Consider the following 144,179-nt stretch of genomic DNA (forward strand, 5'->3'; position numbering starts at 1 on the left):
GGGACTGAGGGGAAGCTCAGGAGTGAGAGGAAGCTCAGCACTGAGAGGAAGCTCAGCACTGAGAGGAAGCCCAGGCAGGTAGTTGGATCTAGCAGATCCTGGCTGACTGGAGGAGCTGGAAGAGTCTGGTCGACTGGCAGATCTGGAAGAGTCTGGTCGACTGGCAGATCTGGAAGAGTCTGGTCGACTGGCAGATCTGGAAGAGTCTGGTCGACTGGCAGATCTGGAAGAGTCTGGTCGACTGGCAGATCTGGAAGAGTCTGGTCGACTGGCAGATCTGGAAGAGTCTGGTTGACTGGCAGCTCTGGCTGCTCCATGCTGACTGGCAGCTCTGGCTGCTCCATGCTGACTGGCTGCTCCATGCTGACTGACAGCTCTGGCTGCTCCCTGCTGACTGGCAGCTCTGGCTGCTCCATGCTGACTGGCAGCTCTGGCTGCTCCATGCTGACTGGCTGCTCCATGCTGACTGGCGGCCCTGGCTGCTCCATGCTGACTGGCGGCCCTGGCTGCTCCATGCTGACTGGCGGCCCTGGCTGCTCCATGCTGACTGGCGGCCCTGGCTGCTCCATGCTGACTGGCGGCCCTGGCTGCTCCATGCTTACTGGCGGCTCTGGCTGCTCCATGCTAACTGGCAGCTCTGGCGGCTCCTTGCAGACTGGCAGCTCCTTGCAAACTGGCAGCTTTGGCGGCATCCTGCAGACTGGCAGCTCTGGCGGCTCCTTGCAGACTGGCAGCTCCTTGCAGACTGGCAGCTCCTTGCAGACTGGCAGCTCTATGCAGACTGGCAGCTCTATGCAGACTGGCAGCTCCATGCAGACTGGCAGTTCCGAACAGGCGGGAGACTCCGGCAGCGCTGTAGAGGCGGAAAGCTCTGACAGCGCTAAACAGGCGGGAGACTCCGACAGCGCTGAAGAGGAGGAAGGCTCTGGCAGCGCTGGACAGGCGAGACGCACTGTAGGCCTGATGCGTGGTGCTGGCACTGGTGGTACTGGGCCGAGGACACGCACAGGAAGCCTGGTGCGGGGAGCTGCTACCGGAGGGCTGGTGTGTGGAGGTGGTACTGGAAAAACCGGACCGTGCAGGCGCACTGGAGCTCTTGAGCACCGAGCCTGCCCAACCTTACCTGGTTGAATGCTCACGGTCGCCCTGCCAGTGCGGCGAGGTGGAATAGCCCGCACTGGGCTATGCAGGCGAACCGGAGACACCGAGCGCAAGGCTGGTGCCATGTAAGCCGGCCCAAGGAGACGCACTGGGGACCAGCTGCGTAGAGCCGGATCATTGGCATTAGGCTCGACGCTCAATCTAGCCCGGCCGACACGCGGAGCTGGAATATACCGCACCGGGCTATGCACCCGCACTGGAGACACCGTGCGCACCACTGCATAACACGGTGCCTGTCCGGTCTCTCTAGTCCCCCGGTAAGCACAGGGAGTCTGCCCAGGTCTCCTACCTGGCGTAGCCATACTCCCTGTTAGCCCCCCCCCAAGAAATTTTTGGGGCTGCCTCTCGGGCTTCCTTGCCAGCCGTGTTCCCTCATATCGCCGGCTCCTCTCTCCGGCTGCCTCTGCTCTCCTAAGTGCCTCCACCTGTTCCCATGGGAGGCGATCTCTTCCAGCCAGTATCTCCTCCCAAGTGTAACAGCCCTTGCCATCCAAAACGTCCTCCCATGTCCATTCCTCTTTACGCTGCTGTTGCTGCCTGTTGACACGCTGCTTGGTCCGTTGGTGGTGGGTGATTCTGTAATGGTTTTCTTCTATCTCCTCCTCTGATGAAGAGGTAGAACAAGGATCGGACCAAAATGCAGCGTGTCGATTGCAATCCATGTTTTAATAAACAAACGTAAAACACGAATCAATACAAACACTACAAAATAAAGGACGTAATGAACGTAACGAAAACCTAAACAGCCTATCTGGTGGAAACACATAGACAGGAACAAGGACACTAAGGACAATCACCCACGACAAACTCAAAGAATATGGCTGCCTAAATATGGTTCCCAATCAGAGACAACGATAAACACCTGCCTCTGATTGAGAACCACTTCAGACAGCCATAGACTTAGCTAGAACACCCCACTAGCTACAATCCCCATACATACACACCACATACAAAAACCCATGCCACACCCTGGCCTGACCAAATAAATAAAGATAAACACAAAATACTTTGACCAGGGTGTGACACCCATCCCTAATCTATCCCCTTACAAATCTAAATGAAACCCAGCCCTAAACCCCCCTTCCACCTCTCCCGGGCAGCATGCTGCCCCCACTTCCTCTCCTCCCTCTTCATCCTCCCCCTCAAATCTCCTTCCACCCTCCTCACTATCCCTTCCACCCCCCAATCTCTCCCTGTCTTCACCATGTTCTGCCTGGCTTACCACAGCCCCTGTTTGAAGAGACTCATGAGAAGCCAGAGCAGAAACCCGTCCCTATCCGTCCCTCTCGCTCTCCCTACACCTCTCTCTAACCTGGCACATGTCAATACAAAATCCCCTCTTACCAAACCTAACAACACCCGTGCCCTAGCCCATACTACTCCGGCAAAGGCACAGTCCCAAAAGGCATGGCGCACAGTCTCCTCCCTGCCACAAGAGGATCTTGGACAGGTGGGGGATCGCGCCAAACTATGCCGGTACATGATGGAACGTACCGGCAAGCACTTGTGGAGGCTCAACCAATTCAGGTCCTTGAGCCTGTTGTCCAGGCCCCGCGCCTGCACTCCCTCCCAGACCACTGCCGAGATGCCCACTACAGGCGCCGGACTCCCTGCCTGTCTGACCTCCTCGTACAGGTGCCTGTGATCTAAACCTACTCGGGCAACTTCAACCTCAGGGTGCGAACGCAGCCACTTGGCCGCATGGCCAAAGTGCCACGGCAGCTGTTCCGCCCGAGGACCCGTGTTAGACCACACCATTACTCTTCTCGCCTGATACGAGAAGAACACCCGCAGGAGGTAACCGGACGGGTGTATCACTGGATGAGCAAGCTCCGTTAACAAGAAAGAAACAAAAATTGCGTCCAGCTTGAGGGGGAGATGTCGTACCCCCCTACCTCCCTCCCCGATGGGACAGAGCATGCGTGCCCTGGCGACCCACTCGTACCTGCCACCCCACATGAACTGAAACACAAGCCTCACTAGAGGCCTCCTCAGACAAGCCGGCAATGGGTAGATGTACGCAAAATACAAAAGAGACGGCAACACATCCACCTTTAGGAGCAGGACCTTGCCCATAAAAGACACATACCTAGCCTTCCACATCGCTAGCTTCTTCTGTACCACTGCGATACCCATGTTCCAGTTTAGCGTCGCTGAGCCAGAGGTCTCAAAATGGACCCTGAGAATCCTCAGGGCCCCCCTCACAGAGAGATAACCCCCCGGGCACATCCGTTCTACCGCGCCATCTTCCGAAAAACTTAATGGAAGACTTTGCATGGTTCAGAACCACTCCAGACGCTCGGGTGAAATCCCCAATGATGGCAAGGGACCTTGTCAGGCACGAGTCCTTGCACAGCAGCAAGGAAGTGTCGTCGGCGTACTGCGTCATCTTAACACGCAGCCCACCACTTTCAGGGATCAACAAGCCTTCCACCCCTGTGTCTGCCCTAATGGCAGCCCCCAGAGGCTCCATGTACAGAACGAAGAGAAGAATCGAGAGTGGGCACCCCTGCCTGACCCCAGAAGAGAGGTCAAAAACGTCACCCAAGTGACTATTTACACTAACTCGGCACCCCGCTCCGACATATAATGTACGAATCCATCCTATGAACTTCTCCCCAAATCCTAATCAACCTAACACTCTGAATAGAAAAGATCTATTCACGCGATCAAAGGCCTGATCTAGCGCTGCTACCATTAAAGGCAGGCCTCTATCTTCAACCCAAGCGATGGAGTCCCTGATTAACTGTAGGTTCCATCTAATAGAGTGACCCTCTACCCCGCACGTTTGATCCTCATGGACGACGTAGGGAAGGGCTGTGCGCAACCGGTCTGCTAAAACCTTTGCAAGTAGCTTGTAATCTACGCACAGCATGGTCAACGGCCGCCAGTTGCCAAGGTCTGTTACTTCCCCCTTCTTATATAAAAGTGACAGCACACCAACAGCCATTGATCCCCCCGGGACCCCCGTCTCAAGGATGGCCTTCAAGACTTCGAGGACCACTGGTCCAAGTATACCCCAAAACTTGAGCTAAAACTCAGCCGGCAGCCCATCCATCCCAGGCACCTTCCCTTTTCCCATCCTCCTAAGAGCGCGCTCAACCTCTATTAGTGAGATCTGGGCCTCCATCACTTCTCTAATGTCCTCCGGCAACCGCCTGGACAAGTGTTCTAAAAACACATTTCCCTGCTCTACATCTATTTCCCTTTCCTTAAATAAACCTTGGAAATGATCAGTTGTCACCCTGACCATTTCCTCTGGTTTTCTAACTATACTAGTAGCCCTCTGGGCCTGTACTTTGGTCATGAGGCGTGTTTCCTCCCCCTCCTCTTCTTCCCCCATCCCCCGCTCCTGCTCCCCCCCCCCAGCCACAGACGTGTATGACCTCTGACGAGCCAGGCACCCCCGCCACAGGTGTGCTGATGAGCCACATCCGTGGCACGCCTTAGGCTCGTCACAATTGTTTGCCTCGTGCTCCCCAGATCCACAAAATCTGCATTTTCTTGTGCTGCACGAGGCGAAGATGTGGCCGCAGGCCATACAGCGCCTGCAAAATGGGGGCTGACGTGCATAAAACAACGTCCCCGTCAGCCCCCAGGTAGAACATAGCAGGAGGATGGAGGTAGCCACCATGTCCCTTTGGGTCCTCCCTGAGGAGGGCCTGGAAGCCTCTCCTCCCATTCCAAAACCCAAGGGAGTCTTTGAGGTGCCTTGCTGAGGAGATGTTATCCATGTATCTCCCCAGAAAGGCCCTCACCTCTTCGTCCTTAACGTATGGGTTGTAAATGTTGACAGTTACAACCCTAAAGTTGTTCCTCGCCAGGCTTGTTATTTCATAGTGGCACATCGGCCTCCCACCTCCCACTGCTCTTGTTCTTCTCAGGATATCATCGTGTTTCTCCTCTGTATGTAGTGCCACGTCGTATGCTCCCTCCAACGAGTTGCCTTGGAAGCAAAACACGTCCTTCACCGTCAGCTTTAGAATCCCCATCAATATTATCCTTCCAAAAGTTTCCCGTCCTAAAGGCTCCAACTCCTTTTCTCTTCCAAGCAAACCGAATCGTGTTGGCCAACCCAATCCCAGGGACCGACCGTGTTGGTGGATTTTGCACCATCTCCGCAAGGAGAATGGCGCACCCGGCTCACGTTCTCTTCCAAAACAAGGAAAAAATAAAATCCAAAGTGACTGAGAAACTGAAGCTAAATATATAGTGCTGACACAGGCAACTAACACATAGACAATAACCCACGAAATACCCAAAGAAGATGGCTGCCTAAATATGGTTCCCAATCAGAGACAACGATAAACAGCTGCCTCTAATTAAGAACCAATCTAGGCAACCATAGACATACATAAACACCTAGATAGTATACACCCCCATAAACATACAAAACCTCTAGACAGTACAAAAACACATACATCACCCATGTCACACCCTGACCTAACCAAATTAATAAAGAAAACAAAGAATAGTTTGTGTCAATTTAAAACTTGCACAAATGTAACATTAGATAGTTAATCCAGAGACCCTTTAAAAATATATATATTTGTTGTTTATTTTGTTTTAAAAAATTGACAATTGCTCTTCCCAATTTCGTGGTATCCTATTGGTAGTTACAGTCTTGTCCCATCGCTGCAACTCCCGTACGGACTCCGGAGAGGCGAAGGTCGAGAGCCATGCGTACCCCGAAACACAACCCAGCCAAGACACACTGCTTCTTGACACAATGCCCGCTTAACCAGCCGCACCAATGTGTCGGAGGAAACACCATTCACTTGGCGACCATGATGGCATGCATTGCGCCCGGCCTGCCACAGGAGTCGCTAGTGCACGATGGGACAAGAACATACCTGCCGGCCAAACCCACCCCTAACCTAAACGACGCTGGGCCAATTGTGCTCCACCCCATGGGTTGCCCGGTCGCGGCCAGCTACGACAGAGCCTGGACTCGAACCAGGATCTCTAGTGGCACAGCTTGCACTGCCTTAGATCACTGTGCCACTCTGGAGGCCAATAATGTAGTCTTATGGCAAAAAAAAGAAACCAGATATGCCTCAATCCTTGTCTTTGGTGCCATTTACACAGGCAGCCCATTTCTGATATTTTTTCAACTAATTGGTCTTTTGACCAATCACTTCAGATATTTTTCAGAGCTGATCTGATTGGTCAAAAGACAAATTAGTAAAAAAAAAAAATCACAATTGGACTGCCTGTGTAAACGTAGCCCATTGAGCAGAGGCCCTCTCGAGTTAACTACTTTCCATGCCAGCACCACCGATTTTTGAAATGGCCTGTTTTCTGTTAAAGTTCCTAGTCATGTAATACAAATCTCTGAGGTCTTCACAGATCAAATCTCTGAAGTGTTTACTGATTATTTTCCTCAATGTTTCATATCTGCCCGAAAGTATATTATATTCCATCAGTCAAACTTCACAGACCTCATCCAGATTTCCATTTTTGACTCCATGACTGGAAATATGTACCATATTTTGAGACTTTAATGTTACATTCCATTAATCAAATCATATATTCTATTAATTCTGAACGCAGTATGTCCTCAGCAGTTCACTATGTTATCCATGGGTTTTTCATTAAGCCATTGTTTACATGACTCTGTCTATACTGTATTTTAAACATACTATATAATATGTAACAATGTGGATAAATGTCTTATTGAAAATAAAAAAACTTGTCGACAGTGGCCACTAATTCTTAGCCTATAGGGAGTGTGGCGTAGTGTTAATTGGCAGGGTGTGTCTTTCATATGGTGGCATGTTGCAGCTGGCGGTATGCAGTATTAGTGGAATGTGTGCTGTGTCCAGGCACTGCATGCCTGAGCCTGAGCAGGAGAAGCTCATATGACCCCATCCTGCTGACCAATTCCAAATTCCACCTCCAGAAGAGAGGGTGTAACTATGGTGATGGCAGCAGACTTCTCTTCAGATGATGGCAATTACAGTTTACAAACACAAACTGTGGTTTGTCACCACCGCAGATAGACCCAATCTCTATAACAGTGGATCAAACTTGACAGTGGTATGTGAGCTGTGGCCTGTGCGCAGTTGGATAAGTATACAGTATTCAAAAGTTGGAAATGAAAGGATGTCATGATGCTACTGGACAGGATGCGCGCTGAATGCTGCCATCTTCTGACAGAAAAGTAAATGGCTGTGAACAAAAGGTGAGAGCAGACATTTTCCTAAATAAAATCAGCACTGTGATGATAATCGCATGTCAAAATAGTAGCTTTTAAACAATGTATACTGTGTTTCCTACATTGTTTTTATTCCCAATTCAGTGAGGTCATTATGGACTAAAAGCAGTAATCGGATGGCACTTTCAAACATGTATTACAGTCTTGTTAACAAACACATAGTGGATTCAGGAAAATACTGCCACAGCTAGTGAGGCAAGATAAGATAGCCATTACTTTTACATTCCCATGTCTCTAAAGGGAAAGAAAACTCTAAAGGGAAAGACAAGAAACAATCTATGTAATAAAAGTTTAACTGTATTTGAACTGGAAAAAAAATACATTCTGTGGCCAATATAGCAGCCAAAGTACACTAGAGCAGGCATAAGTGAATGTTATTCCCAATCTGTCTTCGCTTCCTGTTACATGACTTCAACGTATGGAGCTTCAAATGTCACACTATACCCCTCCCTGCATAACAAACCAATATCCTGCAGCACAGAATTCCCCTGATGTGCTGACTGGCCATTTAAATCATGCTGTTTGGCACATCTGTCTCCAGCAGCTGCTGCCTCTTGACTCCCTGGGTATAGCACACACACACACACACCGTCTGGACTTTGCATATTGTATATGGGAGAAATCTGCAGGAGTGTGGAACGTTCCCCTGCTGCCAAACCATAGACCCAATTGGGCTTGAGTTGCTTTTTCGGTGTTGTAGTCAGTGTGTTGAATGAGAGTGACAGAGCCCGCAGCTAGCTACCGTAGGGCTCCTATGGCTCATTTCCATCTGAATGTCTGAGCACAGAGTGCAAGAGGTTCTCCAAATCAATCAGAGAGATGGTTGGCAACCAGAGTGCTCTGGTTCACTCAAATCAATGTTAATGAGTGATTTTTGCAAAATTACAAAACCCGGAATCTCTCTCGGGTTGCCAATTGAATAGCACCATAATTGTCCTGTGATCCACAGCTACCAGTGTGCAATTCCAACCCCGACTATTCCACTCCCATGGGCAGACTGCAGGTATATTCTTAAAGTGGATATAAAAGCATTTGACTGTTTCCTCCCACTCATTTTGCTGCAGTGCTGTCACTGTAGTGACTGGCCTTCACAGCTCCTGTGCTGTTTATCGCTTGTCTGCATTGCTTTGTATTTTGTGTGTTTGTATAATCTACTGCAATCGAACCCCCATAGTCATAATGGCTTTGTAGCCTATTCCAAAGTCTGCGCATATCCGAGCTACAGTAGCTTCCTTTCCAGAGGAAATAGCTGCCTTTAGGTCTCAGGTAAGGTTTTTCATCGTCATTAAGGTGACAGACAATCCAGAGCATGACCTCTGTTACATTCACCCTTATATTCCCCTTTGGTTGACCTCCTCTCCCTATCAACCCCAACAGCTGACTGATACCAGCTCTCTGGTGACAGGAGTCAAGGCACCACTGTATCCGATTTCCATCCAACCTTGGTCATCAGGCAAGGTTGCACACCACAAATGTCTGGCTTTAAAATGTGGTCGTTCCCCATTACTTTTGGATAACAGTTGAGGGATGGTTCTGCAGATATATAAACATTCTCAAATTCATAGACAGAGCTTCGGATGCAAGGACTGACCATCCATCATATAAAGATTATAGTTTTAATCATGGTTTGATGCTATGGACTATACAGTGTTTGTTTACTAGCAAAAACTCCCAGGTCTGTATTGTTTTTGGAAACCTGCCAAATGTCCAGTTGTAATTCATAGCCAAAAAAGTATCCTATAAATATTTAGATTTTAGAAAACACCTCCCAAATATCAGTAGTTTACATCAAATGTCACAAGGAGATCGACCAGAACCAGTTTTACAAACTGCTAAGGTCCCCACTGTTTGTGCACTCCGTGAAGTCTGCTGAGTGACTAGGGAGCACTACTGGGTAAATGATTTAGATGGAAATATCAGTCATTGAGTGTTGAATGATCGTACTATATTTATGACTGATACAGCAGGTCTCGCCACGATGGTCACATGGGATCGTCCCTTTACAAATCAATATTTCCTACTACTACTGCACTACTCTTCATGGAGATTATTACCTTTGGTCAGAAATACATCACTCATTTGATTCTTATAATCAAGTGAGATTTGTAAATGTAAGGGAATACCTCCTGGACTATGTGATGGAACAGCATTGTAAAGGTGAGGAACCTGTCAGGAAAATAGAAAAGATATGTATTGCATCAGCTATTAGGTGATACAGGTGGGAGGACGTGGTGTTTCACTGTTGATTTGCTCTAGAGTTTTAAACTTGCCATTCTAGCTTTGCCCAAGGTAACAGGATGCAAAGCTACCTGTGTCTGAAAGGTTATTTCTAACACAGAGAGATAAGGCGGGGGCAGACATGGTTTTCCAGGCCCTCTGGCGGCTGCTCTGATTACTGAGCTGTGGATAAGGCTGCAGGAGACAGGAAGGAGAGAGGCCCCAGCGTGCCAGGGAAACCTCCTCAGTGGTCTCTCCATTCAGGACTTTCACCTCCATGTGAGAGAGTGCATTAGCCACACGACCGTGTGACTCGCTTGCCAGATGTGTTTACACAGTAAATGTCCCTTTGTCACTGTAGAGCGTACTAGGCACTTTAGGCAGTGCAGCTTAAAATAATGGAGTTGCTTTTGGTGTGGCTTATCGCCACCTGCAGGCAAACATGGCTCACCTTATGATGTAGATATTTGACATTTACAGCACAGACTTTTTGACTAGATTTTGGTTGTATAATTGTAAATTCCTTTGTCACTTTACCCACCAAATGTAAGCACAAATACAATGTGAATGGCTAAATATAGCATTTCATATTTTCATTGTTCCACTCTTCCATTAACGTAACAGGAAGAAAAATGCCAATACCAAATACCAAGACAGGTAATCTCAAATATGTATTATGTGATACCATGGTTGGCTAGTAGGGTACAGAATAAGCAGCCATAATATGTCATGATGAAAAGTTTTAACTCACGTGATACAATTTGGCGCTGTTTCGGAAGGGAATGACAGGAAATGGGAATAGCTGAATATGCAACCGTGTCCTCACATTTAGGAAGTATCTTTCTGAATCTGCTTCAGGCATCTTGTTACACTTGATCAGTACCGGGAAGTTATCTCAACGTCAGAGAGTTGATAGTGTGTCAGAATGTTTTTTTGCACACTTCACCCCCAGGCTATAGCTCGATGAAATATTCTGCTGCTTTTACTGTGGAAAGTGACGGTAAAGCATCAGGAGTCAGACAGAATCACGTGGAAAATAGTTGTAGTGACTTGCACGTGCAGAAGGTGTGCTGGATCCATTAATATTTACAAGACTTTGACGAACACTGACATTTTTATCTAAACTTTATTTAACTAGGCAAGTCAGATAAAAACACGTTCTTAATGACGGCCTACACCGGCCAAACCCCGGACGAGGCTTAGAGAACACTGGGACAACATATCGCTCCAGCCCTCCTTAAATGAGCACCCTGAACAGGTTAAATGCCCAAACCCATCTGGGATATTCCAAAATGCACCTAAACAGGTAGGCCTATTTCATCAATTAACAGGAATTTCTCACTTAATAATGCATCCCTTTCACTGGTTTCGATATCAATGGCCAATACATAATACATTTGAACATATCAGGGCGTAAAATCACATTTAGCGATACAGATATAGGAAAATGCTTGAAAACGTTAGCAACATGAACAAACATCAGCAGACATTTGCAATCTGGGTTTTTTGGCACTAAACGAGAGGAAATGAACGGAGTGGAATGTTTAAGGTGACAGGAGCTCGCCAATGCGCAACGTCATACAGGGTTATTTTCCTAATTCTCTAATGTTGTGCTGAATAACTGACTGATAGGATATTTCCTCTCCGTTCAGACCTGCTGAGCGATCTGGTGAAGATGTGGACATCATACTGGCCAGGCTGAAATGTGTGAAGGTCTTTGAGCGGTTCCACCCTAGCCTCCTACAACAGATATGCCTGTGTGGAGAGAGGCGTCACATGTAAGTCTTGCAATTATGTTCAAAGACCCGTATGTTAGCAAGACTCTTACTCTGTGCATATCTAAAAATATGTTCTCACATCATGTATTTTCTTCTCTAGTATGTCGTCAAGGAGATATTGGTACCAGCTGGTATGCTGTCCTCTTTGGCTCACTTGAAGTCAAAGTGTCAGAGACAGCAAATCATCAGGTAAGAACGGTTGACTATTCCTATAATTATACCCCTTTTAATGAAAAGCAATAGTATTTATTCAGTAGATGCCATAAACAGTCGATGGCGTAAAAGATTGCAAGTGAACAAGATTGCAAAACGAAATGGCATATTAAAACCACTTCCCTGACTTACTGTGAATTACTTTTCTTTACAATTTAAATCACTCGCCCCTGTATCCAATCGATTCGTTGGTTCCAAAAATAAATGGTACTATAGCTAATGTAAATATTTTTGTCATACAATTGTTAAATACCAAATAAGATAGGCGTATCAGAGGTGTGTCCACTTTCCTGCAAAAAAATAATAATTGGTATTCCTTATGTATTGCCTGAGATGGGTAAAAATCTTTCCAATAATCCTACCTTTAGTTTTATTAGTCTCCTCTCACGTCAAAAAGGATGAACTGCTCTGTAGAATGTGCATGAGGAGATCAAGATGCACATTAACCCTGGAGCTCATCTGAAGAGTCAACTAGAAAGGACACTCTACTTCACAATGATTTATATCTGAAATTGCTAACCTTGGGAACACCAGGAGTCTTTTCCTATCATTACCAGTGACCTGTATGTCCAAGTCTGCCTGGCCCTGTGTTGATTGGAGTGATTTTAGAAGCCCTTTGTCTAATGAAAGTGTTCAGTGCTGCTAGATTGCGCCCCACCGTTGGGCGTGATCTGATCACTGCCCGTACCTAGCACTTTGAGTGCCTCTCAATGAGGCCCATTTTAAAAGGGAATAAACACATTTGATTAGCGTAGTCCTTCCTACTTCCCCCCTGTCTCCTATTGAAAACAACGAGGAACCATCCAAGAAGAGATGCTTTTGGTGTCTCTTGTAGGATGCGGTTACGATTTGCAATCTGGGGATTGGGACAGCATTTGGGGAGTCGATCCTGGATAACACCCCTCGGCACGCCACCATTGTTACCCGGGAATTCAGTGAACTCCTCCGCATTGACCAGAGGGAGTTCAAGTCTCTGTGGGAGGTAAGCACCTCTGCAGTACTCCTCACTATTGTGGATTCACGCTTTCAATTCACCATCCAGTATGACTTACCTAGATAGTAGCTGTAGTTAAGTATCAGGGGACTGATAATACCCACGCTGGAAATAATGAGGCTTTGTGGGGGTTCTATATTCTGGGATTTTCTTTTGATCTCTGCAAAAGTGAGCATGCAGAATTGTTGGTAAGTTGTTTACCCTTTGAGGTGTGTCTCTGAGGCATTGGTTTTTACTTGTGTTTATACACTGTGTATAGATCACGTGAGCAGGACATGAATTCTTAAAGTAGACCACAAGAAATAGCCTTTTTTTTTTAAATCTATTTTAATTGGGATAGTATTTCTTTAGCGGTAGTTCAATGAAGCATCTGTTTAAAGTTTCATTAGACCTTTTGACCACTAGGGGGAAGTGCAGTGTTATAGAGATTCAGTGCACTTCTTCATGTTGTGTGGATACATTTACAATTGTGGTTAGATCGCTCGCTTCATCATTTAAGTCAACATTTGGAGCCATTCTCCTCTCCAATTAGTCTAGGAAAAATAGTGCCCCTGCGAAGATTCTTTGCCATATCTGTGAAACATTGTTCCTTGTACTCAGGGCATAATAATTCCATGGGAATTTTTTTTTTTTGAAGAGCAGTAGTGATATCTGAATGTCTCCGCAGCAGGTTAGACAGTTATGTCCCTTGCCACTGTGTCCCTTCCTGCTCCACTGAGCACCCCCCCCCACCCTCCAACCCCCCCAGCAGTACAGGAAGGTACTAAGGACTGAGTTGGCCGGGATGGAGGTGCCACACTGTCCAGAGGCCCCTGTCTGTCCTGGTGGATCCACTACACTAGCTTCCTGAGTGAGAGAGCTGGTTTCCTCTGAGAGCAGAGGGCAGGCAGAGGGGGGCTGTTAGTGTTAAAACTATGGACTGTATGTCACTCGCTGGTCCTCCTCACTTGAACTGGAATCTGAGCCTTGTCTGGATGTAGCCTACTGTGTTTAGGCTGTGGACAACCACATGGAAATACTACTGTCTCTATCCAGAGAATAAGCTCTTCTGAAAGGTTGGTCTGAGGTGAGCCTACCAAAAAAGGCTTTTAACTGCCAGGCAGGAACATCATCATTGTACATTTGCTCATGCTTCACTGATGTGGCATGTTTTTGGTTCTGTCTTCAGATAATATTTAATACCCACGGTTGCAGTTAGCTTTTTAGAGCAGGGATAAAAGGAGTACTGAGTGATATAATGACCGTGGATAAAGCTTTCTGTTTGATATAAAAGATGGTTTCAGCTCAGGACTTTGGATGACTATGTCGTTATGTTTCCGGGCTGTTCGTTTCAAACTATTTCCGCTTTACAATGATCTCTACGGATGAATCTACTTGTTTGATGAGTTCAAACTTTTCAAATGGGAAGGGAGCTTGTGATGGTGGAACAACAGCTTGTCTCGGCATACAGCAATTTTGGCTGTTATCAAATCTGATTGGTCACATACACATATTTAGCTGACTTTATTGCAGGTATAGCGAATTGTTTCTAGCTCCAACAGTACAGTAGTATCTAACAATACACACATCTAAAAGTAAAAGAATGGCATTAAGATATATAAATATTAGGACGAGCAATGTCGGACATTCTTTATGAACATACTTTAGTGTCTAGAGATGTCCCCCGCTATGATGTAAATGTTTTGTTTTTCATTGACTTTTTCCTATTACTAAAGCAGCCTAGTCATTGGAGGTAGCAGCTCACAGCTCCGTGCTTAAAGAGATGATCTGGTACTTTTGTATACCTTTGAGCCAGTAATTATGAAAGTAGTACTCATGAGCCAAAAGTGGTCCCCTAAAATTGCGTACTATGTCACGTGCAGATGTGTGCACCACGTCATTCCCCCCTCTCTCTCGTGTCTCTCTCTCTCTCTCTCTCATCCCTCTTTCTTTCTCTCTCTCTCATCCACTGAGCTGTTGGGCCCGGCCCTGCAACCTCATTGGATAACGCTGGGAGGCTTCTTGCTAGCTGTCACTAAAATGCGAGGGGCTTAAGCTCATTGGCTAGAACTCGACTTGAAGCTGTGCCACGCCATTTTCCCTAAATTTTCCGGGAAATGTATGGAAAATGGCGTGGCACAGCTTCAAGAAAACTATTTTGTGGCTACTTGAGGTAAGACGGCAATTCTGCTAATAGATTAATCATGTATGAACTACACATTGACACATCCAGTCTGAAGCTGGAGGTTTGAAAATACTTTCTTAGTCACCAAAGTACCAGAGCATGTCTTTAATTGCTGTAAATAGTGTTCAGTGATAGCAATCTCCTTTGCTCCAGCCACTCCAGCCAATGCCAATGACAGACCTTGGGTTCAGCAAAACATCACTCCATCATGACTTTGTTGCTTGACATGCTGAGTTAGCGATGTCAGACAAGCTGGGAATGAGTGAACGGCAATCAAAAGTGAATCCTGTGAGCTTTCCCGTTGGCAAGCTTTAAATGAATTATGCTGTCAGCGTGTCTGTGGTGTGGGCCTATACGACTTTGGGTCCTATACTGTATGCTGTCACTCAGCATTTTGCTCACGTGCACAGAACATCGATTGAAACCAGATTGAGTTCATCCCTTTCAGTTCTTTTGAGAATCTCCTCTCTCCTATGTGTCAAGGTGCTAGACACATCTTGTTATAGGAATATTCAGCCCTGCTTGTGCTTTCCTGTGGAGCCTTGGTTTGAGACGGTCCAGGGGTGGCCATTTATTTCTGTCTGCCTTGCCGCAATTCAGAAAGTACTCCTGATATCCTGTTACTAGCAGCACAGTTCTTTTTCTTCATTTTCTTAGTTGTTAATGCCCTGCCTGTTTTAAGATATATTTCTTGTACTGTGCTGTAATTGATTGTATAAATGCAGACTAACTACCAGCGGCATAGACAACCTGACTTGACATTGTGTGTTTTTTTTGTGATTGAGTCAAACACAAAGCTCATTAAAAGGCAAATGGTCTCCCTCGGGCCATGATTGAACAGCGTATTAGCTGTAATTAATGATTTGTCTGAAGAAACAAAGAGTAGTAGTTCGAGGAGAAGGAGGGAGGGAGGGTGCTGACCGGAGTTGTCCTAACCCAAGGTCCATCCCCCGAGGAACAAGATGCTCAGGGTAAGGGAGGTCCTTTGACACGCATGAACACACACACACACACACACACAACTCCACCCACACATCTGAGATCTCTCTCCCTGCAGAAACCCTTGGCCTCAACACCGCTACAGGCTGAGAACAGCACAGCCTGAATAAACTGCCGGGCATTATTTATTAATGGCTGCCAAGTATTCAGAACACACTCTTCATCCAGTCTCTGAATTCAAAACATCACAAAAAAAGTCCAGACGGTACGTGGATATTCGCTTCGAATACTTTATATTCAAGTATTTCTACTGATGGCCTTTGCTCCCCATTTGAACATCTTGCTCCGTCAATCTTCTTCAAAAGCGCTGCATCCGTTCACGCTGAGGCGAATGGGACACAAACCATTTGTGATTATGGTTTGATATACTGTCCCGCTCAGCTTGACACTGAAGGTGGTGGCAGTCACAGACATTTTTGCTGGAACATGAAATGTTGGTTTTCTCTACTCCCCTGACTCCCGCCTTCAACAACAACGTCAACTGTCACTGCTATCAGGCATGGCTCCCGCTCTGCACATCCGAGTCTGGCTTATGTTATTGGGAGAGGCAGGCATGTGCTTGTTTATTTAACAGATCAGGCATGGGCTGTGCTCTGCACACACAGGAACACTTGCTGAGGCACCAATGACCTGCTCATCAATTTACCCAAAACTTTGTTCTCTGCTTCCGTCGGTCATCGAGAATGAAACAACACAATTGTGATTTGTGCTTTTCTTTCTTGCACGACAGCAGGGTCTGGATCAGTAGCCTCTAGCCAGCAGATCCCTGTCTCTGTTCCATTTGCTTGTGGTGCACATTAGGATTCACTTTCATACCCAGGATTTTATCCTAGCCCACTTTTCTGCGATATTATACGCTGTACATCTGTGCTGTAGTGGAGCGACAGTGTTCAAAGGCGTTGCCTAGTTAGCGTTTGTGCATGACAGGCAAGCCCATGCAGTGTTGAGGGTAGGCTCTGTTGGAGGCAGGACAGTGGGTGGGTGGTGGGCGACCACTTTTAAGCTCACTGGCTTTGGGTGCTGACCTGTAAAGTGTGGAGTCATCCACATACATAGGCAGTGTAAGACCAGTGGCAAGTGTGTGTGTGTGGCATCTAAACGCATCTAAAGTCCTTCCCAGAGAACAGTGAATATATACACAAGTAAAGAGCACTGAGATCATTGTATCAACAACACTTCTGTTTATCTCCTTATCCGTTCTCGCAGCTGTTGCATAAATGTTAGAACAATGGTTTTCAACCTGGAAGAGAATCAGCTTTTCATGGCTGATTTTGTTCAATTAGATGGAACCATAAGTCATCAAAGGGATTACGTCATCTGTATATTCACCATCAGATGTGCACATTCATCACTCTCACTCACTCACTCACTCACTCACTCACTCACTCACTCACTCACTCACTCACTCACTCACTCACTCACTCTCTAGTGGATGATGTGTAGAGAGGAGAATTGCTAAATCTGGCTCTCTCTGTTTTCTTGGTTGCATTTAATTGTTTTTGCACTTAGTGGTGTTGTCGGGGCTTTGTGAATTGAAAATCCTTGCACTGTTATTACATGAGGAGAATAGAAATGCAGGACATAGATTTACTCATTTTGTTTATTCACAATGGTCCATTATTTACTGCATTGTGGACTTCATGCACTCTCTCTGAAAATGTGGAAGTAACCCAACCTTATCTAATAAATTACTTTGTCACAAACAATGTCTGTACAGAACTGTTCAAAATCGAGCTTTGGGAACATGGCATGACGGGGAACACAATCTTTTACAAACACATTATTGTAACCTCCCAGAGCGTTTGTCTAAAGCTGACTGAATGTGTACTAAAACAATTTAGACAGGCCAGGCTTGGGGGTCACCGGTCAAAGTGTGAATTTTGTCCCATTGAAAACCATAAACAAGTTATGTGATTTACAATTATGATTATATATGTCATCTTTCTCCAATAACTTCATGATTCTTCTGTTTCCCCAAAGCAGCCGTGACAGACCCAGAGGCTGGATATGAGGTGTCCACATTTACCAGAGCTTCTCCACTAACACACATCCATCTGCACCTGCTCATCTCCTTGCCTCTCCCCCTGTTTCACTCCAAACCAACTGACAGAGGGGCCCTTTCACACAGACACCTCTCTCCAATTTCACTGTCTCTCTTTTATCTCATTCAGGGTTAACTTGGCTGCAGTTGAGCAGTTATGCAACACTGGCAATACTGTTCACACCCTGGGGCTATGGTCTGTTCTCCCTGTCACACCAATACATTGACATTCGTTATTACTACCTCACTGCAGTAGTGGGGGGAGTTCCCTCTATGGCACGGAGTGAAGCTGGCCCTTCTCCATTGTCGTCCAATTATTACTTTTATTCTTTGATACATTTTTTTGCAGTGGTCAGCCCTCCAATACTAACATATTTACAACCTGGCTAAATCTAACCTTCTATACGTATTTGCCCATTGTAGAAGTGCTGAAAACACCTGAATGCCAAAACATTCAAGGTGCTCAAAAGGTGACCCGTTTTGCATACCCTACCATAACATGAAACGTCCATGTCTTCATCACTGGAAAAGAGAAACGGTTGAGGTCGATGTCATTTTTAAAAGCTTGTAAACATGTTGTGTCTCAACCGATTGGTGGGCGGAACACACAAAAAAAAAGTGAATGTAAAATACGGTCTAAGTTAGAACACATGCGAACGGGAACAAAAATCGGCATGCACATGTTTTTAGATAATTGACTTTAAAGTCGCAATCAGCAGTTGAAACAATAACAATGTGTACTCCCCATGCCTGTTTCAGTAAAAAAAAAGCTGAAGCGATGGGGCTGGAGATATGTAACCACTCTCAAATTCATGGACAGAGCTATGGATACATGGACTGACTATCCATGATATCAAAATGAGTGTTTTTAAGCATGTTTTTTTAAGCTAAAATAGTTTGTTTACACTGTACTTTGTTTATAAACGTTGGAGCGAAACGAGCTTATATTTTGGGTTCTGATGGGGTACGACAGTTGAACTAAGCTCATGAGGCATTTATAAGTGAAGTTCTTCATGAATCAATGGGTACATTTAAATGGATGAAGCAACTGCAGAAAAGGGAAAACAAAATCTGAATTATTCTAAAATAGTTTGACAACCCTGTTTGTAAGCTTTTAAATATAATCAAACGGAACCATTTCTCTTTCCCAGTGAGGAAGACATGGATGTCTAATGGTATGGTAGGGTATGCAAAAAGGGTCACCTTTTTGAGCACCTTTTATCTCTTGAATGTTTTGGCATTCAGGTCCATAAAGTCACTTTCTGACCACTTCTTCCATGGGCAAACATGTATGGAACGTTTTGTTTAAGGGAAAAAGGATGCGGTGTCAAAAAAGTGATTGAATTCAAATGGATTTACCCATGTAACAATGTTGTCAAAAACACTTACTTCTCTGTTTAGCTACAAGGCCAGAGTTAAAATGCTGTAGGACTGTGTGGCTCTAACCAGTTGGAAGGTCAAAGATCCCATCTGCCCACTGTCCTTGATGTGATGAAGAGAGGCTAAGTAATAGAAGCCGGAGTACTGAATGTACGTACGGAACCTTTTAGGGTCAGAACTCACTAAATAAAGGAGAAAGTATTCAGGGCATCAAATAGGACCTTTGTTGTATGGCTCCTTGTCGCCCCCGGAGAATCGGAGGCCAAGAGCGATGGCTGAGTCCAAAAAGCTATTACTCCAGTTGGCTTTCTGCTTTGTTCTGGATGTAATGTCACGTAATACCTTGCTGTAGGCCCAGTGTGCCTGGACAATACAAGACTGTCAGATTAATTTCCTTCCAACTGTAGGTATGAACATGCCATTTTGAATAATTCATTTCATGAATGCCCTGCTTGGGAGATGGCGACATGGGTGCTGTTGAAGGTGTAACACTGAAGGGTAGGCAACTGCATGGAAGATGACACAAATTGTTGGCATCCCTTTTGTACAACTATGCTGAGTGGGGACAGGGGAGCACTTAAAATACATATCTGTGTTCTGTGTAAACACGACTTAATGGTTTAACTAATAGAGCAAAGCCCCCCTATGTCCCTGTCTTTTGGGACCACATGAGCAAGTTCCAACTGTGTCTGCGCTGCGTGTAGTGTCGCTGTGTGCCGCTGCAACGGAGAGAGCGTCCGATTGGAGGGGTGGAGTGATCGCCTAGCAACTGCTGCATGGGGGGAAATCAGCTGGCTGGGAGGCAGGGACTCTACTGGGCACAGGCAGGCTTGGTTCAACTCACTCTGCTCTGAGAGAGGGATGGAGGCTGGGGCACCAGGACTGGACCACACTGACAACCGGGGGATGTGAGGGAATTCAGACCAGTTTCTGACACGGGGGACTGTAGGTGGATTCTACTACTGGGACTGTAGAATCATCTCATGAAGATAACTAGACTGGGAACACGTGTAGGTGAGTCTTGCTTTATCAAACCTTCTGTGTGATGCTAATGTGGAGTTTAGAAATGGGATAAACTTCTAGGCAATTGAATACATTTGTCATAAATTACACATTTTGAATGTGTCTTTTGACTTCTACAGAAATCTATCACAAGGAGTTTAGAAAGGAGATACACTTCTACACAATTAATACATTATAATAAATTGCACAATTTGAATAATGTGTCTCTTGACTTCTACAGAAACCCATCACAAGGATAAGCGTGCTTAAATTATAACTATAGTTATAATTTATAACTAGAATGTTTTGGAAAAGTTTGCATGAAACGTCTCTGTTTGCTGAGAGCCTTAGGCTGCTTCCCCAAATAGTTTTCCAAGCAGCCTGTAGTCTGCCAGACAGTGGAGGGTATGGACTAGTTAAGGAAATGTCTTGAGAGCAGGCAGCAGTTTGTGTGATGTATGTTCTGTCATCTGGGATGAATTATTCAACATACAACATCCATGCGTAATGATGCTCAGAGTGCAAAATGTGCAGAGGAGGAGCGAGAACATGAGCTGTGAATTTAGTAATGTGACAAGTTGTTGTATTTTCATATTTCTAGACTTTGATTTTAAAATCCAGTATTACTGTAGATCAAAGCCATACATATGATCACTGGTATGATATGTTCAATGCATGTCGGCATTATTTTAGAAATGTTACTGTATGTTTTTGACAAATGGATAATGTTATTTTAGAAGTGTTTTAGTATATTTGAAACATGCATTTGTAAAAATGAGTAACATAGAGAAGCCACAATGGTTGGAGAGGTGGAGCAGAGCGTGTGTGTGTCAGAGTGGTTGAGGCAAATCAAATAGTAGCTGCCCTGACCCCCCCCCCCACAGAGAGAAAGAGAATAGACACCGCTGTCATTGCGTTGATAAAGCCTCGGTTTGTATGATGGGATAAGTGATGTTTAGGATGAGTCTCAGAGGAATAGTTTCACTCCTGTTATTATGAGTGTATTATTATATAGATATGGGGTGTTTTGGGCCTGTGTTTATACTTGGGTCTTTGTTTAATTGCATAGAAGAGATTTTGGCACTATATGATACAGTAGTAGCTTTTATTTGTGTAATCCGGGTTTGTGCATTGGATTCACTCCACCACAGTAATTCACGATTCTTCTTTCAGATTCAAATCCCAGGTAACTTCCTGATCTGGTCCTAACATGTCCTCCAGTTCAGAGAACAAAACACCAAAGAATCCCTGTGTATGCTTTTAAATCCTTCCATTAACTCCGAGGAAATCCCCTCTAACAATGCTTCTTATCACAACCTCCTAAGCTCACTGCTATGACGCGATCACAAACGGTTTCATTATCTGGTAAAAGTAATTAATATCAGTTAAAGAGTGAAGCGTTTGACTTAAGCCATTGTTTTGGCTGTTGCCTAGTTGTAAAACTGACTTCAAGGACTACCAATCCTGTTGACTCTGCTTTGTTGGGGGGAGGGGGTGAAGGCATCAGGGACTGTGACCCTTCTATGTTAACCCAATAGGAAACATTTTATTTTTGATTTACATTTGGCTATAGATAATTCAAACAAATGAGCCTTAATGTGAAAACAAGTTCTTAACAAATTCTGAACGACCTGCTGATGTTTGCACCAGTGTAACACTGTGGGATGGATAGGTTTAGCATGTAGTCCTACATCTCCTCAATCTGATTTAGCCTCATTACTACTTCTAATGGACAGGGGGCAGGCAACCTCTCAGTCAAGTGATACAGTTGGGCCGGCTAGGTAATCTGACATGGTGATGTAGGACACTTCCTTTGATGCTGTAGTAGGTGTGTCAGGCAGACCATCAATGAAGCTCTGTTGACCTGTCATATCACATTGCGTCAAATCTCTGCACACACACGGTTTGATGGTTGTCTTGTTGTGTAGTGCCTCCCATTTTCATACGAGTAAAATTTGATATCTGGTGTGACTGAATGAGACTTGTGGTTAAAACAGAATAAAATCATTTTGAAAGGTGCATAACTTCCCACGTAATCGTTCAGTTGTTATGAAATATTGAAATGCTGTTTTCTTGAGCAGCCATGCCCTTTGTGACCGCTTTACCTGCAACAGATGCTACAGAGCTTCGACCATTGTTGTTTTTCCAACCCTGATCACTCTACAGTAACTGGTGTGTGTAAAAATGAAACGATACTATACATATAATCGTGTGAGAGTTGAAAGTGCTCATTGTAATTACAGTGCTGAATCTCCGCTAATGGGATTTGGGCTAACTAATAAACTCATCAAAAAAAGAAACGTCCCTTTTTCAGGAATCCGGTCTTTCAAAGATAATTCGTAAAAATCCAAATAACAGGTGTTACAATTCACAGGTGTTCATTGTAAAGGTTTTGAACACTGTTTCCCATGCTTGTTCAATGAACCATAAACAATTAATGAACATGCACCTGTGGAACGATCGTTAAGACACTAACAGCTTACAGACGGTAGGCAATTAACGTCACTGTTATGAAAACTTAGGACACTAAAGAGGCCTTTCTACGGACTCTGAAAAACACCAAAACTAAGATGCCCAGGGTCCCTGCTCATCTGCATGAACGTGCCTTAGGCATGCTGCAAGGAGACATGAGGACTGCATATGTGGCCAATTGCAATGTCCGTACTGTGAGATGCCTAAGACAGCATTACAGGGAGACAGGATGGACAGCTGATCGTCCTTGCAGGGGCAAACCACGTGTAACAACACCTGCACAGGATCGGTACAGCTGAACATCATACCTGCGGGACAGGTACAGGATGGCAACAACAACTGCCCGAGTTCAACCAGGAATGCACAATCCCTCCATCAGTGCTCAGACTGTCCGAAATGGGCTGAGAGAGGCTGGACTGAGGGCTTGTAGGCCTGTTGTAAGGCAGGTCCTCACCAGACATCACCGGAAACAACGTTGCCTATGGGCACAAACCCACCGTTGCTGGACCAGACAGGACTGGCAAAAAGTGCTCTTCACTGACGAGTCGCGGTTTTGTCTCACCAGAGGTGATGGTCGGATTTGCGTTTATCGTCGAAGGAATGAGCATTACACCGAGGCCTGTACTCTGGAGCAGGATCGATTTGGAGGTGGAGGGTCCGTCATGGTCTGGGAAGGTGTGTCACAGCATCATCGGACTGAGCTTGTCATTACAGGCAATCTCAGCAATGTGCGTTACAACAATGTCGCCTATGGGCACAGACCCACCGTCGCTGGACCAGACAGGACTGGCAAAAAGTGCTCTTCACTTACGAGTCGCAGTTTTGTCTCACCAGAGGTGATGGTCGGATTCGCGTTTATCGTCTAATCTCTACGCTGTGCGTTACAGGGAAGACATCCTCCCTCATGTGGTACCTTTCCTGCAGGCTCATCCTGACAACCCGCCAGCATGACAATGCCACCAGCCATACTGCTCATTCTGTGTGTGATTTCCTGCAAGACAAGAATGTCAGTGTTCTGCCATGGCCAGCGAAGAGCCGGGATCTCAATCCCATTGAGCACGTCTGGGACCTGTTGGATCAGAGGGTGAGGGCTAGGGCCATTCCCCCCCAGAAATGTCCGGGAACTAGCAGGTGCCTTGGTGGAAGGGTGGGGTAACATCTCGCAGCAAGAACTGGCAAATCTAGTGCAGTCCATGAGGAGGAGATGCACTGCAGTACTTAATGCAGCTGGTGGCCACACCAGACACTGACTGTTACTTTTGATTTTGACCCCCCCCCCCCCCCCCCCCCCCCCTTTGTTCAGGGACACATTATTCCATTTCTGTTAGTCACATGTCTGTGAAACATGTTCAGTTTATGTCTCAGTTGTTGAATCTTATGTTCATACAAATATTTACTCATGTTAAGTTTGCTGAAAATAAACGCAGTTGACAGCGAGAGGACCTTTTTTGCTGAGTTTAGAATGAATGGGTTCACGTGACAAGAAAGTAGGGAAATGGACAAGAGTCGATTGCATTGTCGAGAACAGTCTATTTTTCAGTTGTCCCACAACTCTGTACTATTGTAAGATTGGCTGAGATAGATATTTATCTATCTGTCTTAGTCAGCTGATTAATTCATTTTCACAGATGAAGAACAATCAAATATACATTATATTTGATGTAATATCTATATAAAATGTTTCATTCGAGCATGTTTCGGATAGACTATAATACGGCTGCCCTGGCAAAAGGAATCATTGATAATGTATGATTGTTCCTCATCTGTATAGCTAGCGGCTTCCTATAGAAGCGAGTGCAGAGTACAGTAGGTCACAGGGGGGAGACTGTAGCTTTGTGAAAATTGAGTGTTTGCTGACACTCCTGCCACCAGCACTAATCCCCATCTAAAACAACACCCTTCTAAAACAACACCCCACCCACCGTCTCTCCACACCCCACCCTCTCTCCTTCAGCCAGCCAGTCCCTCAGGGGAGAGACTTATTGGTTCAGTAGGGTCATTTAAGTGTTGGAGGCGTCTCCTGTGCACTGCATGCTCATTTGTTGCTCAGTTTAAGTGCTACTCTCAAGCCCAAGCCCTTTAATTGTCAACAAAGAACGGTGGGCATGTTTACAGTAACTGATCCTGAAGGCTTATTTCTGTGGCACTAATGTTCATTGAATAATTAACTGAAAAAGCATGCTGTTATATAGATTGTTCCACGAAATGAGTGCCTTTTGCATCCCTTTAATATTTTAAGTAGAAATTGTGCAAAAATGTAGAATTTTAAAAGCCTGTTATATTAAATGAAGTGCCCTTTAATATAAACCACATGGACAATTCTATAAATCAGATTTTTAATATGAACAAAGTCTTGCTAAAATGCAAAAGTCAGCCTTTTGACATGTCCCTCTAAGCATCCTTTGTGACTTCTTCTTAGGAAGATTTTAATCTACTAACGCCAGCATTTCTCCAAGGTTTCACCATTGTAAAGCCCTAGATATTTTGTTGCTTTTGACAGTCATTTCTGAAGAGTATTTTTTTTAAGGTCGACCCTGTTACATGAACTTAACTTTTTTTTTCAAAATAAACATTGAACATCTGATAAATATCATAGTGTAAAAGCAGGTGAGCTGGTTCTACTCATTTTGACAAATTTCTGGTGTTTTGTGCTGGGAAACAGAGTGAGTAACATGTCAACCCTGTTACCAATAGATAAGCTAGAAATGTAAATGTAAAAAATTTTGTGAAGCTTAATTACCCCTCAATTACCCCTCTTTATGACAGAATGTAAAGATTTTTAAACCGTTTTTACACTAATCAAAAGGCACCCAATTGCTGGAATGTCTTTTTCAGACAAATGTGATGATTAAGGTCAGTTCTAAGATTGAATACACGCCGATACAGTATATAGTCTCATGGTTTATGATACCATTTTTGCTCATATTTCAGCAACATGCAGAGAGCGCAGAGTCAATTAGCGTTTTGGACTACATTAAGGGGAAATGCTTCTAAAATCAGAGGTCATTGAGCCATTTTCAAAAGGCTTCTTAATTGAGCGAAAAAGCTGTTTGCCTCTTATGGGATCTTAAAGTGATTAGCTGTGGGTATAATTCAATTTAGAATTTGACCTCTGGGCGTAAACTGCCATCCGGTAACAAATGACTCTGTAGATTGGGCTTTCATTAGGTCTGTAGTGACCAAAAGATTTTTAAAAAAGGGGGATGTCAGGAGTCCCACCCTTCATTTAGGCTCTTAGCCCATTGTATTATGCTTGTTTTTGGAAGCCCTTCAGCACATGCTGGTATAGGGTATTGATTTAACAGCAATCCATTTCAGGGATTTTGACGTGTTTGATTGATCACAATGGTTTTGTGAAGTGCATTCTTGAGTAATTAACTAGCCAATCCAGTTAATATTAGTGAAATTGCATAAAGTGTCGATCTAAAGGACCCTCTTCTTGATTTGTTGTTGTTGTTGTGCAGCTAAGGTCTAGTAAGGCACAGTACCAGCCTATAAAAGGTTAGCAGAAAGATTAGACATTCTGGTTGTTATATTTCTACCAGACAAGCATAACTCTACTACACTCTCCTTGATATGGGAAGCTCTTCACATAGAATTACACATGGTTTCGTGCATGTTTGGATTATTGAAGTGATATTCCTGTTAATGTGCCCTTTGACCCCTGTAGGCCCGTATTGCGTTGTCATGAGCTAAGAAACGGCATTTACGTTGGCATGGGTATAATGTTTGTTTACGTAATAGCCATGCTGCAAGGCACAGCTGCAGTATAAGCCACTCATGGCCTTATTGTCATGCTCTGATTCCTCAGAGGATCGCTCTCTACATGTAGGCTGAGTGCACTAACGCTCACAGACTGATATGGGTCGAGGCGATGCCCAGTAGTAGGAGTCTGGGGAGCGTATAGAGAGAGGCCTAATCCACAGTGCACTAGAAAACCACAGGAACCCAGCTGCTCCTGTGCTCTGATGGGAGGGACTACACGCTGGATATTAATGCAGTGTAAAGAGATCCAGACACGTTTTCAGAGGTTTGGATGCTTCCCTCTCATGTGTGTGTGTGTGTGTGTGTGCCCTTACAAAAAAAACACATGTCAAATTTGTACTTTCACATGTGAAATAGCTGTTTTCACACCTTGAGCTTAAATTTTACATGTGAAACCATAATTTAACATGTATTCAATTTAGAGTTCACATGTTAACACCACCTTTTCACATGTGAGGGGGAAAAACACAGCATTTTTTTCACCTCACTTGAGGTTGAGGTTGCACGTGTAATTTGCGGGTTCACATGTTAAAATTGGATATGCACGTTCACATGTAAAAATCAATCACAATCAGTGACAATCTAAATTGCAGTTTCACATTGTAAGAAACATTCACATGTGAAAATCGAACTTTCACAGATGGAATTGCAAGTTCACATGTGGTGGTGAAATAGTGTTATTCTCCTCACATGTGTGAAGGTGGTGTCAACAGGTTCCAGTAGCAATGTTTCCACATATGGAATTGCAAATTCTGTAATGCCATTCTGTAAAAGGTAACTTAGCTTACCTGAGTATAACGATTCAAGGTGTATTATTTCTGTACCATCCATTCGGGGGTGTTACTGCTGGTGTTAACGTGTGAACTCTAAATTTAATACATGTGAAAATATGGTCATAATGACTTGGTTTCACCATCAAACATTGTCCACTATCATCATTCAAAGCACTGACTTTAAAAAAATAAATCATATTGTCTGAAAGCGTTGAAAATACACCGAAAACATTCACATTCATATAATCTATCCAGCTAAAAACAACAATGCGATGTCAAAACAAGTTGACTTTGAGGAAAAAGAAAGCATGTTTAACAATTATCCTGATTTTGCTAACCTTTTGGACAAAATCATAACAGCAAATTATGAATTTGTGATTATTCACATTAAATCCTTCCCATTTAAAATGTGAAAATGCACATGTGAAAGTGTAGTGGACATGAGTCGGCCATGGTTGCGCATGGTCACGTGGTGAGGTAGTCCTGCTTGCGACTTCAACATTTGTGTTTGCCCTCTTGGTCGAATGATTAAGACGTTGGCTTCTCCCATAGGAATCCCTGGTTCTAATCCCGGCAGTTACAAAAGCACACATGTAAAACTTATAATATCACATGGGAAACCCTATGTGTCTGAGTCATATGAAAATGTGAATCTTCACGCATGTCTAAAAACCACGTCGGTTTTCTCCTCACGTGACATTTTTCCAAATATATCTGTTCACGTGAAAAATTACCTGAAATATCACAAGTTTCTTAAAACCGTGTTTTCACCTGTGATTTTTATTTATTTATATATACACACACACACACACACACACACACACACACACACACACACACTGGGGCAAAACAGTATTTAGTCAGCCACCAATTGTGCAAGTTCTCCCACTTAAAAAGATGAGAGGCCTATAATTTTAATCATAGGTACACTTCAACTATGACAGACAAAATGAGAAGAAAAAAAAATCCAGAAAATCACATTGTAGGATTTTTAATGAATTTATTAGCAAATTATGGTGGAAAATAAGTATTTGGTCACCTACAAACAAGCAAGATTTCTGTCTCTCACAGACTTGTAACTTCTTCTTTAAGAAGCTCCTCTGTCCTCCACTCGTTACTTGTATTAATGGCACCTGTTTGAACTTGTTATCAGTATAAAAGACACCTGTCCACAACCTCAAACAGTCACACTCCAAACTCCACTATGGCCAAGACCAAAGAGCTGTCAAAGGACACCAGAAACAAAATTGTAGACCTGCACCAGGCTGGGAAGACTGAATCTGCAATAGGTAAGCAGCTTGGTTTGAAGAAATCAACTGTGGGAGCAATTATTAGGAAATGGAAGACATACAAGGCCACTGATAATCTCCCTCGATCTGGGGCTCCACGCAAGATCTCACCCCGTGGGGTCAAAATGATCACAAGAACTGTGAGCAAAAAATCCCAGAACCACACGGGGGGACCTAGTGAATGACCTGCAGAGAGCTGGGACCAAAGTAACAAAGCCTACCATCAGTAACACACTACGCTGCCAGGGACTCAAATCCTGCAGTGCCAGACGTGTCCCCCTTGCTTAAGCCAGTACATGTCCAGGCCCGTCTGAAGTTTGCTAGAGAGCATTTAGATGATCCAGAAGAAGATTGGGAGAATGTCATATGGTCAGATGAAACCAAAATATAACTTTTTGGTAAAAACTCAACTCGTCGTGTTTGGAGGACAAAGAATGCTGAGTTGCATCCAAAAGAACACCATACCTACTGTGAAGCATGGGGGTGGAAACATGCTTTGGGGCTGTTTTTCTGCAAAGGGACCAGGATGACTGATCTGTGTAAAGGAAAGAATTAATGGGGCCATGTATCGTGAGATTTTGAGTGAAAACCTCCTTCCATCAGCAAGGGCATTGAAGAGGAAACGTGGCTGGGTCTTTCAGCATGACAATGATCCCAAACACACCGCCCGGGCAACGAAGGAGTGGCTTAGTAAGAAGCATTTCATGGTCCTGGAGTGGCCTAGCCAGTCTCCTGATCTCAACCCCATAGAAAATCTTTGGAGGTAGTTGAAAGTCCGTGTTGCCCAGCAACAGCCCCAAAACATCACTGCTCTAGAGGAGATCTGCATGGAGGAATGGGCCAAAATACCAGCAACAGTGTGTGAAAACCTTGTTTTCCTCTGTTTGACCTCTGTCATTGCCAACAAAGGGTATATAACAAAGTATTGAGAAACTTTTGTTATTGACCAAATACTTATTTTCCACCATAATTTACAAATAAATTCATTAAAAATGCTACAATGTGATTTTCTGGATTTTTTTTCTTCTTCAGACAAAAGTCTGTCATAGTTGAAGTGTACCTATGATGAAAATTACAGGCCTCATCTTTTTAAATGGGAGAATTTGCACAATTGGTGGCTGACTAAATACTTTTTTGCCCCACTGTATATGTAAGGGTGTGTTTTGATTGATTCTTGGTATAATCTGTTGTACATCCTTTTAATCTGTATAGACTACATATTAAGGGTATTTGATCAACTCTTGCCACACTGACTGAATCTACTCATCTCCAATGATGCCATCATTAGTAAAATATGGCATGAAAAGCATAGATACTGTAGTTGAACATTTGCCCATTTCCCACATCGATTCCTTACTATACGTATGGAAGCATGTTGTCCTGTATACACGTCAGCTACTGTGGCCAACAGCAATAGGCTTTTACTTCAAATGAAGCTACATGAAACGTGTATTTTGTTCCTGCCCTTTGAAATGCACTGGTTTGTGAGATGAAGGATCATTTAAATGAGGCTGCAGCAGTTGTGACGCTTCTGAATACTCATAACCGCCAGCTGGGAGTCTCAGCTGTGTATTTACATAGTCCTCAATAGACACGTTGATTAAGAGACGCGCGTATAGGGGAGAGATGCATAATACTACAATCCAAATGATTCCACGGGGTACCACCTGACATAAACAGGTGACCGTGGTTCACAATGAATTACATCGTTATCTTGAATGGAATTGCATCGACACACTGTATAATAAACCTTGTAGTGTTGAGGATTTGGCTTGTGGATTGTTCTACCATGTCTAATAAGAATACTGCTCTTCTGTCTCTCTCTGTAGAGATATCGTCAGTGCATGGCTGGACTGCTAGCCCCATCTTATGGAGTTATGGAAAGTGGTGGACCCAGCCCTGACAGTGAGTACAAGACAACAGTCATGTCCATCTACAATGCTTACTTACTGGCCTACCTCTCACCTTTTTACTATGGAAAAGGTGATATCAGCAGTCTGAAAGTCATGTCTAAGAATTGGGGTAATTTCCCCTCCAGAAAAGGTTTTGAAGTGTAATAACTAATTGTGTTTTTTCCCTGAGAGGGGAAAAAACGTCACCCTCTTCTTACTGTAGAAATCTCCCTCGGCGACTGAAGACGTTATGTCACTCACTCCCCAAGGAGATTTTAGTTGACACATGTCTACATTCAACATCGCATTGAGATGATGTATTAACATCAAAGTATATTTGTGAAAATGCACCAATTGTGACAGAGAAATAAGTAGGGATGTATTGGCTTTCAACTCGGTCTTAATGTTTTACCGATGACTGACTACACATTTCAACATTTTCACTCAGGAATGCCAGACAAAGAGAACATAAGCAACAACTCTTTTGGATCCATCTCTAAACATCTGAGTAAGGTACAGTAGAACATCCCTGAACGCAAAACTGAGACCTCATCATTACATATCAGAATGACTTAGTTTCACCATCCAACATTGATTTTTGGATGATGATAGTGGACATTCAAAAAAACACTGTGTGACTATGGCAGGAACCATGTGATCTTGGCAACCCAGAAACAAAATCTCACGTAAATGACCAGCTACTCATCTGTGTGAAAGAGATCAGTAAGCACTTTATGTGAAGTGAATATCACCCAGATTGAACACTGTTGTGAATGGAAGAGTGACCGCGGGTGGTAAAGGGACGGTTATTTACTCCTGTTTATATGCTGCTTGCGTGGGGCCTGATCTAACAACATCCTCTTTAGTTAGAATAAGCTCAAAATAAGTCTGGAATGTCGAGCTTATTTAAAGTTTGACTAAATATAAACAAGGCGGCAGCCGAGACCAAGCTTCCGTTGGTGTGCAGCATGTCCTTAATAATTCCCGTTCCACCTTAACCCGGTTGTGACTTCCTTACCTCCACACAGATAACACGGCTTGGGCTTTGTTCCTGTTTTTTCTTCTTCTCCAGACCAGCCAAAACATGCGCACTATAAATAACTACAATGATAATTGTAATTTTGATGTTGTTTTTTTAGCAAATCCCACCCTGCGGTTGAATTGTTGGTAAATATTTGTCTAACTCGAAGGCTCTACATATTGTAGTCATGACAACAAATGCAGTGACTGTTATGCAATTCATGTGCAGTGCCTTCGGAAAGTATTCTGACCGCTTGACCTTTTCCACATTTAGTTAGGTTACAGCCTTATTCTGAAATTGATTAGGCAAAACATTTTTTTTAAATAAATCTACACGCAATACCCCATAATGACAAAGCAAAAAGTTTTTTTTTTGTTGAAATGTTTGCTAATTTATATATATTTTTTAATGAATTTACATAAGAATTCAGACCCTTTACTCAGTACTTTGTTGAAACAGCCTCAAGTCTTCTTGGGTATGACGCTACAAGCTTGTCACACCTGTATTTGGGGAGTTTCTCCCATTTTTCTCTGCAGATCCTCTCAAGCTGTCAGGTTGGATGGGGAGCATCGCTGCACAGCTATTTTCAGGTCTCTCTAGAGATGTTCGATCGGGTTCAAGTCCGGGCTCTGTCTGGGCCACTCAAGACTCAAGGACATTCAGAGACTTGTCCCGAAGCCACTCCTGCGTTGTCTGGGCTGTGTGCATAGGGTATTTGTCCTGTTGGAAGGTGAACTCTCGCCCTTTCATCAAGGATCTCTCTGTACTTTGCTCCATTCATATTTGCCTCAACCCTGACAAGTCTCCCGGTCCCTGCTGCTGAAAAACATCTCCACAGTATGATGCTGCCACCACCATGCTTCACCGCAGGGAAGGTGCCAGGTTTCCTCCAAACGTGACTCTTGGCATTCAAGCCAAATAGTTCAATCTTGGTTTCATCAGAGCAGAGAAAATTATTTATCATGTTCTGAGAGTGCTTTACGTGCCTTTTGGCAAATTCCAAGCGGGCTGTCATGTGCCTTTTACTGAGGAGTGTCTTCCATCTGGCCACTCTACCATAAAGCCCTGATTGGTGGAGTGCTACAGAGATGGTTGTCTTTCTGGAAGGTTCTCCCATCTCCACAGAGCAACTCTAGAGGTCTGTCAGCGTGACCATCGGGTTCTTGGTCACCTCTCGACAAGGCCCTTCTCCCCCGACTGCTCAGTTTGGCTCTGACATGCGCTGTGAACTGTGGGACCTTATATAGACAGTTGTGTGCCTTTCCAAATCATGTCCAATCCATTGAATTTACCACAATCAAGTTGTAGAAACATCTCCAGGGTGATCAATGGAAACGGGATGCACTTGAGCTCAGTTATACCCCGATACAAATAGACTTCCAATCACTGTGCTAATGCTAGTTAGCATTGGTTTGCGACACCAGCTCTTAACTTCCTTCATACTAGACCTCATTTCCAAAATTCTGAAGTATCCCTTTAAGCATCTATGTAAGTATTGTTCTTGGCTGTGAGAGAAATTATGTTAGAAAGGAGGTGTTATAGAGTTTGAACAGTCGTCATCATGTCCACTTTGTAGTATAGAGTGCTGCTGTATGTATAGTTCAGTTTGATTCTTCTCTGCTGTAGAACTCATGAATACCACATCCATACATGACTTGTTCAAGGTGGTTTCTGTGCTGTGGGTCCAAGGGTTGGGATGTAAGCACAGACAGCAGACACCAGCTGTTGATTTAATCTCCGATTTAACAGGGCCCTGTTGACAGTGAAGGTTGTTAGCATGGTTGTCAATTGGGTATGGCCCAACACCAACAATTTTAAAATGGGCTACTGAAATCATTCCCATCCTGATTTTTAAAGGCAAATGCAGTTTAGCAGGCTGACTTTAGGACCATGGGAATGCCTGGGAGTGGGAGGGAAGGCTGTTTGTATGGCTGGCTGGCTTTTTGGAGAGTGCATCTGTTCAGCTGTCATTTTGCCATACCCTTGGTTTATCTGAAAGTATGCCCTTGGTTGATAGTGGTAAAGGCTACATCTTCACAAGGGCCTAATCTCTGTCATCATTGATAGGGCGAGAACTGCGACCATTCACTAAAGTCTGTATCGTGTGTCATACAATCTCAAATGTTCTTATCATCCCTGTCCTTCATTTTGTGCTTTTATTTTGAAATCCTTTTTTTATTTAACCAGGTAGGACAGTTGAGAACAAGTTCTCATTTACTAGTGCTACCTGGCCAAGATAAAGCAAATCAGTGTGACAAAAACAACAGCGTTACACATGGGATAAACACACTCAATAACACAATCAAAAAAATCGGTGTACAGTGTGTTCTAATGAAGTAAGGAGGGAAGGCAATAAATAGGCCATAGTGGCGAGGTAATAACAATTTAGCAATTAACACTGGAGTTAGTGAGGGAGATATAAGTCTCCAACTTCAGTGATTTTTGCAATTCGCTCCAGTCGTTGGCAGCAGAGAACTGGAAGGAAAGGCGGGCAAAGGGGGTTTTGGCTTTGGGGATGACCAGTGAAATATACCTGCTGGAGCGTGTGCTACGGGTGGGTGTTGCTATGGTGACCAGTGAGCTGAGATGAGGATGAGCTTTACCTAGCAAAGACTTATGGATGACCTGGAGCCAGTGGGTTTGGCGACATATGTAGCGAGGACCAGTCAACGAGAGCATACAGGTTGCAGTGGTGGGTAGTATATGGAGCTTTAGTGACAAAAAGGATGGCACTGTGATAGACTGCATCCAATTTTCTGAGTAGAGTGTTGGAGGCTATTTTGTAAATGACATCACCAGAGGATCGGTAGGGTAGTCAGTTTTACGAGGGTATGTTTGGCAGCATGAGCGAACCAGGCGAGGCTGTCATTAGAGAAACCAAGGCTGTTGAGTCTGCCAATAAGAATACGATGACTGACAGTCGCCTTGGCCAGGTCGATGAAGACTGCTGCACAGTACTGTCTTTTATTGATGGTGGTTATGATATCATTTAGGACCTTGAGCGTGGCTAAGGTGCACCCGTGACCAGCTCGGAAACCGGATTGCATAGCAGAGAAGGTACGTTGGGATTCGAAATGGTCGGTGATCTGTTTGTTAACTTGCCTTTCGAAAACTTTAGGAAGGCAGGGCAGGATGGATAAAGGTCTGTAACCGTTTTGGTCCAGAGTGTCTCCCCCTTTGAAGAGGGGGATGACTGCAACAGCTTTCCAATCTTTAGGAATCTGACGATACAAAAGAGCGGTTGAACAGACTAGTAATAGGGGTTGCAACTATGGTGGCGGATAATTTAAGAGAGGGTCCAGATTGTCTAGTCCAGCTTATTTGCAGGGATCCAGATTTTGCAGCTCTTTCAGAACATCAGCTATCTGGATTTGGGAGAAGCGTGGGAGGTTTGGGCCAGTTGTTGCGGGGGGTGCAGAGCTGTTGGCCAGGGTTGGGGTAGCCAGATGGAAAGCATGGCCAGCCGTAGAGAGATGCTTAGTGAAATTCTCGTGTATGGTGGATTTATTGATGATGACAGTGTTTCCTAGCTTCAGTGCAGTGGGCAGCTGGGAGGAGGTGCTCTTATTCTCGATGGACTTTAGTGTCCCAAAACTTTTTGGAATTAGTGCTGCAGGATGCAAATTTCTGTTTGAAAAAGCTAGCCTTTGCTTTCCTAACTGACTGTGTATATTGGTTCCTGACTTCCCTGAAAAGTTGCATATCGCGGGGAGTATTTGACGCTAGTGCAGTACGCTACAGGATGTTTTTGTGCTGGTCAAGGGCAGTCAAGTCTGGGTTGAACCAAGGGCTGGCTATATGTGTTCTTAGTTCTACATTTTTTGAAAGGGGCATGCTTATTTAAGCTGGTGAGGAAAGCACTATTTAAAGAACAACCAGGCATCCTCTACTGACGGGATGAGGTCAATATCCTTCCAGGATACCCGGGCCAGGTCGATTAGAAAGGACTGCTCGCAGAAGTGTTTTAGGGAGTTTTTGAAATCCATGATGTTTCCGTGTGTACGTGTGTGATCTCCTTTTCTCTCCTCTATTATAAGGCCTGGCCTCTCTAGTATAAGGCCCATTTTCTCCCCACAGGTCCCATCTGAGAAGATCATGCGAGCAGGGAAGGTTCTACGTGATGCCATCCTCTCCAGAGCTCCCCACATCATCCGAGACAGGATGTACCACCTGAAGACATACAGGTGGGTTGGAATATGTACACCTGGTACACTCATATCACAGTACGTGTGCATCTGTCGGTTTGTGTATTGGTTATGTTTGTTTTTTGCTGTATGTATTTCCTGATGTGATGTGTGTATCTCCTGCAGGCAATGCTGTGTGGGAACAGAGCTGGTTGACTGGCAGATGCAGCAGAGCTCCTGTGTTCACTCTCGCATTCAAGCAGTGGGCATGTGGCAGGTGCTGCTGGAGGAAGGAGTTCTCAACCACGGTGAGCCAGAACAGTCCAGTAGACCGTACTAAGAGTAACCTCTCTGTCTGTCTGTCTGTCTGTGTGCATGTGAAAGCCGGTCCATTTCTAAACCCTCTGTGTTCTCTGTTTGTTGGGGTTGCAGTGGACCAGGAGCTGACCTTCCAGGACAAGTATCTGTTCTACCGTTTCTTGGATGATGAGCAGGATGACGCTCCCCTGCCCACTGAGAAGGAGGCCAGGGAGAGCGATGAGGAGCTGCAGGAGACCCTCCTCCTCCTCTCCCAAATAGGCCCTGACGCACACATGCGCATGATCCTGAGGAAACAGTAAGATCCCAGAGATCGCCACCTGCGGGTAGGATGTATGCAGGTCTGGAAAGTTTGGGTTAGGCAAGATAAATAAGATATGTAAGCAAAGTGCAAAGCTGATGCGAATGTCCTGTTTGAAGTTAATAAGTTTAAAAATGATTTGTTTTATCGGTGTATGTTTCCCCTTCCCCAGGCCAGGACAGAGGACAGCAGATGATTTGGAGATAATGTATGAGGAGCTGCTCCATATAAAAGCCTTATCGCACCTATCCACCACTGTGAGTACAGATTCGGTTACATTCATAATTCATTGTCGGCCTGTATAGAGTGGCTTGCGAAAGTATTCACCCCCCCTGGCACTTTTCCTATTTTGTTGCCTTACAACCTGGAATTAAAATGAATTTTTGGGGGGTTTGTATCTTTTGATTTACACAGCCTGACTGCCACTTTGAAGGTGCAAAATATGTTTTATTGTGAAACAAACAAGACAAAAATACAGAACTTGAGCATGCATAACTATTCACCCCCCTAAAGTCAATACTTTGTAGAGCCACCTTTTACAGCAATTACAGCTGCATGTCTCTTGGGGTATGTCTCTATTAGCTTGGCACATCTAGCCACTGGGATTTTTGCCCATTCTTCAAGGCAAAACTGCTCCAGCTCCTTCAAGTTGGATGGGTTCCGCTGGTGTACAGCAATCTTTAAGTCATACCAAAGATTCTCAATTGGATTGAGGTCTGGGCTTTGACTAGGCCATTCCAAGACATTTAAATATTTCCCTTTAAACCACTCGAGTGTTGCTTTAGCAGTATGCTTAGCGTCATTGTCCTGCTGGAAGGTGAACCTCGGTCCCAGTCTCAAATTTCTGGAAGACCGAAACCGTTTTCCTTCAAGAATTTCCCAGTATTTAACACCATCTTTCAATTCTGACCAGTTTCCCAGTCCTTGCCAATGAAAAACATCCCACAGCATGATGCTGCCACCACCATGCTTCACTGTGGGGATGGTGTTCTCGGGGTGATGAGAGGTGTTGGGTTTGCACCAGACATAGCGTTTTCCTTTATGGCCAAACAGCTCAGTTTTAGTCTCATCTGACCAAAGTACCTTCTTCCATATGCCTTTTGGCGAACAACAAACGTGTTTGCTTATTTTCTTCTTTAAGCAATGGCTTTTTTTCTGGCCACTCTTCGGTAAGCCCAACTCTGTGGAGTGTACGGCTTAAAGTGGTCCTATGAACAGGTACTCCGCTGTGGAGCTTCAGGGTTATCTTTGGTGCCTCTCTGATTAATGCCCTCCTTGCTTGGTCTGTGAGTTTTGGTGTGTAGCCCTCTTTTGGCAGGTTTGTTGTGGTGCCATATTCTTTCCATAATGGATTTAATGGTGCTCCGTGGGATGTTCAAAGTTTCAGATATTTTTTTATAACCCAACCTTGATCTGTACTTCTCCACAACTTTGTCCCTGGCCCGTTTGGAGAGCTCCTTAGTCTTCATAGTGCTTGGTGGTGCCCCTTGCTTAGTGGTGTGGCAGACTCTGGGGCCTTTCAGAACAGGTGTGTATATATATATTGAGATCATGTGACATATCATGTGACACTTAGATTGCACACAAGTGGACTTTATTTAACTAATTATGTAACTTCTGAAGGTAATTGGTTGCACCAAATCACTTTTCAATGTACATTTTTTATTCATTTTTTTCATTTCACTTCACCAATTTGGACAATTTTGTGTATGTCCATCACATGAAATCCAAATGAAAATGGGGGGTGAATACTTTTGCAAGGCACTGTATGATGTCAACCCTGTAACCTAGCTGTGTCCCCCCCCCCCCCCCGCTTCTACAGGTAAAGAAGGAGTTAGCCGGAGTCCTGATCTTTGAGTCCCATGCCAAAGCAGGAACCGTGTGTAAGTAGTTTAACACTGCCTCCATGACCAAAGTTCAACCCCTTTTTAACTTGATCAACTTTGCACGCTATTCATTGATTTATAAATGCATCATCTATATGGAGGCAGAAAGAAAATCCCAGATTAAATAGTAAATCCTTTGTGGTTGTTTCTGTAAGTGAATGCATTGAGATGCATTCTTGGAAATGTTTTGTTGGAAAATATCCGTTTTGATATGTTATCATTTTCACTTACAGTGTTCAATCAAGGGGAGGAAGGCACATCGTGGTACATCATTCTAAAGGGCTCTGTAAACGTTGTCATTTATGGAAAGGTAAAAAAATAAAATAAAAAGATTGTTCAAATGTTATTTGAATCTGGCATCTCATACGACTCATCCCCATTTGATCAGTATTCAGCTAATCACTATAGCCAATTATAGAGAATATGAGAGTGGATAAATTACATAGCAGATGTAAAACTATTGTATGCTGTCATCTTATGCCCTTTAAGGCACAGCCATTCTTTGTTTGCTTATTCTTGTCCTGTTTCACATAGGGGGTTGTTTGCACGCTACATGAGGGAGATGACTTTGGGAAGCTTGCCCTGGTCAACGATGCCCCCCGCGCCGCCTCCATTGTCCTACGAGAGGATAACTGCCACTTCCTACGTGTGGACAAGGAGGACTTCAATCGGATCCTCAAAGTGAGTTATCTGGGGAAATCCTTTTTGTTCTCACAGGAGATGGCATGGCCCCCTCCACCTCTCTGTCCACTAAGCTCAGTGAAATTCCACTTTGTCTGTATTCAATGGCGTAGTCTCCCTCTATTGTTTGAGATTCGGATTCAACATTGCACCTCCTAAAAAGAGAGGTGTTCATCAGAATGATGCATATATTAACCAGTTGTACCAGTTAAGAGTCAAGTCCCTGTTTTCATATATAATTGTTTTAATGATGGACTACTATCAACTACGTGGTTCAATGGAGACCGTTGTCTGTAGGAGAGGTACGGTATAAACGCTAAAGCCAAACTGTCAACTGTCAGACTCTTAGCCCAATGGCCAGCAGATGGCGATATTGGGTCGTTGCCATCTTACCGTCCAAACGCTTGTATGCAGCTGGCAATACACTCATATCCCCGTTGACCAGTTCGTACCTAACATTCTCCATTCAGGCTGCAAATGCATCAATTTGTTCCTGAACTTGATTTCACGGTGAGAAGGTGGGGGGAAAAAATAATCATACTTTCTTTATGAAACACCATTTTCCACCACCATGCTAAAGTGGTTAATGCCTAGGAAGGAATGCTAGTTCCGGATGTTGCGTATCGCGTTCAGCCAATCAGGCTGCAGCATTCTGCATGCAGGGTGCAACATCAGGAAGTAGCATTAGCCATAAAGAAAGCACGCATATTTTCCCCAGTTTTTTTCCTTGTCAATAAATCTAAACTCATCAAAAAAAGAAACGTCCTCTCACTGTCGACTGCGTTTATTTTCAGCAAACTTAACGTGTAAATATTTGTATGAACATAACAAGATTCAACAACTGAGACATAAACTGAACACGTTCCACAGACATGTGACTAACAGAAATTGAATAATGTGTCCCTGAACAAAAAGGGGGGGGGGGGGGGTGTCAAAATCAAAAGTAACAGCCAGTATCTGGTGTTGCCACCAGCTGCATTAAGTACTGCAGTGCATCTCCTCCTCATAGACTGCACTAGATTTGCCAGTTCTTGCTGCGAGATGTTACCCCACCCTTCCACCAAGGTACCTGCTAGTTCCCGGAAATTTCTGGGGGGAATGGCCCTAGCCCTCACCCTCCGATCCAACAGGTCCCAGACGTGCTCAATGGGATTGAGGTCCGGGCTCTTCCCTGGCAATGGCAGAACACTGACATTCCTGTCTTGCAGGAAATCACACACAGAATGAGCAGTATTGCTGGTGGCATTGTCAGGATGAGCCTGCAAGAAGGGTACCACATGAGGGAGGAGGATGTCTTCCCTGTAACGCACAGCTTTGAGATTGCCTGCAATGACAAGCTCAGTCCGATGATGCTGTGACACACCTCCCCAGACCATGACGGACACTCCTCCTCCAAATCGATCCCGCTCCAGAGGACAGGCCTCGGTGTAATGCTCATTCCTTAGACGATAAACGTGAATCCGACCATCACCCCCGGTGAGACAAAACCGCGACTCGTCAGTGAAGAGCACTTTTTTTCAGTCCAGCGACGGTGGGTTTGTGCCCATAGGCGACGTTGTTGCCGGTGATGTAAGGCAGGTCTTCACCAGACAACAGGCCTACAAGCCCTCAGTCCAGCCTCTCTGTCTATTGCGGACAGTCTGAGCACCGATGGAGGGATTGTGCGTTCCTGATGTAACTCGGGCAGTTGTTGTTACCATCCTGTACCTGTGTGATGTTCGGATGTACCGATCCTGTGCAGATGTTGTTACACATGTTCTGCAACTGCGAGGACGATCAGCTGTCCGTCCTGTCTCTGTAGCGCTACCATAGGCGTCTCACAGTACGGACATTGCAATTTATTGCCCTGGCCACACCTGCAGTACTCAGGCCTCTTTGCAGCATGCCTAAAGCATATTCATGCAGATGAGCAGGGACCCTGTGCATCTTTCTTTAGTTTTTTTTCAGAGTCCGTAGAAAGGCCTCTTTAGTGTCCTAAGTTTTCATAACTGTGACCTTAATTGCCTACTGTCTGTAAGCTGTTAGTGTCTTAACGACCGTTCCACAGGTCCATGTTCATTAATTGTTAATGGTTCATTGAATAAGCATGGTAAACAGTGTTTAAACCCTTTACAATGAAGATCTGTGAAGTTATTTGGATTTGCAAAAATATATATATTTTTGGGAATTATCTTTGAAAGACAGGGTAATAAAAAAAGGAAAAGTTTTTTTGTTGCTGAGTTTTTAGTTCAGGAGGAAATCGTCGCCTTTGCAGCCTGAGTGGACAATGTTTTAAGTACAAACCGGTCCACAGTACGAACCGGTCCACAGGGGATACGAGAGTGTTACCGGCTGCATACAATACGGTTGGATTGTAAGCTGCAACCATCAATACCGACATCTGCCTGCGTTTGGGCTATCAGTCTCTCTACATTCTCCCTCCACAGCCTATTGTTTAGCTCCGCCCACGTGCAGCTTGCATTGGACTTTGATAGGACATCAGGGTCTTGATTGTGTCTACTTAAAAGCGGATGGATGATGGACATCTGTGTGATCCACAGAGGCAGACCCTTTGTATGCGGCTCATTGAGTCCTCCTCCTCTGTAAATCTCCTGTTGGCTTTGGACTGATGGGCTTCTGGGCCACACAGTTCTGCTTCCCAAACGACACCCTATTCCCTATAAACTGCACATCCTGGTCAAAAGTAGTGCACTACATAGACAATAGGGTGCCATTTGTGACTCCGCCTCAGTCAAAATGCTGACCGCCCAGTCTCCCTGTCAGTTGTACTAGCAGACTAATCCACCATGCTTACGTACCATAGTTCTGATGGGATGATGTAATGTAGTGCAGCCTCCATGTTAACTACCAGATGCCACTAGAGTCGAAGAGAGAAGTCATCCTAGCCATTTTGGGGGATGGTCTACAGTGCAGGATTTGCTACAATACTATTCAGTCGGAAATGTATTTATTCATTTTCAAAAATGAAAAACATCCAGATAACAACCACTTGTAGTCATTAGGAATGGCATGTAATTTCATAATAAAACATAACTACAGTACAATGATTTATGATGACATAATGATCTATTGTGTGTGTCCAGGATGTGGAGGCCAACACGGTGCGTTTGAAAGAGCATTATCAGGATGTTCTGGTCCTGGAGAAGAGCCCCAGCAGCCAGGCCTCCACCCATGGCTCCACCACCACCACAGCCACCTCCTCACACTATAAGTACTGAGCTAACTCTATCTGTCTCACCCAGTCATCCCCTCACAATATGATTGAACTGCTTTCTGTAGCAGCACTGTTCAGTAGAGGTAGAGTTCACTAGGAAGTTAAAGGGGACTGTGGGTGTGTGAGATACTCTCTCCTGTTTGGAGGGCCATGTGTGTGATAATGTCTCTTGACGTTAGATTCATAACAGGGAGTGAGGTTAGTGTGAGAGACTTGAACATTTGCACAGAGTGAGTGTAAAAAGTGGGTGAGTTTGTGAGCTACCCTCGGCTAAAGAGTGTATAGTAGTGCGGATCTGGTTGCCGGGGGTAGAAGTTATAAGACTGAGGCTACAAGGCTGCAGACGTCTGTTAGCTACTAGCTAGTCTTAATGGCAGCTGCTGTCAGTGACCGCGGCTGCAGTAATGGAGAGAGACACATTAATGGTAATGACTGAGAGATGGGCTCCCGGGGAGAAGGCAGGCCCCGCGGGTCACAATCACTCTGCCAGAGTAGGCCTCTAATCAACTACAGCGCCAGTCACATATGAAGAGTGTGAGGGTGTCAAGCTCCTCTTGTTCCCCTGTGGAGTGCCTGGCACACACCGCCTGCGTCCCAAACGGCATCCCTTTCCCTACTTTCTTTTTACCAGGGCCCTATGGGGAATAGGGTCCCATTTGGGACAGACACGCCTCGTCCTCTCTCTCCCCTTACCTAGCCAATCACAACAAGCCTGGCTGTAGCGTGTTGATTCTTATGGTCGAGTGGTGGTCTCTTCCTGTGCTTTACTTATGGAGAGACTTCCATACCCTTTCTCACCCAGCCATCCCCCTAAAATCTACAGCAGTGGTCAGGACCTCTTTGACTGTTGTTTGAGGATTGTTATCTAATGTAGTAATCACAGCCAGGTTTTCAGAGGACACAGGTCATTGAAGTGTGGCATAGGAACAGTAGTGAGCACTAGCAGTAAACTTGTCTTGATTAATGAAGTAGGTGATTGATTGACACTGGCATTCCAGATACACTGTGATGTCCGGGACACCGGAGAAGATTCTGGAGCACTTTCTGGAAATGATGCGACTGGACTCTCACCTTAACGAATCAGGTAGAGTAGTAGTGCACTCTGTCACTCCAATAACATCTCTCGTCACTGTGGACCATTGTATTTCTGTGTAAGGACCATTTTTTTAAGAACAAATTCTTATTTTCAATGACAAATATTTCAACCCTATGTGATATTTTTTTAAATAAAAATATATATATATATATATTATACAGTGCCTTGCGAAAGTATTCGGCCCCCTTGAACTTTGCGACCTTTTGCCACATTTCAGGCTTCAAACATAAAGATATAAAACTGTATTTTTTTGTGAAGAATCAACAACAAGTGAGACACAATCATGAAGTGGAACGACATTTATTGGATATTTCAAACTTTTTTAACAAATCAAAAACTGAAAAATTGGCCGTGCAAAATTATTCAGCCCCCTTAAGTTAATACTTTGTAGCGCCACCTATTGCTGCGATTACAGCTGTAAGTCGCTTGGGGTATGTCTCTATCAGTTTTGCACATCGAGAGACTGACATTTTTTCCCATTCCTCCTTGCAAAACAGCTCGAGCTCGATTTTGCTTTATGTTTTGGATCATTGTCTTGTTGGAAGACAAATCTCCGTCCCAGTCTCAGGTCTTTTGCAGACTCCATCAGGTTTTCTTCCAGAATGGTCCTGTATTTGGCTGCATCCATCTTCCCATCATTTTCAACCATCTTCCCTGTCCCTGCTGAAGAAAAGCAGGCCCAAACCATGATGCTGCCACTACCATGTTTGACAGTGGGCATGGTGTGTTCAGGGTGATGAGCTGTGTTGCTTTTACGCCAAACATAACGTTTTGCATTGTTGCCAAAAAGTTCAATTTTGGTTTCATCTGACCAGAGCACCTTCTTCCACATGTTTGGTGTGTCTCCCAGGTGGCTTGTGGCAAACTTTAAACGACACTTTTTATGGATATCTTTAAGAAATGGCTTTCTTCTTGCCACTCTTCCATAAAGGCCAGATTTGTGCAATATACGACTGATTGTTGTCCTATGGACAGAGTCTCCCACCTCAGCTGTAGATCTCTGCAGTTCATCCAGAGTGATCATGGGCCTCCTGGCTGCATCTCTGATCGGTCTTCTCCTTGTATGAGCTGAAAGTTTAGAGGGACGGCCAGGTCTTGGTAGATTTGCAGTGGTCTGATACTCCTTCCATTTCAATATTATCGCTTGCACAGTGCTCCTTGGGATGTTTAAAGCTTGGGAAATCTTTTTGTATCCAAATCCGGCTTTAAACTTCTTCACAACAGTATCTCGGACCTGCCTGGTGTGTTCCTTCATGATGCTCTCTGCGCTTTTAACGGACCTCTGAGACTATCACAGTGCAGGTGCATTTATACGGAGACTTGATTACACACAGGTGGATTGTATTTATCATCATTAGTCATTTAGGTCAACATTGGATCATTCAGAGATCCTCACTGAACTTCTGGAGAGAGTTTGCTGCACTGAAAGTAAAGGGGCTGAATAATTTTGCACGCCCAATTTTTCAGTTTTTGATTTTTGATTTGAAATATCCAATAACTTAGGTTTTTGCAGAAAGAGATCAGGATGCTTTGTGAGGATCAGGCGATGAGTGGCTAATCTGCCCTTGCCTTCCGTTCTGCTAGCTAACGTTCAATCGCTGGAAAATAAATGGGACGAGCTGAAAGCACAGATCCTACCAACGGGACATTAAAAACTGTAATATCTTATGTTTCACCAAGTCGTGGCTGAACGATGACATTACTAACATACAAATGACGGGTTATACTCACTATCGGCAGGACAGAACGGGGCGGGGTCCTATGCATATTTGTATACAAGAACTGGTGCACAATATCTAAGGAAGTCTCAGGGTTTTGCTCACCTGAGGTAGAGTATCTCATGATAAGCTGTAGACCATACTATCTACCTAGAGAGTTTATCTGTATTTTTCGTAGCTGTCTACATACCACCACAGACCAAGGCTGGCACTAAAACCGCACTCAATGAGCTGTATTCCGCCATAAGCAAACAGGAAATCGCTCATCCAGAGGCGGTGTTCCTAGTGGCCGGGAACTTTAATGCAGGGAAACCTAAATCAGTTTTACCTAATTTCTGTCAGAAAGTTAAATGTGCAACCAGAGGGGGGAAAAATTCTAGACCACTCCACACAGAGACACTTACAGAGCGCTCTCTCGCCCTCCATTTGGCAAATCTGACCATAACTCTATCCTCATGATTCCTGCTTACAAGCAAAGATTAAAGCAGGAAGCACCAGGGATTCGGTCTATAAAAAAGTGGTCAGAAGAAGCAGATGTTAAACTATAGGACTGTTTTGCTATCACAGACTGGTATATGTTCCGGTTCCGATGGCATTGAGGAGTACACCACATCAGTCACTGGCTTTATAAATAAGTGCATCGAGGATGTCGTCCCCACAGTGACTGTACGTACATACCCCAACCAGAAGCCATGGATTACAGGCAACATTCACACTGAGCTAAAGGGTAGAGCTGCCGCTTTCAAGAAATCCCCCTATGCCCTCTGATGAACTATCAAATAGGCAAAGCGTCAGTACAGGCCTAAGATTGAATCGTACTACACCGGCTCCGATGCTCTTCGGCTGTGGCAGGGTTGGCAAACTATTACAGACTACAAAGGGAAGCACAGCCGAGAGCTGCCCACGAGCCTACCAGATGAGCTAAATAACGTTTATGCTCGCTTTGAGGCAAGCAACACTGAACCATGCATGAGAGCATCAGCTGTTCCGGACAATTGTGTGATAACGCTCTCCGCAGCCGATGTGAGTAAGACTCACGTCTAAAGCCATGAAATACTTTGAAAGGCTGGTCATGACTCACATCAATACCATTATCCCAGAAACTTTAGACCCACTACAAGTTGCATACTGCACCAACAGATCCACAGATGATGCAATCACTATTGCACTCCACACTTCCCTTTCCCACCTGGACAAAAGGAACACCTATCTGAGAATGCTATTCATTGACTACAGCTCAGCGTTCAACACCATAGTGCCCTCAAAGCTCATCAATAAGCTAAGGACCCTGGGACTAAACACCTCCCTCTGTAACTGAATCCTGGACTTACTGACGGGCTGCTCCCAGGTGGTAAGGGTAGGTAACAACACATCCGCCACGCTGATCCTCAACACGGGGGGCCCCTCTGGGGTGCGTGCTCAGTCCCTCCCGTACTCCCTGTTCACTCATGACCGCACAGCCAGGCATGACTCCAACACCATCATTAAGTTTGCCGATGACACAACTGTGGTAGGCCTAATCCCTGACAACGATGAGACAGCCTATAAGGAGGAGGTCAGAGACCTGGCTGTGTGGTGCAAGGACAGCAACTTCTCCCTCAATGTGATGAAGACAAAGGGAGATGATTGTGGACTACAGGAAAAGGAGGACCGAGCACGCCCCCATTCTCATCAACGTGACTGCAGTGGAGCAGGTTGAGAGCTTGGCATCCACATCACCAACAACCTAACATGGTCCAAGCACACCACGACAGTCGGGGAGAGGGCACGACAAAACCTATTCCCCCTCAGGAGACTGAAAAGATTTGGCATGGGTCCTCAGATCCTCAAAAGTTTCTACAGCTGCACCATTGCATCACTGCCTGGTATGGCAACTGCTCGGCCTCCGACCGCAAGGCACTACAGAGGGTAGTGCGTACGGCCCAGTACATCACCAGTGCCAAGCTTCCTGCCATCCAGGACCTCTATACCAGGCGGCGTCAGAGGAGGGCCCTAAAAATTGTCAGACTCCAACCACCCTAATCATAGACTTTTCACTGCTACCACACAGCAAGCTGTACCGGAGAGCCAAGTCTAGGTCCAAGAGGCTTCGAAACATCTTCTACCCCCGAGCCATAAGATTCCTGAACAGCTAATCAAATGGCTACCCAGACTATTTGCATTGCCCCCTCTTTACACCACTGCTACTCTCTGTTGTCATCTATGCATAGCCACTTTAATAACTCTACCTACATGTACATACTACCTCAACTAACCGGTGGTGCCCCGCCCCGCCCCCACACATTGACTCTGTATTGGTACCCCCTGCTATTGTTATTTACTGCTGCTCTTTAATTATTTCTTATTCTTATCTCTTACTTTTTGGGCAATTTTCTTAACTGCATTGTTGGTTAAGGACTTGTAGACCTTACAGTGAAGTGCTTACTTACATCTGTTGTATTCGGCGCATGTGACAAATAAGATTTGATTTGACTGTAATGTAGATGAATGTGTTGTGTTCGTCATGGCTATCGTGCTTAGATGTATCATCAGAGAGAGAGAGAGCGAGCATCCGGCCTCCATGCTGCTGCTGACCTGTTTGTTCATGTTTATAATTAGCAGCGCATCACAGGGCTGATCTAATTACGCTTGAACTCCTGGCTGCTTTCATGTCCCAGCCGTCTGCGGTGACAGAGCCAGCAGCCATGTGTGATCAGGCCTGTAGTACTGTCAGCCTGCTGGCCTGGTCTGGCATCCTTTCATTTGACATCACAGGTGCCCCCCTCTCTCTCTCTCTCTCTCTCTGTCTGTCTTCTGCTCTCTCTCTCTCACGCTTTCTCAATCTCTCTTTCTCTCTCCTCTCTCTCTCTCTCTCTCTGCCTCTCTCTGCCTCTCTCTGCCTCTCTCTGCCTCTCTCTGCCTCTCTCTGTCTCTCTCTGTCTCTCTCTCTCTCTCTCTCTCTCTCTCTCTCTCTCTCTCTCTCTCTCTCTCTCTCTCTCTCTCTCTCTCTCTCTCTCTCTCTCTCTGCCCAGATCCAGCTCTGGACGACTTTCTGCTCATGCACTGCGTCTTCATCCCTAACAGTCAGCTGTGTCCGGTGCTCATGGCCCAATATCCTTTCAGTCACTGAAAATAGCAAATAATTACTGTATGTTTTTGTGTGTATTTCTACTGATGAGAATCAGTATCCCTTATATGTATTAAAAATTGCAGAGTAGGATCCGGCCCGCCCTGTCCAAATAATCATATTCATTGTGACTTAAATTGCAACATGGATCCTGAATCAGAACCTCTACTCTGAGACGCTTGCTACAAACGGCCCCTGGACTAGATGTGAGTCAGTGAAGATGATGTAGCGCAGATGTTTTTCTGTCCTTAACTGCCCTGCACCTACCATGCTGAGGCGTCCCAGGGCTCAGAACAGGAGCGTCTTGACTATACCCTGAACAACAAGCGGAAGGTGATCAGGCTGGTGCTGCAGTGGGCCTCAGTACATGGAGACCACCTGCAGGAGGAGGATGCCTCCCTCGCCTTCCTAGAGGTCAGTGGATGCATACCAAGTCCCACCCTATTCCCTATATAGGGCATAGGGCCCTGGTCAAAACGAGTGCCCTATGAAGAGAATAGGTTGCCATTGCAGAGGTAACCAGTGTCTTCCTCACAAACCTTTATTAATAGGCGCTCTTATTAAGCTTGTTGCTTAAAAATATACTGTTTGCTGTAATAGTATTAGTGATTTGTCATTTGATAATCCAAATTAGTTTGGGCTCATTAATCTCTCCTCATTGAGAGTGTGTTGTGTGCTCCAGGAGTTCTTTGTGTCTGTATCTGATGATGCCAGGGTGATTCCTGCTCTGAAAGATCAACTCCCAGAGTTAGAGAAGATCGTTAAAAACAAGTAAGTGTGTGAATGTATTGTTACTGCGTTGTACTTATCTTTAGTGTCCCCGGCTTTAGCATGATGTAATCTCACTTTGTTTGCCTTCTCAGCTCTGATGACGCCAGATCCTCTCAACAAAAGGTATGTCACCCAGCTATGACCCAAGCACTCTGCAGTCATGTTCTGTGCTTTTGTTTTCATTGGCAGCCCGAGCTACATTTCCCCAAGCTACATCCTACTCCCACCCATGGTTTTGTTGTCATGTTGTTGAACCAACACACTTCTGAACCACTTCTGTCTGTCATGTTCTGTTCTAGCACAAAATCCTGTTGAGGCAGTTCAGCATGGGGGATGAGAAGCTGCAGAAACGACAGGCCATCAAGAGTAATGATGAGAGTAAGTATGGCATAGTGCAGGGTTTTCCAACTGGCCAAAAATATATAATATTTTACTAAAACAATCATTTCAAACCTTTGTTTATATTGTTAGATGATCACGTGTCTCTCTAATATGCGTGGAGATACTTGGGAACAGATTTCCCAAATTAAAATCACTTGGAGCTGATTTCCTGGTGTTTTTAGTCTTTTATGTCCTACCATGAAAATTCAAAAAAAATATATATATATACTGTGTGTATATGTATGTATGTATGTATGTATGTATGTATGTATGTATGTATGTATGTATGTATGTATGTATGTATGTATGTATGTATGTATGTATGTATGTATGTGTGAAAGCATGCAGGATATGCGTTCGAAGAGAGCTAGCTATAAGCTATAGAAAAGCACAGTTTAGCAGTCATGAGCCTTTTGGCCTTGCAGCCAGGAGTGACACAGTGTTTTCTAATCTGTTTTGAACCTCTACCATGACAAGGCTGATGCGCTTGGCCTCACATCTGTCTTCCCAGTACCCATCCTTCAACCCTAAATGTTAAGGGACCTGCATTGTGCTCTCTCCCCATGCAGTCCTGTTCAAAGTGTACTGCAGCGACCACACCTACACCACCATCCGGGTCCCCATGGCCGCCTCGGTCAGAGAGGTCATCAGCGCAGTGGCCGACAAGCTGGGGTCAGCGGAGGACCTTCTCCTGGTCAACCTCAGTTCGGCCGGAGGTGAAAAGGGCCACAGCTACACGCTAATCAAACGATGGTGGTTGACAGTCTTTCCACACATGGCCTGCTATTTACAGATGATATGAAGCTCATTAATCAGGCCTGATTTACTAGAAATGATTGGGTGTTGGTGCTGGATTGGTCTGTTTCAGTTACCCGGTGTATGCTCAGTATAGGGACAGGAGGGCCATGGCCTGCGGCATAGAGAAAAGGTTGGGGCAATATTGCTGCAAGCTTGCTTCAACTCCTAAGATTCTACACCGGCATGTTGCCGCCATCGGCTGGGACTTGCTGTATGGATATTCCAGTGTCTCTGCCAGGGTGTACTGATCCACCTCTTTCTCTGGCTTATGTTTGACCTGCGCTTCACCCGTACCAAGTAGTAATATAAAGCCAGAAGCACTGCTCCTTTGTCTCTGAGACCCTAATCATATTGCCCACAAATCTGTTATTTACTAGCATTTGTTTTGCTGCCCACTTCTCTACTGAGGATTCAAAGGAAGATGGATGCCCCTGTCTGTCATGATCAATGCAATATTGCCAGTTCTAATGCTATCATGATCGCATCCTCTTCATAGTATTTATGACCATTTTCTTTGATAATAAAGTTAGAGGACGACTCTGGGTAAAAGTGACGAGGCAATCAGGATTGAAAATTTACATGGTTGCAGCAGTGTATTTGAAGAGTGGGAAAGTTTGTGTGTGTGGCGTCAATATGCATATGTGTGTGTTTTGTGAGTCCAGTGAGCGTGTGTAGAGTCAGTGGAAGAGAGTCAGTGCAAAAAAGGTTCCATGCAAATAGTCTGGGTAGCCATTTGATTAACTATTCAGCAGTATTATGGCTTGGGGGTAGCTGCCAAGCAGTTTCCATACCAAGCGGTGATGCAGCCAGTCAAGATGCTCTCAGTGGTGCAGCTGTAAAACTTTTTGAGGATCTGAGGGCCCAATTCTTTTCAGAAGAGGTGTTGTCGTGCCTTCTTCACGACTGTGTTGGTTAGTGTGGACCATGTTAATTCCTTAGTGATGTGGACACCGAGGAACTTGAAGCTCTCGACCCGCTCCATTACAGTCCTGTCGTTGTGGACACTGAGGTACCCCTGTGTTCATGGTCAATGTGGCAGATGTGTTGTTAAATACTCTCCAAACCAGGGGGCAGCCCGTCAGGAAGTCCAGGATCCAATTGCAGAGGGAGGTGTTTAGTCCCAGGGTCCTGAGCTTATTGATATGCTTGGATGGCACTATGATGTTGAACACTGAGCTGTAGTCAATGAACAGCATTCGCGCATAGGCGTTCCTTTTATCCAGGTGGGAAAGGGCAGTGCAATAGAGTGCGTAATCTGTGGATCTGTTGGGGCGGTATGCGAATTGGAGTGCGTGCAAGGTGTTTAGGATGATGCTGTTGATGTGAGCTATTGACCAGCCTTTCAAAGCATTTCATGGCTACAGATGTGAGTGCTACGGGGCGATAGTCATTTAGACAGGCTATGTTGGCGTTCTTGGGCACAGTGACTATGGTGGTCTGCTTAAAACATATTGGTATTACAGTCTCGGACAGGGAGAGATTGAAAATGTCAGTGAAGACACTTGCCAGTTGGTCAGCGCATGCCAGCAGTACACGTCCTGGTAATCCATCTGGACTTGCAGCCTTGTGAATGTTGAAGTTTCCCTGCATTAAAGTCCCCGGCTACTAGGAGCGCCGCCTCTGGGTGAGCGTTTTCTTCTTTGCTTACGGCAGAAAACAGCTCGTTCAATGCTGTCTTAGAGCCAGCCTCTGACTGGTGGTTTGTAAACAGCTACGATGAAAACTCTCTCAGTAGGTAGTGTGGTCTACAGCTTATCATGAGATACTCTACCTTAGGCGAGCAATAACTCGAGACTTCCTTAGATATCGTGCAACAGCTATTATTTACAAAAATATTATAGTCCACCGCCCTTTGTCTTACCAGACGCCGCTGTTTTATCCTGCCCTTACATCATATAACCAGCCAGCTGTATGTTAATATTGTCATTGTTCAGCCACGACTCCGTGAAGCATAAAATGTAACCGTTTTTAATGTCCCGTTGAAAGTTTAATCTTCTGCGTAACTCGTCGATTTTATTCTCCAAGGATTACATGTTTGCTAGCAGAATGGAGGGAAGTGGGGGTTTATTCGATAGCCTATGAATTCTCAGAAGGCAGCCCGCCCTTCGGCCCCTCTTTCTCTGCCTCCTCTTCACGCAGATCACGGGGATCGAGGCCTGTTTCCGAGGAAGCAGTATATCCTTCACGTCGGGCTCGTCAGAGTCGTGAAAGGGAAAAAAGGATTCTGCCAAGCCATGGTTAGTAATCGCGGTCCTGATGTCTAGAAGTTATTTCGGGTCATAAGAGACTGTAGCGGCAACATTATGTACAAAATCTGTAAAAACAATAAGTTACAAACAACGCAAATAAATAAACAAAAAACACCATTTGCTGGGGGAACGTAAACGTCTGCTCCGGCGCCATCTTACACCCGTAGCACTCACGTCTGTAGCCATGAAGTGCTTTGAAAGGCTGGTCATGGCTCACATAAACACCATCATCCCAGAAACCCTAGACCACTCCAATTTGCATACCGCCCCAACAGATCCACAGATGATGCAATCTTTATTGCACTCCACACTGCCCTTTCCCACCTGGACAAAAGCAACACCTATGTGAGAATGCTATTCATTGACTACAGCTCAGCGTTCAATGCCATAGTGCCCTCAAAGCTCATCAATAAGCTAAAGACCCTGGGACCAAACACCTCCCTCTGCAACTGGATCCTGGACTTTCTGACCGGCCACCCCCAGGTGGTAAGGGTAGGTAACAACATCCGCCACGCTGATCCTCAACACAGGGGCCCCTCAGGGGTGCGTGCTCAGTCCACTCCTGTAATCCCTGTTTACTCATGACTGCAAGGCCAGGCACCACTCCAACACCATCATTAAGTTTGCCGAAGACACAACAGTGGTAGGCCTGATCACCAACAATGATGAGACCGCCTATAGGGAGGAGGTCAGAGACGTGGCTGTGTGGTGCCAGGACAACAACCTCTCCCTCAACGTGATGAAGACAAAGGAGATGATTGTGGACTACAGGAAAAAGAGGACCGAGCACGCCCACTTTCTCATCGACGGGGCTGCAGTGGAGCAGGATGAGAGTTCCTTGGTGTCCACATCACCAACAAACTAACATGGTCCAAGCACACCAAGACAGTCGTGAAGAGGGCACGATGAAATATATTCCCCCTCAGGAGACTGAAAATATTTGGCATGGGTCATCATATCCTCAAAAGTTTATACAGCTGCACCATCGAGAACATCCTGACTGGTTGCATCACTGCCTGGTATGGCAACTGCTCGGCCTCTGACCGCAAGGCACTACAGAGGGTAGTGCGAAAGGCGCAGTACATCACTGGGGCCAAGCTTCCTGCCATCCAGGACCTCTATACCAGGCGGCGTCAGAGGAGGGCCCTTGTCGGACTCCAGTCACCCTAGTCATAGACTGTTCTCTCAGCTTCCGCACAGAAAGCGGTACCGGAGCGCCAAGTCTAGGTCCAAGAGGCTTCTAAACAGCTTCTACCCCCAAGCCATAAGACTCCTGAACATCTAGTCAAATGGCTACCCAGACTATTTGCATTGCCCCCTCCCCCCTCTTTACACCACTGCTACTCTCTGTTGTCATCTATGCATAGTCACTTTAATAACTCTACCTACATGTACATACTACCTCAACTAACCGGTGCCCCCGCCCATTGACTCTGTAGTCTCGCTATTGTTATTTTGATGCTGCTCTTTAATAGGATCATGTTTTAATTATCGCTCGTTTGTTGTTTTCCCTCAGATAAAGTGGTGCTAAAACCCAACGATATTTCCGTCTTCTCCACACTCAGCATCAACGGCCGTCTATTTGTCTGTCCCGGGGATCAACTGGATTCATTGGTGCGTAAATACCCCCCAGAAAAACATATTGCCCAACAAATTAACAATGCAGAAAAACAAGCATTCAGACCCACCCAACTAATTCCCAGAGGTTTCCCTACAAGCTACATCTCATGCAGCTGTTTCTATGAAGTATGTTGCGTCTCATGTTGTGTTTCTCTAATGGAATATATTTGTTTTAATCGACTGACATATGTTCACTGGCCTGAGGCTACTGTTGCAATTCGACTTGTTATAGTTGTATAACGGTCATTGTAGCTATCAAAACAGTCCTGTATGTCATATCAGTGTGAATTGTATGAGGAAGAATGATATACAGACAACTGTAAATTATACAGTATTTTACATTTGCGCAATATTTCAGATGCCCTTACCAGAGCAGGAAGGACCCTCCACAGGCTCCCTGGGCAGCTTTGAGTTGATGAGCTCTAAAGACCTGGCCTACCAGATGACTCTCTACGACTGGGAACTCTTCCACTGTGTACACGAGGTGCCTCAGACCAATGACGAATTAGGAATGACTTGATTCTATGGTTGCGACCTAAATGGCACCCTATTCCCTATACATCTTTCTTGCACTACTTTCGACCCCTGCCCTATGGGGAATAGTGTGCCATTCTGGGTGCAGGCTGTCTTCCTACACTATTTGGCTATCCCCATAGGAGGTAGAACCGTTTTTGGTTCCAGGTAGAACCCTTTTCGGACACTCTGAAGAAAGGGTTTTTACATGGAATCCAAAATGATCTACCTGGAACCAAAAAGGTTTCTTCAGAAGGTTCTAGATGGCAACTATTAACTATTAAACCAATATAGTGATACATTATAATGGAAACTATCAGGGACACGGTCATTGACTTTCTCTCTTGCACTGTACTACAGCATGAGCTGATCTACTATACATTTGGGAGGAAGAACTTCAAGAAGACTACGGCCAACATGGACCTGTTCCTCAGGAGGTTCAATGAGATTCAGCTGTGGGTGATCACGGAGATCTGTCTGTGTGCTCAGCTCAGCAAGCGTGTTCAGCTGCTCAAGAAGTTCATCAAGATCGCTGCCCAGTGAGTGGCCCTTGCCTTGTCGCCCTCTCTCTCATGCATGCACATTTGCGTGCACACGGTCTCCCCTGACTGCAGAGCTGTAGTAGTAGAATTGCATACCTGTGTCACTTAGCTGTAGGGTACAGTCAACCCTCCCAATCAATCCCTAAAGGAAAGGTTTAAGTGTCAAGATGAACAAATGTGTGAATGGTTGAATGTACGGTGCATTCGGTAAGTATTCAGACCCCTTGACTTTTCCCACATTTTGTTACGTTACAGCCTTATTCTAAAGTTGATTAAATAGTTTTGTTTCCCCTTATCATTCTACACACAATACCACATAATGACAAAGCAAAAATAGCTTTTTAGAAATGTTGGTAAATGTATTAAATCTTTAACTGAAATATTGCATTTTCATAAGTATTCTGACCCTTTACTCAGTACTTTATTGAAGCACCTTTGGCAATGATTACAGCCTCAAGTTTTCTTGGTTATGGCACTACAAGCTTGGCAGATGTGTATTTGGGCAGTTTCTCCCATTCTTCTCTGCAGAACTCTGTCAGGTTGGATGGGGACCGTTGCTGCTCAGGTTTCTCCAGAGATGGCTTCGGGGTCAATGCAGGAGTGGCTTTGGGTTCAAGTCCGGGGTCTGACTGGAGGCTCAAGGACATTCAGAGACTTGTCCCGAAGCCACTCTTGCATTGTCTTGGCTGTGTGCTTTGGGTCGTTGTCCTGTTAGAAGGTGAACCTTTGCCGCAGTCTGAGGTCCTGAGCGTATTGGAGACGGTTTTCATCAAGGATGTCTCTGTACTTTGCTCCATTCATCTTTCCCTTGATCCTGACTAGTCTCCCAGTCCCTGCTGCTGAAAAACATCCCCACAGCATGATGCTGCCACGACCATGCTTCACTGTAGGGATGGTGTCAGGTTTCCTCTAGATGTGACACTTTGAACTCTTTGGCCTGAATGCCATCTCTTCATCAGACCAGAGAAACTTGTTTCTCATGGTCGGAGTGCGCTTTACGTGCCTTTTGACAAATTCCAAGCGGGCTGTCATGTGCCTTTTACTGAGGAGTGTCTTCCATCTGGCCACTCTACTATAAAGGCCTGATTGGTGGAGTGCTGCAGAGATGGTTGTCCTTCTGGAAGGTTCTCCCATCTCCACAGAGGAACTCTGGAGCTCTGTCAGTGACCATCTGTTGCGAGAATTATGTTCTCAATGTTCATAAACTGAACTTCAATTAACTACTCAGTCTTGCAACCCAGAATTTGTAAGATACTGGTTGAAATGAAAACAGACAGAGGCCCAGCCTACAATAGTCGAATGTTTATTCACGAGAACGTTCTGAAGTCCACAATACAAAGACATCCATTTTATAGCGGCGCACATACTTCCACACAAACAGTAGATATCATACGCACATACACACGAACAGGTATCCTACGCACATAGTGTATCAATACCCAGCCGACAAAGATTAGAGACTGTGAGAAGCACTCCCTGTCCTCCCTCAAGATTAGGGAGTACTCACTGCCCTCTCCCAAATCTCTGAGGCGCCTAGCAAGGTTGGCACCGAATTTAATTTAATTTAATTTACCACAGGTGGACTCCAAGTTGTAGAAACATCTCAAGTATGATCAATGGAAACAGGATGCACCTAAGCTCAATTTCGAGTCTCATAGTAAAAGGTCTTAATACTTAAGCAAATAAGGTATTTCTGTTTATTATTATTTTTATACACTGGTATAAATGTCTAAAAACAAGTTTTTGCTTTGTAATTATGGGGTAATGTAGATTGAGATTTATTTTTCTTTGATCAATTTGTAACGTAACAAAGTTGCTGTAACGTAACAAAATGTGGAAAAGGGGAAGGGGTCTGAATACTTTCCGAATGACCTGTACATGTATCATTTTGGTAATGACAAGTGTTTCCTTCATGACCCCCTGTGATGACTTAAATTAGTCCCACGTAACATGTTACCTGATACTGATACATCTCTGGACTACTTTCTCTCTGTAACAGCTGTAAGGAGTATAAGAACCTCAACTCCTTCTTCGCTATTATCATGGGCATGAGTAACCCAGCCGTGAGCAGACTGAGTCAGACATGGGAGGTGGGTGTCTGTCTGTCTGTCTGTCCCTCAAATGTGTTTAGCATCTGCCCAAAAATATGATTTTAACTGTCTGTTAACTTTCCCTGTTACTTGTGTTGACAGAAACTACCCAGCAAATTTAAGAAGTTTTATAGCGAATTTGAAAGCTTAATGGTGAGTACCCTAAACTATTTTTAGTCCCATATCAACCATTCATCCACTCACATAGTCTCTATCCTTGCTTTCTAAAGCTCCAATTATTCAAATATTTAATTGAAACGTCACATTCTTGCATGGTCATTTGTCATCTAACAATGTATGTATTGAGCTACACCACCCTTGGCTGTGACTGTGATGTGCCCACTTAACATGGTTGTGGCAGATCTCAGAACAGTGTGAGTATTTCCACAGGACCCGTCCAGGAACCACCGGGCGTACCGGCTCACTGTGGCCAAGCTGGACCCGCCCATCATTCCCTTCATGCCGCTGCTGATCAAAGGTCAGTGCAGCCCAACACAGCTCTCTCCCACCGTCTACATGACCCTCCGTGTTGTTTTACCCAACACAGCTCTCTCCCACCGTCTACATGACCCTCCATGTTGTTTTACCCATTATCTTACCTATTGATTGACTATTGAGAGGTTTGTCCTCACTGCCTCTTGTGTGAAGAAGTTATTATCAGCAAGTTTTGATCTCTTTTTGGAGTGTCAGCCTGGGACACAGTGTATCTAGCTTCTATATTGTTTGCTCTTGTCAATTCCAATCCTTATTCTTTTGTCTATGTTCTGTGTGTGCAATCATATTGCTATTATCTTTCCAGACATGACTTTCACTCATGATGGAAACAAGACGTTCATTGACAGTTTGGTCAATTTTGAGAAAATGGTAAGGCCCTCCCTGAGGATATTGATTTTGACATGATATTATATTGGAAGTCTAAATTCATAATGGTAACATCTATTTTTGTTTTTCAGCGAATGATCGCTAACACAGTGAGAATAGTGAGATACTGCAGAAGTCTGCCATTCAGTAAGTAAACAGTCTTCACTTGACTGGGAAGGTTTCTAAGTGCTTGGGCATACAGGACACGGTTTATAAGGAAGGTGGTATTTCGCTTTCCCATCGTCTCTCAGGTGCCGAACCATCTCAGACCAGTAAGAACCACCTGGACGTGAGGAGCTATGTGCGCCAGCTGACTGTGATTGACAACCAGAGAACACTATCTCAGTTCTCCCACAGACTGGAACCACGCAGGACCTGAAGCTTGGACGGACACTGGACAGACATGTCACATGCTGCTGCTCTACTGCCAACAATAAGCTTGCTTTATATGTTGTACCAGTACACACACACATATTCACTTTGCTACATGGAACTTCACATTATTATACATGCAGTATAGTCAAGTAAGCTGCAGCTGCAGAGTTCATCGGCTCCACCTTCAACTGTATTTCAAATGTCAGTATCATTTCTGCTGCTTGTTTTCCTTTGTGTATCGTTTTCATCTTTGTTATCAATGGGCAGCAGTCACTCCGCTTTAAATTTCACCAAGTATTTTCAAATTCATCTCATTCTCATGTCCCTGAAGCTCTATTTTAATTCTTTGAAGTCACCAGCCCCACGAAAAGGACACAATCTATAAAGCGAATTATCGTTTGGAAATAATCGTCCGTTTGATTGTTGTACAATAATCTGTGAGGTTTATGTTAAACGGATAACTTTTCCAGGTGGAAACATTGGCTCTTACTTCACTCTCTTAACCTCCTAAATTCCAAATCCTGATATTCAGATGTTGTTTCCAATCTTTTTTTCTAAATCAGATTTGATGTTTTTTTATTACACATGTACAATGTGTTCATATATCTATTATGGCCTCAGCATGCAATGGTTTGAGATGTTGGGCTGGGGTGTACAGTATGTGAGCACGTTCCTCTTTGAAAGTCTCTAAGGTAACCGTTTTCTGCAAACATTTTAGCCATGTGTATTCTGTAAATATTAAAATGAATTTGATGTATCTGCTGTCCATTTGATTGTTCATTGATTATTTAGATAATTAGTTAGTATAATAACTAATTATGAGCTGAGCTGAAAAAAACATTTACAGTAGCCTGAAATAATATTTCAAATACACTTTTATGCTGTCATAGTATTATCTTTTGATAATAGGAAAACGAATTAAATTCCCTATTAATGCAGGTGTTGGTTGTTATAACATAGACTGCTACTTCATTTTAATGGTGTCGTTGGAGGTGTACCGGTTTTACCCATTGAGTGGCGCTGTTGTCATCAGAATTTGTGAAGCTCTTTGAAAAATGTTGGGATACTTCCCTGGTTTTAATGTCTATGGCTATTTCTCTAGCGTTCAGCACTCAGCCCAAGTCAAGGAAGAAGTTGTGCAACTAGAAATCCCGGTGTGAGGAAATCATAAACGTCACGCCCGGTTTCCAGGAAAGTGGGTTCTTTACAGTAGTTCTATGTTTACCTGCAGAAGTTAAGCTACCCATTGGATCTGTCAAACTGAATGTTTCTAGTATTTGTTGGAAAATTCAAAGGTAGGCTATGTACTAATATCGCATTATGTTTCAGTGAGTAGGCCTACACGCCGTTACATGTTTTCAATTACATATTTTTTTGAAAGTTGTGAATAACAAATTCCATTGTTTTGCAGTTGTCTGTTTGGCAAAAGCTTTGGTCTCATGCGTGTCATCGCAACATGCGTGTCATCGAGGAAATTGGTATTCTTGCCTTTAAACTCCTGTTGATCCTGAACTGCTGAAGTGTCTTAATCTTGCAAAATTATATTTAACACAATTTACACGAGTCTATACATATTTTGTGTGTGGTGTATGTATGCAGTCTAAACTGCAAATAGACCATTTCCTGGTTGAATTATTTACTGTAAATGCCTGGAGACATTTTGATTATGTAAGTAACCGCAGTGAGACTTCTATTTAGTTTTGCTTCGGGTGGTAGTTTAAACTCTGGAGCTGAAGTTTGTACTTCCTGATGGGGGACAGTATGTCCGCCACCGGGATGATATGAATGGGTCAAGCAGACGAGGTTAACTCAATACATTTAGATTATTTCTGCTACATTTTTACATTTTCATCTGTAGAGCTCTGGCAGGTATCCACTTGCCTGTATATGTTCACATGGGTATTGGTCCATAATTTCAGTGTCTGGGGCAGAGTGTTGACTTTCCAGTGAGTACAGGCAGAAACGAGCTCCAATAACCCTGTAACCCTTCGGGCTTAAGTGTCTACAGAAGATGTCTGAGCTGCTCATGTACTGAAAAGATTGGTGTGAAGCTAAGTATAGCATCAATAGCCGTAAATCAGTAGAGAGAATTGGCTCCCCTCTGTGACAATGGAGGCATTTCCTGCTGGGCTGGATAGCAATCCTGATTTAGGTCCAGGTAACAGCCTCTTAAGAGCCATAATTGCTGAGCAGTAAATGGGAAACTTCTGAACAATATCCGAGCTACAATTTCCTGTAATGAAGGGATTATTTCTTTACAAGATGCACTTGGGTTGATATTTAAAAACAAAGGGATGTGTGCGTTAATTGTTGTCTGTGGGCAAAAAGTTGGTCTGGTGTTCCCTCTACCTATTATCGCACTTTCATTTATATACATTAGGAAGACATGGTCCCTGTTCTTTGAATATAGAATTAGAGGTGTGTAGCACCTTTTGGGTTTGTTTTTAAAACAAGTGTGTAGTGATAGTGTGTCATGAAAAGTTTGCAGTGATTCATGGGAGACTAGAGGATGCAATCCTGTTAAGAGCTCTGCTGTGTCTAGCTTTGTAGCCTTACATGTACTGTACAGACCACTCTAGACTCTGCTGGAACAGTCGGTGACTTTTGCCGTGCGTATTTTGTGCTTAGTGATCACAGTAGAGGGAAAATGCATGCCTGGGATGCCATCCATAGTCCTTATACAAGCAGAGGATCCTGGGACACTCACTTCGTGCTTACTGGTGACTGTGTGGCGTAGGTCTGGGACAGGCGGGCTCGTTGAATGTCCTGTAAATCACTGGCTGAGATCAGGGATATCACGGTGCCACTCCGGGCAGACATAGCCAATGACACAGAGGCCTCCCTGGGGTACTGTTAGCAGCACATCCAGCTTCCCAGTCACACACTCTAATGGTGTGCTCAAGTGTACAGCTGCTCTCAGTTGTGTCACTGGTGCAGGACTTTTACTTTGAGGAATCAGAGTTTTTTGGGGGGGGGGGGGGGGGGACAAGCCTACGACAGATTTGAGCATCGGTTCTTAACTGCTTTTTAGTGAGCTCTATGCTTTTTTTTCCTCCTCCGCTATCTCCTTCCCTGTAGTCCTCCAGACAGACGTTGATCTGGGGCTGAGTGTTATTATGAGATGTTGCCTCTCAGTGCCTCCTTCGTGCAAATCAAGTTTGATGACATCCACTTCTACGAGAACTGCGGCGGCGGCAGCTTCGGGAGCGTGTACCGAGCCAGGTGGATCCCTCAGGACAAAGAGGTGGCGGTGAAAAAGCTGCTCAAGATCGAAAATGAGGTAGGAGTCCTAATTGCCGAGGCTTTTCATATACTTTTTAATTGTCGGTATAGTAATCATTTTAATTGCTACCCCGTTTAGTGGGTTGTGGTGACTTTTTGGTACCCATCAGTCATAGTCATTATACTCCCCCTCGCTTTGCACAGAATTTCACATGCTGTATGCTTTAAAGAACGACTATTGCCAAATGAGGGATCATATTAGGCCCAATTAAAGAATGGATGATTCTGATTCTGGAGATTTCTTGTAAGTGACAAAAATACATCTGATGTACACAAGTATGTGGACACCTGCTCGTCAAACATCTCATTCCAAAATCATGGGCATTGATGTGGAGTTGGTCCCCCCCCTTTGCTGCTATAACAGCCTCCACTCTTCTGGGAAGGCTTTCCACTAGATGTTGGAACATTGCTGTGGGGACTTGCTTCCATTCAGCCACGAGCATTAGTGAGGTTGGGCACTGATGTTGGGCGATTAGGCCTGGCTCACAGTCGGTATTCCAATTCATCCCAAAGGTGTTTGATGGGGTTGAGGTCAGGGCTCTGTGCAGGCCAGTCAAGTTCTTCCACACCGATCTCGACTAACCATTTCTGTATGGACCTCGCTTTGTGCATGGGAGCATTGTCATGCTGAAACAGGAAAGGGCCTTCCTCAAACTGTTGCCACAAAGTTGGAAGCACATAATTGTAAGCTGTAGCCTTAAGATTAAGGGGCCTAGACCATTATTCCTCCTCCACCAAACTTTACAGTGTTCACTATGTATTGGGCCAGGTAGCGTTGTCCTGGCATCCGCCAAACCCAGATGGTGAAGTGTGATTCATCACTCCAGAGAAGGCTTTCCACAGCTCCAGAGTCCAATGGTGGCGAGTTTCACGCCACTCCAGCTGATGCTTGCCATTGCGCATGGTGATCTTAGGCTTGTGTGGTGCTGCTCGGCCATGGAAACCCATTTCATGAAGCTTCCGACGAACAGTTCCTGTGCTGACATTGCTTCCAGAAGCATGTTTGAACTCTGTAGTGAAAGTTGCAACTGAGGACAGATTATTTTTATGCACTACGAGCTTCAGCCCTCATCAGTCTCGTTCTGTGTGCTTGTTCGGCCTACCACTTTTCAGCTGAGCCGTTGTTGCTCCTAGACATTTCCTCTTCACAATAACAGCCCCTACAGTTGACGGGGTAGCTCTAGCAGGGCAGAAATTTGTCAAACTGATTTGTTGTTAAGGTGGCATGCTATGACTGTGCCATGTTGAAAGTCACTGAGCTCTTCAGTAAGGCCATTCTACTGCCAGTGTTTGTCTATGGAGATTGCATGGCTCTATGCTCAATTTTTTCAGCAACAGGCTGAAATAGCCCAATCCACTGATTTTGAAGGGGTGTCCACATACTTTTGTATATACGGTTACCTTTTCATACTTATTCTATTTAATATGCCTATTTTGGGGCCTGCAGAAATATTTTCACTGATATCCTACACAATTTAGATGTCAGCTACAGTGCCTTCAGAAAGTATTCATACCCCAGTGATTTATTCCACATATTGTAATATTACAGCCTGAATTCAAAATGTATTAAATATTTTAAAAATTCACCTATCTACACACATTACCCCATAATGACAAAGTGAATACATGTTTTCAGACGTGTTTGCAAATAAATTGAAGATGAAATACAAATAAATGTACATAAGTATTCACACACCTTAGTCAATACATGTTAGAATCACCTTTTGCAGTGATTACAGCTGTGAGTCTTTCCGGGTTATTCTCTTAAGAGTTTTTCACATCTGGATTGTTCAATATTTGCCCATTATTCTTTTCAAAATTCTTCAAGCTCTTTCAAATTGAATGGAGATCATTGCTAGACAACTATTTTCAAGTCGCCATAGATTTTCAAACCGATTTGAGTCAAAACTGTAACTCGGCCAGTCAGCAACATTCACTGTCTTCTTGGTAAGCAACTACAGTGTAGATTTGGCTTTGTGTTTTAGGTTATTGTCCTGCTGAAAGGTGAATTCCTCTCCCAGTGTCTGGTGGAAAGCAGACTGAACCAGGTTTTTCCTGTAGGATTTTGCCTGTGCTTAGCTCCATTCCATGTATTTTTTATCCTGAAAACCTCCCCAGTCCTTAACAATTACAAGCATACCCATAACATGATGGAGCCACCACAATGCTTAAAAATATGGTGATTGTCAATTTGGTTTGTATTGTGGAGTAACTACAATGTTGTTGATCCAGCCTCACAGTCATTAAACTCTGTAACTGTTTTAAAGTCATCATTGGCCTCATGGTGAAATCTCTGAGTGGTTTCCTTCCTCTCCGGCAACTGAGTTAGGAAGGACACCTGTATCTTTGTAGTTACTGGGTGGATTGATACACCAATCAAAGTGAAATTAATAACTTCACCATGCTCAAAGGGATATTCAACGTCTGCTTTTTATTTTTTTACCCATCTACCAATAGGTGCCCTTCTTTTTGAGGCATTGGAAAACCTCCCTGCTCAATTTAATCAATTTAAAATTCCGGCTGTAACACAACAACATTTGGAAAAAGTCGAGGGGTGTGAATACTTTCTGAAGGCATTGTATATTTTGTTTGTGAATTCTATGTTTGCCGGTGTGTCCCCCTGTTCAGGCTGAAATCCTCAGTGTACTAAGCCATCGGAACATCATTCAGTTTTATGGAGCGATCCTTGAAGCACCCAACTATGGAATCGTCACTGGTAAGTCTCGACAACCCTAATCTTGCTAGTTTGTCATGCAATAGTAACCACAGCTATTATCTCCTCAGGAGATTGACCACGTTTATATCTATCGGGTTAATGGAAAACCAACAAACACCATCTGTTCATACTTGTTTCACAGCTATTTTGTTTGCTTAGAACTGAATGGTGCTGTGGTCTATATTAACACATTAGTTAGTAGATGGCTTTATGGTTCAGTAAGATTACATGTTGCTGGCTTTTTGTTAATGTTAGCGACTAAGATGTTTTTAGAGTTCATACCATGTGACAGTCCTCACCCTGTGGTATGAGAAACCCCTCCCTGCGCATATTCTGAGTATCACATCACATGGCAGTCATTGGCCGACTCAATACTCCCATGGTTAGGATGTAAGCTATGAGTGGTGAATGAGTGGTGAATGACACTGCCGTTGATAGAAATAGTGCTCACTAGGTATCTATTTACTGTATTGAGTTATACTTTGTGGATTTTCACCTTTCATCTCTTGTCTGCAGCCTTGCCTCAGACATGATTCTATCTTTGTTCTCTATAACTCGTTTTATTGGGCAAGCTTGAAGGACAATAACACTCAAAAACACTATCTTGATATTTGTTTCATGAACACATTTTTCAAGATATAGAACTTTCAAAATACAGAAAGTGATGTGTCCAAACTCTCTGTGTTTTGAAAGCTATATATCTTGAAAACGTGATTGCTGACATGAAAAACATGTTGGGACTGTATCAACAGTGGACTAATGAAACAAAAGTGGTATTTTCCTTTAAGTTTTTGCAGTTTGGCCTCACAGTGACATAAGCAATCAGGTTATTTTGGAAGTGTCCAACCACTACCTTTAGGATGATTTCCACAAATGACATTTAACTACATGTACTCTTTCCCATCTCCCATGTTTACTCCACCTGCTCCTGCTCTGATCCCATAGATCGTGGAATGTTGTTGTATGGAAACACGCAGCCCTAGTTGGGGAAAAAAAGAAAGGGAATCACATTGTATAAGCATTGTGCGACTTCATGGATTGAGGAATTGGGAAATATCTTTGTTAAAATCAGGTATTGCTCGGACAGGAAAACAGATGCCCCTTTGATGTTTCCTCTGTCTGTTTATGTCTTATAATACAGTCATATTTGCCCTTTAGTCGCTACGAGGCAGTAATGTTCAAATCGTTCACAGTGTTCTCCGACTTTACATTTCACAACCTCCAGCCAGTGTTACATGGGTGCGAGAGATGGGGTTGGCTCAGTGTTTCCGTTGCAGTCTTTTTGCTGTGGCTCTGCTCCATGGCAAAACCATTGCCGCCTCGCCCAAAAAAAATAAGGAACATAAAACAATATTTCTGCCGAAGCGCACTTTGAAGATAATAGAACAGCCCTTTTCCTCTGCAAACAAAATGAGTAATGAATAGAAAAATCAGACTAGCCCATAGTAGAATAGTTTATCTATTTACCTTGTTGTTGTGTGTTCTATGCTAGATAAATATTCATCTCGAGGTGCATTCAAGTTACGAGTGCCGTAGGGATGGAAACATGCATTCTGACAAGCAGTCAATGCACAACAATTATTGCAATTTATGAAAACAGCAGTTTTAATGGCCTTTGTTAAAAAGAGGGGGCTCCCAGCCTTCCATTCCCGATTGATTTATTTCTCAACCCCTAAATATGTGCCAACTGCACCATCTTAAACCCAGAGACCTTAGCAGCTGCATGGTTAAGCAGGTTACTTCTCGGCAATGCACTGTGAGTGCACAGGGGAGAGTGGGGCTATATGTAACACGGGTCAATTGTAGGGTAACTTTGGGTAAAATGCCACCCTACCTAAAATAATTTTCTTGGAGTGACTTAAAACATTGTGATGAGACGGATTACATTTTTTGTTGAGCAAGAGTAGTGGCAACCAGGGTGACATGATGTGGTTTCTGTAAAAAGTACAGGCGGGGGGGGGGGGGGGGGGGGGGGTGTTATACCAGGTGGCGGATTACCCCATTATATTATATTCACTGTTTAGGCAAGTTTTTTGGGACATAAAATCAATCAATAGGATGCTAACTATTTAAAAGATCACATTTGAGATCTGGCTAATGATTAGCCTGATGGGCTAAATGTAGATAGGCAGCCCCATGCTTCAGCCTTTTTATTTATAGCCACTATGCTGCATCAGTTGGGCTACTGATGATAATGCTTACTGAGCTTTTCAGTTCTTATAAACCCCCCCCCCCCCCGCAATATCCAAAGGAAACACTGGGTCGGCTGGTTGTCAAGGAGCTGCTGTCGCTATTTATCAAAGCATAATCTAATTAGCACCAGATGAAGGAAAGTGTTTTATGACAATTCTGATCATGCCATGTCCACATTCATCAGCTCAGTTATGCATTTCTCCTGCTCATATATCAGGGGCTGGTGTCTCAGCTATCTAACAAACAATGTCTATCAGGAGATGACATTTGTCTCGGCTGACCCACGTGGCATCGTGTTTGTCAATAACTACATACATTTACTGCAGGAAAGCAAATGTTTTTTATGCCATAACACCTTATATCGTTATTCCTTTGAGTTTAGGATTCATACTCACTTTGAGGGGGCTATACTGTGATGGACAGCAACACTTTGTATGATAAAAGCAGTTCAGGAAGTTGTATTATCTATTAAATTTGCCACTCTTAGAAAAAAGGGTTCCAAAATGGTTCTCCGGCTGTTCGCATAAGATCACTCTTTTTGGTTCCAGTTAGAACTCTTTTTGGTTCCAGGTAGAACCCTTTTGAGGTTATACTTGGAAAAGTTGTAGGTTTGAGGTTTCTCTCTTTGGAAAGGGTTGTACATGGAACCCATAAGGGTTCTGCCTGGAACCAAAAAGGGTTCTTCCAAGGATTATCCTATGGAGACAGCTGAAGAACCCTTTTAGGTTCTAGATAGCACCTTTTTTTAAGAGTGTAGTGTAGTTTTTATATAGTACCCAAGACAAATATGTGAGTTAATTTGACCATTGGATAAAAAGCTACTGCTTATATACTGCAATGCGGGTTGGATTGAATTGAGCCCCTAATCTTCATTTTCAAGGTGATGATTGCACTTTTCTTCCCAACACAATACCGCAATAAATGTGAATACCTTATTAAATGTGAGTCCACATTTCAAAGATTTATTTTGCGCACCATGGGGGATTCAAACTTACACTGTAAGTGCAACACAATCTCACACTCAATTCGTGCAAATATATACAAAAATATTTCAGCAGGATTTTTAGTTCCTTTGAAAATACACACATTTTTGTGTGTCTTAGGAAAATACACAACTCTTTGTGCGACTACATTCATAGGAAAATACATTTTTTGGGGGGCAAACTTCGGAACATTCTTTTGAAAGTTATTGGAGCTGTCTTTTTTTGTATCCTAAATGTATTTATATAAAAAAAACTATTTAACAACCCAATATTGTTAATAAGCCAAGTTGTCACCGAAACACTTTGAATAAGCCTTCATTTTGAATTTAGAATTTTTATTAATGCCAATGCTGTTTTCTATGCTTGTTTTCGCATAATAGTTTGGGATACTGGTGCTATGTCGGATTTTATGAGGGTTGCCAGATTGGAGTAAAAAGCTGTGTTTGTCTGTTTTTATCTTTTGTGGTATTGATGAAGGTATTTGATTTGGGAATGGGGATACATTTTCATAATGGGAAATGAATGAATCAATAAATGTGGGCAAACAAAAATCTGTTTGGTTTAAATTTGCAACTGCATGGATTTTGCATCTATAACGAGTTTGCATAACAATCGGAAATCTGTATTTTTGGGCACCGATTTTTTTTCAGATTAAAAAATAAATAAAAAATGATACCTTTATTTAACTAGGCAAGTCAGTTAAGAACACATTCTTATTTTCAATGACGGCCTAGGAACGGTGGGTTAACTGCCTTGTTCAGGGGCAGAACGACAGATTTTCACCTTGTCAGCTCGGGGGATCCAATCTTGCAACCTTACAGTTGACTCTTCCAACGCTCTAACCACCTGCCTCTCATTGCACTCCACGAGGAGACTGCCTGTTACGCGAATGCAGTAGAAACCAAGGCAAGTTGCTAGCTAGCATTAAACGTATCTTATAAAAAACAATCAATCATAATCACTAGTTATAACTACACATGGTTGATGATATTACTAGTTTATCTAGCGTGTCCTGCGTTGCATATAATCGATGCAACGCTGGGGGATGATTTAACAAAAGCGCATTTGCGAAAAAAGCACAATTGTTGGACGACTGTACCTAACCATAAACTCCAATGCCTTTCTTAAAATCAATACACAGAAGTATATATTTTTAAACCTGCATATTTAGCTAAAAGAAATCAAACATCAATGCCTTTCTTAAAATCAATACACAGAAGTATATATTTTTTAACCTGCATATTTAGCTAAAAGAAATCCAGGTTAGCAGGCAATATTAACCAGGTGAAATTGTCACTTCTCTTGCGTTCATTGCATGCAGAGTCAGGGTATATGCAGCAGATTGGGCAGCCTGGCTTATTGCAAACTAATTTCCCAGAATTTTATGTAATTATGACATAACATTGAAGGTTGTGCAATGTAACAAGAATATTTAGACTTAGGGATGCCACCCTATTGTTTATTTATTATTTATTTATTTATTTATTTATTTACTAATGGACAACAACAACAAAAAATATTTCAAAAACAAGGACATTTCTAAGTAACCTACATTTTTTGAACGGTAGTTTATATATTCTCCAATCTGGAAACCCTCATAAAATTCAAGATAGCCTTGTATAAAATGCATTATGAAAGAAATGGTGTAACAAAAAGTGTAGCCTTGTATTAAATGCATTATAAAGAAAATTGTATAATGTAGGCTCCAGAAAATATGAAATGTGTTATGAAGAAAATCGTGTAGGCCTACTGTTGCCTACATGAAAAAAGGGCCTCTCTGACTGCAAGTGCACCAGTATCCCAAAACAGTATTGACATTAATAAAAAATCATTTTAAAAAGTAAGGCTACTATTATAGTGTAGAAAACCATTGCCCATCATGCATTGCTCTAATAACATTCAAAAGATTGTTCCGAAGTTTGCCCCCAAACATTTTTTTCCCACGAATTAAGCCACACAAAAATGCATTAAACACACAAATTACGCTGAAATACTTTTTGTACATATTTGCACGAATTAAGTGTGAGATTGTGTTGGCAAGTGGCAATAGATGTCAGGAACTTACCTGTCACGGATCCCTCCGGAACCATCATTACGCACACCTATTCCCTATTCCCTTTGATTAGTAATTGTATAAGTGTGGTCTTTGTTCACCATTGTCCTGTCGATTATTGTTCCAATGTCCGTTGGTTTGTGTGAGTACCTGTGCTATGATGTTTTGGCTTTCATGCCACGTATATTGTGCAGACGATTACGGGTCTTGTCCAATGTGATAATCATTGTGCGATTGTGTATTTATTCAAGGTACTCCTAACTCTTTTGTTTGGGTTTCTACCCTATGTTTTGTATATATATGTTTGTTTGGTCTTCGACCCGGGGGCCTTTACACGGCACGCTGTCATTTGGGTAATAAAAACCTTATTACGCATTCCTGCGCCTGTCTCCCGATCTCTTCATACCGACGTGACATTACCACTGTGAGCTAACTGTCCAGAGCCACATTTGCTAATGATGCACATACTGTAGTTTTATTATCAGAGTCCCAGTGGACTTCTGGTAAGTATGCTTTAGTGAGGAAGTGTTGGGATCAGGTACAACTACATTTACCCACCCCCAAAATTAATATTTATTAGCAATTCACACCTGAATATATTTTTTTAAGGGGTTGGGCAAAGGCTGAAATTGGGGTTTAGAGTAACCCTTAAGACCACAATGAAATCTGTAAGAGGTCTTGGTGTTTGTATCTAAACCACATAATGTAAATGATTAGATCTATAACCTACATCCTTCCTGGATTTATATTAGGGCATAATATGGTCAGGTCAATTCATATTATTAATTACAAGTACAGGCCTGGTTCCTTCCCTCAACCGTGATTCTTGTTTGCACTATTATCTGTGGTGAGATAGGAATGTATGTTGTGCAAACATCAGACTCCCACTAGTCTAGTTGATATCAGATAATGTCAATTTTAGCCATCTGTCTTTGTCAGGTGAGGCCACTCTATAGTTCATGGAGCGACAGGAGAGCTGTGTGTCTGTCTGTCTCTGTGTCTCCCCGGTACCGAAGTGTCTCAATGATTTAACAATGATTATTGGCAGTGCTTGTGGCCTTTTTATAAGGAGGTGTTGCATGGACTATCAAAGCATTCTACTTCCACATGATGCTTCTGTTATTGCTATGTTCGTGTGTTTCCCTTCACTACTGGTCTGGGGAAAGTATGCATTAGAGTAATATGGTCTGATCCTTCTTGAACATGATAGAAAAATAGTTTTTTACAGGGATATAGTTTATAGGGTGACTGCACTTCCTGATTTGGCCTTGTTTTCCATCAATGTTCATTAAGAAATGCTAGCGGTCATGAGTGTGTGTCGGTCTGATGTGGGTGTTTCTTGGGTGTGTCTTTGCCATTCAATCACAACAAGGCCAGTAGTGAGGTAAGCTAAGCTAGCTTTGCTATGAGATCGACGTTCAGGACTTCTCCTCTCCTGACTGACTTGCCATCTTAAGATGGTCAGCTAATTCAGTTTTATGTGTAGGCTAAAACCTGCGCTGACCTTGTTTAACCAAGCTGACAGCAGTTAGCTAGCATAGTTCTACTATTATTCTGACATATCACATTCTTAAAATAAAGTGGTGATCCTAACTGACCTAAGACAGGGAATTTTTTACAGGGATTAAATGTCAGGAATTGTGGAAAACTGAGTTTAAATGTATTTGTCTAAGGTGTATCTAAACTTCCGACATCAACTGTATATAAACTCCCAGTAATTTAGTGGGTTGTTTTACCCAATAAATTACTGGGAGTTTTATTTATATACATACACAGTTGAAGTTTACATACATACCCCATAATGTAAAAGTGGAATTATGTTCTTAGAAATGTTAATAATGAATAGAAAATGAAAAGCTGAAATGTCTTAAGTCAATAAGTATTCAACCCTTTTGTTATGGCAAGCCTAAATTAGTTCAAGAGTATAAATGTGCTTAACAAGTCACATAATAAGTTGCATGGACTCACTCTGTGTGCAATAAGTGTTTAATGTGATTTTTTAATGACTACCTCATCTCTGTTCCTCACACATACAGTTATATGTAAGGTCCCTCTGTCGATCAGTGAATTTCAAACAGATTCAACCACAAAGATCAGGGAGGTTTTCCAATGCCTCGAAAGAAGGGCACCTATTGGTAAATGGGTAGAAAGAAGAAAGAAAAAAGCCTACGTTGAATATCACTGAGCATGGCAAAGTTATTATTTTGTTTTTTAATTTTCAATTATTATTTATTACAAAAAACACGAGGGGGTAACATTAAAGTATTAGAACATGAAGGACAAACAATACAGCATCAAGACACTATCAAACATGTATCAGTCTTTCCGCAACAGAGTCATCCTTATGTGTGAGGGTGCTTGTGCATGATAGTGACATAAAATATTGTCATAGTTTCCTTTTTCCCAATGTAACGGCTCTCATGGGTTAAAGAAGGAGACCACGGTGTTCATGATTTTTAATAAACTGAACACCGCAACAAAATAACAAAGTAGAAAAAAACGAAAGCGCACAATTCTGTCAGGCAACAAAACAGCTAAAGAGAAAAGAACTCCCCAAAAACACAAACGGAAAATCACAACTTATATATGATCCCCAATCAGAGACAACGATAGACAGCTGCTAGTTAGTGGTGGCTGTTTAACAGTCTGATGGCCTTGAGATAGAAGCTGTTTTTCAGTCTCTCGGTCCCTGCTTTGATGCACCTGTACTGACCTCGCCTTCTGGATGATAGCGGGGTGAACAGGCAGTGGCTCGGGTGGTTGTTGTCCTTGATGATCTTTATGGCCTTCCTGTGACATCGGGTGGTGTAGGTGTCCTGGAGGGCAGGTAGTTTACCCCCGGTGATGAGTTGTGCAGACTTCACCACCCTCTGGAGAGCCTTACGGTTGTGGATGGAGCAGTTGCCGTATCAGGCGGCCCCACGGGATGCTCTCGATTGTGCACCTGTAAAAGTTTGTGTGCTTTTGGTGACAAGCCAAATTTCTTCAGCCTCCTGAGGTTGAAGAGGCGCTGCTGCGCCTTCTTCACCACGCTGTCTGTGTGGGTGGATCAATTCAGTTTGTCCATGATGTGTACGCCGAGGAACTTAACTTAATACCCTCTCCACTACTGTCCCATCGATGTGGATAGCGGGGTGCTCCCTCTGCTGTTTCCTGAAGTACACAATCATCTCCTTTGTTTTGTTGACGTTGAGTGTGAGATTATTTTCCTGACACCACACTCCGAGGGCCCTCACCTACTCCCTGTAGGCCGTCTCATCGTTGTTGGTAATCAAGCCTACCACTGTAGTGTCGTCTGCAAACTTGATGATTGAGTTGAAGGCGTGCATGGCCACGCAGTCGTGGGTGAACAGGGAGTACAGGAGAGGGCTGAGAATGCACCCTTGTGGGGCCCCAGTGTTGAGGATCAGCGGGGTGGAGATGTTGTTACCTACCCTCACCACCTGGGGGCGGCCCGTCAGGAAGTCCAGTACCCAGTTGCACAGGGCGAGGTCGAGACCTAGGGTCTCGAGCTTGATGACGAGTTTGGCGGGTACTATGGTGTTAAATGCTGAGCTGTAGTCTAGGAACAGCATTCTCACATAGATATTCCTCTTGTCCAGATGGGTTAGGGCAGTGTGCAGTGTGGTTGCGATTGCGTCGTCTGTGGACCTATTGGGGTGGTAAGCAAATTGGAGTGGGTCTAGGGTGTCAGGTAGGGTGGGGGTGATATGGTCCTTGACTAGTCTCTCCAAGCACTTCATGATGACGGAAGTGAGTGCTAGTCGTGTGGTAGTCGTTTAGATCAGTTACCTTAGCTTTCTTGGAACGGGAACAGTGGTGGCCCTCGTGAAGCATGTGGGAAGAGTAGACTGGGATAAGGATTGATTGAATATGTCCGTAAACACACCAGCCAGCTGGTCTGCGCATGCTCTGAGGACGCGGCTGGGAATGCCGTCTGGGCCTGCAGCCTTGCGAGGGTTAACACGTTTAAATGTTTTACTCACGTCGGCTGCAGTGAAGGAGAGTCCGCAGGTTTTGGTAGCGGGCCGTGTCAGTGGCACTGTATGGTCCTCAAAGCGAGCGAAGAAGTTGTTTAGTCTGTTTGGGAGCAAGTCATCCTGGTCCACGACGGGGCTGGTTTTCTTTTTGTAATCCGTGATTGACTGTAGACCCTGCCACATACCTCTCGTGTCTGAACCGTTGAATTGCGACTCTACGTTGTCTCTATACTGACGCTTAGCTTGTATGATTGCCTTGCGGAGGGAATAGCTACACTGTTTGTATTCAGTCATGTTTCCGGTCACCTTGTCCTGATTAAAAGCAGTGGTTCGCTTTCAGTTTCGTGCGAATGCTGCCATCAATCCACGGTTTCTGGTTTGGGAAGGTTTCAATAGTCGCTATGGGTACGATGTCATTGCACTTTCTAATGAACTCGCTCACCGAATCAGCGTATTCGTCAATGTTGTTGTTTGACTCAGTGCGGAACATATCCCAGTCGTGATCGAAGCAATCTTGAAGCGTGGAATCAGATTGGTCGGACCAGCGTTGAACAGACTTGAGCGCGGGAGCTTCCTGTTTTAGTTTCTGTCTATAGGCTGGAAGCAACCAAATGGAGTCGTGGTCAGCTTTTCCGAAAGGAGGGCCCCCGCCGAAAGGAGGGCCTTATATGTGTCGCGGAAGTTAGAATAACAATGATCCAGGGTTTTACCAGCCCTGGTTGCACAATCAATATGCTGATAGAATTTAGGGAGTCTTGTTTTCAGATTAGCCTTGTTAAAATCCCCAGCTACAATGAATGCAGCCTCGGGATATGTGGTTTCCATTTTACATAGAGTCAAATGAAGTTCGTTCAGGGCCGTCAATGTGTCTGCTTGGGGGGGAATACAGTGCCTTGCGAAAGAATTCGGCCCCCTTGAACTTTGCGACCTTTTGCCACATTTCAGGCTTCAAACATAAAGATATAAAACTGTATTTTATTGTGAAGAATCAACAACAAGTGGGACACAATCATGAAGTGGAAAGACATTTATTGGATATTTCAAACCTTTTTAACAAATCAAAAACTCAAAAATTGGGCGTGCAAAATTATTCAGCCCCTTTACTTTCAGTGCAGCAAACTCTCTCCAGAAGTTCAGTGAGGCTCTCTGAATGATCCAATGTTGACCTAAATGACTAATGATGATAAATACAATCCACCTGTGTGTAATCAAGTCTCCGTATAAATGCACCTGCACTGTGATAGTCTCAGAGGTCTGTTAAAAGCGCAGAGAGCATCATGAAGAACAAGAAACACACCAGGCAGGTCCGAGATACTGTTGTGAAGAAGTTTAAAGCCGGATTTGGATACAAAAAGATTTCCCAAGCTTTAAACATCCCAAGGAGCACTGTGCAAGCGATAATATTGAAATGGAAGGAGTATCAGACCACTGCAAATCTACCAAGACCTGGCCGTCCCTCTAAACTTTCAGCTCATACAAGGAGAAGACTGATCAGAGATGCAGCCAAGAGGCCCATGATCACTCTGGATGAACTGCAGAGATCTACAGCTGAGGTGGGAGACTCTGTCCATAGGACAACAATCAGTCGTATATTGCACAAATCTGGCCTTTATGGAAGAGTGGCAAGAAGAAAGCCATTTCTTAAAGATATCCATAAAAAGTGTTGTTTAAAGTTTGCCACAAGCCACCTGGGAGACACACCAAACATGTGGAAGAAGGTGCTCTGGTCAAATGAAACCAAAATTGAACTTTTTGGCAACAATGCAAAACGTTATGTTTGGCGTAAAAGCAACACAGCTCATCTCCCTGAACACACCATCCCCACTGTCAAACATGGTGGTGGCAGCATCATGGTTTGGGCCTGCTTTTCTTCAGCAGGGACAGGGAAGATGGTTAAAATTGATGGGAAGATGGATGGAGCCAAATACAGGACCATTCTGGAAGAAAACCTGATGGAGTCTGCAAAAGATCTGAGACTGGGACAGAGATTTGTCTTCCAACAAGACAATGATCCAAAACATAAAGCAAAATCTACAATGGAATGGTTCAAAAATAAACATATCCAGGTGTTAGAATGGCCAAGTCAAAGTCCAGACCTAAATCCAATCGAGAATCTGTGGAAAGAACTGAAAACTGCTGTTCACAAATGCTCTCCATCTAACCTCACTGAGCTCGAGCTGTTTTGCAAGGAGGAATGTGAAAACATTTCAGTCTCTCGATGTGCAAAACTGATAGAGACATACCCCAAGCGACTTACAGCTGTAATCGCAGCAAAAGGTGGCGCTACAAAGTATTAACTTAAGGGGGCTGAATAATTTTGCACGCCCAATTTTTCAGTTTTTGATTTGTTAAAAAAGTTTGAAATATCCAATAAATGTCGTTCCACTTCATGATTGTGTCCCACTTGTTGTTGATTCTTCACAAAAAAATACTGTTTTATATCTTTGTTTGAAGCCTGAAATGTGGCAAAAGGTCGCAAAGTTCAAGGGGGGCGAATACTTTCGCAAGGCACTGTATATGCGGCTGTGATTATAATCGTAGAGAATGTTCTTTGTATATAATGCCGTTGACATTTGATTGTGAGGAATTCTAAGTCAGGTGAACAGAAGGACTTGAGTTCCTGTATGTTGTTATGATCACACCACGTCTCGTTAATCATAAGGCATACCCCCCCGCCCTTCTTCTTACCACAAAGATGCTTGTTTCTGTCGGCGCGATGCGTGACGAAACCAGCTGGCTGAAGAAGAAACCAGCCATGCTGGTCATTTATGAACATTTGAACATCTTGGCCATGTTCTGTTATAATCTCCACCCGGCACAGCCCTTCTGGCTTCTGAAGAGGACTGGCCACCCTTCATAGCCTGGCTTCTTCCTAGGTTTTAGCCTTTCTAGGGAGTTTTTCCTAGCCACCGTGCTTCTACACCTGCATTGCTTATTGTTTGGGGTTTTAGGCTGGGTTCTGTACAGCACTATGAGATATCATCTGATGTATGAAGGGCTATATAAATTGATTTGATCTGTACCGACACCGATAGCGTGTCTTGAGTGAGCCATGTTTCCATGAAGCAAAGAACGTTACAGTCTCTTATGTCTCTCTGGAATGCTACCCTTGCTCGGATTTCAACTATCTTGTTGTCAAGAGACTGGACATTGGCGAGTAGTATGCTCGGGAGCGGTGTGCGATGTGCCCGTCTCCGGAGCCTGACCAGAAGACTGCATCGTCTGCCCCTTTTACGGCGTCAATGTTTTTGTTCACCGGCGGGGATCCGATCCATTGTTCTGGGTGATGGGCAAAACAGAGGATCCGCATCGGAAAAGTCGTATTCTTGGTCGTAATGTTGGCGAGTTGACGTTGCTCTTATATCCAATAGCTCCTCCAGACTGTATGTAATAAAAGCTAAGATTACCTGGGGTACCAACTTAAGAAGTAACACGTAAAAAAACTAAATACTGCATAGTTTCCTAGGAACGTGAAGTGAGGCGGCCATCTCTGTAGGTGCCGGAACTTCTATACTTGTACAGAATAAAACTTTTCCAAAACATGCATCCTGTTTGCAATAAGGCCCTGAAGTAAAACTGAAAACAGATTTGGCAAAGAAATGAACTTTTATGTCCTGAAGACAAAGTGTTATGTTTGGGGAAAATCCAACACAACACACCACTCTTCATATTTTCAAGCATGGTGGTGGCTGCATCATGTTATGTGTATGCTTGTCTTTAGCAAGGACTAGGGAGTTTTTTTGGGATAAAAAGAAACGGATTAGAGCTAAGCACAGGCAAAATCCTATAGGAAAACCTGGTTCAGTCTGCTTTCCAACAGACACCGGGAGACTAATTCACCTTTGAGCAGGACAATAACCTAAAACAGAAGGCCAAATATACACTGTAGTTGCTTACCAAGACAACATTGAATGTTCCTGAGTGGCCTAGTTACAGTTTGACTTATATCGGTTTGAAAATCTATGGCAAGACTTGAAAATGTCTAGGAAGCAACTTTATAGAGCTTGAATAATTTTTTAAAGAATAAAGTGCAAATATTGTACAATCCAGGTGTGCAAAGCTCTTAGAGACTTACCAAGAAAGAAAGGGGATTCTAACATGTATTGACTCAGGGGTGTGAATACTTATGTAAATTAGATATTTCTGTATTTCATTTTCAAAACAATTGCAACAATTTCTAAAAACATGTTTTCACTTTGTCATTATGGGGTATTGTGTGTAGATGGGCAAGATGTTTTATTTTTATTAAATCAATTTTGAATTCAGGCTGTAACACAACAAAATGTTTAACTTATTTTGTACATAATGTTGCTGCTACCATCTCTTATGACCGAAAAGAGCTTCTGGACATCAGAACAGTGATTACTCACCTCGAATTGGACTAATAATTTTTCTTTGATGAGTCAGATGGGAAGGATATACTCCAAAAGCCCGAACAGGCCCTCATCCCCATCATTTGCTGGAGAAAGAAACAGGGAGTTTGCGGAAAGAGATCGGGGTGCCTTGTGAGGATCAGGCGCCGAGTGGCTAATCTGCCTCTGCCATCCGTACTGTTAGCTAACATTCAATCACTGGAAGATAAATGGGATGAACTGAAAGCACATATATCCTACCAACGGGACATTACAAACTGTAATATCTTATGTTTTACAGAGTCGTGGCTGAACGACGACATTAATAACATACAGCTGACGAGTTATACACTCTATCGGCAAGATAGAACGGCAGCCTCTGGTAAGACACGGGGCGGGGGCCTATGCATATTTGTAAACAACAGCTGGTGCATGATACAGTGCCTTGCGAAAGTATTCGGCCCCCTTGAACTTTGCGACCTTTTGCCACATTTCAGGCTTCAAACATAAAGATATAAAACTGTATTTTTTTGTGAAGAATCAACAACAAGTGGGACACAATCATGAAGTGGAACGACATTTATTGGATATGTCAAACTTTTTTAACAAATCAAAAACTGAAAAATTGGGCGTGCAAAATTATTCAGCCCCTTTACTTTCAGTGCAGCAAACTCTCTCCAGAAGTTCAGTGAGGATCTCTGAATGATCCAATGTTGACCTAAATGACTAATGATGATAAATACAATCCACCTGTGTGTAATCAAGTCTTCGTATAAATGCACCTGCACTGTGATAGTCTCAGAGGTCTGTTAAAAGCGCAGAGAGCATCATGAAGAACAAGGAACACACCAGGCAGGTCCGAGATACTGTTGTGAAGAAGTTTAAAGCCGGATTTGGATACAAAAAGATTTCCCAAGCTTTAAACATCCCAAGGAGCACTGTGCAAGCGATAATATTGAAATGGAAGGAGTATCAGACCACTGCAAATCTACCAAGACCTGGCCGTCCCTGTAAACTTTCAGCTCATACAAGGAGAAGACTGATCAGAGATGCAGCCAAGAGGCCCATGATCACTCTGGATGAACTGCAGAGATCTACAGCTGAGGTGGGAGACTCTGTCCATAGGACAACAATCAGTCGTATATTGCACAAATCTGGCCTTTATGGAAGAGTGGCAAGAAGAAAGCCATTTCTTAAAGATATCCATAAAAAGTGTTGTTTAAAGTTTGCCACAAGCCACCTGGGAGACACACCAAACATGTGGAAGAAGGTGCTCTGGTCAGATGAAACCAAAATTGAACTTTTTGGCAACAATGCAAAACGTTATGTTTGGCGTAAAAGCAACACAGCTGAACACACCATCCCCACTGTCAAACATGGTGGTGGCAGCATCATGGTTTGGGCCTGCTTTTCTTCAGCAGGGACAGGGAAGATGGTTAAAATTGATGGGAAGATGGATGGAGCCAAATACAGGACCATTCTGGAAGAAAACCTGATGGAGTCTGCAAAAGATCTGAGACTGGGACAGAGATTTGTCTTCCAACAAGACAATGATCCAAAACATAAAGCAAAATCTACAATGGAATGGTTCAAAAATAAACATATCCAGGTGTTAGAATGGCCAAGTCAAAGTCCAGACCTGAATCCAATCGAGAATCTGTGGAAAGAACTGAAAACTGCTGTTCACAAACGCTCTCCATCCAACCTCACTGAGCTCGAGCTGTTTTGCAAGGAGGAATGGGAAAAAATTTCAGTCTCTCGATGTGCAAAACTTATAGAGACATACCCCAAGCAACTTGCAGCTGTAATCGCAGCAAAAGGTGGCGCTACAAAGTATTAACTTAAGGGGGCTGAATAATTTTGCACGCCCAATTTTTCAGTTTTTGATTTGTTAAAAAAGTTTGAAATATCCAATAAATGTCGTTCCACTTCATGATTGTGTCCCACTTGTTGTTGATTCTTCACAATAAAATACAGTTTTATATATTTATGTTTGAAGCCTGAAATGTGGCAAAAGGTCGCAAAGTTCAAGGGGGCCGAATACTTTCGCAAGGCACTGTATCTAAGGAAGTCTCGAGGATTTGCTCGCCTGAGGTAGAGTATCTCATGATAAGCTGTAGACCACACTATCTACCTAGAGGTCAAGGATTTTCAACTGCGATACCGATTTATTGGAGGACCAAAAAAAACGATACTGATTAATTGGCCAATTTTTTATTTTTTTTTACAATTTATTTGTAATAATGACAATTACAACAATACTGAATGAACACTTATTTTAACTTAATATAATACATCAATAAGAATCTATTTAGCCTTAAATAAATAATGAAACATGTTCAATTTGGTTTAAATAATGCAAAAACAAAGTGTTGGAGAAGTTTTTATATGTGCCATGTAAAAAAGCTAACGTTTGAGTTCCTTGCTCAGAACATGAGTACATATGAAAGCTGGTGGTTCCTTTTAACATGAGACTTCAATATTCCAAGGTAAGAGGTTTTAGGTTGTAGTTAATATAGTATTTATAGGACTATTTCTCTCTATAACATTTGTATTTCATATACCTTTCCCTATTGGATGTTCTTATAGGCACTTTAGTATTGCCAGTGTAGCTTCCGTCCCTCTCCTCGCCCCTACCTGGGCTCGAACCAGGAACACATCGACAACAGCCACATTCGAAGCAGTGTTACCCATCGCTCCACAAAGGCAGGGGCTATTGCAGAGCAAGGGGAACAACTATTCCAAGTCTCAGAGCAAGTGATGTTTGAAACGCTATTAGCGCGCACCCCGCTAACTAGCTAGCTATTTCACATCGGTTACACCAGCCATTAGGCTGATAGGCTTGAAGTCATAAACAGAGCTGTGATTGAAGCATTGCGAAGAGCTGCTGGCAAAACACACGAAAGTGCTGTTTGAATGAATACTTACGAGCCTGCTGCTGCTGCCTACCATCGCTCAGTCAGACTGCTCTATCAAATATCAAATCATAGACTTAATTATAACATAATAACACACAGAAATACAAGCCTTTGGTCATTAATATGGTCGAATCCGGAAACTATAATTTCGAAAACATTATTTCAGTGAAATACGGAACCGTTCGGTATTTTATCTAATGGGTGACATCCCTAACTCTAATTATTCTTGTTACATTGTGCAACCTTCAATGTTATGTCATAATTACGTACAATTCTGGCAAATTAGTTCGCAATGAGCCAGGATGCCCAAACTGTTGCATATACTCTGCGTGCAATGAACACAAGAGAAGTGACACAATTTCACTTGATTAATATTGCTTGCTAACCTGGATTTCTTTTAGCTAAATATGCAGTTTTAAAAATGTACTTCTGTGTATTGATTTTAAGAAAGGCATTGGTGTTTATGGTTAGGTACAGTCATCCAACGATTGTGCTTTTTTCGCAAATGCGCTTTTGTTAAATCATCCCCCAGCGTTGCATCGATTATATGCAACGCAGGACACGCTAGATAAACTAGTAATATCATCAACCATGTGTAGTTAACTAGTGATTATGATTGATTGTTTTTTATAAGATAAGTTTAATGCTACCTAGCAACTTAACTTGGCTTCTACTGCATTCGTGTAACAGGCAGGCTCCTTGTGGAGTGCAATGAGAGGCAGGTGGTTAGAGCATTGGACTAGTTAACCGTAAGGTTGCAAGATTGAATCCCGGAGCTGACAAGGTGAAAATCTGTCGTTCTGCCCCTGAACAAGGCAGTTGACCCACCATTCCTAGGCCGTCATTGAAAATAAGAATGTGTTCTTAACTGACTTGCCTAGTTAAATAAAAGTGTAAAAAAGAAAATAAATTAAATCGGCAAAATCGGTGCCCAAAATAACGATTTCCAATTGTTATGAAAACTTGAAATCGTCACTAATTAATCGGCCATTCCGATTACTACCTCTACTATCTACCTAGAGAGTTTTCATCTGTATTTTTCGTAGCTGTCTACATACCACCACAGACCGATGCTGGCACTAAAACTGCACTCAATGAGCTGTATACCGCCATAAGCCCTACAGGAAATCGCTCATCCAGAGGTGGCGCTCCTAGTGGCCGGGGACTTTAATGCAGGGAGACTTAAATCAGTTTTACCTCATTTCTATCAGCATGTTAAATGTGCAACCAGAGGGGAAAAACTCTAGACCACCTTTACTCCACACACAGAGACGTGTACAAAGCTCTCCTTCGCCCTCCATTTGGCAAATCTGACCATAATTCTATCCTCCTGATTCCAGATTACAAGAAAAAAAATTAAGCAGGAAGCACATGTGACTTGGTCAATTAAAAAGTGGTCAGATGAGGCAGATATTAAACTATAGGACTGTTTTGCTAGCACAGACTGGAATATGTTCCGAGATTCTTCCGATGGCATTGAGGAGCACACCACATCGGTCACTGGCTTCATCAATAAGTGCATCGACGACATTGTCCCCAAAGTGACTGTACGTACATAGCCCAACCAGAAGCCATGGATTACAGGCAACATTCGCACTGAGCTAAATGGTTGAGCTGCCACTTTCAAGGAGCGGGACTCGGAAGCTTATAAGAAATCCCGCTATGCACTCCGACTTACAATCAAAGAGGCAAAGCGTCAATACAGGAATAAGATCGAATTGTACTACACCGTGTCGAAGCGACACTCATCGTTTGTGTCAGGGCTTGCAAACTATAACAGGCTACAAAGCGAAGCACAGCCGAGAGCTGCCCAGTGACACGAGCCTGCCAGACAAGCTAAATAACTTCTATGCTCGATTCGAGGCAAGCAACACTGAAACATGCATGAGAGCATCAGCTGTTCCGGACGACTGTGTGATCAAGCTCTCCGCAGCCGATGTGAATAAGACTTTTAAACAGGTCAACATTCACAAGGCCGCAGGAACAGACAGATTACCAGGACGTGTACTCCGAGCATGCGCTGACCAAACGGCAAGTGTCTTCACTGACATTTTCAACCTCTCCCTGTCTGAGTCTGTAATACCAACATGTTTCAAGTAGACCACTAAAGTCCCTGTGCCCAAGAACACTAAGGTAACCTGCTTAAATGACTACTGACCCGTAGCACTCACGTCTGTAGTCATGAAAAGCTTTGAAAGGCTGGTCATGGCTCACATCAACACCATTATCCCAGAAACCCTAGACCCACTCCAATTTGCATAACGGATCCACAAATGATGCAATCCCTATTTCACTCCACACTGCCCTTTCACACCTGTAGAAAAGGAACACCTATGTGAGAATGCTATTCATTGACTACAGTTCAGCGTTTAACACCATCGTGCCGTCAAAGCTCATTAATAAGCTAAGGACCCTGGGACTAAACACCTCTCTCTGCAACTGGATCCTGGACTTCCTGAGGGGCCTTCCTGAGGGGCCGCCCCCAGGAGATAAGGGTAGGTAACAACACATCTGCCATTCTGATCCTCAACACGGGGACTCCTCAGGGGTGCGTGCTCAGTCCCCTCCTGTACTCCCTGTTCACTCATGACTGCACAGCCAGGTACGACTCCAACACCATCATTAAGTTTGCCGATGACACAACAGTGGTAGGTCTGATCACCAACAACGATGAGACAGCCGATAGGGAGGAGGTCAGAGACCTGAGCGTGTGGTGCAAGGACAACAACCTCTCCCTCAACATAATCAAGACAAAGGAGATGATTGTGGACTACAGGAAAAGGAGGACAGAGCACACCCCCATTCTCATCGACGTGGCTGTAGTGGCGCAGTTTGATAGCTTCTAGTTCCTTGGCGACTCAGCCCCCGTAATAGGATCAGAGGCAGAGAATCCCAATAGAGAGAGGGGAACCTTCCAGGCTGAGACAGCAAGGGCAGTTCGTCGTTCCAGTCCCTTACCGTTCACCTTCGCAACCCTGGGCCAGACTACACTCAATCATAGGACCTAAAGACTTAAAGGTTGAGACCAAGTCTGCATCTCTCACATGGATAGGCAGACCATTCCATTAAAATTGAGCTCTATATGAGAAAGCCTCCAGCTGTTTGCTTCAAAATTCTGGGGACAATAAGGAGGCCTGTGTCTTGTGACCGTAGCATACGTGTATGTATGTACAGCAGGACAGAATTGGAGAAATAGGTAAGAGCAAGCCTATGTAATGCTTTGTAGGTTAGCAGTGAAATCTTGAATTCAGCCCTAGCCTTAACAGGAAGCCAGTGTAGAGAGGCTAGCACTGGTGTAATATGATCAGATGTTTTGGTTCTAGTAAAGATTCTAGCAGCCGTGTTTAGCACTAACTGAAGCTTATTTAGTGCTTTATCCAGGTAGCCGGAGAGTAGAGCATTGCAGTAGTCTAACCTAGAAGTGACAAAAGCATGGATCAGTTTTTCTGCAAATGTTCAGATTTGCAAAAGTAAACATTTGCCACCATCCACTTCCTTATGTCTAAAACACAGACTTCCAGGGTAGGCAATTTTGGGGCTTCACCATGTTTAATCGAAATGCACAGCTGTGTGTCTGCATAGCTGTGTGTCTGCATAGCTGTGTGTCTGCATAGCAGTGAACGTTAACATTGCGTTTCTGATGACATCACCGTGAGGTAAAATATATAGTGAAAACAATAGTGACCCTAAAATGGAACCTTGAAGAACACCGAAACTTACAATTGATTTGTCCGACAGATAAGATCTAAACCAGCCAAGAACTTGTCCCCGTAGACCAATTAAGGTTTCCAATCTCTCCAAAAGAATGTGGTGATCAATGGTGTCAAAAGCAACACTAAGGTCTAGGAGTATGAGGACAGATGCAGAGCCCTGGTCTGACGCCATTAAAAGGTCATTTACCACCTTCACGAGTGCAGTCTCAGTGCTATGATGGGGTCTAAAACCAGACCAAAGCGTTTCATATACATTATTCATATACATTATTTGTCTTCGGGAAGGTAGTGAGTTACTGCGCAACAGCTTTTTCAAAAAATGTGAGAGGAATGGGAGATTCACCATAGACCGATAGGTTTTAACATGTTCTGGGTCAAGGTTTGGCTTTTTCAAGAGAGGCTTTATTACTCACTTTTAGGTATGGCAATGCCTTGCTCGACCGCAAGGCAGAACAGAGGGTAGTGCGTACGGCCCAGTACGTCACTGGGGCCAAGCTTCGTGCCATCCAGGACCTCTATACCAGGCGGTGTCAGAGGAAGGCCCTAAAAATTGTCAGACTCCAGCCACCTTAGTCATAGACTGTCCTCTCCGCTACCGCATGGCAAGTCTAGGTCCAAAAGACATCTTAACAGCTTCTACCCGCAAGCCATAAGACTTCTGAACAGCTAATAAAATGGATCCCCAGACTATTTTCATTGCCCCACACCCCCTCTTTTACGGTGCTGCTACTCTCTGTTTATCATCTATGCATAGTCACTTTAACTCTACCTGCATGTACGTATTACCTCGACTAACCGGTGCCCCCACATTGACTCTGTACCAGCACTCACAATTCAATCGCTGGTTGCAAACTGCTTTCAGCCAGCTTAGTGGACTTTCTTCACTAGCATAGTCAATGTAGTCAGCTCAGCCATCCCCATTGAGACCATGTCTGTGCCTCAATCTAGGTTGGGCAAAACTAAACATGGCCGTGTTCGTATTAGCAATCTCACTGAAATAAAGACCTCCATTCCTGTCATTATTTAAAGAGGTTGTGATATCTAAAAAACGCAGTCATTTTTGTGGTAAATTGACATTTGCTATCGTAAATGTTAGCAATAACTCTGCCTTTGCGGGATGCGCAGATATGCGGATATGGTCACTAGTGTAACCAGGAGGAGAGGTCTCATTTAACACAGTAAATTCATCAGGCTTAAGCCATGTTTCAGTCAGGCCAATCACATCAAGATTATGATCAGTGATTAGTTAATTGACTAACTGCCTTCGAAGTGAGGGATCTAACATTAAGTAGCCCTATTTTGAAAAAAAGTGTTTTTATACCTTTCAAGTGTAACAGTTCCATGTAGAAAAAAATAATACTTCACATAATACTTAAGAAACCATTGTTCCCTAAGTATATTAGGAGTGTTCTGCTAATATAACAATGTGCAAATATTATACCTTCCTGTAGGGTATATGGTGTTCCCTGACCTGTTTGCTCCAGGCCTCTCTCATCACAGATACTAGTCATGAAGGAGCCTGTCTTCGGCTCCTATATCCGACACAGCTCCTGTTTCACAGAGGGAGAGAGAGAGAGAGAGAAAGACTGTCGCTCACAGTCATGGAAGCCAACAGTAACTATACGGTTGAACATAGCCAGTCAGAGTTCCTGATTCTCTGCTAATTCACAAGGGACACATGCCAGCATGGCACTGACTGGTTGGCATTATTCACTCTGGCTCAGGAGTAGTCCATTGGCACAGTGGAAGGGGGCACCTCCTTACAACATACAAGACACAGGTGGTTAGGTGAATTCCAGGACATAGTAATTTGACAATTGACCAGATCAAATGTGACCAACCCGATTCAAGTGTCCTCCATTACTCTGAAGTGGGACTGGTATCTAGCCACTGCCTCTGCCTTCTGTAACAATTCCTGATATGGTAGGGGGGTTCCCATGACGCTGCTAAACAACAAATCCATCAGGTTTTGTACATAGCCTGTGAAGGAAATCAAATATAATCACACAATAAACATATAGCGAGAAAAAAATATTTTAAAAAGTACTTTTTATGCTAAAACAGGCACGGCAACTACCGAATAGATTCAGGCTGGTGACGCTGATGCTGATGCTGTTACTATGCAACCAGCTGTGTACGTTCCTGAATGCTTGCTGATACGTTTTGCTATGCTGCCATAGCTATATATTTAGTAGATAAGTACCATCCTTCATTTATTTTTGCCCTCGAAAATACACAAACTTTTATAAGAACAGGCATGTTGTTTTGGGTTAGCAAACGAAGCCCCCGAATGCTAGCTGGCTACCTAACTTGCAAATCCCGGTTAGTTATTATATTTCTGTCTGAGTTGAAATTAGTTGGCTAGCTAACGTTACCTAGCCAGTTCAAGTTGAACATTATTGAAAGCAAGCTGGCTACATCCTATCATTAGCTAGCTAGCAAGTGCCTGCCCTGTATAGGCCTTTCCCTCGCACAAGGGGTGGTCAAATTGCAGGGGACTCTCTGGAAATGACTGTTTCCGTTTTTTCGCTGCTGCTGTACACTACGTGGGCATAAAAATACATTTTCCTGTAGAAAATAAACATCAGTCTTTCTTGTAAACTAAGCTAGAGCTGGTTTTACGGACATTTTTTTTATTGCCTACTCTAGATTCTTCGACCACTGTCATTTAGGAAACTAGGAGGCTGAGACCGGTAGCTAGCTAGCTAAACTAACGTAGGTAGCTAAATATTATAATAGGTTCAACTTGCTGCCAAAACTCTTGCTAAGACTATGTACAGTGCCTTCAGAAAGTATTCATACCCCTTGACTTATTCCACATTTTGTGATTTTTACACAATACCCCATAACAAATGTTTTGATTTTTTGGGGGAAATCTATTGAAAATGCGGTACAGAAATATCTAATTTACATAAGTATTCACACCCCTGAGTCAGTACTTTGTAGATGCACCTTTGGCAGCGATTACAGCTGTGAGTCTCTTTCTCTAAGAGCTTTCCACACCTGGATTGTGCAACACTTGCCCATTAATCTTTTCAAAATTCTTCAAGTTCTGTCAAATTGGTTGTTGATCATTGCTACACTTAGAAAGAAAGGTGCTATCTAGAACCTAAAAAGGTTATTTGGCTATTGGGTTCCATGCAGAACCTTTGCCCCAGAGGGTTCTACATGGAACCCCAAAAAGTTCTGCCTGGAACCAGAAAGGTTTCTACCTTGAACTTAAAATGATGACAGCTGAAGAACCCTTTTTTCTAAGAGTGTAGATAACCATTTTCAGGTCTTGCCATAGATTTTCAAGTAGATTTAAGTTGAAACTGTTACTCAGCCACTCAGGAACATTCACTGTCTTCTTGGTAAGCAACTCCCATGTAGATTTGGACTTGTGTTTTAGATTATTGTCCTGCTGAAAGGTGAATTCATCTACCAGTGTCGGGTAGAAAGCAGACTGAACCAGGTTTTCCTCTGTGCTTAGCGATTTTGTCTGTGCTTAGCGCCATTCCGTTTATTTTTTTTAACCTGAAAAACTCTCCAGTCCTTACAAGCATACCCAGAACATGATGCAGCAACCACTATGCTTGAAAATATGGAGAATGGTACTCAGTAATGTGTGTGTATTGGATTTGCCCCAAACATAAGACTTTGTATTCAGAACAAAAAGTGAATTTCTTTGCCACATTTTTTGCAGTATTACTTTAGTGCCTTGTTACTTTTTATTCTGTACATGCTTCCTTCTTTTCACTCTGTCAATTAGGTTAGTATTGTGGTGTAACTACAATGCTGTTGATCCATCCTCAGTTTTCTCCTATCACAGCCATTAAAATCTGTAACTGTTTTAAAGTCACCATTGGCCTAATGGTAATATCTCTGAGTGGTTTCCTTCCTCTCCATACAACAGATTATGTGACTTGTTAAGCACATTTTTACTTCTGAACTTATTTAGGCTTGCCATAAAACAAAGGGGTTGAATACTTATTAACTCAAGACAGTTTTTTTAATACATTTTCAAAAAACGTAATTCCACTTTGACATTATGGGATATTGTGTGTAGGCCAGTAACAATACATCTCATTTAATCCATTTTAAATTCAGGCTGTAACACAGCAACATTTGGAAAAAGTAAATGGGTGTGAATACTTTCTGAAGGCACTGTATATAACGTACAGTATAAACAATCAAAGAAATGTATACTGAGCAAAAATATAAATGCAACATGTAAAGTGTTGGTACCATGTTTCATGAGCTGAAATAAAAGATCCCAGAAATGTTCCATATGCACAAAAAGCTTATATTGCTCAAATTCTGTACATACATTTGTTTTTTATATCCCTGTTAGTAAGCATTTCTCCTTTGCCAGACAATCCATCCACCTGGCAGGTGTGGCATATCAAGAAGCTGATTTAACAGCATGATCATTACACAGGTGCACCTTGTGCCGGGGACAATAAAAAGGCCACTCTAAAATGTGCAGTTTTGTCACACAACACAATGCCACAGATGCCTCAAGTTTTGAGGGAGCGTGCAATTGGCATGCTGACTGCAGGAATATCCACCAGAGCTGTTGCCAGAGAATTTATTGTTTATTTCTCTACCATAAGCTGCCTCCAACATTGTTTTAGAGAATATGGCACTACATCCAATCGGCCTCACAACCGCAGACCACGTGTAATCACACCAGCCCAGGGCCCCCACATCCGGTTTCTTCACCTGCTGGATGATCTGAGATGAGCCACCTAGACAGCTGATGAAACTGTGGGATAGAACAACTGAAGGATTTCTGCACAAACTGTCAGAAACCGTTTTAGAGAAGCTCATCTGCATGCTCGTCATCCTCACCAGGGTCTTGACCTGACTGCAGTTCGGCGTCGTAACAGATTTCAGAAGGCAAATGCTCACCTTTTGATGGCCACTGGTACCCTGGTGAAGTGTGCTATTCACAGCTGAATCCCGGTTTCAACTGTACCGGGCAGATGGCAAACAGCGTGTATGGTGTCGATGGGCGAGCGGTTTGCTGATGTCAACATTGTGAACAGAGTGCCCCATGGTGGCAGTGGGGTTATGTTATGGGCAGGCATAAGATCCACACAAAGAACACAATTGCATTTTATTGATGGCAATTTGAAAGCACAGAGATACCGTGACAAAATCCTGAGGCCCTTTGTCGTGCCATTCATCCGCCGCCATCACCTCATGTTTCAGCATGATAATGCACAGCCCCAATGTCGCAAAGATCTGTACACAATTCCTGGATGCTGAAAATGTCCCAGTTCTTCCATGGCCTGCATACTCCCAGACATGGGAGGGATGCTCTAGATTGACATGTACGGCAGCGTGTTCCAGTTCCTGCCAATATCCAGCAACTTCGCACAGCCTTTGAAGAGGAGTGGGATAACATACTACAGGTCACAATCAACAGCCTGATTAACTCTATGCATAGGAAATTTGTCACGCTGCATGAGGCAGATCAGATCACACCAGATGGTTTTCTGGTCCACGTCCCTACCTTATTTTTAAGGTATCTGTGACCAACAGATGCATATCTCTTTATATTTTTGTTCAGTTTATATGGTGGTTGGCAACCAACTTTAAGGTGAATTACCGTCACAAACTGGGCTGAAGCGGGGACCTTGTTCCTCTTTTAATCACCCAATGAGTAGATGGGAGGGGCGGGACTTGCAGCACATCAAGCATCTAAACTAGAACCAAGTTATATTTTAGCGCCTGGTTATGCAGGCGCAATGCCGTCGGTTTGGTCAGCATTTAAGAGCTGAAAAAAAGACCACCTGAAATTTCAGCTAGTTTTCAGTTTTCCCCTCCCCACTCAGACCACCCCAAGACAGTCCTAGCAGAATTCTTGCTTGAGTAATTGCTCTTTGCTGATAAGCTATTTTTGTTTGTTTTCAATTAAAATGGTCAAAAAGAATCACAGTAAGGTACTTAATTGTTACCCAGATATGATTTGATATTAAGATGAAAACGGCCGCATTGGACCTTTTAACTATAGTATAAAGACAAATTTGATAGTGCAGAGCAATGTAAATGCTATTTTGGGAGTCTTATAATGGTATGTGTTTTCACCACAGATTATGCCAGTGGAGGGTCCCTGTATGACTACCTGTCCAGTGCAGAGAGTGAGGAGATGGACCAGGAACAGGTCATGACTTGGGCCATGGAGATTGCCAAAGGTACAGTCATGATTCATTGTCTTAGCTCCTTTAAAACATGCAAGGGTACGTGTTCTTGTCAAATTTTTTGCAAAGCCATTTGACTAAACTTAAACACTGACTGAGATTCCACATTTGTTTTAGCTCGTTAGCAACTCAGCAGTAGAATATATTTCAGATATGTACGCTCGGGGTCTATTCCAACTCATTGAGAACAATACGGTCTCATTGAGAACAAGTGAAGTCAAAACACGAAGGCCTGCATGTGATTAATCTGTGTCCTTAGTTTACATAAGTAATGGACATTGTGAGGAAAGTCTGGATGAGGCATTTAGGAGCGCACAGATGAACACAGACTTGTTTATATCAGCCTGGTTGCCCGTTGATTGGTCAGAGGAAATGTGCTTTATTTCCCCATCAGGCATGCACTATTTACACTCAGAGGCCCCGGTCAAGGTTATCCACAGAGACCTGAAGTCCAGGAATGGTAAGATTTCAGATTCATCTTCATCATCTAGCCTTCTGTTATGTGTCTGAGTCTATACAAAAGACACCTCTGGTCTAACGGATATAGCCAGAGGCAAATATTACATAAGCTGAATTAGAAGAAACCTGAATATACATATTTTTCCTGACTTGACAGACATGTTTTCTATTGCAGTGGTTGTGACGGCAGACAGAGTTCTTAAGGTACATTTGTTTACATGGGATCATACGTTTGCATACTGGTTTTACCCAAAAACCTTTTTCTCCCAACTCTTGCTAAAACCCGGACCTTCACCAGTACCTGTTTCCCTGTGTAGATCTGTGATTTTGGGGCGTCCCGGTTCCACTCCCACACCACACACATGTCCCTGGTAGGCACGTTCCCCTGGATGGCCCCGGAGGTCATCCAGAGCCTGCCCGTGTCTGAGACCTGTGACACCTATTCCTACGGCGTGGTGAGTGACCAACACATAGGACACACACTGACCACAGATCAGCTGTTCATACTCAATCCAATAGTTACTGAGACTGGGCTATTTTTCTCCAGCTGATTCTGCAAGACAATCTGCTTGTGATGTTCATATGTATCGGCTCATACATTAGACTTTTATTTACTAAGTACAGAAACCATCAGAGAGAGACTTGTTTGACTTGGGACTGAATCAGCTTGGTAAGGAAGTTGCTTAGTTTGTAGAGGAAGCCAAAGAACAAGTATGGTTAAGAAAAAGCTCTTATATCACTGCATGGCTGAGAGAGTAGACTGTCAATCAACCAGTACCTAGCACTTGAAAGAACAGACTTTTCAGAGATGACATTTTCATGCCTTCATTACTGCCACTGGAAAAGTAGTCGGGAGCGGCATTATTGACCTTTTGTAGAAGTGCTAGCAGCAGTTCCATACGTTTTCTGCCTAATTTCTATCATCTTTCATCCCTGAGTAGAGAGTTTGAAGCCTGGGCATATTTCAGTGTGTGTGTGTGTCTGTGCATGGCCGTGCGTGGCTGTTTGTGTATCTGCCTGTCTGCGTGTGCGACTGCTCGCTACATTCCTGCATGGCGATGGAGAAGGTGTGAAGTGTAGAGTGACAGAGCATATAGGGGACGCTTTGAGTCCCCCAGCCAGTCAAGGGCCTGACTCCTGAGTGACATAAATAGTCAGTGAACAAAGATCAGGGCCTGAGGTCTAACATGCAGGTCTAACATAGATGGGTCTTTCTATAAATAATGGGGCCGGTGTGTGACATTGGATAAACATTTCAGAATGGTTTGAACAAAAATAAAAAGGACTTTCATGCATTCCACATGTGCACTTGGAGGAATACAAGTGAATATATGCAAATTGGCCCATATCTCCACCTATAGTATTCAACAAAATAGGCCTGGGATTATACATCCTTTAAGCAGGGTTCATACAGACATTGGCAAGTCAAGTTCAAAGACTTTCAGGGACTTTTTCAAGCACTTAATTGTAATTTTCAATGACCGCAGTTGTACAATTGTTTATACAATTGTAAAATTTAAATAATTGTACATACAGGGCCGGATATAGAACCCTGCTCCCCCCAAAAAGTGTCAATAAAGTAGCCCATTACCACTTTAAGAATCATGTATTTTTTAGGCCTTGCCAATACATTGGTATTTCAATTATTACTACATTCTAAAATACAGTATGTGAGAATAATGTGGACATTGCCTGACTAAATCGATTGGATGCATGGGGATTTTTCTGTTTCCTATGTGGTCGATGCAGGCACACATGAATAGCGGTAGCATTAATCTCACCATTTGAATCTCACCATCGCTGTTTTTATCATGAGAAAGTGACCAAAAACCAGGTTCCTTTTTTTAATGGAAGGATTTGTATGGAAAGCCAAGTTGAAGCCAACATTAGATGTCGTCCTCATAATAACCGCACATGGTTTTACCGCAACAGCGTGGCGCAACGCCCTTCATTTGAAGCTGCAGAAAAAGAAAGTGGCCACATCTCTCACAAAAACAGATTTTTTTTGTGAGAGAGAATTTATAGGAGAATTTATAAATTGCCTACAATAATTAGAATAACTTTTCAAGCATCAAATTGAGAAAATTTCTGATTTTCAAGGTAGGCCTATTCCAGGACTCTCCTGGATTCAAGTAGTCTCCTCCAAGCCCCTTGTATTGTTTAAAAATGCAGGTCTAACATGGAAAACAAAATGTATTTATCATGTTATTTCATTACCAGATGAATAGTTGAACAGGCTGTGTACAGTAATTTGTCATTATATCCAGAATAATGAATAGAAATAGCTTTGGGTGTGTGTTGCGCAATAGTCAGTACTACACAACTGCATACAGTAGACTGTCCAATCCGAGGCACAAAAACATATGAAAACATGAACTCGTAACCGTGATGCTTTTTTTCTCTGTTAAAAAAAATTGAATGAGATCCTGCTATAAATCAAGCAGACAACAATAGATGATCAACATCAATTCGCTAAGGATCTTAGATCCAACGTGGATCCCGGCACAACTGTCTTCACTGGCGTAAGGAGTGAGACACCAAAATATTCTGGACATTCCTCGCAAACACAATTATTTTCCAGCACTTGGGCTGTTGTCGCATCACATGCGCTATCACAACAGCTGTTCACCACTTGACTGTCATTCAGAAAATTCCTTTCTGGGTCAGATGATGATGATGTGTGAAAATATTAAGGCACAACTAATCAGCTGGACACCAAATGAAATCCAACAAGTATTATGCATAATTATTGAAGAACCACATTAATGACAATACCGATTTTAGGTTTTAAGTATTAAGGTGAGGTGACTCTTTCGGTTAGAAGCATTCAATTTTCCAATGCATTTGGATATGTGTGCCGATGAAATCTGTTTTCACCCCATAACGAGACAGGAAATGTTATGTACTTACACTGCATTTCTGAGATCTCTATATAAAAAACTGTCTGAGAGTTAGATCCAGGATTCTACAGAGTTCAAGTTCAATGTCTATTTTAACTGATTAATGATTAATATATGATATAATGACAATTTATACTGCCATAAATGCAAGGACAGAAAAGTTGTGTTTTATGTCGCAGGATTTTGAACACATTTGTCAAGACACCAACCATAATAAAGCATAAAACATTTCAATTAACTCTTGAATTTGATTGAAAATAGCTATTATCCCTCAGAGGACCATCCTCCTCAGTGAATTTCATAAAAATAAAAATAGTGAAACATTAATAAAGTTATCCTTTTTAGTTAGAACTATACAAAATATGTTTGCATGTCACCAAATAATTAATTAAAACTCACTGTTTTGCAATGAAGATCTACAATAGCCTTAACAGCACTCTGTAGGGTAGCACCATGGTGTAGCCGGAAGACAGATAGTTTCCGTCCTCCTCTGGGTATATTGACTTCAATACAAAAACCCAGGAGGTTCATGGTTCTCAACCCCTTCCATAGACTTACACAGTAATTATGTCAAATTCCAGAAGACGGTCTTCAACCTATCAGAATTCTTGCAGCATGAACTGAGAGGTTGTCCACCCAATCAAAGGATCAGAGAATAAATCTAGTACTGAGATCATAAGCTACAGCTAGCTAGCACTTCAGTGCATAAAATGTGGTGAGTAGTTTACTCAAGAGAGAGAGAGAATAGTTGAACATTTTTGAACAAATTAACTTCTTCAAAAATGATAGAGAAGCAAGAGAGATTTCCTTGTCTTTTTTTCACTTTCCCTTAGTGAATGCAGCTAGCTAGTTTAGCCTACTCAAACACCCAGAGAGGGATGCTACATTATGTTAGCTAGCTGGCTTTGGCTATCCAACACTGGAATTCTTCCAAGTCAAGGTAAGCTAAACTGCTTGCTGACTGTACACTGTACTGCATGATTGTAGAAAGTTTACTAATGCGTTAGTTCTATTAGCTATTTTGACTATAACGTTAGCTAACATGGTGACAATGGTGTAGGCTGTGTGTAGAGGTTAGCGATTATGGTATGAAGGTTTGGCTTGGAAAGTGTTTTTGCCTGGTCACAGACAGCTGATGTGTTGTGCACTGAAGTCCACAAGCGAAGGGAAAAGTTGAGAGGAGAGCGCATACTGTATATACGAGAAGGAATTATAGATCAGCTACATGCAGGCAAGAGTGTGCAAGGTGGTATTGAATGTGTTACTGTCTTTGACCTTGACTACTAAAATTTATCTCGAACTGTGCACCTACAAAAATGTAATTCATAAGCTAGGTTGTAGCAACCTCATGATGGGTATAGGGAACATTTGAGTATCATGAAGTAGCCTATACCTATCGATGGTACATTGAGCTGGGTGAATGGAATATGAATGACTGTCATCCAATATGCTGTAATAGAAATAAGGCCATGCTCATAAAAAAATAATCGTCCTCCCTCTTCTTAAACGGCACCGACCGCCACTAATCTTAATGTAATGACATGAAGAAAATTGGCAGATTATTATCAATGACTTATCATCAGCTGTAATAAGTAGTCCAGTGTAGGAAATCCTCACTGGTACCCTAGTTTATAGATGCATTTGCTCGTTGACTGACCATGACCCCTCTCGTTTCCCTGTGTCAGGTTCTGTGGGAGATGCTCACCCGGGAGATTCCCTTTAAAGGCTTGGAGGGTTTACAAGTCGCCTGGCTGGTGGTGGAGAAGAGTGAGGTACAGCTGCACTTCCTTTTTCCTCATTATGCAGTCTTCTAGGAACAGATTGACTGTAGATGTACTGTAGCTTCCTTTATCTATGCTAATAGATTTTGTGAAGAGACAGATTCCTGACAGTTTTTCTTAATGAGCCAGTGTATCTTTACAGGAATCCTTTCAGTCATCACACACCAGTATAACTAGTTGGGGGATCGTCATATGGGCCAAAGCCAATTGATCCCACTCATGCAATATCCGCATTCTCAGAACCAGGTCTCCAGTCACATAAGTCATCCGTATATTTGACCTGCCTCCTGACATGCTCTAAATTCATATTCTGACCTCAGAACAGAAAGCTGAGACGACTGCAATCCTTTTAGTGATTGTGTGTGTGACTGTGTCTGTCTGTTCCAGAGGTTAACCATTCCCAGTAGCTGCCCAGACAGTTTCGCTGAGCTGATGAGGAAGTGCTGGGTGACTGATCCCAAGGTACGACGTCCTCACACATACCCACATTGTCACACACACAGAGATCCTATTGAATTATATGTAATTATATGCTATCGCACACATACAGTTGAAGTTGGAAATTTACATACACCTTAGCCAAATACATTTCAACTCAGTTTTTCACAATTCCTGACATTTAATCCTAGTTAAAATTCCTTGTCTTAGGTCAGTTAGGATCACCACTTTATTTTAAGAATGTGAAAAGTCAGAATAATAGTAGAGAGAATTTATTTTAGCTTTTATTTCTTTCATCATATTCCCAGTGGGTCAGAAGTTTACATACACTCAATTAGTATTTGGTAGCATTGCCTTTAAATTGTTTAACTTGGGTCAAACATTTTGGGTAGCCTTCCACAAGCTTCCCACAATAAGTATGGTGAATTTTGGCCCATTCCTCCCAACATAGCTGATGTAACTGAGTCAGGTTTGTAGGCCACCTTGCTCGCACATGCTTTTTCAGTTCTGCCCACACATTTTCTGTAGGATTGAGGTCGGGGCTTTGTTATGGCCACTCTAATACCTTGGACTTTGCTGTCCTTAAGCCATTTTGCCACAACCTTGGAAGTATGCTTGGGGTCATTGTCCATTTGGAAGACTCATTTGCAAGACCCATTTGCGACCAAGCTTCAACTTCCTGACTGATGTCTTGTGGATATATTGAAGCAACATCTCATCATTTTCCTTTCTCATGATGCCATCTATTTTGTGAAGTGCACCAGTCCCTCCTGCAGCAAAGCACCCCTACAACATGATGCTGCCACCCCCGTGCTACACGGTTGGGATGGTGTTCTTCGGCTTGCAAGCCTCCCCCCTTTTCCTCCAAACATAGCGATGGTCATTATGGCCAAAAAGTTATATTTTTGTTTCATCAGACCAGAGGACATTTCTCCAAAAAGTACGATCTTTGTCCCTATGTGCAGTTGCAAACCGTAATCTGGATTTTTTTTATGGCGGTTTTGGAGCAATGACTTCTTTCTTGCTGAGTTGCCTTTTAGGTTATGTCGATATGGGACTCGTTTTACATTGGATATAGATACTTTTGTACCTGTTTCCTCCAGAATTTTCACAGGGTCCTTGTTGTGGTGTTCTGGGATAGATTTGAACTTTTCGCACCAAAGTATGTTCATCTCTAGGAGACAGAACGCGTCTCCTTCCTGAGCGGTATGACGGCTGCGTGGTCCCATGGTGTTTATACTTGCGTGCTGTTGTTTGTACAGATGAACGTGGTACCTAAAGGCGTTTGGAAATTGCTCCCAAGGATGTGTGTGTGACCAGACTTGTGGAGGTCTACAATTTTTTTTCTGAGGCTGATTTCTTTTGATTTTCCCATTATGTCAAGCAAATATGCACTGAGTTTTAAGGTAGGCCTTGAAATGCATCCACATTATTTTTTATTTTACCTTTATTTAACTAGGCAAGTCAGTTAAGAACAAATTCTTATTTTCAATGACGGCCTAGGAACAGTGGGTTAACTGCCTGTTCAGGGGCAGAACGACAGATTTGTACCTAGTCAGCTCGGGGATTTGAACTTGCAACCTTCTGGTTACTAGTCCAACGCTAACCACTAGGCTACCCTACCGCCCCAATGATGATGTCAATTAGCCTATCAGAAGCTTCTAAAGCCATGACATTTTCTAGAATTTTCCAAGCCGTTTAAAGGCACAGTCAACTTAGAGTTTAGAGTTCTGACCCACTGGAATTGTGATACAGTGAATTATAAGTGAAATAATCTGTCTGTAAACAATTGTTGGAAATATTACTTGTGTCATGCACAAAGTAGATGTCCTAACCGACTTGCCAAAACTATAGTTTGTTAACAAGAATTTTGTGGAGTGGTTGAAAAACGAGTTTTAATGACTCCAACTTAAGTGTATGTAAACTTCCGACTTCAACTGTGCATACTCACACATAGCCACTGTGCACAGTAGACTCAGCACACAAGTCAGTACTACAATGGATAATACTAAAGAGTAATGTTATGTTACATACAGTTACAAGGCCAGTCCAATAGTCTTGAGTAGATAGATATACTACATGTCTGCTTATGAATATCAAACTGTTTTGTTTCGTTTCCACCTAGGAAAGACCCATGTTCAAACTTATCCTTACAACCTTGGAGACCATGTCCAATGACAGCAAGCTTCCAGAGCAGTGCAACTCCTTCCTACACAACAAGGCAGAATGGAGGTACTGAGATCATACTGTACGACTGCAATTCTCTCCATCTCTTCTAGACCAACACCGCTATATTCTAAGGATACGCCAGAACTGTTTCAAATCAATAGGCCCATCTATGCGCAAGTGCTGCTTTTGTGGGCCACTAAATGTCTGAAGGGATTTTTGGGAGTGTGCATACAGATCTTTTATAATTGCACTGATAACATAAAGGCATCAAATATCTAAAGAATCCCCCATCTGGATCTCCTTCCTCTCTATACCCATAAGGTCTAAAAAATAATCAACATCTTTTTCAAGTCCAAGTGTTTAATTGGCCTGCATGAGCAGCTGGAGGATTAGTGATGTTCAGCACAGCCTGGGTGTCAGCTGCTACTGATTTCTCTCTCTCTGGGCTTTTCTACGCTCACAACTCTTCATAGAGCCGTGTCCAAGCAGGTGAGCAGCTCAGTAGTGAGAGTCGATCAAGAACATGTGGGTTAGAGTGAGGGAAATGTTGCACACCAAGTACAGTCGTAGTAGCTAGCTAGTAAGAAACGGGAGAAGTGTGGAGTGGTGCAGCCTGAGCTTCTCTTGCATCAGAGGCAAACAGGTTGCAGGAGCGGTGTGTTATAGTTTCTCAGGGTGGCAGGCAGTTAGAGCGTTGGGCCAGAACCGAAAGGTCACTTGTTCGAATCCCAGAGCCGAGAAGATTTAAAACATCTGTCGACGTGCCCTTGAGCAAGGCACTTAACCCTAATTGCTCCAGTGTCGCCATTGGTATTGGCTGACCCTGGCCGCGACCCCACTCTTCCAATTCACATGTCTACAATACAAACTTGTACATATATAAGCACCCAACAAATTATTATAATAAGTAAGTGTCCCACTGATGAAGGCTCAATGGTATTGTCAATTCTGTCACTTGAAAAAAGTAAAACTAGGAGTAGGTGTCCTGTATTTGCATCTCAGGAGGTTGGTGGCACCTTAATTGGGGAGAATGGGCTCGTGGTAATGACTGGAGCGGAATCAGTGGAATGGTATCAAATACATCAGACACATAGTTTCCAGGTGTTTGATGCCATTCCATTTGCTCTGTTCTGGCCATTATTATGAGCCGTTCTCCCCTCGGTAGCCTCCGCTGACAAATGGCTCCTGGTGTTGGCTATACTAAATCTGGCCTCATGCTATGTTTCTTCTCTTTTATCAGACTGTTAGTCCAGTGAACAGTGGCTGTCTGTCTCATTAGCTATCAATGCACTCATTTGTGTAATAGTGTCAGTTAGAAGCTGCTCACTGCTCTGTAACGATGGCTCAGAGCGCTCTTGTTGCAGTCTATATTAAGGCAGTTTGCACATGGTCCAGTAGAGCATGAAGGGACTCCTCTTTTCGCTGTTTCTCTGGCACCTGTCTAGATCAGGGAGGAGGAGCAGAGAGGGGGAGTTAGTTGGGGAGGAAAAGAAAGGGGGAAGTTAGAGTGCTGGGGGAGGTAATGTGAGAGGTATTAGAAAACCTGTAAATGAGCAGGATAGGACTAGAAATACAGTGTTTGTCAGGAAAGCGACAAGCAAGAGAATCAATTATGAGGGAAGTTTCAAGTATTAGTGGAAAGTCTTTGAGGGGATGGGAGGGAGTGTGGGAGGATGCAGGAACAGGGCAGGAGTTCCTGTCTGTGTCACGTGCCTGTTTATAAATAGTTACTTTGGGAGCCGATTGTCTTGGCCTCTGACTCAGCATGGCTACCCATGGTGCACCACACAGCCCCACCTGCTGGGCAAAGCAGACCCGACCACTCAGTGTGTGTGAACCACATTAGCAAACACACTGGAAGGTAAGTGTTCCTCTACTGTCTGTGGCCTTAGAGCTGTCACTAAAAGGGCAGAATCCAAACTTGAGAAACACATGCAGAACTTTGAACTCTTGTGTATATTGCATGGATGTCAGGGAGAGATATGTTTTGGAATCTCAGTTAAGCACAAGTACCTCAAATCAACAGTTTAACACCAGTATTATAAGTGTTGAGGTGGATGATGTTGGTTACTAAACACATCAGGGGTGTCATACCTTAGCTCAAGACCAAAAATATAAAGTAGGCAACAACAACAAGAAAGTAGACTGAAATCCCAATGGCTGTTTAGCGTATTGGGTGGCTGGATGGCTTTAGAACCATGCAGAACATCTCTCGGAGAGCAGCTGCCAGCCTGCAGGCTTTTCTCTCACTTTTAGAAAGCAGAGAGTGTGAGTTTGCTTTGCCTGTCAGCCGTTTAGGCAGTGCGCTGATTGTTTTGAATTTAATGTTGGCATTTGAACTTGTGCTTTTAAACCTTGCTGTAATCTGATAATCTGGGATTATTTGAATTGGGAATTGGGAGTTGAGGGAGCCCTCCTTTTTGGTGATCATCCGCAACCAAAACCTATACTGAACAAAAATATAAATGCAACATGCAACAATTTCAAAGATTTTACTGAGTTACAGTTCACATCAGGAAATCAGTCAATTTAAATAAATTCATTAGGCCCTAATCTATGGATTCTACATGACTGGAAATACAGATATGCATCTGTTTAGGGGAGACATCTGTGGCATTGTGTTGTGTGACAAAACTGCACATTTTAGAGTGGCCTTTTATTGTCCCCGGCACAAGGTGCACCTGTGTAATGATCATGCTGTTTAATAAGCTTCTTGAAATGCCACACCTGTCGGGTGGATGGATTGTCTTGGCAAATGAGAAACAATCACTAGCATGGATGTAAACAAATTTCTGCATAACATTTTATAGAAATAAGCTTTTTGTGCGTATGCAACATTTCTGGGATCCTTTATTTCAGCTCATGAAACATGGGACCAACACTTTACATGTTGCGTTTTATATTTTTGTTCAGTGTATATTATTGATATTAAAATATAGGTTGTGATAGCTCTAGGCCTAATTGATATTTTCATTCATTTGCCCAGTAGGCTAGTGCAATGTTGGTTTCATGTATGAAAATAGACACAATTGAACAAATTGCTATTTAGAGCATCTGCCCAAAATACATGTCCTGTTTATGCCAAATGTGCATTTTCATGAAGTGACAGAATGCTAATATTCAGATAATGCAAATCATGAAAGATTACTTAGGCCTACATCATCATCTTCAGCCTTCATCCATAATCCCTACCTGTCTCTGATATAATGCATTCCCACCTCTCAGTCTAGTTTGTCCACCTTCCTGAATTAAAATGAGATATTCTAACAGATCAATCATGCTTGCAAAACATCATTAAATATTGCTAAATTATGTTTCTACTGCTAGAGGTCCTGCACGTCTTATAGAATATTAGCTCAAAAATGTTGTGGAGCTCCTAAACAGTACCGGCACCTATTTCAGTCCACGTCAAGTACTGGCTATAGTGTAGCTGTAGGGCTGTTTTTTTGTTGTTGACAGAATGAGCAGTCAGATATCGCAACTGCTTTGTAGGCAACACAATGATATCAGAAGGAGACGAAAATGGCCCGGGGAAACTTTTTCGCGGACCGCCCCCTCGTTGGCTGTATTAATATTTCGGAGCCGCCTTGTTGACACAAAACGTTTCAATATTCTCTGAGCAGCCTTGTTGATACAATGCTTTCCCTTCCCTGGCGAATAATGCAGACAGGCAAATGCAAAAACTAGCTTGGGCGCCCACATTACGGGGCAATCAGAAGAAAATGTGACTACACGAAACGCATAGGTTTGACACTGACATGTAAAGGGGCTTTTGTCATTTTTGACATTCTTTGAACGAGTTTGTTTGTCTTCATGTGTCCTTGTCGATTGTAAGTAAGTAATTTGATGTAGACCTATGCCTTTTTATTTCAATGCGTGTGTAGGATTTATCTGGCATAGTTTGCTTCCGCGGTCACCTGTTTTATGCACTAGTTACTTTCACATTGATGTCTGCATTTCAATTCGGCCTGGTTGTGACTTGATAGAGTGAATTATGCATCTATTTCATGTTGCACTGTATGCGCCGTTCTACAAGTAAATTAGTCAATTAATGATGAGTGGGAGTTGAGTAGTGGTTGACATTGTACACGCCGTTCCACAGACCTTTTAACCTAATATTGCGGATAATAATTAATTGCTGGGGTCATTTTGTTTTTAAATCTCTGTAGAAATGCAGCAAATGAGCTTCAACTTCGCACACCCCACCTCACTTTGCCATACCCTCGGTTTAACTAAACTGACGCCACTGAAACGCATCCCTATGTTGTCTGTGCTGTAGCTGTGAGATCGAGGCCACACTCGAGAGACTGAAGAAGTTGGAGAGGGATCTGAGCACCAAAGAGCAGGAACTGAAGGAGAGAGAACGTCGCCTGAAGATGTGGGAGCGCAAGCTCATCGAGCAGTCCAACACCCCGGTAAGTTCCTCAGGAGCCAAAACCCACTGCACCCCACACCCTCAGCACAACCCCCACACACCGTCTCCTCCCTGAACATGAACAGCACCACAGTTTAGCACCACCTTCACTGTGTTGGTCCATGTGTCACGGCCTATGTTCTTGGTCACAAAGGGAAGCAAATAATTCAGTTTACTTCAGATTTCAGTCTGGAATGGAGGGAAAATTTTAAAAATAATGCTCTGGCTAGGCTCAATGAGTCTCACCGATGGGCTGTTGTGTTGAGTAGAGGTATTAGCTCATCGTGCTACTCTGTGTGGGACTATGTCACTGAGCCCCCATTGGCCATCAGTGATAATTAGAGGTCAGTGTGATTGTAATGTTGGGAATGCCAATGTTGTCACGCTTCGCTGCTTGTGTGTATTTGCCTATACTACCCTTTCTATGTGAAGCTTTCAAAGGGACACCCCACTCTGCCTTGGCCTCCTGTTTCTGTTATTGCTTTGGCATGCAACACATTTAACCTAAATATTACCTTTGTAGTTGGATGTGTTGGTTGGATTTGTTTATCGCACTTCCACATTGTAGCACTAATACTTTGTTTTGTCCATTGTATAATTGCATTCTACAGCCATGCAATGGGAATGTCTTACAGTGCTTTGCCTTGGCATCAATTTGACATTAGTTTCAATTGATACATGCACTGATGTATTGGGTAAGAATCAGTACTGTCATCCTGGGAGATGTTACCGTGTTAGCTATCTCTTTGTTTTCTCCCTTTCTCCTAACTTAATCTGTCCTGTAGACTCCAATTGTTTCAGTCCAACCTTCTCTGATAATCCAATTTACTATATCTCTCAACTCTACTCTTCTAGTGTTTGACAGTCACCTTTTTTATAATGGGTATAAAAACAAAACACATTTAATCATTCGTCTTGGTGTACAGTGTGTGGTCAAAGACTGATTTCCTTCCCTCCTTTTCTTTTCCTCCCTCTTCTTCCCTACCTTTCCTCTCTCCCCCATCTTTCCCTCTCTGCTGTTCCTACCCGTGGCGGCTCAGATTAGCACTGAGTCGTTCTATGAGTCTAAGACGGAGGAGTCGAACAGTTCGGAGATGACGTGTCAGATCACATCCTCCAGTAACGGGGAGGTGGAGGGGATGAGTCTGCAGGCCATGATGAAGGGCTTTGGGGACATGTTTGCCTTGGACATGGGGGGCCCCGTCCTGCACTCTGGCATGCAGGGCAACATGCAGGCCAAGCAGAACTCTTCCAAGTGCAGCAGTGTCAGAGAGGGCCGCAAAATCAACATGGCCTTGGGGATGTCAGACGACAGTGATTAGAGCAACCTGATTGGTAGCATCCGTAACATCTGTCCATCAATCACTTTGGCCTGTGTCTAAACTGTGGTCTTGCAGCAAGCTCCCATGCATATTCCTTTTCACATTACTGGTGTTATGGACACCATCTTCAAACATTAGATCATTCATTACTAATAGCTTTTTATTCCTTGACTGTTTTTTTTTTGTTGTTGTTGTTGGAACAATCCATTTTTCACACATTCTTTTGAAAAACAATAAAGCATATCCAAAGATACTATACTTGATGTAGCACAGAGATGTTCTTCTCGCCGTATGAACACAATGTATTAGAAACGGTCCTCCTACATGGCTCACATGGATGTCATTAATGCCTAATGTACTGGATGTATAGTGCCATGCTGTAAAGAGTCATGTGAGCAACTTGCATTGAGGAGGCAAAGCTTTTATGACATTTTGCTGACATTAAGATTGGCCAATTTGTTCTGAATGTGGTGGAGTGCAGTTGCTCTGATTGAGTCTCTCACCTGGACGAGAATGTACATGTGGTGTCCCTCAGCTGACCCTGACTCATGTCAGCGGGAGAGAGAGAAAAAGTTTCCTGATATCCATGTTAAACTACAGACTTCCTGTGCCCTTTTTCTGTATATACAGTGTTTGGAATATTTGGATTTCAGGCCCGCAAACCATGGCTTATTGGTGTAAAGTGCACTACAGGTGTTTGTGTAGTCTCGCTTCGTGTGCTGGTTGACTGCTGCATGTTATAGATGCATATAATCAGGATGTTTGTGAGGAGTACCATAGACCTTAGACTACAACACCTTGACAGGGGTAAGTTCTCATAGACAAAAGGCAACTATTAAGGACCTTTATTCCACTAACTCTGTTATTCAGTGGTAGGTTGGCCTTTCATTCAATTATTTAGGAAGTAATAACAGTATCTCTTTGGAGAGATATGAAATATTCTTTAGATGGCTTCTCTAAGCTAATGATTATCTTTCAGCTAAACATGTATGCATCTGCACCAACAGTTTTGACCACAGACAAAAGTGTGTTTAACCATGCCCAAACTGAGCCTATTGAAGCTCACCTTAACAAGTGCCATCACCAAATGCCCTGTAAATTCTGCTATTTATGGTCATATGGGACCTCATCTCTTCTAAACATATCCAATATGGAGGCTATTTCTGTCTGACTCTGGCCCAACAGGTTCCACCTATTTCTACTTAGTTGATGTATGTTTTTGTATTCTGTTGTGTAGTTCTTAAACCTAGTCACTCCAAAACACATCCATTGACATAGACAATAACCAACCGATACACCTCCTGATGTGAAAGTCAACCACTTTGTAAGGTATTTCAGGACATCGAATACCCAGAGTTGCAATATGATCTATGCAAACTTCAGCACCTTGGATTAGTCCAATTCCTTGGATTATTCCGATAGAGTTATGGCACACCATTAAAGAGACACTATTAGACAGACTGCTGTTTGATATGAACATATTTTTCTGCAACCTCTACTGTTCCTTGTTTTTCAATAAACATTTTCTCATTAAACTTCCTGCTTTGGTTCTTTACTCTCCCTGTTTTCTTACATTTCCTTCTTCTTCGATGAGGTTTAACGGCGGTTGGCATCCAGTAAATGTTGCATTACCGCCACCAACTAGACTGTAGTATAACTCCCTTATACTTTGCTTGAAAAAAGTCAAATACATTTAAAATACCCTACCATCTAACCCTACTCTCATTAAAACCCAACCACCCTACTCCACTATTGAAACGTTTCTAGTCCTACCTCAGGCCAACAGCCTGAAAGGACAGTATACACTACCACTCAACAAACCCTTTAACCCGGTAACTCTTACTGAAGCATATATCATATTTTGGCCTATCCCTCTGTACTGATACAGATCTACTACTCACACAAATCCTGTCAGGATCCCTCCCCCTGTACCCATCTTCCTCAACTTTCTTCACTACCTCAGCATACGACACCTTCTGCTCTACTGTAACCCTGGTAACCTCAACCTGCCTTTCTTGCACTGGACTCTTCTGATCCCCAGCTCCATGGGCAACCCTACAATAAACACATACAGCTTCTTTCCCCAATGTTACACATTCCTTTGTCTCATGCCCTTCTGCACACTGCTCACACCAAGGACCCTCCCTTCTGCACACTGCTCACACCAAGGACCCTCCCTCCTGCACACTGCTCACACCAAGGACCCTCCCTCCTACACACTGCTGCCACATGCCCATAAGCTTGACACCTGTTACAACGTAACAACCTGTAACAAGCTTTTACGAGAACTAAAATATCCTAACCTCACTTTGTTGGGCAGAGACTCAACATGAAAACTCTAAAGAACAGCCAATGACTCTTCTGTTTTACCACCCACGCCACCTTGTCTGTGTTGCACCAAACGACGAGCATCACAAACACCGGGAATCTTCCCCTTCAGTTGGTCAACCTTCACATTTACTGCTACCCCAGTAATCGCTCCTTTCAATGGCGCCCTTTTCTTGGGAGCAATTCAAGTCACATCTATTGTCCCAATTAGTTTGGCGCGAAGCCTCTGCTCCCTCTGACCAGCAGAAACACAAACAATTATCACAAGACCACTTCGGGTTACCTTCACCGATTCCACAGTACCAAACACATTTTTCACACACTGAAACCACAAATGGATCAGACAAAAGGCAGGGGTCCACTTCCTCCAAAAATATCCCTCCTACAGTCACAGACTCGTCTTTTATCCTGACCATCAGTGCAAGCCTCAGGCTCCGAGGACTTCACCACACCTGCCACCTCCGATAATTCACACTCACTCACTTCCATTTCTCCTCCTGTCTTCAATCTGGCGTAGGTCTCACACTGCTTCCACTTTCTGCCATTCTTTCGACTAACCATCTCCCTTTTTCCCCCCAAAGTGTTTACCTGACTCGAGCTCACCCTCTTCTTCCGTCTCTCTCTTTGACCTCCTCTGCCTCTCTTTTTCCCTCCATTCCTCCTCTGTATATGTATGTGTCTCGTTATGGTAATATTGTACTTCTCATAACATTCATCTCATTCTTGCCCTCTTAAGGGATGCCATTCTCCCACTATCATCCTCAATCTTTGTCTTCTCACATTTCCTCTTGGTTTTCCCAGTTTTTTTTTTTAGTTTTTTTTGTTACCTTGAAACTAACAACTAATTCAAAAACGTTACAATAACGTCACAACAAAGGTTTGTTAGCCACAAAATTCCAAATGTGGCCAAGACAATAAGAAACATTTTGTGCTGGGAGAAAATGAAGAAAATGTGACTGGTTAGAAATATAACTTCAGATGTGGTCTGGAATAACTATGTTTTAACAAGTAAGACCTGAAATGAGTCATATTACATTTAATTGATTTGCATTAGACCCATGTTCACACTGTAGTCCTCAAGGTTTCAAATAAATATATAGTCAATGGTGGGACTTCTATCATTAGCCAACTGGGCACCACTCATACTTGGCGCAGAACATAAATGTGTATTGTATATGTTACACTTACGGACAACGCCTGCTTAATTGCCCCTGCGGGGATTGACAAAGTAATGTTGAATTTGTGGTGTAGCCACTAGCCAACAGGTTTCCAATGCTTTTCCGCCTCTATAGTGTAATCAACTTGCTACAGTATACTCCCATTCCACATGGGGGCAGAGTTGTGTGAACTACTGAACTCATCTTCCCTGCCAAAGGAATCCCAAAGGCTGAGCAATTTCTACTGATATCCCCCCATCCTTCCCCTCCTGTCATCAATTAAGATCTGTTTCCGTTTGTCAACAGTATGCTAAGGATTTTATTAAACGATTTGAAGTCATTTGTGACATACAATATGACTCCTGTAATCGCGATATTATGTCACTTTAATTAGGCAAACTCTGTTATGGAACTGTGGCAGTAGTGTAGGGTTGGTGTTTTTTTTATGTGATTACTTCCGAACCATACCACTGGAGTAGACGAAAAATGCAGCTGGGGGCGAGGGACTTCAGAAGGAGGCTGCAAAGAAGTGTATCGCGCTAATTCTAAAACGGCCCTCTTTGAATGCGATCTGTTGAGATTGCCATTCATCTCAGGCTCTGGGCTGTTATACGATTCCGTGGGAAGCAAATAGAGAATGCTCCGATTAGTAATTAATTTAGTCATCTTCCCCTCAATTCTCCCGGTGCATCGTTTCTGCCACCACATAGCAGCCTCGTGATCATAATGATGAAATTTGCATTTTGTCTGGCTACTTTCTGCCTGTTTATACTTAATGAACAGTAAATTATTTATCTTTAAAATGCATCATGAAAGACCAGTCAGATGGGCATTGGACACATTTTAGTTTGATATAGACATTCAGGACCCAGTCATCTTGATTGCAGAACACTAGCTGCAAAAAAACATTGCTATAAGACATGGTAAACATGTCTTGGAATGAAGTAAGCCTGTATGTAATGTATACTGTATGTAATGCACCGATGTTCATAATGATTTACTTGCACGCATGAATGCGAAATCTGTGTCAGAGTCCAAACGTAAAGAATAGGCAGCATTTGTTTCTTTTGAGCTGTGCACATTTGTACTACGTGACCATTTAGAGCAGTATTCCCTAGTGCTAATTCAGTTTTGTCTCATTCTTCTTCTTCTTCTTTTACACAGCTCCTTCCCAACCTTCATATTCATTCCTGGACAGAGGAACATGTGGTCAGTATCAACACGTATCAATCGATGACTTATTTAGTTTACTTGACCATTTTAATAACCATTTATGCCTCCATTGACTATGAATAGTAATGCTTTTCCAATTCCATCCCCACAGTACTTTTGGATGCAGCAGATATTTGGGGCGGGTATGTTCAAAGTCACCATATTATGCTGTAGGTATGTTCAAATGAAGAAACCCATCGTTTTGGCGTGTATGCGTTTTCATTTGCATTTGTTTTCCCTGTGTTCTCAGCAGAGGGGGCATATGGCATGCAGCTGTATGGTGACCTGTTTAAGGAAAACCACATCACTGGCAAGAGGCTGCTGCTGCTCACGGAAACAGACATGCGAGACCTGGGGGTCAGGTCCAAAGGTCACATCATGCACCTCAAGGTACCATATTACCTTTCACACTAGCATGAACTAGCCAGCCATTTCACAATGTGTCCATATGGTATAATTATTGAAATTGAGCAATATGCTCATACTAATTATTTTGAAGTTTGAAGTCTATGTATAACATGCTTTCTCCAACAGAGTGAAATTGAGAAGCTAACCAATGACTACATTGGGCTCTTCCACTTCCCTCCACTAATGAAGGTACTGTATGTCCTTTCTCTTTAATATTATGAAATGGTTGGCATTGTTTACTGTTACAATATGTTCCGTCTGGAAATCTCTGTTCCGCAGGATGCGTGGGCAGAGGAGGAGGAGGAGGAGGAGAGGAGGAAGATTGTTAATCTGGAGCTGGTGTTTGGGTACCACTGGAAAGCAGGAACAGGTCACTCGGTAGGTTTTCAATGGACACTGAAAATATTATATGACAAATAACCAAGATGTCTTGGTACTTTTTTTTTGCATTTTCAAATGTATCTGTAAAATAATTTAGTCTCAGTTCTGGTTTGGTTCAAATGCCTATAGTCATAGCAAACTTGTTGTCAGATAAGATTGAAACTGGTATGCCAAGATGGAAATGCTCATCTTCAAGATGCTGTTTCTCTAGGTAAAGATGCCCATATGTTCCCCATCAAACTCAAGCAAACACTGACCACTGTTTCACTGAGCTTGCTTTGCCTTCAAGACATATCCTTACAAGAGAAACAGATTAATAAACATTTCATATAATCCCATCCACCCCCACTTGCTCATCGTCCTTTGTTAGGGTCTCAAACGTTGGAGAGAGGCTGCTTCTCCACTTGCTTTTTGAATTTCATAAAAAAATAGCCCATTTAGCCAGAAGTCATTTTCTTTTTAAAAGGCAAATGTTATTTAATCTTTCAGCTGTTCATTGTCCCATCATAAATAGTCCCCTTTCAGTGAGTTCGGCGGGGCTGAAACGAGCCTGCTAATTGCCTCCCATTTCTTCTGACATGTGGTGCTTTAGTGGGTAGAAAACACAGCAGGGAGAAGGAAACAGGAGGCTGAGAAAATGAGAGCTAATTATTTTCCCCTGCCTGGTGTCAGGTTCTGTGTCAGCCTTGTTTTTACAAACTGGAAGGTTTTTTTGCACTAAATAAAACAAACCCGCACTGCTTTTTTTTCCCGCCTCTCTTTGCTGGCGGTGTCATGGTAGCAGCTGCACTTCTCAAAGACAAAATGAGGGCCTGCGATTGTGCGGCCACCATCTGACAACCACTGAGGGTCCCCTACTAATGAGGATATCACCGCGCAGCCAAGAGAAAGGTGCTGAATTATGTATGAGTTGTCATTAGAGCAGACGCACTCCGGTCTTGGGCATCATTATCAGACATTGTTTCTGCTGGAGTGATTAGACCAGCGTGGACCTGGGGGCCCTGGTGCGACTGGCCAGGGCCGACACAGGGCCGCTGCCTGGTGTGTCTCGGAGCCAGAGCCTTCCTCACACTTGCTCCCCCTTTGAGCCCCGGTCCAGCCCCTGGGGACGGTGCAGGAGTGGGCTGAGGCTCCTCAGACGAGTGTGTTAGTGGCACTTCTTTGATGTCTTCTTCTGTGATCCTTCCACACAATAGATTGGTCCACACCGTGAACCCTGTGTGGTTAAGCAGTGACCTGTGGCTTCATGGCTGGCTTTTGGGGATGGCAAAATCATTACTGCTTTGTCAGCATGCAATATTCAGAAGGAGTATGGCGTTGGGGTTTGCTCAGATTTGTATTTCCTAGTGAGGATTTGATCCCTATGTCCATTGAGCAGAAAATATTGAAATACTGAGTTTATTTTCAGCTAACTGGAATAATATTAGCATTACACTGTATTTTTTCACAAAAAATAGCACCACATGTCAAGATTCTGCAAACCATATCCACTACAGGAAATAATACTAGATATCCACCGTAGCAACTTATGTTTACCCCTGAAGTAAAATAAATGTCTTTGCAAGCATAGGTTGTTAACATTCTCATTTTTATTATTCATGTTTGACCACTTGTTAGGTCATCCTTCATGCTATGATAATTCAAGAGACATGCCATCCTCTGATTCTGAGAGCACATTAAAAAAAAAGTGTGGGGAAAGCACTCAATATTCAAACATTATGTCTTAATTGAACGCAACTCACACAGGATACTAGGTGAAAGCAGAATTCAAATCTAAAAGTATAACATAACTTGCGCTTCCTGTCAAATTTGATCAGAATTTCATATACATTCACATTACAGAAATGTTCAGTTCTAAGGAACTACCTCTAGGCTGTGCTGTTGGTTTAGGAAAAAATGAAGTTAGGTTCTCAACTGACAGCAGTTCTATTTTATATTTTTTTTGCGGAAAGCAACAGTTTGGAGCCAGCCAGGGATAAATAAATATACTGTAAGACCTACAATCTCTCTTTTTTTAGGACTGCAAATGGAAAATGTACATGGAACTTGACGGAGATGAAGTTGCAATAACGTACATCAAGGATGTGACCTTTGATGCCAACAGACAGGATGTGGATGTCCTGAAGATGACCAAGGTGTGATCATAAGCATTACGCCATGCCATGTGCTGAAAGGGCATCCGGACTTAAAATCAACAGTCACTTGTCCTTTACATTTCTTTGTTGACGGTTTTTATGACCATTGAAGGAGCGTACCCTTTTGCTAAATGTTATGACATTTAAAGTCCCTCTTTGTATCTTCAGATAAATGTAATTATTCCTTGAATTGATGTCATTGCAGTGTTGAAGATGCACCGTGCTAGCTAGCTTATGCATGATGATTAATTACCATTTATCAAACTATTTCCTTGCAGCCCCCATTTGTGATGGACAAATGGGTAGTTGGACTACGGGACAATCAGGTTGTTGACTGCATTGTTAATTATGAGGTGAGTCATTAAAAACATATCCTATAGGGAGACAGTCCTACAATGACCTAACCATTGCACTACATAGGCCTACACTACACCTTTAGGCTAGTCATTACCAATAATAAGAATTCTACAGTAAAATGTAGGTTCACAGTGTACTGTCTTAAAAAATGAAATACATTGAATTTAATTTGACTTGTAAATGTGATCTGATGTTTAAAATCGCGTACAGTGATTGTTGTGTCCCTACACTTGCCACTAGAATGATGTGAGATCACCAAAGTCTACGCGATATAGCCATGCAGTGATGTGGAACCCCACTGGTGGACGAGATGAGATCAAGACTGTGGAGCTGCTGATAGAAACAACCCAGTTGAACATAGAAGGGAACCCCAGAAGCAGATCAGACTCAAAAGGTAAACTTTACTTTCTATTGTGCTTTGGATGCAGATTTCATTGACACGTGGTGCATTTAAAGCTGTCTTAAATACAGAATGAACAAATGTATGAGCACTTCTATGTAGCCGATCCTACCAGTGGATGTTCTTTTTTGTTCCAGATGTGGATCCCAGATGGATGTACAATCTGAGACAGAGGCAGCTGAAGAACCAGTCAGCAGCAGAGCAGCATGGTGCCCGGACCCCCACCGGTGGCTCAGAGACCTGCATCCTGTCTCAGTTCCTGTCTGCGTATGGAGACCAGGCCTCTTCCTACGCTGCAGCAGTGCGGAGGTCTCCCAACCGCAGCTCCCTCTCTCCCTGGTGCTCCCGCAGCTCATCCCCCACCACCGGCCTGTCTGCCATGCTCTCCCCCCTCTACCTGGGGTCAAAGGGCAGCAGCCCCTCCAGCACCACCTCAGATAGCGCATTGGAGCGTGAACGCCCGCTCAGTGCTGGGGCAGTGCAAGGTTACCGCAGGCACAGCAGCTACTTTAAAAACTCATTGACTGTGACAGGGGGCCACAACAGAGGTGCATGGTCCAATACAAGGGGAAACTTCACACAGAATAAGTCTAGCAGAACCTCACAGCAAACAGGGAGGCCTCGGTCCCATAGTTACAGTGTAGTACCTCAGAACTGGCCCAGGGTGATACCGGGCATATCACCAGCGGTGGAAAACTCCAGTACAGAGCAAGAGGGGGCTAAAGTCAGTGAGGGGGGATGGATCAAAGTGGAGCGCCAGAAAAGGTTACCGCGACAGGACAATAAACAGGTCAGAGGAAGACTGAGGAGAGGGGGTAGAGGTGGCTGTAGTGGTCGAAGCTGAGGATCATTTGCTGTTTGAAACTGTTTACATGTCTGAATAGACTGGACAGCAGGTTTACTTTGAACATTATCCTTCACACTACTTCAAAAATATATATTTTTAAACGTTCTCTCGAGGGATCTTTTTAGGAGTAATTTGAGCTTGTGAGAATTGTGATTTAGGGAATGCACACAGTTCAGTCTTTTAGGGCTGAATTCTGAATTGTACTGTATGCACTCAAATATCTTTTATATTTAACATGTAAGCCTACATATATGTGAACTGTTTTATATAAGGCTATATAGTAAATTGTATTGACTACATTGTTGTAATATTTCTATTTATGAGAGATAATTGTGCCTTTTTTTACAATATAGAAAAGTTAATGTACGTAATATATGTTTTATATAGGTTTTAACTATATGTAGAGATTAAAAAAAGAAACATATATGAAGTTCATACGATTCTCTCAATATCCAAGAACACGACCACCACACCTGGTGGCAAGGACGCGGGAGTTTTTCTATAAACCCGCCCCTTTATGCACAGTTCTACGCTATGATTTCGCGCCAGGGCGTAGTACTTGAAAGGTTACAAGTTGGTGGATCAGTATATGACATAGTATTTTCAAATATTTGTCAAATAAAAATGTGTTGAACAGCCGTTTGTAAAAATATATATGTTTGCTAATTTGTTGTCGCAGATTTGTGTGTTCTATTTTCCTTTTAGCTCGTATTTAAAAAAAAAAGTGTATATACCTTTTAGGACATTTTCCTGGCGCGGGAAATTTCTCTGCCCTATCTGCAAGTCTGGAGGTGTTTCTCTGCATTCATTAAAGGACTGAACAAGCGTGAACACGAGTTTAGATTGACTTTCTTTGCAGGAAACTTTAAAGAAAACCAAATGAGTCCATCTCGCTCTAGGGTAAGGAATGTATAATTACATATAATAGCTATATCAAAGTTACAGGGTACTTCTAGATAGCTGCAGAGAATGATAGCTACCTACAATTCTCCTGTGGTAAACTTGTAGCTAGCTAACGTTAACTTTTCTATTTTCTTGCTCACATTTTAGTCAAGCTGTTGCATACTTCCCGCAAAAGCTGCTGCAGACTGCCTGCAGTCTCGTTGGAATTGCAATGCAACCGTTGCTTTGCCTTTGCTTCAAATCAAGTATCCTGCTTCGCTAACTAGCTACCATGTGTGAATCTAAACAGTTTTTAAAATATATTAAGTAACGTTAACTAGTTATGTTTTTAATCAACCATTTCAGTGGCTACTAACTAGTTACACTACAGATTTGGCTACTCAGATTCATATTTTATCCTGACAAGTTTTGTCAGATGTCAAATGTTGGTTGTATCCTAAATCAACGTGAGTGAATCTTACTTGGCTACTGTAGCTAGCAACTCTTTTTTCTATAGCTAACTTCATTGACCTTGTAAGATCCATTTGTGTTAGCCGTGATATAGCGCTACGTTAGCTAACTTACCTTGTGGTGTCCGGAATGAATCTTGCAGTCACACCCCTACCACCATAGGTATTGCTGCTTCTCTCCCTGTCTAGGAGGGCAGCAGTGTACAGGCAGTTTCTAAAACCAATAGTACTCACGGTGTTTGTCTATGGTCATTCAGTTTTTCCTAACTTTTTCCGCTTGTCGCTCCAGCAGGCCCCCCAGCCTCCTTCCACCAGGATGAGTTTGCGGAGCTTCCGTAACGTGCCCATGGAGACATCCTCTTCCTCCTCAGATGACAGCTGTGATAGTTTTGGCTCGGACGGTGGCTTTGCCAACACGGTAAGCCGAATTGTTACGTTTCCACCCAGTTAGAATTAATGTTTTACCATATTCACTCATTTTAATGAGTTCGTTGTTAATGAAACTGTAGTTTGTGGTTTCACTTTGTGCAGAAAAGTAGCTTCAGAGAAGCTAAGAAGGTGGCGGAGAGAGCCAAGGTGTTTGAGGCTAGCTCGGAGGAAGAGTCTCTCACTGGGTTCGAGAATGCTTTCAGCAGTAAAATGAGTGCCATGGTGATTTATTTAAATTAAAAAAATATTTAAAAAATGTTCTTGATATTACCAGCTTAATTTTATTACACAATGGTGGCTACTATAAACAATAACCTTTCAGAATGTTGCTCTGTGTTTCAGACAGTGGACTCTGACTCGGAGGAGTCGGTGGGGCCTCGGCGGAAGGGCCGTCGGTCCCAGACCCTGAAGGTGGCCTTGAAGTTCCCCACCAGGAGGGCCACCCAGAAGACTACTGCAGCAGAGCCCTCTAAACAGCCCAAAAAAGAGTCTGACTCCAAGGAGGGAGGCAACTTCATGGACAAGAGAGCGCTTAACATTAAGGAGAACAAAGCAATGGTAGGACGGGCTCATTCACAGGAGTCATTCTGGCAGTTGCCTGCTGAGTGACATTTGAGTGTTAATTTTTTTTTGTGAAATATTTTGTTTAGCTTGCAAAGCTGATGGCAGAACTCAACAAAATACCTGGCTTCCCCAGAAGATCATCCCTGCCTATGATGAATACGGTAAGTGGGACAAGATGGAGGATGAGGCTGTACTATAAAACGCATATCAGGAAACCGAAGATTTGACTATTGATGTCTAGCTACCATGTTTGTTTTTTTTACTGTATTTGATTGGGTATGTTTTAATTTCCTCTAGCCTCGTCGTGCCCCCCGCCAGTCTCTGGGAGCCTCAGGACCCCGTAGGAGGAACCCTGAACGCACCTCTCGGCCCCACACTCGCTCCCGCACCCTGGTGGACGGCCCCCCCAGCCCTCCTCCAGAGGAAGAGGAGGACAAGTTCAACCTGGTGCGCAGGAGCCGCTACTATGAGGAGGTGGATGAGGCGGTGAGTGGCACACCCATACCCTTGTTGTAAAGTTAAATATTTTTATGTTTCCTGATCTGTCCGTTCAACAGTAGTGGATCTGAACTCCAGGAATTGTCAGTTCGGTTGATATATTTGTGAATGTGTTTATAGAAGGCGCCTCATCGGCGTAACTACAGCTTGGGGCTAGCTATTCCTCATGTGGTGCGGCCTGTGGAGGACATCTCCCAGATGGAGCTGGATCTGATCGCCAACAACGTGCGGGAGAAGGTGTACAACAGCTCCACTGTAAGTTCCCATTCTCCTACGGTGGTTCTCAAATGCAAGGTTTCACATTCGTACTGCCATGTTCAGAAAATTCACCCCTCTGATTTACTTGACCTAGGGATCCACTTGCCACCAGTGCCGCCAGAAGACGATCGACACCAAGACCAACTGTCGTAACCCGGAGTGTGTGGGGGTGAGGGGTCAGTTCTGTGGCCCATGTCTCCGTAACCGCTACGGAGAGGAGGTCCGAGATGCCCTGCTGGATCCTGTAAGTACTGCACTGTTCTACTCCCGAGCCATCAAACGGTGACTCATTCTTTGACTGTTGTGCAGCCTTGGTTGAACTCGCCTTGGTATGTTGCAGGAGTGGGAGTGTCCGACATGCAGAGGGATCTGCAACTGCAGCTTCTGTAGAGCCAGAGAGGGTCGCTGTGCCACTGGAGTTCTGGTCTACCTGGCTAAATACCACGGCTATGACAACGCCCATGCCTACTTAAAAAGGTAAATGTTCTTTCCGCTAAAGCACTTCAATCGTAGGACTGTGATTGGTACTGTGTTGGGAAGTCAAACATGGCTCTTTCTCTCTCTGCAGCCTTAAAAAGGAAATGGACGAGAGCCAGTAAACCACGGAGGGCGTCACCTGATTCTGGACCTGACTGACAAGCGTTGTGTTAAATATCTCTATGTTCCATAATGCAAAACGGTTAATTCTTCTATTGTTCCTGATTCTGTATTTCTTTTCTTACATTGTTTTAAATGTATAAAGTTTTACCATCAATTACGTGACGTAATTTGATGAGTCTTCCTCACTGTTTATACTGTTATGATGAATATCTTCAATGTTTATAGTTGTTTGCTTGTGATCTCACTTTTAACCTGCAAGTTGTTATAAACCCAAATATATATCAAATGTGTAAGGACTAGTTGGGCTCTATGGTAATTGTACTCAAGATTCATACATTTTTCTGTAAGAAAATTAGCTTTTAACTTCAATAAGGCTTATCTGCTGTTTTAGTCTCAGCTGTTGGAAAGTAAAAAATGTTGTCACGGTTACTCTTGACTATTTGGTAGTCTGTCACTGTCCCACAATGCCCCTGGGGTGGAGAGGACACAGTGAGCCATTGACCCCCCCCCCCCCCCCCCCCCCCACTGTGATATCTGACAGTGCCTGGTTATATCCTTCATTAGATAACTGTCACTAATGGTGTGGAAACAATTAGCAGTGTCTAATGGGAATCTCATACCTGTAAATCAATTCTATTAAAGCACTTTCTCGCTCTCCTCTTTCTCTCCTTTCATTTTCCAGCTATGTTTTACAGTGCAAATAGTAATGTTCTCAGTTGTCACTCAAGTAGCAAAGAAGTTATTGCCTGTATTTTCTGTTCAGTAGTGTGGTACCGCACAGGGCATGTGCGGTGACTCTTTGGTGGTTCATTGCTATTAAGCCTTTGAAAATGTACTGCATTTGACCTGCACCGTATCCAGTGAGCATGCTCTCATTAACACTGACACTTTACGTTTTGACATTTTAGTCAACGCTCGAGTGTGTTCGGCGAAAGACTCTTATTACAGGAGTAGCTACTCTAATTCGGTGTGCGCTGCTTTGTTAAATTTTGGGAAAACAGTTGGAAGCTTGTCCTGGGTTACGAAAGGATACATGTTGGTCACAAGTTTGTAGTAGTCCATTGCCTACTGTCATATGCAGTAGAAAATGGCTCTGGCTTGCGTTGACATTGGAAAAAATCTTGGCGACCGTTTCACATAAGCTGATCAAGGCACGCCACAGATTTGGTCTGAATAGCATCCTCAGTTTATAAAAGTAGACATCTGGAGATGTGCAAAGAAAGAAGCAAGTTTTACTGCTTTAAACAGTTCTCCACAAATCCATACAGTGATGCTGTGTTTAGGTCATCATCTCTGTTCCCTACATTTACATTTTCATATTTTTTGGATCATCTTTTTCTCCCCCAGAAACAAATCTTTAAAAATCTATTATTAGCATAATAAAGATGCACTTGAAAATACTGGTATTAAATACCAATGATCATCCACTTTGAGGTGATGAATATTTAGGGAAATAATTGTTTACGACGTGCAAGCATTGAGCTGATCTGGTAATCAGGCTATGAAATACAATATTTATTCATTAGAGCGGATTTAATGAGGCCTTGCGGCGCTAATTATGAAAACCAGTGTAGCAGTAAATGAGTAGCGCACGGTGGTGGGCTGTCGGGTACCTGTAAGGAGGGAATGGGGGTTGAAGTGCCCTGAGTGCCATGCCACATTGAGCAACACAGAGCCACAGCCCTTCCTTGGTCCTGTCTGTCCAGACCCCAGCACTACATCACTTTATCTGAAGACCGCACACAGATGGGCCCTCAGCCCCCACAATGCCCTCTTCTGCCAGGGCTGGAGGAGTTAGAGTAGTAATGATGACAATCATGTTACATGAATAATGATAGTGATATTGTGCTGGTTGAACTGCATAGCTATTATCATGCAGGTTTTCAGATTGCATAGAAGGATTTTTCATGCATGTTTTTTTTTCTTCAGTTTAATTGATTGATATTTTCATTATGGCTGCAGGGTTGCAAAATTACTTTTACTTTCCTAGGTGTCTAGTGACTGAGAAGCCAGAGGAATAACAGCTGAATAAATGGAACACACAATTCATGATCACGATGGGATCTGTAGGTCAAAATCAACAGATGAATTACAATGTAGAATGCATCTGTCAGATCTCCGCAATAAACACCCTTTTCAGCTCACTGCCATGGAACGCCGTAACTAGATTGTCATGTCATGTTCCATGTTAAGAGCCACTGTAAGGCCTGGATCACACGAGCACAAAAAGAACGGCAGGAGAGCCCATTCAGGGGGACTAAGACGTCTTCGGTACTCTTTTCTGTGATTTCTTGTGCAGGTGGACAGAAGTTTCTAGATAATAATATTCCCCCCCCCCCCCCAGACCTCTGTGTCCTGTAGACTGTCGAGAGTGTGCCGCTGTTGAGGAACAGCAGCGAGTGACTCTTGGGTGGCAGGAGACTTATGACATGTATCTTACCACCGACTCCAGACTGTGAGCAAATGGAAACAGCAGTTTGGTCCAGGTGTCAGGGACATTATCCAAGAGAAAAAGGCTGCCTGCAGTTGCTCCATCTCTGAGGAAATTGCCAACTCACCCTAACAAAGGAAGGCATAAGTGCACTCGCTGCCGCCTTCAAAGAACGCGTGACAAAATTACGTTATAAATACAGAATTCTTCACAGAGGGGGGAAAAAAACACATCATGCAACTGAACTTGTCAATCCTGTTATTTTTGCATGCTTCATTAAAGCTAACTTGTTGGGGAGCATATGTTCAATATCCTAAATAGTCGAATTGTCTGATTATTTGGATATTTCAGGTGTAAGTGATACATTTGAAAGGGAATTTCTGAAGGGTAACAAGGTTATTAATCTCCCATAGCTAGGCTATAGGATTCAATGCACTACCTCTACTAAACTCATAAAAAAATTAAACGTCCTCTCACTGACAACTGCGTTTATTTTCAGCAAACTTAACATGTGTAAATATTTTTATGAACATAAGATTCAACAACTGAAACATAAAATGAACACGTTCCACAGACATGTGACTAACAGAAATGGAATGATGTGTCCCTGAACAAAGGGGGGGGGTCAAAATCAAAAGTAACAGTCAGTATCTGGTGTGGCCATCAGCTGCATTAAGTACCACAGTGCATCTCCTCCTCATGGACTGCTCCAAGTTTGCCAGTTCTTGCTGTGAGATGTTACCCCACTCTTCCACCAAGGCACCTGCAAGTTCCTGGACATTTCTGGGGGGGAATGGCCCTAGCCCTCACCCTCCGATCCAACAGGTCCCAGACGTGCTCAATGGGATTAAGATCCGGGCTCTTCCCTGGCCATGGCAGAAAACTGCCATTCCTGTTCAGGTGTTTTTACACTCGGTCTGCCACTGCGAGGACGATCAGCTGTCCATCCTGTCTCCCTATAGTGCTGTCTTAAGCGTCTCACAGTACGGACATTACAATTTATTGCCCTGGCTGCATCTGCAGTCCTCATGCCTCCTTGCAGCACGCCTAAGGCACGTTCACACAGGTGAGCAGGGACCCTGGGCATCTTTCTTTTGGTGTTTTTCAGAGTCAGTAGAAAGGCCTCTTTAGTGTCCTAAGTGTTCATAACTGTGACCTTAATTGCCTATCGTCTGTAAGCTGTTAGTGTCTTAACGACCATTCCACATGTGCATGTTCATTAATTGTTTATGGTTCAATTGAACACGCATGGTAAACAGTGTTTAAACCCTTTACAATGGGGTTTAAACAATGTTTACTATTATCTTTGAAAGACAGGGTCCTGAAAATGGGACGTTTCTTTTTTTGCTGAGTTTATAAGTGATACATCTGAAAGAGAATTTCTGAAGGGTAACAAGGTCATTAATCTCCCATAGCTAGGCTATGAGTCAATGCACTACCTCTACTACATTCACCTTTGACCCTCTCCTCACCACAGCAACCCTAACTGCTCTGTGATCACACATGCACCACCGTAGTCAAACACAAATTATCATTGGTGGTCAGTGCTGCATGTTCCACACTCTTGACCATACATACATACCTGATTTTGGGCAGTTTGGACAGACATAGCATGGCTTCTCACACCATCACCAGATTTTGGATGCTTGTTTTCTATCTTATCACCTCATCTGATGGAAGATACCCAATACGCTGTTCCTGAAGGGGGAGCTCCAATACAGGCAACTCTGTACACTGCCTCATCTTGACAGCTGCAACTTTCAGTGACTCTTCCACAGAGTTGGTGGAGAAACAGAAGCATCTTATCAATGAGGTTGTGGTAATGGTTTCACCCGCAACTACAGGAAATTGACAGATACATTTGTCTTTAGTCAACGAGAGTAGTACTTTCACAGATGTGTCGCCAATCCATGTAGGCTAAGTACATACTGTAGCTAGCATAGTGCTTAATTTAGAGTGCCATTTCATTACTGTAGCTTATTCCCCCCGAGAGACTGATTTAGGAGGGACTTGAGGAGAACAAGAGAGCTGAGGAGGAGGAGGACTAGTCTGGGTTCTTTGTCCCTCACTCTGTCCCACTAGTGAGGGCTTCACACAGGCAGGGCCTAGAGCTGGGACCTGAGAGGGTGATGACATTGTCAGTGTGCACAGCCTTGTGAAAGTTCTCATTAAATTTGTGAGTAGCAATAGGGAGATGAGGGGAGTCCAGCATGCCACTATGTCCCGATCAGAGGGAGTAGCTAATTATGATGTAGGGAAGTGCTGGGCCGTAATGTGTAAATCTAATCTTACCTTAAATGAGAACTGGTACATTGGATTGATTGAATTGAGATCATACATTACGAAAGGAGCATGGAAGGAGCTTACCACCGTGAGTTGGTGGTGCTCCCGTGCTTCATTAATTTACTTAATTAACTGTCTCCTCCAGAGCCTACAACACACAATTCATTGCTGGTCATGAATCCAGAGCACTGGCAAAATGGACAGCAGTATCAGATACAGTTGAAGTCGGAAGTTTACATACACCTTAGCCAAATACATTTCAACTCAGTCTTTCACAATTCCTGACATCTAATCCTAGTAAATATTCCCTGTCTTCGGTCAGTTAGGATCACCACTTTATTTTAAGAATGTGAAATGTCAGAATAACAGCAGAGAGAATTGCTTACTTCAGCTTTTATTTCTTTCATCACATTTCCAGTGGGTCAGAAGTTTACATACACTCAATTAGTATTTGGTAGCGTTGCCTTTAAAATGTTTAACTTGGGTTAAACATTTCGTGTAGCCTTCCACAAGCTTTTCACAATAAGTTGGGTGAATTTTGGCCCATTCCTCCTGACAGAGCTGGTGTAACTGAGTCAGGTTTGCAGGCCTCCTTGCTCGCACACGCTTTTTCAGTTCTGCCCACACATTTTCTATGGGATAGAGGTTAGGGCTTTGTGATGGCCACTCCAATACCTTGGACTTTGTTGTCCTTAAGCCATTTTGCAAGTATGCTTGGGGTCTTTGTCCATTCGGAAGACCCATTTGCGACCAAGCTTTAACTTCCTGACTGATGTCTTGAGATGTTGCTTCAATATATCCACGTAATTTTCCATCCCCATGATGCCCCTTTTTCCTCCAAACATAACGATGGTCATTATGGCCAAACAGTTCTATTTTGTTTCATCAGACCAGAGGACATTTCTCCAAAAACTATGATCTTTGTCCCAATGTGCAGTTGCAAACGGTAGTCTGGCTTTTTTATGGGGGTTTTGGAGCAGTGGCTTCTTCCTTGCTGAGCGGCCTTTCAGGTTATGTCGATAGAGGACTTGTTTTACTGTGGATATAGATACTTTTCTACCTATTTCCTCCAGCATCTTCACACAGTCTTTTGCTGTTGTTCTGGGATTGATTTGCACTTTTCACACCAAAGTACATTCATCACTAGGAGACATAACGCATCTCCTTCCTGAGCGGTATAATGGCTGCATGGTCCCATGGTGTTTATACTTGCGTACTATTCTTTGTACAGATGAACGTGGTACCTTCAGGCGTTTGGTGATTTCTCCCAAGGATGATCCAGACTTGTGGAGGTCCACAATTTTTTTTCTGAGGTCTTGGCTGATTTCTTTTGATTTTCCCATGATGTCAAGCAAATCGACACTGAGTTTGAAGGTCGGCCTTGAAATACATCCACAGGTACACCTCCAATTGACTCAAATTATGTCAATTAGCCTATCAGAAGCTTCTAAAGCCATGACATCATTTTCTGGAATTTTCCAAGCTGTTTAAAGGCACAGTCAACTTAGGGTATGTAAACTTCTGACCCACTGAAATTGTGATATAGTGAATTATAAGTCAAATAATCTGTCTGTAAACAATTTTTGGAAAAATGACTTGTGTCATGAACAAAGTAGATGTCCAAACCGACTTGCCAAAACTATAGTTTGTTAACAATACATTTGTGGAGTGGTTGAAAAACTAGTTTTAATGACTCCAACCTAAGTGAATGTAAGCTTCCGACTTCAACTGTACTTACAATACAATGCAATGGATATACTGACTAACACAGTCTGAATAAATCACAAACACATGCAAAATGCAGAACCTTAGAGGCATTTGGTATTTATGAGTTCGCTCACTACATTTGATCAATGTCTTCACATTTGGAAAACTTGTCTGAAAAACAAAGCATTCTTTACTCTAGCTAGTTAAATGAAGCATTTATATTAAACTGCAGAAATTATATAATGATGTCTCAAATAAATCCTATTGTGAAAGCTCCTTTATATCCGCAGTGCTGTGAGAACCCGAAAACAAAGGCTAAGAAACAATCCCAGGACTTGTCTAGGGACTGAAGTTAAGCATAAACGCTGTCTGGAATTGATATCCAGAGGAATTTACTGTACGTTTGTTCTGTGGAGGTTAAAATGGAGCAAAGGTCATTTTCCATGTTTTCAAAAGTTAAACACTTTGATAATTGGCAGAGGAGTCTGCATGTTTGTGAACTACGTTGCGTCACGATGTTCGCTACATCAATAAATTGCGGACCCTTGTTCCCATGTCAAAATGTCGAGCTGAAAGACACACAAAGTCAAGTATGTCATGAGGCCTCTTGGTTTACTCTTCTGTTTCTGAAACATCTATGGACATCTAGCGGTCCCTTTTCCCTCAGCAAGGATTTCAATCATTGCCATGGCACCTCCTACTTTTCAATGGATCATTTGTTTAATATTATAGTCTCACAGTCTTAAACCCAACAATATCAATCAATCATGAAAGCACCCGCATGCTTCTTTGCCCTGTAATATCTACTGTCTCTATTAACCCATGGTGGTTGACTATACTGGTTTACAGCGCAGAGGAAACGGGTGGAGGCGGGGCAGCAAATGACTTTCAAATTCACCCAGGCGTGACCTTGTAGATTGACCGCTAAGTACAACAGCTGGACAAACAAGTCTTACTAGTGTTGGATCTGACGCTTGACTTGGTATATGGTCTAATACTGGAGAATGAGGAAAGAGTCAGACTCGATATAATGTGCAGTGGTAAAAGTAGCAAATTTAAGCATTGGCTGTCTGTAGACTTCTGGAGAGACAGTAGAGGCTTCTAAAGTTTCTGCATTTCAACATATTATCATTTAGAACTGCTGCCTTGAAGAACATCATGTGACATCTGTTTCACCACACAAGCTGAAATAATGGATCTGTCATGGTTGTTAGCCAACTTTCAAACAATATCTCCACAAAGCTATCAGTTGACAAAAGAAACAGAGAAAACATTTGAGGTAGTCAGTCTAAAGTTGAGAGAAAGAAAAGAGCTCTTAGATAATTAGCACCAGAAGCCACTCAATAATCTTAAAAATCATTCTCACCACTTAAAATCAGCACAGATGGTTTGTATTATTGTGGTGAAACAGAATGAACAACACTCGACTGGATCTGATCCCCTAAATGTGTTTTTCCTTTAACATGTTTTTTCTTCTGTTCCTTAATATCAGTGTTGATCTGACCCAGCTGGCCTAACCACTGTGTCAACATCCCCCAGTTAGCCTATTGCAACATCCAAGGATTGTTCCCAATGAACAAGCGTGAGAGATTTGTTGTCCACATAACATCCTTGCTTATCTCCAAAACAACACACCTCTTCGTTGATCAGATCAGGTAGTACATGTTTCGAAGCTATGAAGTCAGTGAGTTAAACATTCACTTTCACTCAGAGATTCGCTGTTACACATCCATCTGTTTTGTACCACATGCTGCAACAACAAGAGAAGGTTTAGCACCAAACCAAGGGTCTTTCTCCAACACAAACGTCTAAATAAATGAATCATTCAATTGACAGGGTTATACATCCATTAGCCAGTAGCCTATATGCCACTGATTCACATATTGACAGTTTAAGCTCTCTAATATAACATCCTGGAAGCATGATCCCTGAAAACATCCCAAAGCTATGATCATTTAAATAATGCATTACATTTTTTGTTCGAAAAAATAAACCCTGTAATTGCAAAATATGAAATTTAACCCTGGAGCATGGTTGCTTAACCAAACATGCTTTGTCTGGATAGGCTTCGTCGCTGAGGAAATGTCTGGCTCACAGATTAAATTTGTTCTCTCGAGAGTCAAAGGCAAGAAAACAATTAAGTGTCTGCAACACATTTCACTGTATGCCACTTAACACAGTTTTCACATCATCGGGGCAATTGTCTGCAGAGGGCTATGAGACAAAGTCATTATTTCCAATGTCTCGGAAAGGTGGCATTGTCATTTTCCTGATTTTGAAACATTTCAATTAAGCTGCTGATGGTGATAATAAACATAATGGTGTGAGACTTCCAGTTTTGTCTTTTGTCCTGTCATGTCCCTGCCAGGAATCAGGAGGGTAACTGCTGTTGGGCCAGAGGTGGGAGGCATCGCTGGCACCCAAGGGGCTTGTGTGTGTCTCCACCCTTGAGGGTGCCCCCCCCCCCCCAAAACCTTCCCCTTTTATTCAGCGTCTAGCCCTTTCAAAACAAGGTGAAGTTCAGCAAAGTTTCTCTGCAGCGATGATCAAACAGTCACATCACTTATGGAGCTGGGTGACGGGGGCAGTGAATACAGATCAGCTTTAATTGTAGCAGGTCTTACTGCCACTGTCTGTCAATCAGAGCCTTTGAATTGGGGGAAATTTGCTCTGTTCATTCTGTTAAATGATGTATCCAATTAAACGCGTTAGAATTCATGATCTTCAGTCAAGGTTAAATGAAAGCAGTTACTCCTGTCAGTAAGGTGATTAAATGCTGCCCACATCAGGCACATTTTGTTCAAAATTCAAATTTTGGTCTAGAGCATGAATCTTTATTAATTATCTTGCAGTCGTGCTATATAAATGCCTGGCACATTTGCTCTTAATCATCGTGTTCATTTTAAATCTTTACTTTAGTCTCTTTATTAAAAGGGATCTCAATCCACAAATTATAGTGTTTTATATTCAGTGAGGAATTGTGGCCAGGTCGATTGATGTTCAAAGACATCTTTCAACAGCAAAGATGAATATTTCACATGTTAATGCCTATAGGCTTAGTTTACTGACGTGGTAGTAAAAAAGGTACTAAATACATTACTAGACAAAAATATGATTTGTTTAAAAGTAATGTTTCAAGGATAATTACACTGAACAAAAATATAAACGCAACAATTTCAAAGATTTTACTGAGTTACAGTTCATATGAGGAAATCAGTCAATTGAAATAAATTCATTAGGCTCTAATCTATGGATTTGACATGACTGGGAATGCAGATATGCATCTGTTGGTCACAGATACCTTAAAAAAAGGTAGAGGCGTGGATTAGAAAACCAGTCAGTATCTGGTGTGGCCACCATTTGCCTCATGCAGTGCAACACATCTCAGGCCGTTGATTGTGTCCTGTGGAATGTTGTACCACTCGTCTTCAATGGCTGTGCGAAGTTGCTGGATATTGGTGGGAACTGCCACACCAAACTGGAACACCAAACTGGAAGTCTTCCGACTAGCTTGGAAAGACAGTACTGTGCAGTACCGAAGAGCCCTTACTGCTGCTCGATCATCCTATTTTTCTAACTTAATTGAGGAAAATAAGAACAATCCGAAATTCCTTTTTGATACTGTCGCAAAGCTAACTAAAAAGCAGCATTCCCCAAGAGAGGATGACTTTCACTTTAGCAGTGATAAATTCATGAACTTCTTTGAGGAAAAGATTATGATTATTAGAAAGCAAATTACGGACTCCTCCTTAAATCTGCGTATTCCTTCAAAGCTCAGTTGTCCTGAGTCTGCACAACTCTGCCAGGACCTAGGATCAAGAGAGACGCTCAAGTGTTTTAGTACTATATCTCTTGACACAATGATGAAAATAATCATGGCCTCTAAACCTTCAAGCTGCATACTGGACCCTATTCCAACTAAACTACTGAAAGAGCTGCTTCCTGTGCTTGGCCCTCCTATGTTGAACATAATAAACGGCTCTCTATCCACCGGATGTGTACCAAACTCACTAAAAGTGGCAGTAATAAAGCCTCTCTTGAAAAAGCCAAACCTTGACCCAGAAAATATAAAAAACTATCGGCCTATATCGAATCTTCCATTCCTCTCAAAAATTTTAGAAAAGGCTGTTGCGCAACAACTCACTGCCTTCCTGAAGACAAACAATGTATACGAAATGCTTCAGTCTGGTTTTAGACCCCATCATAGCACTGAGACGGCACTTGTGAAGGTGGTAAATGACATTTTAATGGCATCGGACCGAGGCTCTGCATCTGTCCTCGTGCTCCTAGACCTTAGTGCTGCTTTTGATACCATCGATCACCACATTCTTTTGGAGAGATTGGAAACCCAAATTGGTCTACACGGACAAGTTCTGGCCTGGTTTAGATCTTATCTGTCGGAAAGATATCAGTTTGTCTCTGTGAATGGTTTGTCCTCTGACAAATCAACTGTAAATTTCGGTGTTCCTCAAGGTTCCGTTTTAGGACCACTATTGTTTTCACTATATATTTTACCTCTTGGGGATGTCATTCGAAAACATAATGTTAACTTTCACTGCTATGCGGATGACACACAGCTGTACATTTCAATTAAACATGGTGAAGCCCCAAAATTGCCCTTGCTAGAAGAATGTGTTTCAGACATAAGGAAGTGGATGGCTGCAAACTTTCTACTTTTAAACTCGGACAAAACAGAGATGCTTGTTCTAGGTCCCAAGAAACAAAGAGATCTTCTGTTGAATCTGACAATTAATCTTAATGGTTGTACAGTCGTCTCAAATAAAACTGTGAAGGACCTCGGCGTTACTCTGGACCCTGATCTCTCTTTTGAAGAACATATCAAGACCATTTCAAGGACAGCTTTTTTCCATCTACGTAACATTGCAAAAATCAGAAACTTTCTGTCCAAAAATGATGCAGAAAAATTAATCCATGCTTTTGTCACTTCCAGGTTAGACTACTGCAATGCTCTACTTTCCGGCTACCCGGATAAAGCACTAAATAAACTTCAGTTAGTGCTAAATACGGCTGCTAGAATCCTGACTAGAACCAAAAAATTTTATCATATTACTCCAGTGCTAGCCTCTCTACACTGGCTTCCTGTCAAAGCAAGGGCTGATTTCAAGGTTTTACTGCTAACCTACAAAGCATTACATGGGCTTGCTCCTACCTATCTCTCTGATTTGGTCCTGCCGTACATACCTACACGTACGCTACGGTCACAAGACGCAGGCCTCCTAATTGTCCCTAGAATTTTTAAGCAAACAGCTGGAGGCAGGGCTTTCTCCTATAGAGCTCCATTTTTATGGAACGGTCTGCCTACCCATGTCAGAGACGCAAACTCGGTCTCAACCTTTAAGTCTCTACTGAAGACTCATCTCTTCAGTGGGTCATATGATTGAGTGTAGTCTGGCCCAGGAGTGGGAGGGTGAACGGAAAGGCTCTGGAGCAACGAACCGCCCTTGCTGTCTCTGCCTGGCCGGTTCCCCTCTTTCCACTGGGATTCTCTGCCTCTAACCCTATTCAGGGGCTGAGTCACTGGCTTTACTGGGGCTCTCTCATGCCGTCCCTGGAGGGGGTGCGTCACCTGAGTGGGCTGAGTCACTGATGTGGTCATCCTGTCTGGGTTGGCGCCCCCCCCCCCCCCCCCCTTGGGTTGTGCCGTGGCGGAGGTCTTTGTGGGCTATACTCAGCCTTGTCTCAGGATGGTAAGTTGGTGGTTGAAGATATCCCTCTAGTGTTGTGGGGGCTGTGCTTTGGCAAAGTGGGTGGGGTTATATCCTTCCTGTTTGGCCCTGTCCGGGGGTGTCCTCGGATGGGGCCACAGTGTCTCCTGACCCCTCCTGTCTCAGCCTCCAGTATTTATGCTGCAGTAGTTTATGTGTCGGGGGGCTAGGGTCAGTTTGTTATATCTGGAGTACTTCTCCTGTCCTATTCGGTGTCCTGTGTGAATCTAAGTGTGCGTTCTCTAATTCTCTCCTTCTCTCTTTCTCTCTCTCGGAGGACCTGAGCCCTAGGACCATGCCCCAGGACTACCTGACATGATGACTCCTTGCTGTCCCCAGTCCACCTGGCTGTGCTGCTGCTCCAGTTTCAACTGTTCTGCCTTATTATTATTCGACCATGCTGGTCATTTATGAACATTTGAACATCTTGGCCATGTTCTGTTATAATCTCCACCCGGCACAGCCAGAAGAGGACTGGCCACCCCACATAGCCTGGTTCCTCTCTAGGTTTCTTCCTAGGTTTTGGCCTTTCTAGGGAGTTTTTCCTAGCCACCGTGCTTCTACACCTGCATTGCTTGCTGTTTGGGGTTTTAGGCTGGGTTTATGTACAGCACTTTGAGATATCAGCTGATGTACGAAGGGCTATATAAATAAATTTGATTTGATTTGATTTGAACTGGAACACACTGTCGTACATCGATAAAATGCAATTCCGCTCATTGTCCGTAATTTATGCCTGCCCATACCATAACCGCACCGCCACGATGGGCACTCTGTTCACAACATGTTGTCTGCCATCTGCCCGGTACAGTTGAAACCGAGATTCTTTCATGAAGAGCACACTACTACAGCGTGCCACTGGCCATCGAATGTGAGCATTTGCCCACTGAAGTTGGTTACAACGCTGAACTGCAGTCAGGTCAAGACCCTGGTGAGGATGATGAACACGCAGACGAGCTTCCCTGAGATGGTTTCTGACAGTTTGTTCAGAAATTCTTTGGACGTGCAATCGTTTCATCAGCTGTCCGGGTGGCTGTTATCAGACAATCGCGCAGCTAAAGAAGCCACATACTGCCATATTCTCTAAAACAATGTTGGAGGCAGCTTATGGTAGAGAAATTAACATTAAATTCTCTGGCAACAGCACTGGTGGACATTCCTGGAGTCAGCATGCCAATTGCACGCTCTCTCAAAACTTGAGACATCTGTGGCATTGTGTTGTGTGACAAAACTTCACATTTTAGAGGTAAACCTGTGTAATAATCATGCTGTTTAATCAGCTTCTTGATATGCCACACCTGTCAGGTGGATGGATTATCTTGGCAAAGGAGAAATGCTCACTAACAGGAATGTAAACTAATTTGTGCACAACATTTGAGAGAAATAAACTTTTTGTACATATGGAACATTTCTGGGATCTTTTATTTCAGCTCATGAAACATGGAACCAATTTTATGATGACGTCCTTGTTGTGCATAGACCTTTGAAATCTGGTGGCAAGGTAGGAACACAGAATATTGGGCAAAATCAAAAGTCAAGTGACAAAAATGAACAATTATGCAATAGGAGAGAAGATCATTTTGCTTTTGTAAGATTCATTGTGCGTGGTGTTATTACTGTAACTAGGCTACTCAGGAACATTCAATGTCGTCTTGGTAAGCAACTCTAGTGTATATTTTTGTTGTAGGTTGTTGTCCTGCTGAAAGGTGAATTTGTCTCCCAGTGTCTGTTGGAAAGCAGACTGAACCAGGTTTTCTTCTAGGATTATGCCTGTGCTTAGCTCTATTCCATAAATGTTTATCCTTAAAAACTCCCAGTCCTTGCCAATGACAAGCATACCCATAACATGATGCAGCCACCACCATGCTTGAAAATATGAAGAGGGTTACACAGTGATGTGTTGTGTTGCACTTGCCCCAAACATTACACTTTGAATTCAGGACATCAAATGTATTTCTTTGCCAAATCTTTTGCAACATACACTGTCTACACGTTGTTCCTACAAAAGGGTGTTGTTCGGTCCCCCTAGCAAGCCTTGTTCCTCACAATGGCTACTGCTATCCCATCCCAGGACGAGCCTAGCCCAGCACTCTAACCCCCACGTTCTTGTGCTTGTGGTTCCATGATTGCAGGGAACGATTCCCACCCTCTATGCATCAATTGTTTTGCTAAGGTACATGCACTAGAGGCGCTCGAGGATATTGAGTTCTGTGAGCACTGCAGACTGCTGATGAGGGCAAGTGAAGAGGAGGCTTATACATGCTTCTATCTCGATAGCCCCTCTTGCCTCAGAGCCAACAGCGAAAGATGAGGCTCAGCTCTCCGCAACTGAGCCCAATTGGGTCGAGGTCATGGATAGCCTCGACTCCCTCCCCTCACTGTCTGATGATGTAGTGTCAGGGGAAGGCTAGTTAGGGATGACATGGATGATGATGGGATAAATCTCATGGATGTCTTCGAGATAGGGCAAGAGATTGGGACTGACTACCCCGTTCTTCCACCCTCTCAGGCCTGCAGGCCTGACAGCCCCGAGAACCTCCTCCAGTGGAGTTTGGGCTCCCTAATGTATGCAAATGGGCCGTGGCCAGACTCGATATCGAGGGGTCATCTCCTGTAGGGGCTCAGGGCCTGTCAAGAGACCTATATGGCGGGAAAATACTCCTGTCCTATACAGCTCCGTTTTAGTAACTACTCCCAGCAGTACCAGCTTGCCTCATGGAAGCTCGGAGCTTGTGGGAAAAAACCCTCACCAGAAAGATTCTTACCACCCCAGCCACCTTGTACCATTTTGCTAACGACATCAGTGCCTCAATCCCTGGGAAGATGAAGCACATTACTGCCTCCGTTTTTTCAGAAGATGTACAAGGCCTCAGCCCAAGCAATTAGAGTTCTGAATGTGACCTTTTTATTGTTGGCAATATCAGGCTGAGTTACTGGAGGTGGTGGGGAAGCAAATTAACTTTGACACCCTAGACCCAGATGCTTAGGAGATCTGTGGGATTACAGACCTGAACCTCCATGCATTCCGTAGTGTCATCCAAGGATGTGGATGTACCATGAGCCTACTGAGAGTGGGAGAAAGGGCACTTTGGATGAGCTCATCCAGCTTAACAGACAAAGAAAAAGTGGTCTTCTTGGATGCTCCAGTGACACTCAAGGAGTTGTTCAGGCCCACTGTCGCTGCCATGCGGCAGAAGTGTGACATAAACAAAAAAGAAGACGAAGCCTTCATCTTCTGCCTGCCCCGCAGATCCGGGCTCCATGACAGCCTGTTGGTTTCTGCATCTCGCCCCAGCCTTAGGGAAGGGACAACAAGCTGGCCTTGGAGGACTAAGATCCCCGGCGACTCAGCAGTCTGCCAAATGAACCAGGCCAAACTTGTAGGGAAGCAGACTTGTGCCCCTCTAACCCTCTTAAGGGAGGTAAGAATGGTTAGCTAACCTAGGGCGTAGCCCTGGCGGCTGAGGAGTATAGTGTGTAGGGCCTACGGCCCTCTCCCCTCTTTTCGGGTTTAACGGTTGCTACTCCTGGAGGAGATGCACTTTTTTGTTGCCCCCCGAATGCCTCCCTCCCTGAGGCTCTCCCCTCAGGTTTCGAGTCGGGGGCAGAAGTCAGCATATCAGCCCTCCCTCCGGTCTCACAGACACATGGAGCAGGACGGCAATCTGTCTTTCGCCATCCAGTGTGGCCCATTTCCCCAGTGTCTATGGCCTTTTGCTTCTGACTGCTATGGCGCAAGCTATCACAGTCAAGCAAGTTCTTGTGTGCGCCACTCCGGTTTTCCTGCCAGAGGACACTGCTACTTTATACAACAAGGCAGGGGAACCATAACCATTCCGCTCCCCTGTTCTACTGGAGGACAGGTTTCCAGGGCTCACTCTGAAACTCCCTCAGCTCTTTTTAGGATTCTGAGTGGCGGAACTTGGCTCTGGTCTTAAGAACACTCTCCATTGAGCTAGAGATCAGTAAGTATAGTAATTCCCTAATCAGGCATCAGAGCCCCAGACAGCTATCTGGTACTCCTGAGTCCACAAAGCTTTGGTTTTCCTCGTCCCATGTTTTACTGCGATTGGTTCACTTAGCCAGACCACTGCCTGCTCTGCCTCCCAATGGAGGAGCGAGCGGCGGAGGAACTATCTTTGTTCTTGACAGCCGTCCTCCACGGAGCAGGACCAAGACATACCATTTACGTAGCTGTCCTACTGCCCAGCATTAGGAATACTGCTGTCCTGTATTGCCTGAGATCTGACGTCATGGCGCTGGCTGCTCTGTCCCGAGACAGTCCGCTTCCCACATCTATCCAGACTGACTTGCTGCAGCCTGGTAGAAGCGACAACCCTATGAGGGACCAAAACACAGGGACCACGCCGTTTGGGGTGGACTTGCTGACACACCAAGGGAAATGTTGGTGATGCCGCTTGCTTTCCCTCCTCATCTTCGAGCCCCTTGATGACCAGTGATTTTCCAGTCAATGCTGCTTACGACCAGCTATCATCATTCAGGGCTTATATCCTAGCGAACAAAGCAACTCTCTATCCTCACCTGGAAGCTTTAGCCTTCGGGTCATAGCCAGTAAGAGAGAAAGAAAAAAAGAAAGAGACAAAACCACGACTCTTGGAAAAGAGTGCCAGCCCATTATGTACACTCTCTGTTTTAGTTGGTGTGTTTTTTTGTGGAAAAGTGGTGTGACTATGTTTCTTCCTACACTTCTTCCTACACTTTTTCCATGGTCCAATGCTCCTTGCAGGATCTTTTGGACGGAGAGAAGGTTCATTGTTGTTCAGTGGCTGGTAGAGCACAGTCCACACATACGCTTAGGAACGCCAAGGGCTGTAGCAAGGAAGGGCTGAAATATCAATGAATATTACCTTTCCCCGCTTTTCAGTGGCAAGTAGCTGCTGTGAAAAGATCTTAAGCACAATAGACACATCCCAGGACGACCTAACATCAATTAACCTTGTCTCAATCAAAAAGATCCTGCAAGGTGCATAGGACCAGACAGTGATACAGTTTACCCATAACAGTTGTGTTGTCTCTTAAGGGGGCTGGGGCAAAAGCGGCTAAAGGACCTTAACAGTCTCAACCACGGGACGATTTTTTCTTGAGCAGAAGGTTGGGGGGACTACAAATTGACCGCAAGAAGCCCAAACAGATAACATATTTGACTGAAACATCATAATTTCAAACCTTTTTTTACAGTTGTATACGATCACGCATACCGCCAGTTGGGGAACCCTGCTCTAGGTCTTTAGCTCGTCCTGGAACATGTCTATTGTCCTTAAGCTCTTTCCACAGCATCTAATAGCCTCTGAAAAGTGGAAACATGTAAAATTCCTTGATATTTCACTTTGCTACAGCCCTTGGCGTCCCTAAGTGTACGTGTGGACTGGCTCTACCAACCACTGGTCACGCCCACAGTCTGCCCTGGTTGTTTTTTTTCAGGTTAATGTACCTAACCCAATCTTTGGCCCGAGACAACTTTTTCCTATTGGCGCACCTTGGAGCCTAAGGCTTTTCAGCTGTCACCTTCCCTAGAAGGATGTCGTTGTCAAGTATGCGCAGTGCACATCTACTTGGATTGTAGGCGTGTTCGGGCAAGGGTATTATGCTCTTCGATCATTGGGCAACCACCCTCTCGTTTTGACATTATCCTGACGGATATTTGGGACTATTATATTGATTTATAATGGCGAGAGGGTGATAGCCTTCGGAGGGGACTGGAAGGGCCCAATCCTACAGAGGAGTTTACCTCTTGGGCACTGTTTTTGGGACATATCTCATTAAACTAAGATTGTGTGCACCTTGTATTGGGCTTCCCCTCACTTTGTAATGAGGTGTTTTCTGATGTGTTGTCTTGGAACATTTTTGATGCGTACTCCCTTAGTTTCGGGACCTCTAAGGGATGCTGATGTTGGGACTACCCTGGCTTCGGAGAGCACGGGAGTTGGCCATATCCCCCCATGTGAGATATCAAAAAGTACAATTGAAGAGAACTTAAGCTTACTTGCGTAACCCCGGTTCTCTGATATTGTGAGTGAGGTATCTCTCAGCATTCCCCTGCTCACAAGAGCATGAAGAAGATAGGCATGCTTGATAATAAACAGAAGGCAGGAGAGTTGTCCTTTTAACTTAAACATAAAGTCATTTTGGGGGGACTAGTTCCGACTAAAAGGTTTGTGTGAATGGAGCAACATCAATTGCTGTGCACTCCGTGACAGCTCTGATCGCTTCGCAAGCCGTTCTCATCTAAAATGCAGTATGTGAAATCGTACAACTAATTTGCATAAAGAGCGACACGTCACATTTTCTACATTTTAGATGAAAGATCGACCTTCCCTGTCTGCCAACCTCGCAGCTCGGCTTACAATATGGCTTACAATATGGCATATGAATGGGAGACTAGCGATTGCAGCAAAAACAGTTTAATCTCGCCGTAATGTTCTCAGAAGGATTTAGAGCTCTCAACATGAAAAACAAAACAATCTTGTAGAATTTAAACAAGACCACTTTCTCTTGGTCACAGAGGGAGGAAATCCCCTTGTGCTTGAAGCGGAAGTTGTAACAAGTCAGCAGGCATTTGAATGGCATCTGTGTGTCGCTCACAGGACGCTGGGCAGAAAATGCTCTGTCATCAGGTATATGAAATGGTGCCAATTTTGTCCTGTCGCTAAGTATGATCATATTCATTTTACAGTTATAAGACAGGTGAAATATTACAGTAAGTAGTTTATGATTTGATAATTACTATATTTAGAAAGCAGTTAATCATTTCAAGCCGTATTCCCCCACTTTTGTTGCAGATATTTCATATTTTCATAATTGTATCATATTTGTACAGTGTACTTGAGCTTGTGTCCTCAAAAGGGACTACACCGCAGATATTTTGCTAACTATATTTACCAGAAAGGTGAGATTTTAATATTTCTGGCAGTATAAGCATTACTGGGTATTGTTTATGGCTCTCTTATGATAAATCAATACTTTTGGGTGTCTATTTAGGCGGAAATCTACATTTTTTTACATTACATTTTACAGGTTTGGAAAGTGAGGGTCTCCCCTTATTCGCCACTCACCACTCTACCTGTCTGTATCCAACTCTTTTGATAGGTACGGTGGCCGGTAGCCTGGTGGGTAGGAGTGTTGGGCCAGTAACAGAAAGTTTGCTGGATTGAATCCCCGAGCTGACAAGGTAAAAATCTGTCGTTCTGCCCCTGAGCAAGGCAGTTAACCCACTGTTCCCCGGGTGCCGAAGACATGGATGTCGATTAAGGCAGCCCTCCGCATCTCTCTGATTCAGAGGGGTTGGGTTAAATGCGTAAGACACATTTCAATTGAATGCATTCAGTTGTACAACTGACTAGGTATCACCTTTCCCCTTCCGAGAGAGTAGGTGGTCCTAGCGAACCTCCATATCTCACTCACAATATCAGAGAACCGGGGTTACGCAAGTAATCTTACATTTTGTCTGAAACCACCGAGGGCAGCTATGCCAACCAGGCCAGGAGGAGATGGATGGTGCTCAGCTTTGTCCTAGAGAAGAGAATAATACCAACAATATATCAACATAAAGGACGAAGAGGAGAACAACCCACCTCTGTGTATTCTTGACAAAAGTTCCACACAAAATTGCAATTTAGAGGTATAGAAGGCCAGACAGATCAAATATAAGGCTTAATGGTTTCAACACCTCATACCACTTCATACAGCAGCTATATGGGACATTTGGCAATGGCCTTACTATCTTTGAATGATTGGCAAATGCTTGAGATAGTCTTTCTCAGGGGTCCAACATGAATAAATAACACTTTGGATTCCACTGAGCCTGTGCTCTAGCCACTGCTACCCACCAATCCCAGTGTAGAGACCCTTTAGACTCTAGAAGGGACCGCAGCAGCAGCAGTTGGTCTCATTTAAACAAGTCTAAGAAAAGTAGAAAATAAATAAAGCCCCCGGCGCTCTCCTTTAATGTATTCAATTAACTGGGGTCCCTCTAGAGAACTCCAGCGCACACTTGGAGAAAGAGAGAGGATATCGCCTGGAGATGAATACGGTGAATGCACTCATTCTGAAGACCATGATTGGAAATCTTCCTCAACAGGTTCTTACTTAATTAAACTTCCCTTCATCTGACTTTCTGACGCTTTCAAAGGAAAATTGGGAGAGGCATATTCAAAAGCAGTGAAAAACATTGTATAATATGGCATTTTGTTTACAGATTCATTCAGAAACGTGTATAGGCTGTAATAATTTCCACTGGTATTGTGTAAGGGAAAGTGAGCTTATATGAACTGTATATAACATTTCCCACCCATTCATAGTCAATTATCAGATGGAATGAAAGGAATCCTACAGCCTTCAACACTGTGAGTGGGTGAGATAATTACCTGACAGTCATCAGCATATCCATAATAGCAGTATGATATATTCATATGGGAACATTTTCAACTTGTTCTCTCAAGAAAAAAAGTGTTAAAAAAATTATAAACCCAAGGACATCTGGAAAATACTATGAAATATGTTGAAAAAGTACACCTGAAAGCCATAACTCAGTCAACAGCCCTGTTTACATCTGCCGTTAGCGTGCGTCCATTGTCCTGATCGTAACATGATTTTGTCTGTTTACACTTATTAGATATGATCACAATCAGGTCACAATGCGTCTTTTGATTCTCTACACTTGTCTAAAAATGTGGGCACAATCAGTATGAGGACAAGATCAGGACAAAGGCCACATGTTAGAACCAGGTATAAACAGAGCTAGAGTGTGCTCAGCTAAATGAGAGATGATATTCATTTTTCGCAATTATCTTAAATATGTCTGGTAAGAATTAATTTAGCATCCCTTTGTACCCTACACTAATTTCCCCTCCAGTCCCATTGTGTTCCAAAGCCCTACAGAATTTGCTATCTATTAAAATGAATCTCTTATTACATCGCCTACATCCACCCTTTGCTACTTCATTTTTTCCAGTAACAAATCAACTTAATCAAGCTCATTAAGTGTCATTACTAGCCATTTATTGTTATCTTTCCCAATGCACTCCTGACAGGCATACCACGCCCACCCGTGTCCCCCTGACACCGGGCCCTCACTTGTCCCCAGCACCTCACACACGCCAGCCGCCACTGCCATGACACCAGCTTCTAATTGGCCCTCATTGTGTTGGGCTCTCATCAGAGAAAATAAATATGACATCGCTCAGCTCAGTAAGTTTTACTTCTACTTTTCACCAAAACTAACACACCGTATCACATACACTACTCTTAGATTAAATATCAGGCCTTTACACGTGCCAGCATCCTGTGGAATAAAAATAAACTACAAAACATTGCAACACCTTCCCCGAATATTTTAAATGCTGGAGAATCCGTTGCCAAAACTCTTAAATTGGACACATGCATAGTTACCCCAAGGGCAGAGTTTGAATTATAGGTTCCTTTTGTGCTTAAAGTGCTGTTGAACACAGCGGATGCTTTTAAATACTGCTTGGCGAATGTATTTCCACAGCTGTCAAAATGATGGACAGGGAGGCTGGGAATTCCACAGTAGCAGCATGCTCCTACCTGCACACAATAGCCCTGGGAGACTCACTAGTGTGTGTGGAGCTGGCTGAGGGAGGAGGGAAGGGGGAGGTGAAGTTTGTCCCATTGCAGGAGCTATTAAGTTTGTCTCTAGGACACACTTGGTTTCACCAGGGTGCTCGTCCCTCATTCATAATAGATGCTAATCTGTTCAAGGCTGACTGATGACAGAGCTTCCTGCCCTTCACAGAATTAGTCCTCAGCTTTATCAAAGGACCCAAAACTGCCTGCTAATTAGACTCATTCCCCGTCATGAATTATTTATTTCCATTGTAACTGATCGTATATATGGGCGATGGTAACGCATCCTCCTGCTGCACCCAGGTTTCACCCAGATGCATGCACATGCTAACACATGTTCATAAACTCTCTGCATGCCTCGGAGTTCACTATGCATGATATGGGAAAGGGAACCAGAGGGAGCTATGTTTTAGAACCTGAGTATGGAACGCCGTTTGGGTCTTTGCGTGTCAAACAAGATACATGTCAAATAACGCGATTTGATGCGTCAAATAAACTTGTTGACCAATAAGGACCTGAATATGACTCTGGACGTCACATAATAATTTAACAGGTTCATTCATTTTTGACGTAGTTATTACACATTGATTACACTATCACTCGTATGTCACATGTCACAACGATTCACCGATACATATGTTATGATATATGCACCTAACGCAGCCGCACGAGCACAGACTCACTTCCCCAAACTGTGGACAGTGCTGGTTATAAAAAAAAGCTAGCAAGTTGGATGTTCTTTCCCAAAAACATAGCAAAACGACAGTTTCAGTAGCTATAGTTAGCTAGTTTACTATATAGCTAGGTGTCATCATCTAAAATGCCCCTAATTTATAAAACAGTTCTTATTTGATTAACGGTGGAAGGTCTCCCCTATATTAAACTAGCCACAATTAGGATTAGCCACACTAGTGGAATTTGCGGTTCGCCTTCAAAATAAAAGTCTGTCATTGACGGTGAAGAAAATTAATAAAAATAGTGGAATTATGCAATAATTTAATAGATTATGCTAAACGAGGTTGGAATGTTATATCAATTCAACAAAAGACAATAATTTTGTTAATTTGACAAATCTGTTGAAATCACACGGGATTGTGGCACAGCGGTTTAAGGCACTGCATCTCAGTGCTAGAGGCATCACTACAGACCCTGGTTGAATTCCAGACTGCATCACAACCGGTCGTGATTGGGAGTTCCAGCACGGCCTAACGTCGTCCGGGTTAGGGTTTGACCGGGGTAGGCCGTCATTGTAAATACGAATTAGTTCTTAACTGACTTGCCTAGTTAAATGAATAAAACATAAAAATGTATTAGACTTTAGAATTGTATTGGGGGCATACTGTCACGTCGGCATAAATTATTCGGGAGACAGGTGTAGGAATGCGTAACAGGGTTTTTTATTGATCCCAAATTACAGCACGCCGTGTAAAGGCACGGGGACGAAGACCAGCAGCGCAATGACATCGGCCTCGAGGATGATCACAGGAACGCAGTGCTGGTCGATCAGGACCTGATGCAGCTGCCGAAGTTGCGTCAGTTGCGTCGTGGTCGGACCGGCCAGTTGCGCTGCCGAAGATGCGGCGGCGTCGGACGGACCAGTAGCAGTGGCGACGGACGGGCCAGTTGTGGCTGCTGAAGTGGCGTCGTCGGACGGACCCATTGTGGCGACGTCGTATGGCCCAGTTGCAGCTGCGGAAGTTGTAGCGGCGCCAGATGGACCAGTCGCAGTGTCATCGGACAGGCCATTCCCGCTGTCTCCCTTAATGGCCGATTATTCTGCCACGTCGGCATGAATGATTCAGGAGACAGGTGCAGGAATGCGTAAGTTTTTTTTATTGTACCCAAATTACAGCGTGCCACGTAAAGGCACGGGACGAAGACACGTAACAAAACACAGGGTAGAAACCCAAAACAAAAGAGCGAGGAGTACCTCGAATAAATAACACACGCGCACAATGATTAACACACGGGACGAGACAGGTAATCATCTGCGCAATCCACAATGGCACGAAAGCCAAAACACACAGCACAGGTACTCACATGCACCAACGGACATTGTAACAATAATCGACAGCACCATGGTGAACAAAGGGCACATATATACAAATACAATCAGTGGGAATAGGGGCCAGGTGTGCGCAATGAAAGTTCCAGAGGGATCCGTGACACATACTTATTTCATTGTACGGCTTTAGCTATGGATTGTGGATCAATGACATGGGGGTATCAGTCTTGTCACTGATACCCAGAGAACCTGTATTGTACCAGTCAACCTTCAATGTGTATTGAACACTATTCCAGGGGGAAAACAATACAACGTGGATGTTTTGGAGTCTGATAACTCTGACGAGGCTGTTGGGAAAATAGCACTTGTGTACTGAGTAGACTGATACCCCCATTTCATTAATCCCCAATCCTTAGGTATGGCTGTACAGTGCAGTATGATTGTCAGTAAGCACAATAGGCTGACAGGACAGGTGATTTCACTCAGTCAAAGTCCCTGATAAGAGCTACGACGCTAATATTTGTGTAAACCCTTCACAGTTGTGTTCTGCGGGTGTCACCAAGCAGTAGACTGATACCCCATTTCATTGCTCCACATTACAACCCTCCAACCTTGTTTAACATTATCTAGTCTAAATATGGCATGAATCCACCAATTGTAATGTTCTGCGTCACATTCAAAGGCTCCCGAGTAACACAGCATTCTACAGCACTGCATCTCAGTGCCAGAGGTGTCACTACAGACCCTGGTTTGATTCCAGGTTGTATCACAACCGGCCGTGATTGGGAGTCCCATGGGGCAATGCACAATTGGTCCAGCGTCGTCTGGGTTAGGGTTTGGTCAGGGTAGGCTGTCATTGTAAATAAGAATTTGTTCTTAACTGACTTGCCTAGTTAAATAAAAGTTACATAAATAAACAAAGAGGGACTTTGAAGGCCGATCTCAAATTCTACTATTGTGGCTATTCCTTTTTGTGGCTAGCTTCACGACACATATCCGATCCGGTCTGGTCAATCCTCACTAGCCAGAGGAAGCTATCTGGCCGCTTATAATGTTAGCTTTGGGCAACAGGGTTAAATAGCTAGCTAGCTAGTTATTTTCATAAACTGAAGTTCAACAACAAGTTGAACCCTTCACTCCCCCCCCCCCCCCCCCCCCATACCTGGAGATGGCTTTACAGAGTGCTGAGAAGTAATGATTACCTAGCTAATACTTACTCACATGGATTCCTAATCATTGCTAAGAATATTGAAAATGACTGCAGTTTCTACTGCTCATTGTTTTCAGGCTGGTTGCATTGGTGCAGAAGTTGCTAATAGCATCTGTATCAAAGATATTTGCAAACATTTTTAATCCTCATTTCAAATGCTCACACAGAAGTTTAACCATTCCGTCAAACAAATAATGCCTTATTACCAACACGGTATTGTAAACACATCGTTCGTGGCCGTTGTGTGCTTGTTTGTTTTGACAGTGCAACTGATCCTAGTGGTGGAGCTTGCAAATTCAGCACATTCTATAATAAATCAAATCAAATTGTATTTGTCACATAAGCCAAATACAACATACCTTACAGTGAAATGCTTACTTACAAGCCCTTAACCAACAGTGCAATTTTAAGAAAAACAAGGGTTAAGTAAAAAATAGAAAAGTAAAAAATAACAAATAATTAGAGAGGCAGTAAAATAACAGTAGCGAGGCAATATACAGGGGGTACTGGTACAGAGTCAATGTGCTAATTGAGGTAATATGTACTGTACATGTAGAGTTAAAGTGACTATGCATTGATAATAAAGAGAGGATAGCAGCAGCGTAAAAGGGGGGGCAACAATGCAAATAGTCTGGGTAGCCATTTGATTAGCTGTTCAGGTGTCTTATGGCTTGGGGGTAGAAGCTGTTGAGAAGCCTCTTGGACCTAGACATGGTGCGCCAGTACCGCTTACCGTGCGGTAGCAGAGAGAACAGTCTATGACTAGGGAGGTTGGAGTCTTCGACAATTTTTAGGTCCTTCCTCTGACATTGCCTGGTATAGAGGTCCTGGATGGCAGGAAGCTTGGCACCAGTGACGTGCTGGGCCGTACGCACTACCCTCTGTAGTGCATTGTGGTCGGAGGACAAGCAGTTGCCATACCAGGCAGTGATGCAACCAGTCAGGATACTCTGAGGTGCAGCTGTAGAACTTTTGAGGATCTGAAGACCCATGCCAAATCTTTTCAGTCTCCTGAGGGGGAACAGGCTTTGTCATGCCCTCTTCACGCCTGTCTTGGTGTGTTTGGACCATGATAGTTTGTTTGTTGGTGATGTGGACACCAAGGAACTTGAAGCTCTCAACCTGCTCCACTACAGCTCCGTCGATGAGAATGGGGGCATGCTCTGTCCTCCTTTTCCTGTAGTCCACAATCATCTCCTTTGTTTTGATCACATTGAGGGACAGGTTGTTTTCCTGGCACAACACGGCCAGGTCTCTGACCTCCTCCCTATAGCCTGTCTCAGGCCTACCACTGTTGTGTCGTCTGCAAACATAATGATGGTGTTGGAGTTGTGCCTGGCCATCATGAGTGAACAGGGAGTACAGGAGGGGACTGAGCACGCACCCCTGAGGGGCCCCCAGATTGAGGATCCGTGTGGCAGATGTGTTGTTACCTACCCTTACCTCCTGGGGGTAGCCTGTCAGGAAGTCCAGGATCCAGTTGCAGAGGGATGTGTTTAGTCCCAGGGTCCTTAGCTTAGTGATGAGCTTTGATGGCACAACGGTGTTGAACACTGAGCTGTAGTCAATGAATAGCATTCTCACATAGGTGTTATTTTTGTCCAGGTGGGAAAGGGCAGTGTGGAGTGCAATAGAGATTGCATCATCTGTGAATCTGTTGGGGCACAATGCAAATTGGTAGGTGTCTATGGTTTCTGGGATAATGATGTTGACGTGAGCCATGACCAGCCTTTCAAAGCACTTCATGGCTACAGACGTGAGTGCTATGGGTTGGTAGTCATTTAGGCAGGTTACCTTAGTGTTCTTGGGCACAGGGACTATGGTGGTATGCTTGAGTATTACAGACTCGGTCAGCGACAGGTTGAAAATGTCAGTGAAGACACTTGCCAGTTGGTCAGCGCATGCTCAAAGTACACGTCCTGGTAATCCACCTGGCCCTGCCGCCTTGTGAATGTTGACCTGTTTCAAGGTCTTACATCAGCTACGGGGAGAGTGATCACACAGCTGATACTCTCAGGCATGCTTCAGTGTTGCTTGCCTCAACTCGAGCATTGAAGTAATTTAGCTCGTCTGGTAGGCTTGTGTCACTGGGCGGCTCGTGGCTGTGCTTCCCTTTGTATTCTGTAATAGTTTGCAAGCCCTGCCACATCCGAATAGCATCGGAGCTGGTGTAGTACGATTCAATCTTAGTCCTGTATTGACGCTTTGACTGTTTGATGGTTCGTCGGAGGGCATAGCGGGATTTCTGATAAGCTTCCGGGTTAGAGTCCCGCTCCTTGAAAGCGGCAGCCCTAACCTTTAGCTCAGTGCGGATGTTGCCCATAATCCATGGCTTCTGGTTGGGGTATGTACGTACATTCACTGTGGGGACGACCAGCTGCGTCATCTGACCACTTCTTTATTGA

At 43.4% G+C, this 144,179-nt stretch overlaps 3 protein-coding genes and 1 long non-coding RNA gene across 16 annotated transcripts in view; all 4 read left to right on the plus strand.

The window, feature by feature from the left end:
* Positions 1–11,247: 11,247 nt before the first annotated feature.
* LOC110520113 (rap guanine nucleotide exchange factor 4) lies at positions 11,248–58,779 on the plus strand. Of its 10 annotated transcripts, none has more exons than XM_036974432.1 (29): positions 11,320–11,373; positions 11,474–11,562; positions 12,422–12,568; positions 30,295–30,370; positions 30,806–30,870; positions 35,456–35,601; positions 35,689–35,810; positions 35,935–36,118; positions 36,294–36,378; positions 37,944–38,004; positions 38,241–38,317; positions 38,542–38,688; positions 41,772–41,899; positions 42,901–42,986; positions 47,728–47,806; positions 48,086–48,236; positions 48,505–48,593; positions 48,686–48,716; positions 48,893–48,971; positions 49,544–49,690; positions 53,538–53,635; positions 54,000–54,125; positions 54,515–54,693; positions 56,696–56,786; positions 56,889–56,939; positions 57,177–57,264; positions 57,586–57,650; positions 57,740–57,794; positions 57,899–58,779. In XM_036974432.1, the coding sequence occupies exons 4-29, from the start codon at positions 30,310–30,312 to the stop codon at positions 58,024–58,026; spliced, it is 2,619 nt and encodes an 872-aa protein (XP_036830327.1). In that variant the 5' UTR covers positions 11,320–11,373; positions 11,474–11,562; positions 12,422–12,568; positions 30,295–30,309; the 3' UTR covers positions 58,027–58,779. The 10 variants fall into 10 exon arrangements, with proteins under 10 accessions (XP_036830320.1, XP_036830324.1, XP_036830325.1 ...); XM_036974433.1 differs by having other exon boundaries at positions 11,321–11,373; positions 35,456–35,562; XM_036974425.1 differs by lacking the exon at positions 12,422–12,568 and having other exon boundaries at positions 11,248–11,373.
* Positions 58,780–58,930: 151 nt separating this feature from the next.
* Positions 58,931–113,939, plus strand: zak (sterile alpha motif and leucine zipper containing kinase AZK). Of its 3 annotated transcripts, XM_036974435.1 has the most exons (20): positions 58,931–59,317; positions 61,101–61,302; positions 63,933–64,020; positions 90,293–90,394; positions 90,795–90,860; positions 91,035–91,063; positions 91,177–91,314; positions 95,445–95,531; positions 95,928–96,002; positions 98,104–98,210; positions 102,427–102,562; positions 108,533–108,577; positions 108,693–108,723; positions 108,831–108,970; positions 109,115–109,177; positions 109,268–109,366; positions 111,388–111,504; positions 111,783–111,857; positions 112,102–112,255; positions 112,399–113,939. In XM_036974435.1, the coding sequence occupies exons 2-20, from the start codon at positions 61,144–61,146 to the stop codon at positions 113,103–113,105; spliced, it is 2,418 nt and encodes an 805-aa protein (XP_036830330.1). In that variant the 5' UTR covers positions 58,931–59,317; positions 61,101–61,143; the 3' UTR covers positions 113,106–113,939. The 3 variants fall into 3 exon arrangements, with proteins under 3 accessions (XP_036830330.1, XP_036830333.1, XP_036830331.1); XM_036974436.1 differs by lacking the exon at positions 58,931–59,317 and having other exon boundaries at positions 61,144–61,302; positions 108,834–108,970; positions 112,399–113,105; XM_036974438.1 differs by lacking the exons at positions 108,533–108,577; positions 108,693–108,723; positions 108,831–108,970; ... (4 more) ...; positions 112,102–112,255; positions 112,399–113,939 and adding an exon at positions 103,602–105,439 and having other exon boundaries at positions 58,932–59,317.
* On the plus strand, positions 113,878–117,464 carry cdca7a (cell division cycle associated 7a). 2 transcript variants are annotated; one of them, XM_021597179.2, is made up of 10 exons: positions 113,878–114,008; positions 114,750–114,878; positions 114,992–115,111; positions 115,232–115,447; positions 115,540–115,614; positions 115,751–115,939; positions 116,072–116,206; positions 116,304–116,453; positions 116,550–116,686; positions 116,778–117,464. In XM_021597179.2, exons 1-10 carry the CDS (start codon positions 113,988–113,990, stop codon positions 116,806–116,808), a joined length of 1,203 nt encoding a protein of 400 aa, XP_021452854.2. In that variant the 5' UTR covers positions 113,878–113,987; the 3' UTR covers positions 116,809–117,464. The 2 variants fall into 2 exon arrangements, with proteins under 2 accessions (XP_021452854.2, XP_021452856.2); XM_021597181.2 differs by having other exon boundaries at positions 114,753–114,878.
* A 22,354-nt stretch (positions 117,465–139,818) lies between these two features.
* Positions 139,819–144,179, plus strand: part of LOC118959582 — a 9,540-nt gene continuing 5,179 nt past the window's right edge. The window contains exon 1 of the long non-coding RNA XR_005048018.1: positions 139,819–140,380. This is a non-coding gene — a long non-coding RNA (uncharacterized LOC118959582). The remainder of the gene's footprint in view (positions 140,381–144,179) is intronic.

This window comes from Oncorhynchus mykiss, chromosome 3, assembly GCF_013265735.2.
Source record: "Oncorhynchus mykiss isolate Arlee chromosome 3, USDA_OmykA_1.1, whole genome shotgun sequence".
NCBI classification, from domain to species: Eukaryota; Metazoa; Chordata; class Actinopteri; order Salmoniformes; family Salmonidae; genus Oncorhynchus; species Oncorhynchus mykiss.

What these genes read in the sequence shown, in the direction of transcription:
- LOC110520113 (XM_036974425.1), top strand. Translation starts at nt 30,310, where the DNA reads ATGGCTGGACTGCTAGCCCCATCTTATGGAGTTATGGAAAGTGGTGGA. An exon ending in CTCTCACCTTAACGAATCAG is followed by an intron (nt 42,987 to 47,727) that starts GTAGAGTAGTAG and finishes CTCTCTGCCCAG; the next exon opens with ATCCAGCTCTGGACGACTTT. An exon ending in GACTGAGTCAGACATGGGAG is followed by an intron (nt 56,787 to 56,888) that starts GTGGGTGTCTGT and finishes TTGTGTTGACAG; the next exon opens with AAACTACCCAGCAAATTTAA.
- cdca7a (XM_021597179.2), top strand. Translation starts at nt 113,988, where the DNA reads ATGAGTCCATCTCGCTCTAGG. An exon ending in TGAGTCCATCTCGCTCTAGG is followed by an intron (nt 114,009 to 114,749) that starts GTAAGGAATGTA and finishes TTGTCGCTCCAG; the next exon opens with CAGGCCCCCCAGCCTCCTTC. An exon ending in ATGAGGAGGTGGATGAGGCG is followed by an intron (nt 115,940 to 116,071) that starts GTGAGTGGCACA and finishes ATGTGTTTATAG; the next exon opens with AAGGCGCCTCATCGGCGTAA.
- zak (XM_036974435.1), top strand. Translation starts at nt 61,144, where the DNA reads ATGTTGCCTCTCAGTGCCTCCTTCGTGCAAATCAAGTTTGATGACATC. An exon ending in CCTGGACAGAGGAACATGTG is followed by an intron (nt 108,578 to 108,692) that starts GTCAGTATCAAC and finishes CCATCCCCACAG; the next exon opens with TACTTTTGGATGCAGCAGAT. An exon ending in ACTGCATTGTTAATTATGAG is followed by an intron (nt 111,858 to 112,101) that starts GTGAGTCATTAA and finishes ACTTGCCACTAG; the next exon opens with AATGATGTGAGATCACCAAA.